The 144,179-nt window shown below is 38.9% G+C and overlaps 3 protein-coding genes and 1 long non-coding RNA gene across 9 annotated transcripts; 3 read left to right on the top strand and 1 right to left on the bottom strand.

The window, feature by feature from the left end:
- Nucleotides 1-3,638: 3,638 nt before the first annotated feature.
- LOC135415460 (uncharacterized) lies at nucleotides 3,639-20,992 on the top strand. Of its 2 annotated transcripts, none has more exons than XR_010431130.1 (4): nucleotides 3,639-3,806; nucleotides 4,731-4,823; nucleotides 19,529-19,730; nucleotides 20,684-20,992. It is a non-coding gene; the product is annotated as an uncharacterized LOC135415460 (long non-coding RNA). The 2 variants fall into 2 exon arrangements; XR_010431131.1 differs by having other exon boundaries at nucleotides 4,723-4,823.
- Nucleotides 20,993-23,865: 2,873 nt separating this feature from the next.
- Nucleotides 23,866-28,510, top strand: SVIP (small VCP interacting protein). Its single transcript, XM_064657196.1, has 4 exons — nucleotides 23,866-24,019; nucleotides 24,935-24,985; nucleotides 26,820-26,933; nucleotides 27,729-28,510. Exons 1-4 carry the CDS (start codon nucleotides 23,957-23,959, stop codon nucleotides 27,741-27,743), a joined length of 243 nt encoding a protein of 80 aa, XP_064513266.1. The 5' UTR covers nucleotides 23,866-23,956; the 3' UTR covers nucleotides 27,744-28,510.
- Nucleotides 28,511-32,869: 4,359 nt separating this feature from the next.
- Nucleotides 32,870-117,197, bottom strand: GAS2 (growth arrest specific 2). 5 transcript variants are annotated; one of them, XM_064657192.1, is made up of 9 exons: nucleotides 116,818-117,197; nucleotides 106,895-107,056; nucleotides 99,135-99,259; nucleotides 82,316-82,457; nucleotides 75,250-75,282; nucleotides 73,668-73,731; nucleotides 68,968-69,112; nucleotides 65,558-65,665; nucleotides 32,870-34,040 (listed from the first exon to the last, which is right to left on the bottom strand). In XM_064657192.1, the coding sequence occupies exons 2-9, from the start codon at nucleotides 107,034-107,036 to the stop codon at nucleotides 33,822-33,824; spliced, it is 978 nt and encodes a 325-aa protein (XP_064513262.1). In that variant the 5' UTR covers nucleotides 107,037-107,056; nucleotides 116,818-117,197; the 3' UTR covers nucleotides 32,870-33,821. The 5 variants fall into 5 exon arrangements, with proteins under 5 accessions (XP_064513262.1, XP_064513261.1, XP_064513263.1 ...); XM_064657191.1 differs by having other exon boundaries at nucleotides 116,850-117,196; XM_064657193.1 differs by lacking the exon at nucleotides 116,818-117,197 and adding an exon at nucleotides 116,367-116,505.
- A 16,727-nt stretch (nucleotides 117,198-133,924) lies between these two features.
- On the top strand, nucleotides 133,925-135,298 carry FANCF (FA complementation group F). The gene has a single exon (XM_064657189.1). The coding sequence runs from the start codon at nucleotides 133,943-133,945 to the stop codon at nucleotides 135,017-135,019; it is 1,077 nt and encodes a 358-aa protein (XP_064513259.1). The 5' UTR covers nucleotides 133,925-133,942; the 3' UTR covers nucleotides 135,020-135,298.
- Nucleotides 135,299-144,179: the final 8,881 nt, after the last annotated feature.

The raw sequence follows: 144,179 nt of genomic DNA, 5'->3' as shown, positions 1-144,179 counted from the left end.
AGAAGAATTTTTCTACTGAATGCACAGGGATGAAGATGGAGACAGGTAGTGACTTGGTCTATGTAAAAATCAGCAGAGTCCTGTGCTAGGATGTTGACAGGGCACCCAGAAGCCCAGGGCAATGCTCTTCCCAGGTTCCCAGGCATGAGAGCTCACAATAAAATTCAAGTCAGCCCTCTCATTCTCTCACCATACATCTCCCCGGCTGACAATAAAGAACAGGTCTGTCTAGCTGTAATATATTATTGTGTAATTTTCCCACAATGCCAGACACAGGTCAACTCCGGAACAGATTATTCCAGAACAGCATTGATTGTTTGGGTCCATGGACTAAACTCCAATAACATACTCATATATAGGAAAATCCCTTGTATTAAACAGATAACCCAGATTCACCCTAAGTGCCTAATTTGCCCACATGCTCAATTTGGCTTCTAGTCCTCCCATTTTCATGAATATTCAGTTCAGCTTCTTAGTAGGGCTCAGGGTGCTGCTGGAGTCCTGTAGCTTTATTATGCAATGAACAAACATGAGGGAGTGATATTAGATATTGATCCAGGACTATAGGTATCAGCTGGAGCCCTGCTCTCCAAGCATGCCATCAGCACAAGCTTCCTTCACCAAGCACTTTTGACCAGCAACCATCTGAAGGCCATAAAACCTTCTCTCCTCATTCCAAAACTGACATCTCCCAGGGCTCAAAACTGTTTCCTTTACCCTGGAACGTTTCCAGAGATGTTCTAGAGAATAGTGAGCTATTACTCAGGGACTATTCTCATCTGTTGGATCTTTGCTCTTTAATAAAGAAAGAGCAGCATGGCAGCACCCAGGGCAGCTGTGCACTTCCTGCTATTCTGACACAATTATATTGCAGATGCTGCAATTCCACACAAGCTGAATATTCAACCCTTATTGCTTCTGGCTTTTTAATAATAGACAACTTTCAGAAAACCCTTGTTATCTCCAGTTTAACACCTCAGACTTGGTGACAAGAAAGAACTGGGAGGAATTCATTTGGAAAGACTCACTAGAATAAAAATTGTTCAATGGAGGCCCCCAGCTGCAGGCTGTCATGCATGTTGAAGTCATTACATACTCATCATGACATTTGAACATTGCATTCAACTGTAATCAGTCTTTATACAGCATAAAAACTATAATTATAAAGTGATTTTGACATCACAAATGGCATTGCAGTACCTCACTTAAAAATACCCACCCTGAAAATAGGATGCTAAGCCTTGTGTTTAGCAGAGGGACAGTAAGTTAGGCGTGAAATCAGACTTTGGCAAGGAGAAACCCAGTCTGGCAAGAGACTTAGCTATCAAAAATAAGGATCAAATGTATGTTGAATTCTGTGCTCTCTGGCATTTCAGCACCTTGCCCTTGGCTTTTCCTTGGACCAAAGATCTGGAACTCTTTCCTAGAAGTTTTGAATGATGCCTTTCTCCTAAAGAGAGTAAGGGAAGAAAGGGTAGAGGCAGGATGGATGGTCAAACAGCAAGCACCATGCACTGAGCGTGGGCCAGGACTGAGCCATGTGTCAGGCTGTGCAGAACTGAGACATGATTCAGCTTCTTCTTCCGATTTAAAACACTTCCGACTTCTCAAGACTATTTTCTGCCAGCAGGTCTCTGATGGGAACGTAAGAGAGGCAGCGCTGATATTCAACACCTGCTCTCAGAAGCGGGTGACACAGAAGTTCTGTGACCCAGAGCTATCCTACAACCTAATTCTTCTCTGTCCACAATTCAGCTGAATTACTGTAAAAGCAGAACCAAAGCTCTCCCTTTTCCTTGTTACACACATCAGGCATCAGGTATTTTTATTCATCCCCACAAATTAAATATTTTCTCCTGAAAAGGTCAAAATGTTAGCTACTCGTAAACCTGTAAGCACGTACGTAATGATAAAAAATGTTTTAAGGTTGCTCAGCCAAGCACAAACAGCTGTGATACCAACAGACAAGACTATAAATCTATTTTCACAAGCTGACTGAGCATGGTAAAGCAAACGGAAAAGGAGTTCCTCTCTTAGGAATAAAAACATTAATTTATTTTGATTTCGATATACATATGCATCTCATGTAATCTAACAAAAACTCCAAAAGACATTTTTGTTATGTGTTTGGGTGCCTGTTAGTGAGTGAGAGGGTGCCAGGTTCCATTTTCCTCATCTATTACAAGTAAGTGCTTAAATGACTATGCCTGCAGCTGGTAACTTTTCACATAATCAAGTGTGGTTCGAAGCAGGTCATGGTCAGCCAAGGCAATGCACTTTTTAAACATCCAAAAGGTAAGAGTCATTTCTTCCCTTTTCATCTCTGTTATGGTTCTATTAAAATAAACTAAATATTTTCACCTCATGTTTAAATTCAAATCAGCACAACTGACTCACCTGAAAGATGATGTCACGTCATGTATTATAGCAGAACATCTTATGATGGTAACCCTTGTGAGAGGTTATATTGAAATATCACAAAGAAATAGTCAACCTAAAGTATCTCCTGGCATTGAAGAAAAAAATCTATACCTACAATACAATTCTGGGGAAGGGTTCAAAGACCTTCTTTAAAAAACAGATAATTCCTATAAAATATGCACATTTCTAATGTAATTTATGTAGGAAACCTTATTGGTTTCTTTCCTGTTAAATGCCATAGGACTCTTCATAATGGAATTAACTTCAGAAGAAAAAAAAATTTAAATTTATTTAAAGCCATGAATTAATAAAACCATTTTCTGACCTACATTTGAAAAGGACAGGACCAGCCTAAAATGAAAACAGCTCCTCTGAGATTTTGTAACTCCTTTGGAAGTTTGACAGCTTGCTTAACTAGACCTACAACATCAGACATAAAATTCAACTCAGACACACATTTTCTTATTCACACAAACTTTAGAGTATCCAATATATTGAAACAATACTAAATTCAATTTTGTCTTCTGGAAAAGTGAGTATAAAATAAAAGTATTCAAACAACTGTGTGCACTTACAAATAAATTAAAATGCAGCACTGGTTCTGCTACAATTCGTAGAAAGTCTCCAAAACAACAGTTTCTACATTGAAAAGAATTTAATATATGCAGTAATCCTAAAAGTCATTATTTAATCAAGTATGGGGAAAGAGGTGAAACTTAATAGCTCTCAAAACAAGCTCTGCAAATCAGTTTAACAACTCCTGTTAATCCAGAGATTAACAGATTCGACAAATGAGGTTTGCATTGCATTTACATCTTCAGTGAAAAGAAAAATGACAGTGAAAAGTAAAGCCCCAAATATCTTAGATGAATTATTTTAATCTGCAGGGTGAACAGCCATTAACAAAGCAGTTATACTTCATTCTGGAAAAACTCAAGACAATAAATAATATTTCTGAAGAACAACAGCACCTATTTCTATTCCAACTAAAAATTTCCAGCCTCTTCATTCTATTATTTTATAAATATAGGTTATATAAACCATATTTAAAAAATATAGCATATTTATTTTTCACATACTCTTATTTGCAAGACATTAATATTCAAGTCCAATGCTAAACACCCTGATAGTGAGGTAAAGGTGTGGCAGATATGGTAAAGTACCCTTATCTAGAAATGTTAAGCTGACACAGCTGGTGTGGGGACACAGGACTGACAGTCAATCATTTCATGCTGTAAAAGTCCAGTCCCACTTTCAAAGGGCAAGTTCTTCTGAGACATTCCTGCTTGGAGTGTGTGTGGAGATTCCTGCCCTGGCTGGGGATGGCCCTCAAAGTTACTCCTCAAGGACGAGTGGAAGAGATTTACCCATGGTCTTTGGTCTTGGTGAGTAACATCAATCTCTATTTAATAATTGAGTTTTTTGCTAGTTTTAATATAATTGCTTTGATGTAGTACACTATACTATACTAGTCATTTTAGTTTCTATACTGTGCAGTAAATAATTCTGATTCAGATCTTTCGTCCAATCATTTTTCATAATGAATCACTCATTTTGATTTGCCATCCTTAATCCTGTGGGACAAAGTTGTGCAAAGGTTCAGTTACACCTCTATAACTCCTTAGACTTAAACCATGGACAAAGTCTGGGGTTAATATTGGATCCAGCTGCACACAAACCCTTCTCTGAGAAGATCCTGGTTATATTCAAATGTAATGTTGCAACATTTCTGTAAAATCTGCAGTTAATGATGGACACCTGAAAGTGATGTTATTATCAGAGTAAATCATATTATCATAATTAGGAATTTCCCTGTAAAAGTGTTTCACATGGATGAGTATTGGCATTTATGTCTTATTGGTTTCACCAGGAATGGATCTTACTGTAAATGTTACAAAGACATCAGTGGATACAAGATTTTATTCCTGTGGAAACATAAGGACTAGGGAATATAATTATTTAGGTGGGGAAGGTTAAATCTTCCTTTCATCACTTCTAATTCTTCACTCAGAGTAATAACTTCTATTCTTATGGTCCTGGCATTTTACGTAACATGGGAGTCAGCTATCCTGTCATTCCAAGATGTATAAACACAAGCTATTTAACATTAAGCAGGATGCTAAGCAAAGAAGGTGGCATTCTGCAAATATTAAATTTCAGGGTAATTTATCAGCACCTTCCACCCTGTGGATGCACATCAATGCAAAGTTATAGTGAAACTTCCTGAGTATCGTGAAGGAAAGCACTGGCCTTGGAAGCTTTAACATTGTAAAAATCAATTACTACCAAGCAGTATTTGAGGATTTTAGGTGGCAGGCAGAAGAAAACACAGAATTTCTCAAGCATGTGGGGGCTTTTACATCTTGCTATCACTTGGTGTACATGTTATTCCCCATCAGAAGGTATGAAGCTTTCTAATATGCTCAGTTTTAAGCCAGAAAAGCACATTTTTTGTGTTCTAAACATGTTTGTGGAAGTTGTAGTGTGTAAATAGACCACAAGAAGCTTAATAGAAAAAAACCCAAATCAAACCAAAACATAGCCCACCAAGTAGATATTACTAAAAATAAAAAAAACCATACATTTACCCTAATGGTTGCTTTAATGATATGAGATCTGTGCACTGTTCATACTTAACAGTAGGTCTTATATAATGAGGACACTTCATTTTGTGGAACAATAAGCAGAGTTCTGGGATCTTGTTCATTACAAACTTGTTTTTTGCTCAAATAATCAGCTGTCAGCTTTTAGAATTACATGTTGGAATAGAGATAGAAGCTGTTCTTCAAATATCTTGACATAATTCCTAAGACACTCAGAAACATCTGTGCTCAAATGATACAGTGACTATTTGCTTGTCATTAAATTCTGCCACAGATAATCAGATATATAATAGTACTGCATTGCTCCTCTTCTGTTTCTTTCATACGAATTTATGTTTTCATGGTTGAAACAAACTTCCACTGCTATTTTTCCAAGTCACGTCTTGGCTTTCTGGAGTGTACTCACCAGCATCCCTCTTGGTTTGCTTTAATTTGTGCTCTTAACAGCACCCAACAGAAGATGTGCTGCTATGACAGCACTTGTCATAACATCACACTTGACAATCGTTTGGGGAAGGGGGGGAGAGAGAAAGAGAGAGATGGTAGGATGCAGAGATTCCCTTACAAGATTTGTACATTTCTATGTCGAGCACTGAATATAAATATAGTCCAAACCTTATTTAGAAAACTATTTTTAAAAAGGCACCTGGCTGAAAATGTTGTGGAAGATCATTTTCTATTTATACAGGATATCAATCACACTGCCTTGGAAGACACTGGGGCATCCTTCCCATTCACCTGATGCACAGCTACCACCTTGTGAGTACAGTTTATATCTGTGAGATCAGTCTCTGGTTTTACAAATTCCTTAAAAAAGTAGCACCTCTCACCTCGGCAATCCAGTTGCAATTCTTCTGCTAACATAGCTATTAAATACCAGGTGAAATTCAGTCATTGACAAGTCAAAAACTAAAACTGGAGATAAATAGGAAGCATAACAGCAGTAATGAAAACATATCTCAGTAAGCCAATATTAGAAACGTTTTGCAACAGGCAGTTAAAAAGACAAATAGAATTTATCCTCCATAACAGGCTTGTTGTACTTTGTTATTTTTCTGTTTTCAGCCAGTCACTGCAGTAACAAAAAGACCTGCAACATTAACAGTTCCCACAGTGCCACATTAGTGCACGACTGTTCTGTAATGCCCATTTGTATCCAACACTGCTGCAGTTCAGTGGCTCCTCTAATATGACATGAGACTTGGATAACACAGTCTACTTCAGTCACACCTCAGTTTCACACGTGGTACAACTTCACTTTATGCATTGTTTGAAAATATATCGGGATAAACTTCATGTTTGCAATCACTCAAAACATATAGTCACGATTAATTTGCAGCCTGAGTTTTACTGAGATTTCTAGAGTCCTTTAAGATGATGAGGAGAAGCCAGCCAGTTCTAAAAGGCACATTTGTCTACCATAACTTGTAGCAGAGTATGCATAATCTGTAGTGCTTGAAGCAGCTTTCCTTTTGTAGTCTGAAGAGTTGCTCGTGAAGAAAGTCTGACTGATAACTGGGCAGGCTTAAAGAGAAACTTGTAATTTACTTATTGTCAACTCTCAATTGGAAGTGGCTCACACTCAGTGCTAGGACCGATATCCCACCAAAAATTCCATACCGATCTACAGTAGCTGGGCACAATTGTTTTAATTCGTGTTTTTTAAATGATTACTTGTTTCTTGCATGGAATGTAACTTTATCTGAATCCAAAGTCTGCATTCAGCTATAGAGAATAAACAGGCATAACGTTGCCACAGAAACGTTATACTAAGGAGATTTGGACTTGATCTACAGTTCACAGAAAAGCCAATCTTTCTTTTTAAATGCTGCAGCCAGTCAGCAAGCACTGCTTCTGAAGATGCATTTAAGTAAGAGCCAGCATGAAGCACTTATACTTCCCATTTACTCTTCCACCTGCACTGCTTTTTCTCCACAACCACTCATAAAACCTCCCACATGCTCCCAAATGCTGGCACCTTATCCCTGCACAGGTCCGGTGTTTCCTTGGAAAGGCTCACTGTCTGCCCATTTGTTTTAAAGCTGGTAATTAGCAGGAACACACTTTTTTCACCATGAATGTATATCAGAGAGCAATAAAGGGCTGGGAATAGGAAATCCTTTTCTCATTGCCATTCTCTTCTACTATGGGATTAAAACATTAACATTCTCAGACGCCGAAAAATACGGCAACAATTTCTGGAAACACCAGTAAATAAAGACAATTTACTGCAACAAGATTTGTTGGCAACACAACACACTGGCAAAATTCTGGCAGTTTACCATGTATTCACTATTAGCTGAATTTCACTACGGTTAATGGGATGCAACCTATACGGCCTGTGGGATGATTTCTCTTCATTTTTTCCTAAAGCCTTCATTAAATATAGTCAGTCACAAGAAAAGCAGAAGTTTTATGTAATTTTACGAAGTTTTTCTACTAATCATACTATTTCAAATGCAATAATAAAGACTTTGCATAGTTCACTTATTATTAACGAACATACTAGAATTATATATATTTATTTTGTGTGAAAAACTTTCTTGTCTTTCTGTATAATCTTGACACATTTAATTGTTAGAACTTCACTATAATGTTATATAATTGATTTTTACCTTTAGTTTTCCTGTTTCTATTCTCTATTCCTTTTACTGTGATGTGGCATTTCACTGTAAACAAAATCCTAAAATTATTACTCATGAATTTATCACTAGACATAGTCCACGTGTCTAGGAAAAGTTCAGATATGTTCTTGTTTCCAGGACACAATTGAGGCAAAGAAGTATTGGTACATTCATGGAATCACATACAGGCTACCATACATTTCTTATAAATGTCAGAACATGCACCCATGGGTGTATACACAGCATGGTATGTATATTCTGTCACCCATGGTGACAGAATAATTTACACAGCACTGAAAGTTTTATCCTTAAGGTCTAGTCTGACACTCTACACAAAAAAAAAGGAAAGAGAAAAATGGCAGACATGGTATGTTGTCAGACATTCCAGCATCTGCTGACTGCAAACATCAATTTGTGATGCTTTGTTTTTGTACAGCAAGTGTGTATTACTTTTGTCTGAAGGTAAAGGTTTAATTTTTAAGTCACATTTCCAGGATGAAAGAAATGCAAGTCTGTGTCCTTCATCTTTTGGGTTTTCCCCCATCCCTCCAATACTGATTTAAAATGTGTGAGTGAGCCCAAGTGTTCCCCACTGAGCAAATGTATCAGGTTTTAAAAAAAAAAAAAAAAAAAAACAATTCAACACAAACACACACGAATAGTACAAGTAACACTTAAGTATGAAAATACCAGAGCCTTGTAGAAGACTCTGTAGGATGTCCCTGCTCTCACTGTCCTCTTCACAAGCCACTCTCTTTGGCAAGGGCCTAAACATTTCTCCAGTCTAAAGATGCAGCTCTACAGTAGAGACCCACTTTAGTGAGTGGTCAACCAGTAAAAAAAAAAAAGAACCAAAGAGGAAAGTGTTAGAGCAGCTGTATCAAGCCAATTTTGAGCAGGAAAAAAATTCAGCCAGAATATATATATTTTTTAATAGGGTGCTTTATGACTGTAGCAGTCTCTTGGAAGCCTGACACTATGGTAGGGAACAGACTGCAAACCTTTGTGTCAAACCAGTACTTGATATGCAGAAGCAAGACTGGAGAGCCTGAAAATTCCTTTCCATAAGCAAGATTATGAAACTGGTGCCCCAGGCAGGGCTGGAGAATATCAGGTGCCTGCAGAGACCAGGCAGGATGCACAAAGGCCAAGAATCATCTGCTCCCATTCTCATACAGTAGCAGGAAAACTGGCTGCATTTTACTTCTTTTAGAAGTCATTTTATGCCAAACAGCTCCGAGTCTATCTCTGCTAACATGCTAGGGGGAGGAAGCATATGCACTGCTGTATGGCTTGGAAAGGAGTCTGTTGTACAGCGATTTTTCAGACTATGGAGCAGCACAAAGGCAAGCAGAGTGCAAACTGACCTCAAAAAGCAGTGAAATCTTCCTTTTTGGTTTTAACTGCCCTTGTACCCAAACAGAAGCTATTCCATGAATTGGATTTATCCCTAGAAGTGGTGACTGTAAACTGATGTTCTTTTGGCAGTCCCTAATTACTGTCTAACTGAGGAATTCTGGACTGACGAATGCATCATACGAACATGCTCAGCACAGTACCTAAAACCCTTCTTTGCTTTAGCTACAAATTGGAAGGAGCTTCACCAAAGATTCAGAGTTTTTCATTATATGCTGGATAGTCAGCCTAATAAGACTTCCACATGCTTTTCCAGATTTTATTCAAGGATCTGATGCTACTGAGTTGTACACTGAATTGTCCCAGAAATATGAGTGCTGCATATGTATGGTTTTTTGCACATAAGAAAAATGTACAGACAAAAAAGCTTGTATGTACCATGCACATTTTTAGTCACCAACTAGCAACATCCTTAAACCTTTAAAGTTGTCTTGCTTCTGTGGAGCAGATCATGACAATCCATGACAATCATGAAGAAATATGTGAAACTAATGGAAAGGGATGCCACGACCCGCTGGGTTAAGGAAATGGGGTCGGGCACTGCGAAGAAGGGTTCTCACACAGATGGAGGTCGGTGAAGCAATGCCAATGTTTATTTGAGGGGTAACAACTTATATAGGGTTGGATGAGGGGTGGAACTTGGGCTAGGGAGGAGCATGGGATTGACAACCGAGGGAAGACGGTGATTGGGTAGCTGGGTAGAGAGGGGAGGAGTTTAGGTGTCTCCGGGGGAAAGGACCAATAACAGCTACCTCTGCACTGCACCAAACCCTGACCAATGGCAGGCAGAGGAGCGGGAAAACAGGGAAAAGGCGGGAAAACTGAGGGAAGAAGAAGGGGACAACATGGTGGACAATTTTAAAAAACAACAACTGGGGGTACATAAAACAGCATAACATTACAACAATAAACTGGGGTACAACAGTCATGTTCAGAGAGTGTCATAATCAGTATTATGTGTCTAATCTGGTATATAAGTGTCTTTTTCAAGGGTTATAAATTCTTCTCCATGCTTCATATCTTTCCCAGTCGTCTTTGTTTCCTCCAACATCTCCCCCTTCTTTATTTTGTTGGAACGAAGCGATGTTCGCTTGAATGGTACTCATCAGCATCTTTCGCAGACACAAAATTAAACAGGGTAAAAAGGTACAAACAGAGACCAATACAAAAAGAGACAGGACACACAACATAATCAACTTTCTTGACCAATTAGGGAAATTTGGTAGTTGTACCCAATCGAAGAGGCTATCGAGGCCGCCTCCTTTGTCCTGATGAATTTCTCGGACCAAACCTTTTAGCTGTTTGATGCTTTGATGGATCGATTCGGAGTGGTCCGAAAAATTCATACAGCACATACCTTCAAATTCTTGGCACCCGTGACCGTGTGCCAAGAGAAGGAAATCAATGGCAGCTCGATTTTGTAAAGAAACCTCTTTCAACTTTTGGGTGTCTTCGAGCAAACCCTCAATCGCCTGAGTCGTGGCATTAGCCTCTTTGGTCAACCAGCATCCCAGGTGAGTCAGGAGAGAGAGGGCATGCGCGGTCCCTATCCCAGGGATAGGAAAAGACGCCCAAAAGTTTTTCACCCTGGACCAGATATGAATATTAGAATCGCAATCCTCTGGGAAGGGCAGAGGAGTAGGCCAATACTGTGGCTTTCCAATATTCATATGTGGTGCAGGGAGAGAATTTTGCATCCGAATTGGCTGGGGAGTGTTTTCAGGTTTAGGTGGGGATTTAGGAACAATAGGTTTGGAGGCAGCGGGTTTGGAATTTGGAAAACGGAGGGGAGCGCCCATCGAAAACGAGAGGGACCTCTTGACTTTGATTTTCGGATGTACTAATTGATTCTCGAGGTGGAATTTTGCCGGATTGAAGAGGGCTAGTTTTCCTACTGTGCAGGGACCTCCTTCCGGGTAGGCCCGAATCCCAGGCCACGCCCGATCCCCGCACAGTAGGAAATATCCTTTTGGGAGTTTCATATTACGCGGGATGTGCTCAGTGGGCACGGTGGTTGCCACTGAGCCATTACACCACGGTGAACGGGTCCCTTTGTAGATGGGTTTGTAAGATGTCACGTTAAGGGGAGTAAACAAAATTGGTTGGGTATAACGGTGGAAAATAATACAGGTCGTGGAGGGGAGTGAACCTAAAAGATCGATCTCTTGAAAAGGAACGTCTACGAAAGGTAATGCTGAAATCGTTTGTGCAAGGTTCGGGGAGTTGAGTGGTGGGGATCCCTGGATCCACGTTTGTGACACAAACGCGGTCCATTCTGATGGAGTAATGGGGATCCCTACCAGACATGTTTTGAAGGGGCTCCCGGCGCTGGTCAAGGCCAGGCATAAGGTGTCAGTGCCGGTGGCCTTGGCCAACGTTACCCATAAGTTTTGCGACGGCTGGTTCATCCATCCTTGTAGTGGGACGGTGACGGTCCGATGGATGAATCCAGCCAGGAGGATCAATGAGAGGTAATGAAGCAGCAGCATTGGTGTTCTTTTCTGTTTTGTTCTTCTTTTTTATTCACGGAAGATTTTCACACGTCGTGATGGGACCCACTTTGGTCCTTCGGGACCTGCAACACACGCGTAGCCCTTTCCCCAGGTGATTAGAGGGAAAGGGCCCGTCCATTTTTCGGTCAGTGGGTCTTTATACATTATTTTAGCTTTGAGGTCGGATAACACTGGAGAGGTGGGTTCGGAAGTGGCGATCTACAGGACTTTTGCTTACGTGAGTATCTGTATCCTCCATCACGTTGAGAAAGTTTAACACGTACATAACTTTCTCTAATTTTTCTTGGGGGGAGAGGCCAATACTCCCCCCTTTCTGTTTTTTGAGCATATTTTTTATGTTTTGATGCGCACGTTCCACTATACCTTGTCCTGTGGGGTTGTGAGGGATCCCTGTGGTATGCTGTATCCCCCATTGTTCAAAAAACCTCTTCGTGTCTGCAGACACATAGGAGGGTCCATTATCTGTCTTAATTTGCTTGGGGACTCCCATCCTCGCGAATGCAGACAAGAAGTGCTTTTTGACATGGCTACTCCTTTCTCCAGGATGTGCGGTGGCCACAATCATCTTAGAAAATGTGTCGATAGATACATGTACATATTTTAGTTTGCCGAATTCAGCCACATGGGTTACGTCTGATTGCCAAATTTCCAAGGGTGACAAACCTCTTGGGTTTGTCCCCTCTGGGACAACAGGTGTAAGTGTTTGGCAATCAGCGCAAGCCTTTAAAATTTCTTTTGCTTGTGATAATTTTAGACCGAATTGTTTTTGCAGCGACCTTGCATTCTGGTGAAAAAATTCATGCGAAAGTTTCGCCTGCTGGTATAAATTGGGGGTTACAGCTATACCTGCCAGATGGTCGGCAAGCTGGTTCCCTTCCGCCACAGGACCGGGTAGAGCGGTGTGTGAGCGGGTGTGGACGATGTAGTATTCGAATTCTCGTCTCTCTATGAGAAACAATAATTTGGTCAATAATTGGAATAAATTCTGATTAGCCACATCTTTTAGGTACGAATTTTCAATTCTTTTGACCACACCCACTACGTAAGACGAATCTGAAATTATGTTGATTGGTTCACCACTAAAAATTTCAAAGGCGCGTACAACTGCTGAGAGTTCTACGATCTGGGGAGAACCTTGAACTTTGTGGATATCTTGGTGCCAATCGTTATTTTCTTTCCATACTATCACAGCGTTTCCTGTTCTCCCTGAGCCATCGGTAAAAACTGTTTTCGCATTTTGAATAGGTATTTCAGATTGCATAATTTTTAGTCTAATCGGAATGTGAACCAATCTTTGTATGAATGGGCACGCCGGGAGATGTAGCCGAATTTCTCCCGGGTAGCCCCCGATGGCTATCTGAAAGTCAATAGAGGTCTGCAGCAGTTGATCTAGATGTTCAGAAGTCAGTGGAAGATAAATGAAATTTGGTTCTTCTCCACTGAGTTCTAAACACCTAGTGCGACCCTTAGATATTACTTTGCCAATCATCTCGATCATAGTGGTGATTGTCTTGCCAAATTGATGAGGGAGGAACATCCACTCCCATAAGCAAAAGTCTTTGTGGTCGCTTGTGAACTGGCCCAGGAGGGCCAATGGTTGTCTCTGTTCTTTAATTACTACCAAGGAGGATGGCAGTCCCTCCATCCTCCTACATGCTTGTCTTTCTGCAATTTTCTTCTCAACAGTGGTAAGGGCTTTAATGGCATCGGATGTTAGTGTTCTGGGGGAGGACAGATCAGCGTCTCCTCTAAGCAGCTCGAAAAGGGGGTGCAAATCTCCAGTTGTGATCCCCAGCACAGGTCGGATCCAATTGATTGCACCCAGTAGCTTTTGGAGGTCATTTAAAGTTCGGACGTTTCTGTCAATCGACACTGATTGAGGTTTGATGCTTTTTGCATTAATTTGGAGTCCGAGATACCTCCATGGTGCTTCCCTCTGCACCTTCTCAGGGGAGATTTCCAATCCCTTATCTTTTAGAGCCGAAATTGTAGAATTTAGTGTTTTGTCTACCGTCGATTGAGTTTTGGCGCAGATCAATACATCATCCATATAATGGAAAATGATTGACTGCGGATACTGTAGCCGAATTGGTCTCAACACCTCTGCCACGAACATCTGGCAGAGTGTTGGGGAATTTTTCATCCCCTGGGGAAGCACGCGCCACTGGAACCTGCGGTGGGGTTCACAAGCGTTGACTGCAGGGACAGAAAACGCGAATCTAGCCGAATCAGCCGGATTAAGAAATATATGGAAAAAACAGTCCTTTATATCAATGACCACTAGGGGCCATTCAGCAGGGAGCATAGATGGTGAAGGCATTCCCTGCTGGAGGGCTCCCATTGGTTCAAGGACTTCGTTTACCTTGCGCAGGTCCTGGAGAAATCTCCAGGAACCTGAGGATTTTTGGATCACGAACACTGGAGTGTTCCAGGGACTGGCGGAAGACTCCAAGTGTCCTTTCGTTAGTTCCTGATTGACCAGATTATTTAAAATTTGCAGCTTTTTGGTAGGTAGGGGCCACTGATCAACCCAGACTGGCGTATCAGTTTTCCAGCTCAGTCTGGGGAGCTGCAGTTCTTCAGTGACCCCTCCTAAAAATTTTGTTCTGGAGACAGGGTCCCTAATTTCAGTTCCCACTGCTCCATTGCGTCCCTACCCCATAATGTGATCGGTATGTTGAGTACATACGGTTGGAGTGACGCTGGTCTGCCCTCCGGCCCGTAGATCGTCAGTACCTCCCTGCTCCTGACGGGGTACTGCGTTCCCCCCACGCCACTAACTTGGACGTAGGCAGTCTGGGCTGGCCACGCATGCGGCCAGTCCCTGGAGGCTATGATGGTGACGTCCGCCCCCGTATCGAGAAGGCCTTCCACCTTGACCCGCTGCGGTCTCCTAGGCTGTGAATAGTAAATAAGACAGGTTAGGAGAGGGCGAGAGGTTTTTACTGTGGTGGTCCAAAGGACCTCCTTTTCTGCCGTCTGCCTCTGCTCCTCATCTGCCGACAGGACACACAGCAGGTCTTCAGTGGAGACCATCTTCGCTACGGGGAAGCGGTCCTCCAGCTGCACGGGGGGAAGATGAACAGTCAGACATATAGCGATATTAGAATATGTCAAACCCGTCAGGAGAGTGGGTACCACAACAATTCCCTTACCAACTGCTGAGAAGTGTGACGTGACTAAATAGGTGAGATCTGGGTCCACTGGGGTCAATGGTACGACCCTTGCTAATTGCTCGTACGAGCTCAAGTGGGTGGAAGGGTGGATGACACATAGGACATTCCAGTTTAAAGGCTTACACTGTTCCCTAACGGGAACAGGGTCCGCCGGGGGCAGCCGGACTACGGGGTAGCTGGGCGTGGCTGGCGCAAGATGGAGTGGGGGGAACTTGTGTCATCGCACCCCCCCGGGCACTCAGCTCCCCGTTTCCCGACTGCTCACACGGACACTGCCTAAGGTCGGGCATAGATGAAAAGGTCACTCTCTTTCTGAGCCTAGGTGACTGTTTGGGGGAAAGGGGTTCGCCATTAATGTTGGTTTTGGACCTGCAGCTCGAGGTCCAATGGCGACCCTTTCCACACCTGCGACACAGCGTATTTGGTAAATTAGGCTCAGACTTAAATTTGGGACAGTGTTTTCTGAAATGCCCTTTTTCCCCACACTCGAAACAATGTTGGGGCCCCGAAAAAGCTGCAGCCATTATCCTTGCTTTATGGGCATTGGAACCGACATTCTTGCATGCCTCTATCATCTCCAGCAGCGTGGGATCTTTCAACATCTTTAAAACCCTCTGGCAGTCTTCGTTAGCTTTTTCGATAACCAATTTGTTAAATAGAATTTCTTGGCTTTCCTTTTGATGCACCTGCCGAGCTATAGCCTCTTTGAGCCTGGTAATAAAATCTACAAATGGCTCTTTAATTCCCTGATTAATGAGTGTAAAAGAGGGTGCTTGCACGTACGCGTCCGCCACTCTTTTCACTGCCTCCATAGCCAATTCTTTTGTTACGTTTAACAATTTGGGGTCTAATCTAGTTTGATCCCCTCTGCTGGAGTAGTTCCCCTCCCCATAAAGCATATCAATGGCCTGCCTGATTGGAATCCCTCTTCTTTCCATCTTGTCGTTGACAAAGGCAACTATCCTTTTTTTCCATTCAGCCTCGAATACCGAGGCCTGAACAGTAGTAAACAAACCTCCTATGACTGCCCGAATGTCATAGGGGATAAGGGTGTAGGCAAGGAAGAAGGATTCCAATAGGCCGATTGTAAATGGGGCCCCTAACCCGTACTCAACAATTGCTTTTTTGATGTCCTTAAGCATTGGATACGAAACCGGTCGCCACTCGGGGGGTTTCCCCTCCTCGTAGTAAACCGGAAACGCTTTTAGAAATTCGACATCTTGGGCACGCGCGGCTTCTTCCCGGAAGGCCTCCCAGATATCTGGTACTGAGGGTTGCTTATCCGGGGAACGTGGCGCCCACCCATAGTCATTGTCCGATTCGCGGCAGGCGGGGTAGGCCTTGGTGTTAGGAGGCCTACGGGCGCGGCCATCTTCCCGGAAGGAAGGTTTGGCCTTTGCCCTTGCCTCGCCCACTGCTTCCTGTCTTTGCCGTAAGGGCGACACATCCGGGGAGGAGACAGGAGTGGCAGAAGTGGGCGTAGTCGGAGGTGTGCCGGGGGAGGGACTTCTCGCGCCACGAGTGGGAGGAGAAGGAGGCGGTCCAAGAGGTGGAGCTACAGGGGCCCGCCTCCTTTTTTCCCGCGCTGGTCTTCCGTGCGCTTCACCCTCCCCCCTTCTCTCTGGGCGATCTCGGGGTCCCTCCTCCTCGACGCCATTTCGCGATCGACGCGTTGTTCTTCTCCGCGCCCTCCCGCCATCTTGTGAGGTGGTTTCTGTCTCTGTCTCCCTCCTGCCATCTTGTGCGCCCTCAGTGTCCGTGTCCTTGTGAGTGTCCTTGGTCTTGTCTGCTGGGAGGCTGATGTTCGTGTTCATCATTTGGTGCTGTAGCACCATCAGAACAAGCCTCCACGCAATCAGTGCATGTTTGGCCAATCTGTCGCCTCTATCTGAGTCCCGCCATAAGTTGTATCCTAAGGCTTGCCATTTGTCTAGGGAGATGTTGTCGTTCATGGCACAGCCTTGGCGGTCTAGCCACCTCGCAAGCGCTTTGGCAGATTTTTTATCTAGCGGGTGGCCGTGTTCGATAATGAAATCTTTGAGACGACGGTATACGAACTTTTGAGAGGTGGAGAGTGTCAGACCCATGGTGGCATTCGGGCTGCACTCTCAGATGTTACTCCTCTCCTTTAAAATTTAGTTGCTGGGGGTGGTGTAGGGTGAAGGTGACGGGAATGTCCCTTGTGGCTCACCTGGTCCAGCGTGCAACCCACGCGACGAAAAAAGTCCGCAGTCGTCAGCTGCACAAGGGAGGGTCGGCGGAGCAGTCTTCCCTCTTGAAGCTGCTTGAGCCCAAGTGGAGACACAGGAGTTCCCTCGATTCGAGAGACCTCCACTGTGCCCCACGTTGGGCGCCACTTGCCACGACCCGCTGGGTTAAGGGAATGGGGTCGGGCACTGCGAAGAAGAGTTCTCACACAGATGGAGGTCGGTGAAGCAATGCCAATGTTTATTTGAGGGGTAACAACTTATATAGGGTTGGATGAGGGGTGGAACTTGGGCTAGGGAGGAGCATGGGATTGACAACCGAGGGAAGACGGTGATTGGGTAGCTGGGTAGAGAGGGGAGGAGTTTAGGTGTCTCCGGGGGAAAGGACCAATAACAGCTACCTCTGCACTGCACCAAACCCTGACCAATGGCAGGCAGAGGAGCGGGAAAACAGGGAAAAGGCGGGAAAACTGAGGGAAGAAGAAGGGGACAACATGGTGGACAATTTTAAAAAACAACAACTGGGGGTACATAAAACAGCATAACATTACAACAATAAACTGGGGTACAACAGTCATGTTCAGAGAGTGTCATAATCAGTATTATGTGTCTAATCCGGTATATAAGTGTCTTTTTCAAGGGTTATAAATTCTTCTCCATGCTTCATATCTTTCCCAGTCGTCTTTGTTTCCTCCAACAAAGGGATTCATTGCTAATGAAGAAAAGTTATGAAGATTGGCTGAAAACCCATGATGCAAGTTAAGGTATAGCTTAAAAAATGCTCAGTTCTCATGGACCTCAACAAAAGCTGTACTCTCAGAGATCTTGTAGAGCTTGGATTGCTGTCTGAAATTCCCTGTAATCCCTAAACTAAAATCTAAAATGAAATTTGAGAAAACTCATGAAGTGAATGCTGAATATGCGTCCGTAATCTAGAATTAAGCATTACACCATATTTACTCATCTCTGCTTAGAAAGAGTTAGAATAATAAATAAATAATAAAAAACAAGCCTTGCTACCATCTTTTTAAAAAAAAAGTCTCAAAAACTTTCAATGATGTTGAGAATTAGTACATTTAATCTGCCATGTCATTAATTGCATATTTTCATCTAACTGTTGCTTACAGATCCCATGTCCTTCACAACATTTTCTGCAGAATCCCATCTAAGTAAAGGGGAAAAAAAAATTAAAGTTCATTATTATTTCACTGCTAATATTCAACTACGCTCATACATAGTATCTTCCCTCTGAAGTTATGGATTTAAGAGCTAGTTTTCCACATTGTCCAAAACCAGTCACTGCCTAGAAATCTTTGTCATTTGTTTGAGGTAGACAAATCTAAGGTTCTTGTCAGAAGGAACTCCTGGGAGTTCCTCTAGGACAACACAAAATACTGAGTCACTAAATTTTGCTCATCCTATGCAACTGTCATTTTTCTCTTGGCCCACAATCTGTTATAATAAAAAGGACCCTGATTTGGAAGCAGTAAGAAAAGATCCTTATATTATTCTACCATGAATGCTGATGGAAGAAAATGAAGGTACTGAGGTGAGATTGAACTCATGTCTTAAGATTTCATGACTTTTCTGGTGGGAATTAACCTCCCCATATATAAATAAAATGCTACAAATAAAAATCACCAGTTACATTTTTGTTTATTCCTCACAGCAATACTCAGAGCTGGTGACTCCAGTAACTGTGCTTTGCATGGAAGACTTCACACAACTGGCTGCTTTTGAACCCCCCAAACATGAAGGGGACAGAAAAAAGCAGCTGAGGCTCTAAAACCAGCACCATTGCCAACTTCAATCTAGTTAGTGTGCCCAAAGTGCAGAAGAATTTCTTGCAGCTAACCACTTGTGGGAAAAATTCCGCTTTTAAATTTAGAAAGACGGCAAAAACTCATGAAACAGAAGAAAGAATTTATTCAGCGCGTTGGGTCTGGTCTCACACTGAGTTTTCCGGGTAGAAAGACCCTTTGGAATTAAATTCCATACATTTTATAGTTTCACGAAATCCCACCCTTTTCAGATAAGTTTAATATATTCATTTTTGCCTACAAAGGTTTCTTTTCTCTGAAAAAGAGGCTTTCCCTTCCTTCTGATTGGCTGCGAGGCGTCCTCCGTCAAAAATTATGGATCTTCCTATGTTCTTAGCCCAAAGAGGGAGAAGAAACCCCTGTGTACAAAATTTCCACGTGGTCCTGAAAGATTTTAATTCTAAAGAACTTTTATATTTCCCTTATCCGGCCAAAAAAGACCCTGACACCCAGTCCCATTTGGAACTTGGATATCTTACAACTTCGCAACACGCCTATATATAAAAAAAATCGTATTTTATCTCTCATAACTTACTGGCTGAATTATACATATTTTATAGAGCACCTAAATGGCCCCAAAGAGGCCAGGGCAGTGGTGGGATCGCTCTCTTCCAGCCTGACCTGCCGGTCTGTAACCAAGAGGGCTCCACAAGCACATTCCCTTGTACGGCAGGTGGCATTTACACACACACATGAACTCTTTCACAGCCAGAAATTGATTGTCCCCTTTAATTTCCTGCTCCACAAGGATGGTGACATGCAACCATACAGCCAGAGAAGGAACAGCCTAAGTGAGACTGACTGAGTGGAACTGCTGTGGAGAGTGTCAGTGCTAATCCAGCCAGAGAGATACCTGGCACACATCACTGCCCATCAGGGCTTCACTGCTCCCAGGGAAAGCAATCACAGCATTGATTAGCTGAAGAGGCTTCCTATTGGTATTTAAACTGGTGGGTAATGACTACAAGTAACATCAGGGCCACAAAAAACTATAAAAACATCCAGAGATGCTGCAGCTACTTTTCCAGCAGACAGCCTGGCACTAAGCTGTTCTAGGCTTTTTCTGAAAAGTTGCTTTAAGAGCCATCTATAGCAAAAGCAAGAACTTCTGATTTTCAAACCACAGTTACAATTGAGTCATAGCCACTCTTACAGACACTCATTGTCTCTTGAGGAAAGATTCCTAAAGTTTAAAATTAAAATGATTGCAAGAGAGGTGTAATAAGTAACCAAACAGATCCAAGTTAAAATCTAACTATAATTTCAGAATAAATGAGTTTTACTTTTTAAATAATTAAATAAGCACGAGAACTTCATAAACATAATATACATGTTATATCAGTTATACAAACATATAAGCATGATAACTGCATAAACTATCAGTCAGAAATGGTTTCTCTTGCTAGGTTTACATGCAATAGCAATAATACTGTAATATCAAACTGAAACAGTAAATTGAAGGTGTGGTTATGGATTTGGGAAATACAGGAAATTTTAGTGTCAATAGTACCACCTGCTGGATATCATGAAGATAAGAGTCAGAGACTAATCAACATTTATAAAAGTTATGGCATAATTCGATACTTACAAAAATGTCACCATAACTAAACTGTTACAAATGAATAGACAACAAATTGCCAGATGTTCTAATGCACTGCCAAAACCCTGCAGAAAGGTCACTGATATTTTCAATAGGTATTTCTTGTTAATTCAAAACTCACTACATACAATTAATCAGATGAATTTAAAAAAAAAATAAAAATTCAAACCAATCAGCCTAGTGGCCCCATTTAAAAGCAACGTGCTACTCCTGTTAATGACAATGTTAAGTGTGGAGTTTGGTGGGGTTTTTTAGGTTAATTACATAACTAATGTGTTATTCCACTACAATGTTTTTTGGCAGGGTGGAAGAAGTGGACAAAAATGCCCTCAAACCACTAAAAGAAACACACATGCCCCCCATCATCTGCTACTATTGAGCTACCAGACATTAACAATCTGGGGATATCCCAAAAGAAGCAGCTAGTAAAGGACTTCAATCTAAGTGACTTCTTCAGCAACAAAATCATCAGCCTTGAAAACCAACAATGACAACCTGTAAGCCCTTTGATACAGAACACAAATTGTTACTATGTTTCCTGCTACTTCTCAATTCACAACTTTCTGACTCTGTTGTGTAGGTACATTAAAAGAACCAAGGTTTTTCCTGAACAACTCACCTTTTCAGTTACGTGTCTGATCAAGTCACACTTCCTTCAGAAAGCTGTGCTCTCTTTCTCCATGCAGAGTTCTGTCCAAGCAAGTTCTGTCAATCTTCTTCTAAATCTTAACACATCCAACAGTGGACTTGCATCCAACAGCTCTAATCTGAAGCCTGACAAATACTGAGCACTTGAAGTTCCACAAAACAATGGAACCTCGATACTCTAAAAATAAATAACATTTTAAAAAAATGCTTTCATTACAAAGCAGGAAGTTAATTCCTAACACACTACACTGTGGAGCAGGAAAGTTGCAGCACTTCCACCACAGCTCCCAGGACGACAAACACAGCCAAGCTGCTCTGCTGAGCTTTTGTGCCCACCTGAACACAATCTCAGCCTCATTAGCAAGGGACGGGCAGCAGGTGAGCCTCCTTCTGCTCTCCCTTCCAGCACACCTCATCAGTCTCCCACTGTGCCAGTGAGACTTTTGATGGCCAGAAAGCCCAGGTCAATGTTGTGGTTTGTGTGAAGAACTTAGTTCAACAATGCAGTAACCCCCTCTGATGACCTGACAGGCTTGAGAGGTGTGTCTGTGCGACCCTCAGGAAGTTCAAGGCTGGGTGTGAGGTGCTGCACGTGGATCGAGCCAATCCCGAGCACAAATACAGGCTAGGCAAGGAATGGATTGAGAGCAGTCCTCAGGAGAAGGACTTGGGGGTGAGAAGCCCAACATGACTCGGCAATGTGCACTTGCAACCCAGAAAGCCAACTGGGCTGCATGAAAAGCAGTGTGAACAGCAGGTCGAGGGAAGTGATTCTGTTCCACTACTCTGCTCTCGTGAGACCCCACCTGGAGCGCTGCATCCAGCTCTGGGGGCCCAACATATGAAGGACCTGTTGGAACAAGTCCAGAGGAGGCCATGAAGACCTTCAGGGTGCTGGAGCATCTCTGCTACACAGACAGGTTGAGAGAGTTGGTGTTGTTCAGCCTAGAGAAGCTCCAGGGAGACCTTAGAGCCCCTTCCAGTACCTTAAGGGGGCATACAAGAGAGCTGGAGAGGTTTACAAGGACATGCAGTGATACAACTAGCTTTAAAGGGGGCCGGCTTTAAACCGAAAGAGGGTAGATTTAGATCAGATATTAAGAGGAGGGTGGTGAGGCAGTGACAGAGGTTGCCCAGAGAAGCTGTAGGTGCCTCATCTCTTGAAATGTCCAAGCCCAGGCTGGATGGGGCTTTGAACAGCCTGGTCTAGTGGAAGGTGTCCCTGCCCATGACAGGGGCTTTGGAAACCAGATGGTCTTTCAGATCCCTTCCAACCTTAACCATGCTATGATTCTACACAAACTACATGATTCTATGCCTAATTACAGCTGCAGGAACTTAAATTCGTACTTTACAGTAATGTATGACATCATAGGCTCATGGAATAAATGGCAGGACAAGAACAGAGGTGCAAAAATATACACTTTGTTCAAAATCACAAAGGCAGACAAGAAGCTGGGTAGACATTGCATGAGAATACATATTACAATCTCCACATAACCCTTGGGAACGGGTGCATGCTCCAACACTCAAATTCAGGAAATGCTGTTGAACAGGGTAATGCTGGAGTTGTTTTTTTTCTTTTCTTTAAGAAAAAGAGGGAGAAATAGCAGAAGAGGCAGTGTCATGTGAAAGGTGGGAGTTCAGATTTTTGATCGTTGGTCCCCCAGGAAAGTTGAGACCGTGGTGTTTGACAGTCTGTCAACACCTTGTAAGGAGACCCTTCACCAACAGATTCACAAGATCAGAGGGGACCTTGACCTCCCTTATTAAGGGGAACTCAACAGAGCCAGAACCGCTCAGCGGGTCCTGCCAAGGTGTTTTCTGCTGCTGGCAACTGCAAGGACTCACTTTAACAGTTTATGGAATAATCCTTTTTATTAATACAAATTGTGACAGGTTAATAAGGTTCAATGGTTGTCAGTGATAGTGCCTACTGCAAAAATATGTTTTAAAGCAAGCTACTGATACACATATTACGCAAGCACAAGCTCTGATACAAAGCAATCTAATTAATATGGTATGGGGTAAGCACAAGCAAAAGCTCTAGTCCCAAGAGCAGCATTTAATGCACTTAGAGTATGTTTCTCACCCGAGGCATCCCTCTGGGAGGGGGAAGGATGGACTCAGCCCATAGACTGATGCCAGCAGTTTCAGTGGAGATCTTCTCCAACTTTCCCTCTATCCCCAACTTACTTTTATACTATTTGCTTTATGTTTGGGTGGAGTTTGAGTGGCTGTAGTCATAAATACCTTTTATTTCTGACTGGTGTACCTAATGGGGGGGGGGGGGGTGTCGTGGTTTGGCACCTGCGGAGGGGGTTCGACACGGTTGTTGGCTTCCAGAACATCCAGATTCTCCCTAGTCACAGAGGTACTGTACGGTCTCAGTACCGCAGCGATGTCCCATTCTGCTGGGATGAGAATGGAGAGGGGGCCGGGTAGCCTCCAGTTCGTGCCACGCTCCGTTCTGTTCCTCTGAGCAGATGTTTGTCGCTGTTTATGCTGGGCAGCATGCCGACCTCAGTCCGTCCAGGGAGTTGCAGCTGCTTGTTCCCTTAGAATTCTGAACCCCTCTAGGTTTAACTCCATCCATCATACCCACAGCCAGAAAGAGGCACCACCGGGTGACAGCTACGCCGGCCCTCGCCAGCCCCGCTCCGGCAGCGCCGGGCGGGGAACGGGAGCACTGCCTGCCGCCAGCGGTCCCTGAGCCCGGCACCGGCTGGGAAATCAATCACACAGCGGGCTCTCTGCCGCCACAGAACGACCTCCTTTTAATTAACTCCCGCAGGGATCTCGCCGGCCCGGCCCTCCCGGCCCGGCCCCCGCGCCGGGCCCAGGGCGGGGCGGGCGCTGCCGCCGCGCGGGGCCGTGGGTGGGGCGCGGCCGCCTCCGCCGCGGGGCCTGCGGGCGGTCGGTCCCGCCATGGGGCAGTGCCTGCCCTGCCTGGGGGGCGCCGCCAAGGACGTGGTGGAGACGCCCGACCCGGTGAGTGTGGGACCGAGCCCCCCGAGGCTCTCCCTCTCTCGTCGTCCTCCTCCCGCCCGGTTGTTTACCGGTGCCGCCCAGCGCCGCGGGGGCGGTGACCTCCCCCCTCAACATGGCGGCCGCGCCGCGGGGCCGCCGCGCAGAGCTCGCCGAAAAAAAAGGGTTTGTGGCGGCTGCTGCTGCAGCGGCTGTGCCGGGGAAAGGAAGCCCGGCCCCCGGCCCTCGGCCTGGGATGCGGAGAGCTGCGGGCCCGGGGCCGCCCGCTGGTGGTCTGACCCCCGGGCCGCGCCTGGGCGGCGGTGCGGTGTGCGGAGACTGGGGGGGGGGGGGGAAGAGGTGTTCGCGTGGGGGGTGTTTGTACATTATCGTGGCCAGTTCGACCCACATTTTAACGAGAAATGAGAAGGATTGGGCCTATCTCTTCAGTGCGTAGTGGTGCTTGCTTCTACCTGCCCTGCACCGGGTGGCGTTTGCTCTCGCTGGGTGGGTAAGAGCCCTCTTCTGAGCTCTCTGCCCCTCGGCTCGGGATGTCGTGGGGGAGAAGGGGAGCCCCTTTGGCCTGGCAGAGCGAGCGTTCCCCTTTCCAAACTCCCCAAAGGATGCACACTGCGCGCCTTCTCAGCCCAGCCTGGATTTTTGGAGTGAAGGCGTGATGCAGACAAGCTGAGTAATGATTTCTGGTGGGGTTGGGCGGTAAATGTGCCAGCAGCTGCTCTTCTGGCATATTAGTCACTGAAAACACTTCGTTCTTGCCGACTGGCAGTGCAGGGAAGGATGATGCTAATTGACTTGAGGTTGACATTTAGTGGCAGTTCGCATTACAGATTTGAGTCATGCTTAAAAATTAAGACTTAAAAAAAAAAGTGCACAGACTGTGTTGGAATAGAATTTCACTGTCTTTAACATTTTATTTAGGAAATAAAAAGAAGACAGCTGGCAGAAGCTGCTGAAAAGAGGCAGATGGAGGTAACGTCTGATAAAATGCCATTTATTCAAATTACTTTTTATGGGGAAAAGAGCTGGGACTTCTGTGGGAATACTGGATATTGTGTTTGGATTGTGCGATTTGTCACTAAATAATGTCCTAGTATTATTAATGTCTTTTGTACCTTTTTATATATATATTAAGAGTTTTACAGCAAGGTAGATGCTCAAAGACCATTGCAAGGTAACTTAAGTTTGTTTGGATGGGAGAAGTTTTATGGTAATTTAAAAAAAAACAACCTAAGAATTGAAAGTTCAAGTTCAACACTATTTTTTCCTCGTTCTGAGACTTCAAAACAAGAGACTGAGAAATATTTCAAACCAGAGCAGTCAAACAGTTGTTTGTACTTCTTAAAAAAATGTCAGTTATACGCACTTGCAACTTCAGTTTATCAACATGGCAACAGTTTGAGCATGTTTATCAGCTCAAACTCCTGCAAAGACTTAGTATGAACTTACTCTTCTATATTTTTAGGTTGCTAAGCTTTAACTCCTTCAATATCTTTAAAGTTAGAAAAGGTAGGATGCAAATGTTCTAGCAGACCATAAAACTAGCCAGTCTGGTTTTTTTCCTTCCATACCTCCTAAAAAAGCTTATAAATAAACTCTTTACTTATTGTAGATTTTGAATGGTGTATCTCAGAGACCACAGCTGAACTGTGAAGAGAAATGAATGTGTTATTTATATGAATGTCAGTGACATTTAAATATTGAATTAGAAATAGACCATTGATCATGGGGACCGTGTTGGCCTTGTTTGAAGAGAGTTTGGTAAATAATTGAAGCAAAGACTGAGTGATGCTTTAGAGTCCTTTAAAAACTCTTGATTTTGTTTCATACTATGTACTAAAAGCAATCCACATGTTATTTTTAATCACAGATGGGTTTCAATAGCAAAGGGGTTTTTAAGTATAACTGTAGGAAATACCTAGCTCTTAACTGGCTAAAGAGAAAGGAAAAATGAAGCAACTTGGGTTGTGGATGACCTTGAAGTTTTGTAGGACCTGTTAGGCTGCTAAAGAAAACCAGAAGTATCACACTCTCTTACTTTTTTTGTTTTCTTGAAAGACAAAGAGATAAAACATCTACCAGGATTTTTTTTCATTGCTATCTTTAAGAGCATTTTAGCTTCTGAATGTTGGGTAATGGAGATGTCTTTCTCTGCTTAGTGTTTTCCTGTAAATGCTTCTTAACAGTCTGAAGTCCTGTGAGCTGTTCTTCCTTTTAGGGTGCTGTAGGCAGTTTGGGTACCTCACTCACTTGGAAGACCAGTTTTCTAAAAGGCAGTCAGTCACCACAAGGATGTGAAACAGTTAACAGGTTTTTCATCTGTATTCCTGCTATCCACACAGCCTATGAAAGTTTGAAGGGTAGACTCTCACACAGGTTATTTCTCACAGATCACAATTTGAAAGTTGAATTGACTTCACAGCCTGGGCTAGCACTACTAGCACAACCTCTTTTCTCCCCTGTTTGTGAGGGCAAGAGTAGGCCCTGACACTGGAAAAACCACAGACTACAAATCTGTGGACTTTTGGGAACAGAGGTTCTGGTTCTGCATCAGTGGATGCAGAGCAGGCACATGTAATTGCATTAAATATATTCACCTGGATGTAATAACAGTATGAAACAAAACACCCTCACTTACCTATGAGGCAGTATCCTAAAAGGGCTACCTTGATGTGATATCATTACTAAATGTTTCAGTCTTTTCACGCAAGCCACAGTTCACAAAACGGTGTTGCCAAGACTTGCAGTTTGTTTTTTCCCCAGAAAAATAGCTAACTTGGTCTTACCCAAGTGTGTTTTCTCCCAGGCTTCCTCTCGAGGTATTAAGAATGCTTACTCTGTAGAGCAGAAGAAAAAGAAACAGGAAGAAATAGAAAAAAGAATGGCAGCTTCACGTCCTGGAGGAGAAGGAGGGCTGAGAGTAAGTTTCAAGAAGAAACAGTGTGATTCAACTGAGAAAATCCTGTTTTGTCATGTACAAGGCTGAATAACTTGAGGAAAAACCAAGAGGAAGAGAAATTGAGTAGAAATGGAAGTATTTCCCGTGTCATTATCATGCAGTGTTCTTAATGAGACTTCATTACTGGGACACAAACACAGCAGGGATGGCAGAGAGGTTGTTTTTTTTTCCTCTCCACTGTTTTCTGCATCTTTGATGCATCAGTTTTACATGTTTCTCAGCACTATGGACCTCATCAGTGTGTTGTCCTGTATTCTATGTCCCTTTTCAATGCTGGTTGAGATGTCTCTCTTCTCTCAGAGTTTATAGAAAGCATTTGAACTAAGTAGGGAGATGGCCTTGGGTTTCATGTATCTCTGTCTCTTTAAAAAAGAAACATGCAGTGTTGGCATAAATATGGATGGACTTCACTATCACTGCTGTTCTAATGTAAACTTTCCCTCAGAAGGCCAGGCAGAGATTTAATGAAGAATTATAACTTCTCTAAAGCAATACAGAATTCAATCTGATCATTGAAAATCAAGCTTCCCAAGCCTTCATCTTTCACCCTCATTGCTGTTTTTGACTCAGGAGGGAGGAGTCTTTGTAAGATGCCACTGGTATGCTGCATGTCCCTCACCTGCTGGGTATAAAAGGTGTTTTATTGTAGAATTTATTGCAGTTGGACAACCTTGTGGTGGTCGGTTGGTTGGGTTTTTTCCTTTCTTTTCCCTATCTTCATACAAACGTGTGGTGTTTTGCTGTTTGTGTCTTTAGTGGCAGGTGGGATAACACGTGGCTTCCGAAGAGAAGAGGACTTTTATTGCCCATAACTTGCCAGTTTCTGCAGCCAAGTGGCACCTGCTCATAATGTGGCTTTTGCTGTTTCCATATGAAGACTCAGCAGTACTTTGCCATTGTGGGACAACGTGTGGAAACATTCACTAAAAATCTTAAGAACTAACTCTGAACACTAAGGTTTTGCCAATTTTGTTTGTTTGTTTGTTTGTGCATGTTTTATTGCTTCCCTGTCAAAGGAGTGAGATGGGTTTTCTCACCTGGAAGTGGCCTCCTTACCTGCAGTCAGTCAGTATGTGTGTGCTGTCTGGGCAGTTGATGTCTGTCTGTCTGTCTGTCTGTCTGCGTATGACTGGCTTAGGCACAGCTCAGGTTCCCACGCGTTGGTTTTGATGCTTATTTCAAGCTCTTCAATAAGCTCTAAGTCCTCATGTAGAAAGTTGTTCATAAATATATATATATATTTGAATATGCAGGTGACAGCATTTCTCTTTCGTTTCCTAATGACTTTTGAAATGCTTAGGAATTTAGTGCCTTTTTCAAAACAAAGAAAAGCAGGTTCATGGTGAGTCCTTACAAATAGAATCATTTTGTTACCAGTTAAAAAAATAGAAACCTTTACAGATCCTGTATACATAGATCAAGAATGCTGTTTTATTATGAGTCTAATTATTGTTCTCCTCATTTTTCTGATGTGAATTTGAGTCTGTAAGTATTTATAATGAATTGTGGAAGTTAAACATTAAAAATCTTATTATTAATTGTTCTCCTTTATTACCACAAGAGGGCAGTGCTGCCCTTCTCAGAATTCTGGAAAACAAACAGGAAAACAGTTACTGCATAATCTGTTGGACGGTTCATTTCCTAAAATTTCTGCACTGCATAGGTGGACTTGTTATGATGCAGAAACCTTTTCTAAATACTCTGTATTCAGCAGTGTCTATAATCCCTTTCCCAAACATGAAGCTACCATTGCCTCTTTAGAGCTACCTGAACTATGTGTTACAATTAGACTTTCAAACTAGTGCTCGAGCTACTGCCTTGACAGAGGAGGGGAGTTTGTTGGAACATGATAAAACACTAAGGATCTAGCTCTTCTGTTTTCCCAGAGAGCATTATGTATGGACTCAGTACTGCACTGGCCCCGTTTCTGACCTACTTTACACTGTAGAGGCTGTTTTCCCCCCCCTTGAACTATGTATTTCATCTTTTACCTCTCTCAGTAGTGTCTGATGCTGTCCTAGGAGCGCAGTCCTGACACAATGAGTTTCCTGGCTTAGCCTTCAGAATGGAGTTGAGAAGAGGGAGACTTTTCAATATTAATAAAGTGATGTTTGGGCTGAAAAAAACTGTGTCCTTGGCAGAAGAATGCCTTCATTTTCCTTTGGTTGCTGGCACTTGCTCTCTTCAGTGTATTAACCGGTCATAGCAATTTTTTTTTTTTTTTAAGTCTAGTGAAAATGCATTGAATTATAATAAAATAGACTAAACCTTAATTTGAAATGTGAATTTCAATCTTAACAGGACAGTAGGTCATGTGAAGACACTTAAGCAGCACTTGTGCTTAGTTGGTCACTTGGGATGTTTCAAGCTTAATACATTTTTCTCTTCATTCTCTGTCATCCTGCTCCCCCAGATCTGCAAGGGGAGCAAATAACCATCAGTCTCTTGTGCTCAGTCATACAGCAGGGGCTTGGATGACAAGTCTGTGCTTGCATTAGTACCATGAACACTTTCATGTAAAGCCACTGAAATAACCTCGTGCAACCAGTCACAGTTCCTGCTCTTCTCTCTCCCCCTCCTGCATGTGAAATCCAGAGATACCTGTGCTTTGCAGGAGTCCTTGTTTTGAAATTCAAATTCATTCCTACAGCTGCAAAACCCATCAGAAGATTTGGAAGTGTGTAGTTCTAGATTACAAAAAGCTATTTTAAAGGAAGTTCCTATAACATATACAACTAACTGTCCAAGTGGCCAGGCTCAACTGAATCTGGGAAGTTATTTGGGTAAATAAAAGCACTTGTTGTTGGTTTAAGTTATGGGGTAATATTAACTGCAGTAAATACTGCAGTTCAGTAGTGTACAAGCAATAGGTACCTGAACTGTACCATTGAACAGCAAGGCTGAGAGCTCTGTAGATTAGAGCTGCTCTCCCTGTAGATGTCTTCCCTCTCCTTCTTAGTGCTGCACTAAACAAATAGGAAACACAGTAGGAATTTTGTCCTTGTTCCCCCCAATCCTAGGTGTTTAATTCACCTCAGAGGTTGTTAAAATGCACCTTTTCATGTAGATTATCTAGACCATTGACAGTACAACTATGCCTTTTTTTTTCTTCTTCATCTTCTGAAAGCATCGTCTCAATCCTGGCAGGCAAAGCCCAGTGCTGGTAAGCTGGAATGAAAGTCTGACTCTCCATGACTGTGATAGCATTGTCTTTGTTGCAGTAACAGCAAGTGAGACCATCTGCTGCTGAATATTGTTAAAATACACTGATTATGCCAGAGACAGAGTGTTCAGAGCAGAACATCCTGAAGTTTGGGAAGACACAGAAGCTGTGTCTCCACAAGGGTGGGTGGCACCACAGTGGGCCCTGAGGATCACAGGTGACTTCAGCATGTGGATTTGGCAGTGACAGACTGAATTCCTGGGACAGCTCATCAGGCATGAGTGGTGCCAGCAGTTTTTCCAGAGTCTGGGCAAACCTGTCCAGCCCCATAAACATTTGCATGATCCCACCTGTTTGTTCCACAGGCTAAGAAAGCAAGAGACAGAGCAAAGAAGCAGCACTGTACCTGTCAGGTACTGCAGGGCAGCAGCCAATGGAGCAGTACAAAGTGTAAGCCCAAAAAGAACCAAACCCTTGTCAGCATTTCCAGCAGATGCATCTGTAATGTTGTAATGTGGCAAACAGCTCATCTTCCAGATCTAAAATGAACATGTGTAATGAATTCAGTGTTGAGTCTTAAGTTACAAGGAGCTTGCTGTACCTTCCCACACACATACTGCCTCTTCATTTCTCTCAGCCCCACCAGCAGCCCTTGAGCTAGCTACCACGGATTTGACATATCTTCTTTAAATTGCTGTTAGAAAAAAGGTGGTAATGCAAAGGAACAAGCAATTATCACTATAATACAGGTATGAAAAAAACTATCCTCAATCAGTGATGTAAATAATCCTGCTTGGAAAAAAACCTCCAGGTAATAATACGTGAACAGCAAGGTGACAGAAGCTACTTCCTAAAACAAGCAATAACAGATGTTACAGTTACATTTCCAGACTAATTCTGACTGCCTTCCAGCATGGTGAGGCATATTTGACATTATACAATAATAATGTTTTTCACAAGTAATCTCCCATAATTTATCTGTCTCGAGGTTTAGCACAGTTTATTCACAGCCAGCTGGAGTTCCCAGGAGGTTTGGTCTACAAGGCCTTTGAGAAGAGGCTTTGTTGCAGATCATACGAGTTGAACTTCTTAGGACTTCCAACCCCCTCAACACTGAAATTCAGGCATGTTACAGGGCAGTAGAGTTACTAAGATCACTACATAGCATTCATCATGGAAAATGATCTAAGCTGCTCTGCCCCCATCATTGCAACAAGGGCTGTAAGGCTGTACCTCTTTGAGCAAGATTTTGCTGCTCAGCTTTGGCTTCAGAAATAGAGCCTCAGGCTCCTAACAAATTTCCCAATTCCTACACTGCTACAGGACCTAATACACTAAGAAAATGCCATTTATCAGATCAGCAACACTTAACTCCAACCCCTTCTTCCAGTGCTAACCAGCTTACTGCATTTTTTTTAATTTTGTTTGCCTTGTGGATGTTCCTGCTTTAATTTCCTCCTCTGTTATCCACACCCACACCAATGCAGTCAAATGCAGTAAGTCCTACCTTTTTTACAGAGATTAGGTGGTAGTGGCAGTACTTGAAAAAAATCTTTTGTAGGTCCATATAAAGTTCCATTCTGGAACTGGCAAAGTTGAAGTTTTAAGTCAGGACTTGTTTTAATGAGATGATTTTTTTAAAAAAAGATTTTTGAGTACCCTGAATCAAAAAAGACTATTTTGATAGCTACAGTCCAAGCATGTAAAGCAGTTAATGTTTAGTTTAAAATCTTGGTTTGGATAAAACTAGGAATACCTTTCTTATAATTATCTGCTCTTGATTTATTAATGTGTAAACCCCTTCAAATATTTAAAAAACTCCAACATAATAGCAATGCAAACTTAGTCTTGGATGATGGAAATAAAGGTCAGACTTGATGATCCTGGAGGGCTTTTCAAACCTTAACAATTCTACAATTCTGTGAAATCCAACTAATTATTTCAAAATAAACGTCTCACACTTTCAGGAGTGATTTTTTTTCCCCCCCTCTGTTCATTTGAAAACAGATCTCTCAGTGCTTATATTAAGATCCTGACATTTTTCAGCTGCTCAGCTTTTTTTTAAAAAAGTGATGTTGCTTGTGGTCTGTGTTCTGCTGCCATAAGGGAGGAGAAAAAGGGGCATGACTCGCTTCTATGACAACTGGGTCTTCCTATGGGCTTTTCAAAGGATTTATTGCTTGGATATATGTTTAATCTTCCTAGAAAGTGTCTCAAAATAAGAATAAAAGGCTGTGTCTTTTCTTTCTGAAAACCTGTTTGGAATTATGTCCTGCTGCACCAAGCAGTTGTGAACTGTTTGTATTTAGCAGATATTTCTAGATGGTGAACTGTGCCTGTTCCACAGGAGTGAGATACAACATGCTGATTTTAATAAGGCATGGAACATGAAAGACAGTCTTGATTCTAGCCTGCAGACATTCTGCTGTTAATTTTAAAGACCACAGGAGCAGATCATAAGACACATGTTTCAAAATTAAACATCAGAAAATAGAGAAAAACACCAATCAGTACTAATAAAATATATTCCAAGCATAGTTTTGAATGTTTTGTTTCCCTGCAAAGGAAAATTAATTTTCAATAAAATTTGGGTATTTCTGTGCTATCTGCTTCCCCCTTTCTTTGTCTAGCTCATTACTAGGGCAGCAAGCAGTACTGTATATTGTAAGCATCTGGTCAGTAGGAAGCAAAGGGAGGATGACAGATTACAAATAAATAAGACTTTCAAAATGTATGAGTATTTTAAAAAAATTTATTTCATTTGTAAATTTATACAGTCAGTGAAATAATCCTACAAAATTATTTTTCTAGGACATTAAAAGGCACATAAATTACCAAATATAAACATAGAAAAGTAGCCAAAATAATGAACTAAGCCCACGTATGCCTTTAGAGGTGTGTGAATGATTTATGAGAATGTGAATCACTCTACTGACGAATATTTCACATTTGGCGTGACCAACAAAATTAAAAAGAAGGGGAAGGAAAAGCTCATGTCCAAGAACAGTGCAGTGTTCTGTGGCTCTGGAGGGACAGGAAGGATCTACATACAGTTCTAACACAGCATCATCTTCAGCTTTAAAGAGTAAAAAGGTGGTGGGGGGTGGGGTTTCTTGGGCTTTTTTGTTCTTTTTTTTTTAAAGTAATGGCTTTGGGAAGTCGTTTGGCATGCAATAAGCTGTTATATTCTACTGATTAAGAAAAGGTTGCAAACCATAAAAATAGTCACTTTTTATTTCATTTCAAGAGGCATTACCAAATAATTTCCACAAATATTCATTTTCCACCTGCATATATATTTTTCAACTAGCCTAACAGTCAAGGATTCAAAGTAATAAGATTTTCATACAAGTGTATTGTGTATTTTCTTCCATTAACAGGATCCACTCCTTTATGTAGCTCTAAGTATACATTCACATATTAAAGAGTAATAATTAGGCTAAAAATATATGTCTATTTATTATCTGATTGTAGTAATTAGCCTATCAAGGGTAATTTGCTATAAAAGATACAGTACTAGAAATAAATAGTTCTACAATTCAAAAGATCTTCAAAATGGGTTGCCATTTCCAGCCTGTCTGAAATTTCCCGAAGTCCTTTTAAAAGCATAAACTAAATTCGCTACACTTGAGAAAATAATTTGGACCTACGTACATAGAGTTCCACTCACACATGAGAAGCTTATTTCACTTAATCTCCTTCTTGGTTTTGTAATGGGCAGAAACAACCAGGTAATTGTCTGGATTCATGTCCCTGAGGGTCGGAGACTTGCTCTGGATGGGAGAAGTTTTGCCGTCCACCCGGGAGATCTGCAGCATTCGGCAGGGGTCGTGCTTCAGTAGGTAACCTGCAAAAGTCTCCCAGCCTCCTCCAACACGAACCATCACGTGTTTGTTGTGCAGCATCTGAAATTACGTAGGCAGGAAAAACAAAAAAAACAAAACAAAACAACTCTTGAGAGGCAACCGTTCAGTGGGAAATCACGTTTTTGTTTTTTGGTTTTTTTTCTGCTGGAAAAAGCTGTGCTAGCTTTAAATGAAAGTCAAGAACATATGTTAGTCGTCTGCTTTGCAATAAAAGGAAAGGAAAAGAAACAGTAGTGGTTTTTATTTGCATTCTAAAAGTAAATTAAAAAAAAAAAAAAGTAAGAAAATGAGCCGGTATTTTAAACTAAAGATTTTCATGTTTTATGTAAATGAATGCTACGTGTTTTTCTAGTCATGTAGCATGGAGTGATCCTGTTCTTAATGTGGAAACATGTCAGGCAACATGAATATTTTCAGATTAATTTTTTTGAAAATATGTTAGTAAAGACACCATTTTATATGTCTTGAAACTGGCTTTTCTTTATAGGATAAGGATCTATCTAAAGGAGTAGTGAGGGGCAAGCAACCAAAACAACCTCCTCTATCTCTAAAAATATGAAAAAAAATTTAATCAAATGAAGTACCATTAATTTTAACAATTTAGTCTTGCTGACAATACATTCTAATAATGTAGAACAGTTAAATAAATACCAGTGAGGCGTCATAAAGCAGCACATTCTATAGAAGCCACATCCTAAATCCCACACTGAAAAATCCTTTGATTAGGACAATTTCATGAAATGCTAAACATTTAGCCATAGCACCAGAAGTTAAAAATTGGTCCTGTAAAAGGCATTCTAGAAGATGTTTAACCTAGTCTGGGTGTTTGATTTTGGATTTAGGGTGATGTCTATATGGTGATGTCTTCTAACATGCCCCAAAACGCCCTCGAGTTCTGCCAGGATTTGCAGTTGAGACTTACGTGGCACATAAACCTTTTGTAACATAGGACAATTCAGATGAGTACACACAGCATAGACAACAAAACAAGAAACATTCTCAATTAAACAAAATCACACATAATAAAAGGCAAAAATTTCATTGCTAAAAAAAAAACCCAACCAACAAACACTGGACCTCAACCTAAAAATATGTTCTTTGACTTCTGTGACATAAGGAGACCAATTCACCTAGAATGAAGAAAGCATGGCCAGCTTTCTGTACAGTAAAGTTTGAAAATCAGGGTAAGTTTATAAGGAATGGAACTCTTCATTTGAATAAGCAGCTGCAGATGAAATTTCATTTGACAGTTTTAACTTAAAGCATTTTTATGCAAGGAAATTCTTCCTTCTGCATTTCGGTTTTTACCTGAAACCGCCGTGGGAAGTTGATTCAGTTTTATGGATACTGGAAAATAAAGTTACTTCTGGTCCATCCCAAGGAGATGCTCAAGCACTCTTAGGTGAGTTAATAACTCCCAGCTGCTGAGTCTCTGCTGCTGCTTGGTGTTGTGTGAGCATCAGCCTTTACAACAGCTCTACACAGGTGAGATTTTACTCCAGATTTACACTGGTGTGAAAGCAGAATCACACTCACATCTTTGCCCATCACACCTTTTCCTCTCAAGCTCTGTATTCTAGTTTCAGGACTTTGTTTTGAACCCTGACCAAGGGTATGAGATTTGAATCGTGCCTTTAGCCTACACAACAGATCATGAAAGAAGCAGATGGTTTTTACGTCCAGTTTGAGAACTGCAGTTCAAATGGTGACAGAGCTTTGAGAAAATAGTTTGCAGAATTTTATTTAGCAACTCTCTTCTCTTCGAATGCCTGAAAAAAACCCCATTTGAGAACTGTCCCCAAAAACTTTGCACATTAAAACAATTTAAGTCCAACCTGTGCACTACAATATGGGATGATGCTGTGGGAAGGAGTTGAATGTGCCTGCATTTCAGCTTCCATATATTGTCACAGGGGGTTCACCTTCCAAGAGCAGCTATTACTTGGGCTTTTGATTAAGATGGAAACTTAGCAAAAAGTATATTTGGTTCAGTTTCCCTTAGGGACTATTGTGCAGATAAACTATGCCATTTCCTGATGCTCAAGTCAAACATACATCTTTTATCTTTCCCCTCTTTGTTCCTTCTCCTTTGTATTATTATACTATTGTAGAATTCATTCAGTACTTGCTTTCTGCAGACTGGGTTTTCCTACATCCTAAATATAGCAATTGTTCATGCTGTGCTGTGCCACAAATGCACCATTTTACTCCTATGGTCACATTTTGATGTTTGTAACATCAGCATGAATCCAAAATAATTCTGCTAGCTTCATAATTGCTCCAGGTTCACAGAAGTATAAAGGACTTCTTACCAAGAAAAAAAAATAAAATAACTTGCTCTACCTTCTAACTGAAAAAGCAGTTTCCTCCCCAACATACTTCAGCTGAAGATGAAATTTCTGAGATTTTATGATCCACCCAATTCGCTCTTTCAATTGCATGAGATCTTTGAGAAATAAGAAGTTGGATTCTGCAATAATAACTTTTATCAGTCAGTATCAATGTAAATACATTCATGACATACATGTATTTCCCCATCACTCTCCAGCCAACTGAAACTAAGAAAATCCTTTCTAAAAATAAAATCCAACATATGCTTATGATTGCCATAAATCTCACTATTTCAGTTGTGTCTGAAGCTCTTCTCTGTAGAATCTGTCTTTAAGTTGAATCTATGGTGAAGCAAACATATGAGAAAACAGATGACCAGGTAACAGCATCACAGAGGGAGACAGATTGTTTTGGTGGGCATCAGGGCTGTATCCAGAGATAACAAGGAAAATAGTTGATAAAAGTCAGGTGATGATAAGATGTCACTGCATAGGACTTTGGCATCAAAGTAAAATATAGTCTAACCAGTTATGGCTGTCACATAAATAAGTTTAGAGGGTTTGATGGCTTATTGAAGTGATATTAGGCTGGATGTAAAGATATTAAGCTCATCTAAATGAGCAGAGTTTTACTGACTTGAAAAAAAAAAATCTATTCGGTTTTATAGGAACTGACAATCTGGCCCAATACTGTTATTCTTCAGATTATAACTTTCTTACAGGGTATTTCAGGAGGGGAGGAGAAGCAAGAGGAGGAATTAGACACTGTGGATATGATCCAAGTACTCCAAAAGCCAACACAAAAATCCTACCGACTCGAAAGGAACTTGGGCTGGGCTCTGGAAACCAAATGCAGCATCCTAAAGCAAATGTAGTTAGCTGATGTGACTTTAGGCCAACTTCAGAAACAGTGTAGGCTACATACTGAGAGAATATTGACTAGAAAATCCAAAAGTGTTTGGCAAAATAACGTAGGGAATTCACACCCTTGGCCGTGAAAAACAAATTTCACGCTCCAAAAGTGAAACATTAATTGGGAAAGAGAACTGAATACATTGAATTTTACTGAATATAAGCCACTTAGACTCATTATCATCAGTAAGTATAGCTGTGTGCTGTCACACACACACGGTACACTCAGCATTATTCATGAACAGTTCTTAGTAAAAAAACCCAAAAAACAACAACAAAAAAAGTGAGAGCAGGATACAAACCTCAGACCAGGAATGGGACCCAGATCTGGGCTGCCAGCCTGCCCCAGCAAGTCTCTGGGCCTGTATTTAGAATATGTTATTGTCAAATAATGACAGCCTATTCCACAGGGCACAGCTCACGTGGACATGCTCATGAAACAGGACATCTCTTCCATACAAGACACTGTAGTCTTTCTCTTCCTACTTGTGAAATGAAGAACTGATGTTAGGAGAGGACTTGCAGCCTGTGGCTGTGTTAGGGACTGACAGAATGGAAAGTCTACATTAAGTTTTTCTACTTCCCTGAGAATTCAGTGACCTGAAAACAACTGAGTGTGTAATAGTCTTCTGATTATTTGCTTGCAAGCCACAATTACAGACATTAAAAACAGCTTATTAGCAAAGATTATGCGACTTCATTTCTAGAATTCATCCTAGAATTTATAGCAAAATCCTGCAGTATGATCAGACTCAATCATCTGTCAGGTTGGATTTAGATATAGCCCAATTTTAAAAAGTTTACAGCCATTGTAGCATACACTTTAAAAAGGGCATTGCTGCTGTTTCATATGTAGGACTCACACTTATGGACACAAGGAATCACGGGAGCAATTCCCAAGAGCACATGGAACAATGCTAGAAAGCTTCTCTCCAACTATGCTTTTTCTTGGCTTACATTCTTTCTTTGTTATTGAATGTGTGTATGTTGTCTTCTTAGAGAAAGGTTTTAGTGTAATAAAAAACAAAAGGCTTATTTTTGACTTTTAAGAGCTCACTTATGCGCCTAAGTGCACATCTCGGGGATTCAAATTAAACCTGACCTCTGCAAATCTGAAAAATTGAAATTATGTAAACCAATTCCAGGTATTAATTATTCATCCACACTGAAGTAATCTACTTACAGTCTATTAACGTGTATTTTGGCAGAGAGCAATATATTAGTCCCTTCCAACCTAAATTATCCTAGAGGTAAATAAGTAAAAGTAAGTTTTTCCCCACCTGAAAACCAGGAAAAACACACTCCTCATTCTTCCTTGTCATCCCTCATTAAGTCACATCTTGCCTAAGCCCCACCTCTTGATATAAGATTATACAAAACTGTTTGGGATTTTGTCTACTAGTTTTAAAAGTACCAAATGAGTCAACTTCTATCACTTCAACCATTACATATGGATTTGTTTATGGACCACCTCTGAGTTTCTGTGTTGTCATTCTATAACCACAATAAAGGAGCCTGCACTTCCCCTCTCTGCAGACACCGTGCTAATGACATGGAAAATAGACAGCTCACTGGATTAACATCTCCCTCTCATTTTCAGGAATTACATGTAGTAAATCACACTAAATGAATCTCACTTAGCTGGAAAAAGCCTGAAAATAAGATGTCAAGAGCATTGTCATAATATTTCTAGCTGTGCTAGAGTCTAGTTTTAGAATGAACATTCTGAATTATAAAGAATTTTATTTTAATGTTATATCTTGGGCTGTATCAAACACATTAACAGGCATCCACTTAATTTCTTGAAACAATCTCTTACAATGTGTTGCATAAAAAAGAGTGGGATGGAATGATACTTTATAAATGATCTATAAGCTTCATTGGTTCAAGTCTATCTTCCCAAAACAAGCTGAAGGTAAGCATTCCTGATTTTATACATATTTTTATCTATCTATCTATAATTATATCTATAATTATAATGGTGGAAAATAAACAAGCTGACTTCCTGTATGCAAATACAAAAGGCATCTAAATAATCATTTGCACGTGTAAATACCCAAAAGGCTATTTAAATATTAAAAGTATGAAACAGAAAATGGCAGGTGTAATTATCCACTTTTCTCATTTTTAGAATTTGGCTGTCACTTCACTCTGCAAACAAAATTCATCAAAGAGGACTACAGATATCTCTCTGCAGACAGGACTTATATTTGGGAGGTCAGCCCCAGTAAAGACAGTGGTTTTAAGCTTAACCTTATCTCTTTTGAAGTTTAAAGTAAGTGAGGGTTTCTCCTAGGCAAAAACTGTCATTATAAATAGAGTACAAAACATAAAAGAAGGAATGGCAGAGGTGCAGTATATTATATATAGGGACAGCTTTAAACAAACATATCATCTATCACAGATATTGTTGTTCCTTCAAAGAAGACTTACTCTTTAAAAAAAAACCAAACCACCTATCTTTGAATAAATTAAGACTTAACAAGAGACTTGTCAGGTTTAGTGGACAACAGATACTTTTAACAGTCACTATCCTATGAAAGAAATCTTTAATTATAATTGTGTTTTATTTAAATTTTCTTTCCTACCCAGACTTTTGTCACTTTTCTGTTCCATAGTTGAGTCTCAAAAATGATGTAGAAATTCTTCAGGATTTGTAAAGTGATAGCAGCTTACAGTATCATTATAAAATATAATATTAGGCACTATAACTTGTTATTATAGTGTAATATTGTAGTATAGTATTAAGTGAAATAGATACTACCTATTGTATCACACTTAAACCTAGTAATACATTTTGAAATAAAGTAGCAATGGAAATGTAAAAATAAAGTAAAGATGTACTTTTCTCTGGAAGTGTGTCAATAACAGACACACTTTTGTCTCCTATTTCTTCTCCAAAATTAGCAGGACTTTGTATCTGTTTCTATCTGCCATTGAAAAAAAAAAAAAAAAAAGCCAAAACTAGATTAGTTCCAATAAGAAAAAAAGTTTAACATCAATGAGATCAATGCTCCTCTCTGATTAAGGGAATATTTATTTTTAAAAAAAGGATTAAACTGGAAATCAATAAATTTAAACCTGGCACAGAACTTGGGCAGATGGTGTATGGAGATTTTCTTACTTGTATTTTGCTTGTTCAAATCTGACCTGAAACATCATTTCTTGGTGGGTTTTGCAAACTGGCTGGTGGTCCCAGTGCTGAGAGCCGTTGCCCAGTTGTAAATCATGTCTTCTTTTTGATGATGTTAAAGAAAAGCTCAGTGACTTACACAGCCTGCAGCCTTATTCCCAAAATGATGCAGCCAGTGCAGACCTTTGCCAGTCAGCCGAGGGAGTTTTGGAATCCAGTGTTATAATCTGACTTTTGTTCTCCAATCCCATGTAGTAAACATGGCCATTACAGGTATCAAGGTGTCTGTTATTTACGTCTCCTCCCTTGCTTACAGGGTTATCTATGATAACAGAAGTTGACTTATTAAGGTTGTTTTCACATCAACGTGCAAATGCCAGTCTCTGGGTGGTGAAGGGTTAGGTGTTTGGAACATGAAGCAGTATTACTTTGTCACAAAACCAGTAATAACACTTGCAGCATAAGCTTGCAAGCTTCAAAATTGATATTAAAATGATCCACCTGAGCTAAATAAGTTCTGGTCTCTTAGCAGATTAACTAACATATGCACCCAAAGGTCTCAGAGACAACGTCACGAACTGTAACAGCACCAAATGAGGCCAGTTACACAACATTTTCAGTAAGTGACTGATGCTGAAGTCAATGGGAAGTCCAATTCTTCACAATGTATTTTGGGTTATGTTTTCTGAAATCTGAACCAGACCCTTCTGCTAAAATAAGGGGTTTTTTTCTTTTTTTTTTTTTTTTAAAGCCCCTAGGATAAGGGTTTTAAAACCCTATCCACTATGTCCTTTGTTAATTAAATCCACTCCTACCAAAGCAGCCCTCTCAGTCCCCTTTTCATCTCACAGCTACTTCTATGAAAAGATGCATTACAGTGTCAGCTGCTTTCCTTCAGTAAATCACACAGCAGAGAGCTCTCTTTCATTTAGAATATTAAATGAATTGCTTCCACCCAACTCACCCTCATTAATTGATTGGTCATTTTGCTTGCACGTTGATTTCTCCTGTTTCTAAACTGACATTAGTGTCCATTCTCAAAAACATTCCTTTCTGTGAAAAACCTAAGCAAAGAGAGGGTAAGTAAAGCTGACTTGAAATGAGAACGCCTTTTGTCTCTTGGGGACTCAGTTTCTTTTCAAATCTTCTATATTCCATTAGCAAGTTCCTGCTAGGGGATCTTTGGACCTCATTTGAGATTTCCACCTCACAACTTTTCAATTTATTTTTCCAATACTTACCCAAGTTGTTAAACTACCTTATCAGTCAAAAATCTTTTTTTTTTTTTTTTACAGTCCTTATGAAACACTATTACAAGATGTTACATTTCCAGCACAGGGCTGGTAATGCAACTGGGAACAGAAAACATGTGTGCTGAAGACAGACAAGCACAAAAAATAAGTGTCTAGTGATTCCACTGAAATCAGACTGCTGTAGCTCAAAAATAAAAACTTCATATATTAACATACCTTGGTGGTATGATCTATATTATGTTAAAATGCTGTAATGCTGCTTAAGTGACATATAAATCATACATAATTGTAAATTCCCCCTATCAGGAAGGCAAGTGGACTGGTATAACTCTTTAGAAATCTGGGGACAGTGCTCACAAGTATCTCAACCCTCTGCCTTTCACCCTTACACAGAGCTAAATCCTGCTCCTCTCTTATGGCAAATCTTCCCCAAGCATCAAAGCAATATGAAATGAAAACAAAAATGGACATAAATTTACTCACAGCTCAGCAAACTAGCATGTAATCAGGTTAGAAACTGAATACCAAGGGGGAAAAGTTTATAAATTGTTCCTAGAGCTTTCCCCCTGTGGAGGTACAGATATGGAGAAGTTGAGATGGCTTCTTAGCTGCATCCTGGTTTATAGAGGTCAGAAAGAAGGCAGGAAACATATATTTTATCATGAAGACCCAGGGTGTCTAAGAATGAATAGGATGTTAGATGGCTTATCCAATCCAAGAGGAATAACTAGGACCATGGCCCTCCCCTTACAGCAGAGAGCAGGTAAACAGCATGTTTACAGAGGTATTCTCCAACCAGAAGATTCTCCCATTTGATGTAACAGCAGAAAGTCCCCCTAGGACAGCACACAGCCTCCCAAAAGGGGCAACAGCAATTGCTGAAAGCAGCACTCCTGTAAATCCAATCTAACAACATACAGGGGTTGTTAGAAGATCAGCAGTTGTGGATTAGGAGAAGTGCAGCAACAGCAGGGTGGTGACAGAATGGGAAAGCAGAAAATAGGATGTGGAAATGAGATGATAACAAGCAGGTGACCCAGAAACACCCACTGGAATGTGAGAGACAGCAGTGCCTCAGAGGCAGGGGAAAGGAAGTTTGTTTTCTGCAGGCATCTAAGAGGAAGCAAGAATCAAGCAGCACACTGACACCCTAAATTGATGCAAGGCACGGAATAATGAAGGACAGGGAGGGAAATCTCTGGGCAACTCACAGTACTGAAAATATTTAAAGACAACTTAAAGACTCAAAGGACAAACTAAAAAGTGGGACTGACAACACTGTCCCATAAATGCTGGGGTCTAGCACAGCGATGATTTTTAGCTGATACACATTCTGCAGAAGAGATGGTAGAGACTGAAATGATGCAGCAATGATAGAGAAAATTGCACATTATACCTGACATCAGGACCTGAGATATGCACAAAGACACACACAAAATGCAGTGTTGGGGAAACTGAGAATTTTGTAGGAATGGGATAGCAACAAAGAACGATCCACTGGCACAGTGAAGTGAATGAAAAGATCTCATTAAGCCAGAGACACTGAAGAACAATCAGTTGATCAGGGTAGAAGACTCAGCTTGAGGGGGAGTATTTCTGCAGTCATTCTACCATTAAAGATACTCAGAGGCCATGAAATAACATCTCACCTTCTGAAAAAGAGATAAGTGAGGAAAGGGGAAATTTTCCCCTTTCACATTGCAAAAATGCAACATCCTCTGTCTATTTGTGCATGGCAAGAGATGAAGTGAATATGCTTGGTATAATCACATAAACTACCGATGCACAGGAGCTCAACCACTCTTTGTATCCCAGAAAAAGCCAGGAATTGGCCTACTGACCTCTGGAGTTAAGGAAAAGTTGCATAAAACATTTCTACAAAGGGAGGCATTGGGAAAGGTCAAAATAAGGTATATTTGACTATAGCACAAATATTGCACTTAATGAAACTAATTATTTCAATAGGTCCCTACAGCATGAAAACAAAAGGAAATATTCCAAATATTCCTACCTAACTAATTGAAATCAAGGTACACCTTTGGATGTGTACTGATAAAAAAAAAATCACATGAGAATCTGGACATTTGGGATGCTCGTTCTCGATCAAATTTTCCCTCAAACCTTACATTTAAGTTTCTGTCTGACACAATTTTATAGCATTTGGGAATAGTACATGTTTGGTGTCTGATTAACACTGGAACCTTGGTTACTGTTTGAAAAAAGCATCCTGTGTAGGCGAGAACTTTGTGTGCGAGAAACAACACAGATGCAGACCGAAGTAAACACGCTTCCTATTCAGTAAGTACAACTAAATTTCTGACAAGTGAAGGCTTTTATGTCTTGGACAAAGAGGAATAATGTCAAGGAAAAATAATTAGATATGGGATTCATGTTCAGAATGGTATTTGTAGGTAAAGGGTCTGTGTGTTCCTGAGCACTTTGGGTGATAACCTGGTGACTCTGAGGGCAATAAGGGTGACACTTTCTTGTAGCTTCCCCTCCAGACACATATGTCTGGGTCAACCACAAGGAAGATCTAGTCCCTATCAACTGAAATGTGTGATATTGAACAGAAATTCAATATCAGCTATTAAGAATAGTTGCTTCAAGCTGCAGCACTGACTCATGAGAAGGATTTCGTGCAACATTCAGCAGAAGAGATGGTGTGGCAAACAGATTAAATACATGAAGAGAAATCAGACAGAGTTTATGAGGGTAAGTGAAAGTATAAACTGGCAAATGCTGTCTCTGGATGGAGATATGGAAAACCAGATGTACCAAAGTCAAATGAGAGGGGGTAGGGGAAGACTGTCCTTCAGAAAAAAAGATTCAAAAATATAAGCATGAGGCTGCTAAAATAAATTGATGAGTGATTGCTTAAAAAGAGGAAAAAGGCTCTTACCCTTCAATAAAAAAACTTTAAAAAAATTTCCTTAATTACAATAGTTAATCTATTAGCATTTGGAGCTCTGAAAAGTTTCTCTTAGAAAAAAAAAAGGCAGATAAAGAGGCAATTCTCTCTCACTTCCTAAAGTTAAGTGTGTTAGAGAATAAGTTAGAGGGGCAGAATATAATAAGAAATAGGAGTTCTATTTATAAACTGTGCACAAATTTTAAACAGAAACCTCTCTAAGTACAAAAGGAATTAATTTTGCCCAGAGAATCAAGATTCTCCAAACTTACATTTCTTTAAGGGTGTTAAGTCACTTACAGAGTGCATTTGTGCACAGAATGATTATTCACTTAGATTTTGCCACTGAATTCAGAGAATCTGGGCTTTCACCATGCAAATGTGCGTGGGTTGCATGTGAACACACTCATGTTATGGCACTGCAGAAGTACATGAAAATGTTCTTATGAACCCTAAAGTACCATCTGTTTTCTAGCTATTTTCTCAAGACTCGTTCTGTCTCTCCTCTAATTTTCCGAGTAACAGCCCCAAAACAGCCAAAAAAAAGAAAATATCTCCAGCAACCGAATAAAAACCTCCACATCTTCATCTACAGAATCCTTCTTGCTCTGCCTCTGGCAGGAAGTGCACGTGGTAAGTGATGTTTTAAGTCCAGCACAGATTGATTTCACTTACCACGTCCTGCAGCAACCTGTGTGTTTCCCTAACTCTGCCTGGATTATTTTTCTTTTAACCTTCCAAATTGCTTCAAACAGCTACTTTCAAGTGTGTGCAAGATTAAGGCAGCAGCTGGAGTTAAAATGCTTAATTTTTTCCTTTACTGTGCCTCCCCCTCCTCAGGGATACCAATGCAATACCCAGCAATAACTTCCCTGCAGTTGTGATCTTTCTAACATTTGTCACTGTGGGCCATTTTCCCCAAATCACCATCTTTTGCCCCCTATTGAAATAAAAATGCTGACATCTCTCTTAGTGGTAAAAATCACGACCCAGAAGTTTTAAAATTATGCTTAAGGTATTCTGATTTACCCAGCATTCAAGATTAATTTCAGTTGAGATAGGTATGGTAACATCCTCAAGTTGACTGTTAACATTTCAGTTTAATGTGCTGAGACCAAAACAAACAAAATAAAGCATGCCTAGATTTGTCACAATTCAATTCATTTGCTTAGTACAGTCTATTATAAAAACAAACAAAAAACCAAAACAAACAAACAAACCAAAAAAACCCAAACCAAACCAACCAACACACCACCACCACTAGAAAAACACCCACTAAACCAAACCCATCAAACATATCAGGGTTGCAGTTATAAATAAAATCACAAGGAGGCAGACAAACACCACAATCAATTAAAGGCATGAGAAAAAGGAAATAAAAAAGTATGCTCTGGACAAATGAAGATCTCAAAAAGAACTGCACTCTGTTGTGCAAAGAAAAAATAATAAAACCTGAAAGTCTCCAGACACCTGAACAAGGAACTGAATGCCATGTGTTTTAGGTTTGCAGATTTATCTTTGAGAAGAACTAAAAAATATTTGAGACTGTAGAGGCCTTCTGCACTGATCAGCAGAACCAGTACCTTGACTTTCGACAGTTTTCTGCCTTCTATGAACTAATTCAGGATTAGCAGCTGGCTCATTTGGTTTGGCACTAACAAGTAAGCAAAAGGAAAATCAATAAGTCTGAGGTGTTTTATAGACTGGAGAAAGATTGCAGTGAGGGCCCCAACAAAAGAACACCAGAAAGATTTGCATTTTTCTGGACATTTTCAGAATGGTCTTTACACTTTCAGGTGCAGAAACTGCCTACATTTTTTTCTGATGAAAAGTTCAATAATGTCTTTATTACTCAGACTTTTTACCTCTTCATGGCATTACTTTCAGGACTGGCGAGTGCTGAGGTGCCTGATCCAAGCCATAGGACAAAATAATATGCAATGACTATAATACCATTGCACTTCCTCAGATTTATGAGAGAGATGTAGGTTTAATTGCAAGCTCCAAGACGTATGTTTTGCATGTCCTTCAGCAAGTAAATGTATTGTAATTCTATACTTCAAGTCTCTAGGCTGGGCATAACAAGACTTATTTTTTTCCATTTCTTCTGTGTACGGGCTTGCTGGCTATTCAAAGGGAGGAACTGTGAATATATGTAGATAAAACATCAACAATAAAAGGTACGGTTTCCAATAACTGAGATAAACCAGTGAGAGGGTAGCTATGGTTGAAATTAAGAGCACTATCATAACTCCTCACTGAATGCCTGCAGATGAAATTGTTCTGTGCTCATAAGTATTGAGGTGTCTACACATGCCTGAAGAGGCAGAACCTACAGTGCACAATTTCAATGGGCACTAGCCCCTATCTCTGTGTGACTGCAGCTTATTAAAAGAAATAAATATATAAAAATAAAGAAACAAACACAAAATAACACTGCCATCATGATGCATTGCAATGATGGAGTTTAACTGAAGCGAGATGTGTGTCCCAGCCATGACCACACCGACCCGTGGAGATCATGTACTAAACCCTAGAAATTATCTAAGAGGAGCTGTAGTATGCTTTAAATCAATTTATTCCTGTGCCAAAGAACTAATATTTTAAAAAGCTTTTAAAAGCAATACAATGTACTAGCCAGACATAAAGCCATTTGCCCTTGGTTGCCTAGCGATCCTAGAATAGAGATGTAAATAAATTCATCAGGCCTTTATCCTGACTAACTCAAAAGGTTACATGCTGCTGTCTAGTCATCCTTAAATATATTTAACAACATGGTCTTTTAGAAGGAAACTACATTTTTATACTATTCCCTATAAAAAGACTCATTAAAATGTGGCTACATTGAGGGTATTGCTTACAAAAATCTTTTCTAATAGCATCAGGAATTACTAAATAACATTGAGGTACCTTTATTGTGTTTAAGGGTGGGTTATATTTCAGTAATTTAATCCATCTATTTTTCTTCCATCTTTCCTCTACAAGATGGTTTTTTCCTTCACTTTCCACAACCCACAAGCTTTATGGAAGTCTCCTACCTGCATTACAGGTGAGAGAAAATTAAAACCTGCCAAATAATGGAAGCACAAAGGAATAAGCACAGACATGGAGAGGAGTGCAAACCTTCTCTTTACAAGTGCACCATGGCAATCCAAAATAGCAAGAAGGGGAAAAGAGGGAACTGTTCTCATCCCAATCTCCTAGCTGTCTGCTATTTGAGGCCAGAATATTGCTCAAATAGATGCAGCACAATTTTATTACCAGTCCAGTAGGGACTATTGCTTAACTTTTACCTTAAGGTGAAAGACTGCATGTGAACCTTTCCTGGGGAGCAGCTGACATGCTGCTAACTCACATCCTAAAAGTAATTTGGGTAATTGGCTCAAAAACCTCAGTTGCACCATCTATAGAAGCATAAATTAATTTCCAATATACTGAAACAGATCTTCCAGTCTGACTTTCTTCCAAAAATTTCTAGACCATGGAGCCAAGGCTTGGAGTCCAATTGTTTCCCCTCATGATGTAGTACAGCAGGAGCTGTAATCCCATCTCCTCCCACTCAGGCTGTGTCCTGAGTTTCTAGCTTTCCACCACTCCAGGCTCCAACTCCTTCCCTTCCTGAGTTGCACCTACACCCTCAATACTTCTCACATGCAATATGGAGCTCTGGACTCCACACCAATGCCACTCCTGCCTTATCCTGGGCTATATCATGTGTATAAAGAAGGGTACATGGACAAAAGAACAAGTAATGGCCAGGATAGTTAAGAAAAGAAACAGGGTTCTTTTTTCTCTCCTATTTATACAGTTCCACTTCTACAGCTTCATTTAACCAGATGTCCTTTTCCTCTTTCGAAAAATGCCCTCCTAGATTCATAACCCTGTAGATTCATAAGCCCTGTAGGCAGAGCATGGTAAGGTAAAAAACATGAGCTGACCAACACTTAAGATTAAAGGTCATTACATGCATATGTCTATACCTGCTCTATTATTTGCTCTATGCCTGGTGAACAGACAGTCATTAACAACTGATACTTAACATTACTCAATTATGCTGAATATCAGGATGTTATACATTCATGCTAACAGCTATTTTTTATTAATTCCAGATCTTCCCTGCCCACAGCAGGAGGGTTGGAACTAGATTGTCTTTAAAGTCCTTTCTGACCCAAACCCATCTATGATTCTATATGGGCTTTTTCACTTGTACAGCACTTGTCTTTGAAAAATGCATTGCTTGTATATTTTATTTCACTCTTTATCACACTATTTTCTCATCATAGTCCTAAGTGCCAGCAAGTCTCTGCACTTTAATTGTCCTGTGGCCTCACTCTAAATTCAATTCACACACACAAAAAAATTTGACCATTATCTCTTTTAGCAACACGATGTTCTCACTGTTGCCAAATTCCATCTCAATTTGCCTTTACATATAAATATTATATAAACATTATAAATATTATATAAACATTATAAACAGGAGCAATCTCTAAAGTTTCATGTAAACTGAAATCAAAGAACACAATCAGGAAATAAACATTATCTAAGGAAGTCCAGGTCCCAAGAAGTGAGTGCACTGCCAACTCTATCCTGCAGTATTCCTGCTAACACTGCAGTGGGACAGCTATAGCTTTCATGGGAAAATTACTTCAGACAAGAATATTTTTGTTACTAGCACCTTTAACAGAGACAAAGGGGTTATAATTAAAAATCAGTGAACTGGCAATATTCAGATAATATTCCTGCAAGCAATACTGACTGATTTTATTCACAAGAATTGTCAGGATTCTCTAAGATACTTCAGAAAACCTGTGCAAAACACAGATAACCCACGATACTGGGTTATCTGGCTGCCTACAGAGTGCTTCAGATGCCTTCTGTTTTATGATTCTTAGTTACTCTGGAAACCTTGGTCTGTGTGCTTTTAGATAAGATCTAATAGACAAAGAGAACAAAAGTCTCAAGATTTGTTTTCCACAGTCTTACATATGAACAGTTCAAGGCGACACCAAAATGATGAAAACAGTCACAGATGTCCCAGAATAAGAGGCAGAGATTTGGAAATTGCCTCCTACCTCCATCCCCTGGTTTTTACATCAACAGAACTACATGCATAACCAAGAAAATTACATTTGGAAAGTATCTAGAGACAGATTGTTTTATCAGATCTTGCTTGAATTAAGACTAGAGGTTATTTTTTTAAATGAGCAGGCCTGATATAAATTTATTTAACTCCATGGGATTCATTAAAATGCCTTCTAATTTACGCTGGGGTAATGAGGGGAGAACAAGGGTGGCATAATTTCAATAATGTTTATACTTAGGCTTAATTTCCTTTAAATAGTACAAAGCATCCTCTCAGAGTTTTCAAAATGATGTCAGTGTGAGTCTATGGGCCATGATGTTACGAAGTTGGAATGAAATTATGTCACTGCAAATATATGAAAGCAGCGTTGTCAGTAAGGAACCAAAGCTATACTAATGTGTTAAAAAATTGTGAAAACAATCTGAATGGAATAAATAACTTCGAATGAAGTTAAGGTATTACAGATCAGAAATTATTTATCCAAGACTGCAATCATCAGTCTTGACTGTAGATCCAAATACACATATGTATTTGGCTACAGAGCCAAATCTAGTCAAGTGCCATCTGTAGTACATTAGATATTTCAAATCCACTATAGCTCAAGTGACTGCAGCTTGAATGGAAATCTTTGAGCCAAATTTGACCAGAATATAAATAATACTGGAAATTACATACCAGGTACAACAACTGGACAAGAGTGCAAGTGGCTGGAGAACTTAAACTAGCACATTAAGTGGACAAAATTTACTTCTGATGCAATGTGAAGGCAGGAAATCCACATCTGGTCGCTCTCCCAGCTTCTAGAAGTACTCATCCAAATGCAGATCAGGGATGAATTAATTGCACTGATGAGGGTACCATAAACACAAGTTAATATATGATGACGTGGCTGCCTGATATTTCACTAATAGCAGCTTCTCTTGCTCAACCTTTTTCCTTTCTTTCTGGGATCAAATTAGCACTTGCCATCATCTTGAATCATATGTCCAATGAATTTGAACCTAATTTGAACCTGAAATGGGTTTGCTCTGAAATTAATGGTACCATAGAGAAATTAGGGATCTGCATTTCAACTTACAAAATGTATGAATATTACATGTTGAAGTTGACTATTTTATACACATCACTACTCTGTCACAGTCATTACACTCATTTTTGAACCTTCTTACCAACACCTCATACATAGCCTTACACTACTATTGCATCAATACAGAACATACAAATTAGAAGTATTTCATTTCTCAGCCACATTAACAAATCTTTCTAATGTTCTAAACTGTAAACATATGAATCATTTCAGATATTTTTTTAATTCAGGCTTTTCTTTTAAAAAAATTTAGCACAAAGTGAAATTCAGCTGAAATCAGTCTCATCTAGTTCGATGTGATAATTTGATTTTTTAATTGCTTCGACACATGACAAAGTATTTTACATGGGCATGAAACTGCCAAGATTTATTGCCCAGATTCACCAAACTGGTAAAACAGAAAATGATGATATTCTTGTTCTCCTCAGCCCTACTTTGAGAGCACATCTGATATTAACTTTTCCATGGGACAGATCCAGGAAAAAATCATAGTAATACCATCACTTTTGTTCTGCGGAATTCCAAGTTTATCTTTGGAATGCTTTCCAGGACAGTTTACTGTACATTCATGACACTTGTGAGAGGCTGACCAGGTGCCAAGCCCTGAAATCCATTTAAAGTGCCGTGAGTGCTACCAAAAAACCAGCCACTTCCTTGGCATGGAAGTGAAGACAAAGAATGGATGGGGTTAAAAGGAGAAGCAGTCCTACTTAAAAAGCACACATATTTTTCACATAGTGCTGGTTTTCTGTGGGTATTTAATAATTTTAGGACTCTGATAACTCTCCTGACACAGGAATGAATTATTTAAAGCTAGTATTAGTAATTTAGTTTAGTTTTGATGGCTGCCAGCTGTAACCTGACAGCACTTCGATTCAATCACGTGGAAATCCCCTGTTGTATATATATTCTAGTGTGTTGGATCTCTTTGCAGTCATCAGTTTTATATCTTTCTGCAAATACCAGAAGAAAGATCTTTTTAGGTTCTGGCAAAGATCTTGGAATGGGAAAATGTGCTGGTTGCCAAAAAGGCACTGATTACTCTAACAGAGTAGCCTGGAGTTTCTATCCCTTCCCTTTTAATATGTAAACTTGTTTCTGATTTAGAACTGACTCCTGGAAAAGGTGTTTTCCTCAGTGCTCATTTACGTGTAGCTGGTCTATATGTTCTCTTAGAGAACACAAACCAGTTGTCACTTCCCCAGAATCATGAATAAATTTTATACCACTTAGTCCTACATTGCAGAATATAGAGAGAGTACAACACAGCAGGAACAGAAACAGCACTTCTATTGCATGTATGCTTTTTAATCATGATTGCAATAGCAAGAATTATGCAAAACTCCTTCAGAAAAAAGTGTAGCAAAAGGAAGAACTACCTTTAGACAAATCCAGCATGAAAGGATCAAGTATGCAAATATCCTTGTATACTTCAAAAATTCATCTTTAGATTTCAATTCCATCAGAGAAGTGCTTTTTCCTTACTGTTAGAATAACAGATTCTGATAATGCTCCAGTAGAGCAATAGAGAAATTAACAATTGGTTACAAGACGACTTTGCACAGTGATGACATTGTTTTGAGGTGGTTTGGGGGGTTAGGGTTTGGGGGGTTTTTTTGGGTTTATCTTTGCTGAGGTTGGGTTGGTTGGTTGGTTTTGGAGGAGGGGCTGGGCTTTTTTTTGGAGTTTTTTTTTGGTTTTTTTCCTGTTAAGGTGATCAGGTGATGCTTCAGTAAAGCCTGAAGAAGCTATAGAAACGTTCTTGGCTGAAATGCCTTCTGAAATATTGTCTCTCATTCATGCTGCTACATCTGAACTGTGGAGTAGACAGTGTTTCCTATGTCCCACATCTGTGTGGTGTGCCCTGGCCACATCTTCCTCAGACTGGAGAAACTATTAAGTTATTTTAAGCTTCTATTCTAAAAAGACTTTGCTTTTCAAACAGTTTTTGTTATTACATTAATTTCGAAAGTGAAAACTAAATGCTGGGACGAGACTATTAGTTTTAATTTCTTACATGGTCATGGATAACCCCAAGCAGCAGCTCCAGACAGAGACAAAGCTACAGAGATCTCTCCCTTAGACAAGCCTTGCTAATGCTAAGCACCACTTCTGAGAAATTCTTTCCACGTTATTTTCTTCTCAAGATATCCCCTGAGCAGGTATTATGAATTTTGAACAGCTAAGAAACATGAATGTAAAGACGACAGTATGAAATGTAATTATTTCTGGTTTCACATCAACAGAATCTTTCATCATTAGCATACTCTTATTTTTTGTATTGGACTCTTTTCTTCAGCATTAGCAAAACTGGGGATATTACGTAACAATTCCTGAAGTATTAAACGTCAATACATTAGTATTCACTAGAATCTGCAAGAAGTTACTTGGTGGCTCTGAGCCAAACACAGCCAGACTCTTGGCTTCACAGAATAACTCACCAAACAATCTTTTATACAGAAATATATATAATATTGCCAGACCTGGATCAAACACTTGATCTCCACAATTCCTACAGCAAAGATTTCATGCCACAGACACCAGGGTACACAGCACAAAGCTTTGAGCTTTAAGGCATCTCCTCTGGCTCAACCCTCGGGCCAGCTTTTTGGACTAAATGGAAACAACAGCAGGGAACAGAGAGAGGAGTTAGGGAAGCACCATCACAAGCCTAGCCAGTATAAAAATGTTAGGGACATTTAGCAATGCTTTTCACCAGCCTGAAAGAAGGGATGTGGATGCTCAGCACATTTAACAAAAGCTCTTTCCCCTACCCTTCCATACATACTCAGATACTCCAAAACTACTGGCAGCTTGCTTATCTTCACTAGCTTTTCTGTACTGATGGGGTTTCCTCAAGCACTGAGAATCAACTTTACTTCACAGATTTCTTTTTTTTTTTTGCACTGTTTGCAAGGGCATCAGGGCTAGGTCAAGACTGAACATTTAAATGATAATATCTAATACAAAAAAAAAATCCCAAATAAACACACCCTGTCTTCGCTATTACTTTTCCTCTGTTGGAAATCTGTTCTAAAATTAGGCCAGTAAGGCTGTAGCCCTGAGTAAATCAGTCATATTATATCTGAATTGTAACAAAATGAAACACAATTATCAGCACCTGCAGACCAGGTTGTCAGGGACTCCTTCAAAATCCAAGTTGTCTTATGTGGGACTTTTTATAGCATCTTTTGCAAACACTGCATTAAATTTAAACAAAAACAAAACAGAAAAAACCAAACAAACTCATCACTCCAGCAAAGCAGACTAAAAAGAAGCAGGGAGACTTGAGAACAATATACACTGTCAGCACGAAACTGCCATGATATCATTCTTTGGCTTGCCAATATATATACTTTGAGAGACTGGGGTGGGGAGGAGAGAAGGAAAACAGAAACAGGGTTCTTTGCATTGTCCCTCTCACCCCTCAGTAAATCAGGAGGAAATTGTTACATAAAACAAGCCAAGAAATTTGCATGAACACCACAGTAATTTCTGAAAACCTGGAGGTTTTTTTCTGCCCATCATTTCTTGATTTATGTCAGTTGGCTTTGAAGGTTTTACATAGAATTCTGAATGCTGCTGTGGTTCTATACCTTACACACAAAAAATATTGAAAATAAATTTTAAAATTTAAAATAAAAATTAAAAAAATATGTAAAATACATACTTTTTGCAAAGGAGGTTTTTTAGGCCATCCAGAGTTATCCTCTTATTCTTTATAATAGATGTCTGTGTTTTATATGTATACAAATTAAAATCAGGAGGTGGAGGGGGAAGAAGGTGTTTAACTTTTTTTTTTGCTCAAGCTGTAAACTGACTTGGACTTTACCTTTAGTCATTGATTTTACTTTCCAATCACAGATCCAATTTCTACATTTTTTTTTAATTCATTTGAACAAGGAACAGACTGGAAACATATAGGATGGGACAGAGAAACTGGACACTATTCCAATCATGCTGAAAGAGAGAAATCAACCTTATTTACAAGTGGAAATTATAACCTGTTGGCATGAACCAGCCAGGGACACTTAGGAAGCCCAAAGTCAATGTGTTACCCTTTTTAATATTTACTGTGCTTTCCCACCTTCAGCAAAATTGGATCAGACAATTAAAGATGGTCTAATCAATGCTTTGTTTGAAAAATCCCTCTGCATGACTTTTGCAACAAGTTTAGTGAATACCTATTTTGGTTTCCACACTGAAAATGTTTCCTGGAACAGAAAAAGAACCACGTTAAACAGAAAAAAACCCACACAGTTTGAAAATTTTGTTCTAACAAAAAGGGAAAATACGAGTTACTTTTGTTCATTTCATGTTTATATTTGCCTAAATAAAACGTTCCAGTTGTATATTACTTTTCCTACTTCCTTGATACATCTCAGCCAGCTACCAGAGTATTGGACCAGGATAACTGATAATCCTGATGGATTTATGATGGATTTTACTTTTCCCCCTCATGTAAGGATCTTTTCTAGACTCACTTTTTCCATGCTTTTGATATTGGACCTGACTGATCTATGTTGAAGTTGTTACACTTTTCAATGTGGTATTTCTTTATTATAATTTCACTTCACCTACCTGCCAGTCCTTATGTTTTAACACTGTGGGAGCTCAGCAACTTCCATCTCCATGTGTTGGGAAGTGCTTCCTAACCCAAAAGGACAAGGAAATTGCAATAAGAGTTGTGGGCTCTGACCGGATTATTCTCCACCTGACTTTTGAGTGTCCAAGGAACCAAGCAAATCCTCTCAGTTGTGTGTGCAGCCTTAGGAAGTGTCAGCTTCACCTGAGCACTACTTTTCATGACCATTTCATTAAGACACTCCTTCCTGGGATTTAAAACAGGACTTAAATACATGGAGGACAGTACCAAAAACCAAACCCAGGAAACAGAATATGAAAACATCAGTAGTTTTGTAAGTCTGTCTAAAAGGGTAAAACTTTTGGAAGTAGGTCCTCAGCAAGTCAGTCAGGTTCCATAGAAATACTGGCTGCTTTTGTTTGGTGTTTTAAAAAAAAAAAAAAGTTATCCAATACAATGAAGATAGATGAAGAAACAATAGAGATCACTGTCTTGATGACCAGATAATAAAAAGAAATGGCAGCAATATGATCTTGGGAAATTTTTGACTGAGAAACTTTCTAACCTAAAAATTTTTAAACTCTACCCTATAGTTGAAAGAATTTATTGTTCAAAACAATATTAAAGTATTATCATTAATTACAATGTCTGAAACTAAGTTTCAGATTAGTTTAACTGTGTGAATAACAGGCAACATGTATAAGGGCAACATGTTTCTCAGGTCCAGTCTTGAAAGAGAAACCTGAGCTGTAAAAAGAATAGCTACTACAATTGGGTTTTTTTAATGTGTTCCCTTGATGGAAACCAGGAGATATTTTGGAACCTGAAGAGATACCAGTTTAGTTGAGCTCAAATGTCTTCCACAGAAAGCAACATGGTACCAGAGCAAACTGGTATCAAAATGTCAATTATCTGTGATAGTTTAAAAAAACCAAAATTACTCCAACAGACACTCCCATTTTGTGACTAGTAGAAGGGGACCAGGAAGTCATCAGCTGGTTGCCAAGACAAAGGGCCTTGTCGTGTCTTTGAGTATCCCTGCCACATCAGAACCACTTGCACATGGATTTATATCCATTGTCATTCTAATGGAAAGATTCGAAATTGTGTCTGGGTTCAAGACTGAAATTCAGATGTGTAAAGATCAAGTATTATACCTCTATCTCACTGAAAAGGAAAAAGAAGAAGCAAAAATTCAGGAAATGAAGGGTTTCAGTTCGGGGATGGTGGGGCAGAACACAGAGGAGGTGGAAAACAGTTCCTTTACAGGTAGTCTAACGTGTAAAACTTTGAGACAGAGGCACAAACCAACTTCCTTCATATTTAAGAATTCTTTGAGATTATTAAATGTTCCTTCAAATGAGACAGGAAATGATTATGGCTATGCATTTCCCAAATATTTATAAATATGTCTCCTTAATAAATAATTACTCTTAAATACAATTTTCTGTTAAAGACAAGTTTCTATGACATTAACATGGTCATATATGTTTAAGATGATACGAAAAAGCAAGACTGTCAAAGTAAACCCAGCAGATGAAGCAGCAACTTGCCACATTGTGACAAGATGGGAAAAGGGATAATGGTTTTAAACTGACAGAGAGCTGAGTGAGATTAGATATAAGGAATATATCTCCCTTCCATCCTGAACCATTCTATGATAAGGCCTTAAGGCAAATTTTTAAAATTACTTAAAGTTATATCAGTATTATTTACAAAAGGGTTTGTCTAACAACTTGCATCTGCCTCTAAATTGGTACTTATTCTGTATCATTCATGTGATAATTAATAAACTTTTCACCAAGGCAAAAATGCAGCAATTACAGGGTAATAGAGAACTACTAAAACCTGTATTTTTAACCTGTTCATGTATTTTGATCATAAACTAAATTTTATAGATGTTCAGCACAAAGACCTTGAAGGGCAAGTTGTCTTTGGACAAGAAAAAAGTATATAATCAAATTTAAGTGCATTTAACCTTAAAATCTCTATCCTTATTTCTATTTTACTGTAGAATAGACTTCCTGGCAAAAATATTTGCCAATTTCTCTGGCATAAAAACATTTGCCATATTTTTCTTTAACTATTTACATTAGCAAGTGGAATTTAAAATAGGAAGTGAGAATAACTATTAATACTGTCCTAAATTATTAAAAGTAAATTACATTTAAAAGGAAAATTTTATTGTATTGTAGTTACACAAAAATCTAAAAATCTGCACTTAGAAAGCATTGTTCAATATATCCTAAAGTACTATTCCTATGCTATTGCAACATAAAATAGATACAATGAATGTATCATGATTATTTCATAGTCTTTGGCTCTTCCAAATGGAATTGGATTAATAAATAATTAAAAGGGCATAACTATTAAGAGTAAATGTTTCACTGTTTTATTCATTCTCTTCCATGAGAGTTTCTTGATAAATAATCAAGATGCAGCTGAAGTCATTTTTTCTCTTTTAAAGTTGGAACCTAACACCTCAAGATGGAATCTTAAGAAATCAATGCAAAAATAATCCCCATAATTTCTGACAAAGAATATCTCAAATTGACACTTTACTATTTAAATTTTTAATCTAAAAGATACATAATATAAAATGCCATGTAATTCTGTGATTTGTTTAACAATCCCATTAATCAACATCATAGAAATAGAGAGGAATTGCTTGCTCCTCTCCACTGACACAACCCTGTAGGTGAGATAATGCAGCCCTTGGATTCTAAAAAAAAAAAAAAATAGTAATAATAATAATAAAAAATTTTTTTTAAGAGAACAAAAGCCCAAAATAAAAACTCAGCTTCCCCCTGTCTCTCCAGGAAGAGTGGGCATCTCATAACTTCTGACAGGAAAAAAAAAAATCCCCATGGAACAGACTGGTTGATAAATTCTCTGCCATACAAATCATGACTATTCTCATTAAAATACAATGTTCTATATTTTGACATGATAAAGAGGGTTTGGAAATACAGCATTTGCTGCTTTTCTTCTGATCAGAACTAGAAGGCAGCATGGAGGACAAAACCATCAATCCCCTACACGGGATGAAATCGTGCTCCGTTTACTTATTGTAAAAAATCCTTTATACCTTCCCTCACATCTTGCAAGTTGCCACAGAGGTGCAGTGGAGCTTGAAAACAAAATACAGTAGATATAAATCGTGTTTAGTCAACAACATGAATGCTTACAAAGTGTACCTGGACACAACAAGAGGAAAAAGCCTTGCTTTCACACTGACAAGATAAAGAAATAAAACACTTTTTAAAATGCACTTTAACTTTTTCCTGGTATTTTAGGAATAGAAAGGCCAAACCACATTGCATTAAATATTTTAAAAGTCTACACACCATTTTTGTTAAATCATGGCCAACTCAGTTCTGTGCAGAGCCATCATTCCTGGAAACTGCCACGTAAGCTAAGAGCTCTTTAAGAGAAGCTAAAGAATACTGCAATAGATAATCAATGCACTTTTATGCCTGAATCTTAAATGTCCAATGAACAGTGCAGAAGCTTTGGTTTACTCATGCCACCAGCTCCAGGTAAGCTGCATTTATTGTCTTTTCTCTAGGTGGCAGCATAAGTTATGTTTACAGTATAAAAATATACTGTAGACAAAGGATATCGTAACAAAGAATCAGGTTGGTTTTCTCCTTTTTAATTAGCATTGTATAGTAATTATCTAAAATGACAGTGAAGAATATCAACTTAAATTCACTCCCCAAAATATTGTAGCATTCCTCTACAAAAGATAGATGTGCTTACCTTACCTGGGTTAAATATTAATCACATTGGTGTCATACAAGACCTTTTCAGCTCATCAAAGAAGTTTAAATAAGAAATGCAAAGCTCAGTGCTATTCTTCTTAAAGAGCAACACCACAAATAGCTACATCTCCATTTCTAAAAAATCTGGTTCACTAGTTCTAAACTGCAAGCACAAATTGCTGTCCACATCATTAATGTAAAATATACTACTGTCTAGTAAACTTTGAATGGATTCTTACAAAATTATCCATCTATTAAACAGAAACACAACTAGAAAATAACTGAACAAATAGGAAATACTTTCCCCTTTCAATATTTTCAGTATAAACTTCTGGGACCCAATCTGTGGTTCTCAACAAAACACTATAAAGGCTTTTTTATTTTGAAAATGCTTGTCTGTAGCCTAATGGTGGAATAGATCAGCAGTGTATCAGTGCTCTTAGATATGCAGATGCCAGTGCAGTACCTTTCATATAAAAGGAGTTAGAGAAGCAGAAAAAGGAGAGGAGGGGAGTTATATAATTTAGTCTATTTTTGTACTGTCAGCATTTTAGGAAAAAAGGTCTGAAATAATGAGATCTATAATACATATATTTATCCAACTTTGTTACTCATCTTCATTTACCTTTAAAGCACTGACAATTTTTTTGGTATAATTAATTACCACAGAGAATGTGCTGCTGGCACTGGTGTGCAGGGTGATTTTACCCTGGCATGTTCCTGCCAGAGAGGAAACTCAAGCACCTGGAGATGCCTTTCTTTGCCATCTTCAGCTCTTGCAGGCACCAGCTGCATTAAGGGCACTCCAAAGGCTTCTCACACCTGAACTGCATTGCTAAGGAAGTCAGCTGGAATTTGTGGGTAATGCTTTTAAAGATATTACACATAAAGCTTCAGAATACTCTACCCTGGCTTCCTCCCAAGGGAGAGTTCTCTTTCTACTGATTTCAGGGAATGTAATATTGTTATAACTTCATCTCTAGAAGTTCAGATGATAAATACCTTGGCAGGAAATTGCCACAGGTGTATTAGTCATTTCAAGAACTAGAATGTGACACTTCTTTAAGATGCATTACACCCCAAAAATGCGCAATATGATTTGCTAAAGATTTTTCAGATCTCCGAGTGGAGATCTCACCGTGAAATAATGCATCGAGGGAGACACTGGGAATTAAAGAAGACACAATATTTGATTGTCCACAGAAGGAGGTCACTGAGGCAAACAGGTCTAAGCTAGCAAGAAAAACTGCAGAATTACTGCACAGTCTGTCAGGTCCCCTGAAACATCTCTGACATGCATTCCCACACATGCATTTTGTCAAGAAGTTTTCAGCCAAGTCTAACAAGAACTTCATTGGTGTGAAAGCAAAAAGGAGTCACTCTAACAGTTTTCCATTAAATTAGCAGCTAAGAATTTGATTTATGGAGGTTTTTTTGCAAAGTTCACAATGAATCCTTTCAAAGTTCTAGACATAATTAACATGAATGGCCACACAAATGCAGCATATCAATGAAAAAAACATAGAAACTAAATCAAGAGGGGCAAACTAATATTTATTTAATTTCTGGCACTTTATTGTTTGGCCTACCCTCAGTGAAAGTCTCTCAACCATTTAACTAGAAATATCAAGGCTTCACAGAACCCTAGAGTGGAGCTGTAGCTGCTCTTGTATTGAGTGCAAAGACAGCATCCCCAAGTACAAAGTGATCAAAGAGATGTCCATGGGCTTCTGGCTCCACAGAAGCTTCTAAATCTGAGTAAGAAAAGCTGGAGGCAGGAAGGGGAAAAAAAAAAATTAAGAAAAGAAGGGAGAGGCAGGACAGAAAGTGCAACTGTAAGAACAAGCAAGCTGCAACTTAAACTGGGGGAGGGCAGGGTCTTCCCAATGTCAACAGAGTAATGTCAGAGTATAAAAGAAAATAGATTTCCTGACCCTTCTACAGGCAGCATTTAACTCTGGTCACCCCAGTGACACGTTCTATATCCCTGTTTGTCCACGAGCTTTTGAGTCTTGTGAATTTTACTAGCCCTTTAAGGCCTTTTTTTTTTTTTTTAAACAACAAACAAAACCTGAGAAAGCTGAGAAGAACTCCACAAGTAAGACTGAAATGTGCCACCTACTCTGTGAGTGCAAAGCTGGTGGACAGGAATTGGCACATAGTAAAGTGTCCAGCTGAAAGGTCTCCAAAACCACCTTACATTTGGGGCATCAATTAGGGCTGGACTTTAGGCACATCTTTCCCAAGATCTTTTGCATTCTTGAGTTGAGAGAATCTCAGGAGACTGAGATTAGAAGCCAAAGAAAGCCAAGGTGTTTCCAGAATTCACTCACAAGATCCCAGGCATCCCACTACGTCTCCCTTGGAGTTAGCTTCATTAAAACTCCCCATCTGCCTATGATTTTGACTTTTTAGACACCCTTGAAAGGTATTTGCTATGGATAAAGCTTAAGGAAGGAATTTCACTGCTAAAATGGTAAACTATTTTGCAGACTGGAAGTCAATGGGCCTGGGAAAAGCAGAACAGCTGTTAAAATCTTTGGAATAAGGAAGAGAAAAAAGCCAGGAAAGTGATGCTGAAGAAAAAAACCAAAAGACAGAAGCACACAAAGCAAAACCTATGAGTACAACTTATGTATTTAGATTGGAAAGGCAGAACCAGACATTGGAGTTCTTGAGAACTGTATAGTCAAATCTGCTTTCTATTTCTTCTCATTTCCAGTTCTTATATGATATATCCTCCCTACCTGGAGAGTTTGCAGTCAAATGTGCTTCTGTGTTTATACACAAGTACATTTTTCTCACCAGGAAGAAGCAATAGTGCACAACAGACTGTCTGCAGAGTGCTATTATATATATAAACATAGATATTACACACACGTGTTAGTAAATCCCAAAATAAAGTTTCTACACAGGTGCTGTAGCAGATAAATAACACCTCTCATTTCCTGGGATTTAGAAGGTAAAAAAAAAAAAAAAAGCTTTGAACAAACATTTTGTTACTACCATAGCAAAATAATGCTAAGTGATATTAATTATTAGAAGTACATGTAACAGCAACCACATCCTTATCAACTGGCCTTCAAGATAAAGAACATCTATCTGGGAAAAATGAGAAGCTTTAAAGCCAGGCTGCATTATATCATCTACTGTGACTCTAGCTGCACAAAGAAATAATTTTTCACTAATTTTGGTGCAGAACCCAAGGATTTGAATGTTGTCATGGGTGTGAAGCAACGGGACAGATGTTTCTGAGAGAAGCTTGCTAGTTTGTGGGAAATGTTTATAGTTACACCTATACAACGCAACAAACACGAGATAACCAGAAATAAGAATTCTTGTCACTGAAACTGTTGAAAAAAGTACTTTTTTAAAAAGTGTGACTGACATTTCTTGCTATAAAAATCTCTGTTAATCTAAATCACTCCTGTGCTGCCTTCTGCAAGTAGTAAGCATTTCAGACTCTATGAGTCTCTTTCCCAAGCTATAAAACATATATTTGTTCAAGTTTTCATAACTTGTTATTCTTAATTTTAAAAACAGGCTTATTAATTCAGTTCCAATTTGAAAGGTTAAGGCATAATGGTAGGATGTGAGAGTAAACAGGGAAATAATTAATTGTATATGGCACACATACAGAGATCCCACTAATTGTAAACCAATATTTCAGTTTGAAATAAGCTGGTCATTTCATTTATTTGAAGTTATTAACATAATCCATTACTGTAAAACATGTCTTCCATTCTGTTTGTTTGAGTAGAATTTAGATTCTTTCACCACTTTTGGAGGAAGGATAAAGAACTCACAAGCAGATAAATTTTTATGCAAAATAAATTTTTAGCATCTAAGCCACCACAGCATTATGATAATCTTGTTCAGTTTATATCTTATAGAATTATAAGGCATAAACTGAACATGATTGTGCATGCATAAAGAATTGCTTTTGGGACACTCATTTTTATCAAGAGATTTAAGCATCTTATTGTTTTCATGGATTTCCATTATTCCATTAGTTCATAGATTCACAAGGTTTTTTTGCAATTTAAATATTTTCCTGTGTTAAAAAATTACTCTAGCAATTTTAATGGGACCATTACCTTAAGAAGTTACTATGATACAAGAGAAATTCTGAAGGACTGTCCCCCCTCTGTTTTGCTACATATTCCAAAGGGTCTTTCTCCTTAGAATTAGATTGACACATGTAACTTGTTTTCTGTGATTTTTTGTGTGAAATCTATGTTCTGCCACATTTTATTTTTCTTTGCTGTTCCTTTTTCACTTGTTTCATATACAGATATAAATTGAAAAAAAGATGTACTTGGGACACTTTTTCTCCTGCTTTTGTTTGTTTGATTGTTTGGGGTTTTTTTTTAGCAGAACTTGCAGAACTAGAACAAAATTTTTACACATATAATATTATTAAATAATTTCTGAAAAAAACCCCCAATCTTAATCATCAATGAATAGATGTCAACTCCTACCACATGGCATACTTGTAGAATCACTGAAATTACATAGGTTTTATATCCTATAGAGGTTACTGGAGAAAGCTAATAGACTAATAATACAGTTTTGTGTCGTGCTGTGTAAAGAACATACAACATAGGAGGAACCGTCTCAGTGGCACCAAATAGGGTGGCCAAATATCAACAAAATTAAAAGTCAGCTACACATCTCAAGTGTGCTTTTTCACAAGTGTCCACAGGATTCCAAAGGAAGGCTAATAAATCTGCTCATGTACACGATAAGAACATGTAGAAGGAAGAGCAAAAAACTTACCGTGATCCAGTGAAGAGTTCCAAAACAAGGTTCAAACCAACCAAAACCAAAAGACAATTGTCTTTTAAAACTAAGGAACAGGGACTTGCTTCCACCAAAATTCATGGCAAGTTTCCATTAATATCAGTTTGGCAGGAATGACCTCTAATACTGTAGTTTAATATCTAATCTGTATTACTGGTTTTTTGTTGTTTTTTTTTTTTTTTTCACAATTCAATTTGGAATGTGGCAGCATGATATGAAAAAGGTGTTTTGTTTGCAGACTTGGAATGAAATATGGCATGGACTAGACCACAAAATAAAGAAGCCAGCAAAAGAGAATTTGACACTCACCGTTCTGGCAAAACTCAGATTTCTCAAAACTAGAAGATTAAAAATATTTTGATGCTGTTTTTTGAAATTAAAATCGAAAGGAAGAAAATGTAAGTGTTAAACTGTGCCAGATTACTGAGGTCTTTGGTTAATGATCATTACCTTCTTCAGTCATTTGAACCTAGTAATAAAGCCAGTACTTAAATATACTGCAGAATTAAAAAAAAAGTCTCACTGGCTAAGAACCAGAAAAGCTATAAATCCTTTATACTAGCATGTTAAATCTCAGACTATCTGCGAGATTTAACAACTCCTTTATTTCTTCTTCTTTCTGACCTATTTCTGAGTTAATTGGGAGTTCTCAGTCCTTTTTCAGCACAGTACTTACACGTGTTCTCAACTTCACACTCCTGAGAAAACCCAAATCCTTATCTAGATTTGACCTCACTGCAAGTTATGTTAAGCATAAGTTTATGACCCAACATGTTTTGTTGAGCTAGGAACTTGACTTCTACAGATGGGAAGGAGTCCCTCTGACTTCTTTTGTTCCCATAGGTGCTAAATCTTCAGTTTTATCAGGCCACAGTTATGTGCCTTTAACAAAACAGGGATAACAGTTATTTGAGAGCAAGAGCTATCCCTGTGTCAAGTCATGGCTCAAGAACAGTGCATGTGGAGAGGAAAATGGAAAGAAGCAGAGCACAAGACATATCACTATGGAATAGCAAGATTAGCGTATTTTCAATCATTATTACCACAGACATAAACGGAGATTAAGAGGATCAAAATTAAGTTTGGAAAGCATAGCTGGGCTAAATTCTGCCAGCTAGTAATGCTAGCAAATATTTATACTAATGATTAACTTTGTGCTACGGGAATTAATACTCTACATACAAAGTCTGAAATACAAGTCTGGGTTTGGAAATATCTGTTAATCAAATTAAGTACTGTGGACATTAATGTTTCGCTCATCCTACTCGAGCAATATATCTTAGTCCTGACTTGGCAACTCAATGATCATGAAGCCTTTGATCTGTTTCCTGACCTGTCAAATAGTATCAGCCAAAACAAAGTGGAAGAAAGATTGTTTTAATGCAGTGGATGTTCTTTCAAGACAAACTGAGAGGAAGTCATCATGTCCATTTCTGAAGACTTTTCTTTTGGTTTCCATTTATCAAAGAGAGAGCAAATTCAATGACCTAAAGTCAGAAGGATCTACCACATATTAACAGTTCCTTGGCTCAGCTAACATGCTGTAGTTTATTTATTCCCCAACTGTGTCCTAAAAATGAGTCAGTGCTGGTAACAACAAAATACTTTCTCCTCTTAATCAGTGATGTAATTTTCAAAGTGGAAGGTAGCAGACACTAGCAACTCACTACAAAGTAAAAATAAAACCTTTACCCTAATAAAGAGGATCTTCTCTCCAACTCTGTATCTTCCTTGTGAAAGACGCTCCACGCAGAACTTAGTAGGGCATTTACAAGGTGGATCCTCAGAAATGTGTTTAACCTGGGAAACACAGAAGTTATTAACAGAAACTGTTTAAAATAGCACATGTAGTAAAATATTCATTAAGACATTTGTCATATCTATAACATAAGTCTTAATTGATGATATTTTTCTTAGTTTTTCTTAATTTTCTTAATATTTCTGTAACCCCAGAAAGCACCCTATGGTGCTTCCAATATCAACAATTATTTAATAGCTGTGATGAGTTAAAAATAGAGATGAACATCACACAGTTCAACATTAAATTTGTTCTGTTTAACTGAAGCCAAACGGTTCCTTACGTCGAGTTCAGGACCAAACTCTTGTAGATGCGTTCTCAGTATTTTATGGTGAATCAGCTCAAAGTGCTGGTAAGACTAACAGGCAAAAGGAAGATGTCATAAAGATGCATTCTGTCTTTTAAATATATATAATAAATACAGAAGCATCTTCCTCATCCATAAGAGGCCCTGCCTCTTCCAAATTGTGCACTAACACCTTAAAAAAAATATATAGAAAATACCATAACATAATCATAAATTCAGGCCAAGACACTCCCCAGAATTTCCAACTACCCTTTGATAATGTCCCCATTAAGGGCACAGTGCAATCAAGGGTAATTTAAAGGGGCTTCTAGTCCATTGTCAAACCTACCTACCTACCCACCCCCCGAAACAAGGGCTGAGAAAAGACAGATGAAAAACACTTTCCTGCTTTTTAATAACTGCATCAGCTTGACTCTGGGCTCCTTGGTCTTGCATGTGCTACCAAAGGCACTGATGTTTACTAAAAGTATATTTTTGTGCTCTTCAGTGATGGGAAAGTAGCAGAGGCATCCATGCCAAGAGAAAAGATCTGGTTGAGAAACCCTTACTTGACATTCAAGTTGCATGGCTGCACAGGACAGCAAGAACAAGGGCAGCACTTCCACACCCTGCACTTTCCTGGATGAATGCTGACCTAGTACGCCCGTGTCAACCAGTGCAAAATGCCACAGGAACCTGTAGATGTTGTTTTCCACTTCAAAAAAGTATTCCAAAGACAGGCCTTGTAAATCAAGGCCTGTAAAAACAGCCTGAGGTCCAGGGAAGGATATTGTCAGAACAGCTGAAAAATGAAAGTCCTACATTGTTTCATAACAAAAAATATCTGGGCAAAGCTATGGCACTCTGATAGGTGTTTTGATTACTGTGAGTAGATGAACATGAAAGGGTTCTGAACTACAAAGGTTTTTCAGACTTGCTTTAAGAATTAAGTTATAGTATGTTAAATAAGCTAGAAAAAAAACATAAAAGGTAGGCAACTATTGTTTCTGTGCTATTGAAATCAGCCCTATTGAGTGATTTAAAGGCTTTCCAATTATTTCTGAAATTATTCAGTGCTGTTATCTGAATAACTTTATTCTTTTGTGGAGGTTTTTCTTATTCTTAATGCTTTTGTTTTGTTTTGTTTTTTAAATCAGGGCATAATATTTCTGTGAAAAAGAAAACAAATTAAAATAACACTTAGCAGAGGAACTCTACATGTATTTTAAACACACACAAAAAAGTGTTTCTCGGGTATCAGGTGAGTTGTCCTCGGTTTGAATGAATCACAATTTGAATTTTAAAATTAGTTATTCAAGTGATCTTATCAACATGGGTGAGAGTTCACCAGTTCTGGCGAATCAAACTATTTAGACAGCCAATGTACAACAGGAACAACTTGCATGAAGTCGGCAGTTGAGGATTTAAATCCAAGTGCAGGTTGCTGAGGATGAAAAAGGTGTATTGCTGTATTTCTTGGAATGCAGTACTAAGGCTAGATTGTGCTGAGGGACCTATTTGGCAATGGGCCTCTGAATACTGTTCAATTATCAGGGATTTCTGCCCCAATACCACTTGGCATTTATCACCTCTGGAGACACTTGAAATTCGAAGCTGCAAATAGATAGTGTGAACCACGCCTTAATGCTGCGCCTATCAGAGTTCATCTAAGCAAGCAAAAACCTGGAGTAGCTGAGCCCAACAGGCTCAAGGCTGTTTTGAACTGTGTAAGCAAAGCAGAGCCTTCTTCAGCCTCTGGAGAATGAAAGCAAAGAGATTTATACCGGTGTGAAACAGAGAATAATAAGACCTTCACTGCTGATCCTGCTATTGGGGCTTCCATTGCCTTACTATCCCAAAGGACAGAGAAGTATTATTGAGTGGAATTTGGAAATCAAATAAGGAAGCAGGGGGAAGAATTATATTCTATTTTATTTTGTGTCTGGACTATACGAGCACTGCTGCTATTTTATGGTGTGAGTGTCTGGGGCAGTGTGGGTCAGGAATCTAGCTGGATGAATTCCATTCTGTCTCTATCCCTACTGCTTTCTAAATTAAAGGAGGTGGTTAGAGACAACCTTCATACTCTCTCCTCTGTTTCTACAAGATATGCAGTCACCATGCTCCTTCTACACAGAACTGTTCTTTCTCAATTCTGTTGAAACATGAGTGCTTTCGCAAAGTTAAGGAAGAAATACAAACCAAAAAATTTTAAATGTAATTATATGCATCAAAGAAAAAAAAAAAAAAGCGTGTTTCCATAAAATGAATGAACATTATATTCCATCTGCTCTTTGTAACAGGAAAGTGGCACATGGATTTTTCAAGAAGTGCTTTGTAACTCCCAGGTGGCACATCTACCTCACAATGTAGCAGTTACTATGGTAACTGCTTCTTTTTACAGGCTAGATTTGTACTTTTCAAGTTTAACCTCTTCATGGTCTCAAAATGTGTCCTTTTCATCTGAATCCAGCTGTTTCAAATGAACCCCTATGGGTCTGCAGCAGAGAAATGAACACTCAGTATGCTGCAATGAGTTTAATGAAATTCAAAACAAGATGCTTTTGTTCTAACAACGAGGAAAACAATGCTTGGTTTTTTTACTATGTGAGAAACATGCAGAACAGCAGCATAAAAATTAGGCTGAAACATCTTAGAAGTGTTTGTTAACATTCAATACAAGTCGGTAGGAGCCAGATCTCCTAGTCCTGACTCAGTCCTTCCTCAAACAAAGCACCAAAGTGGGATTTGATGAATAAGAAGTAAAGGAGCAATAAGAAGGGAACGTGGCCCCCAAGCACAAAGCTAGGCTACGCTGCAGAGCTCCTACACAGTGTGAGGAGTTGGGGTTTTTTTCAAGCTTCCGACATAAATAATTGTGGTAAAAAACAAATTAACCCTATCAGCCTGCAAACGTTCAAAATACAGCAGAATGTTAAACTCAGGTTTGTGTGTGCTTTGCAAGTAAGTGCATATCAGAACAGATCAGATAGGAAGAAGCTTCCCCCCACAACTTACAGCATCATCCAACAGTTTCCCTGTGCTCTTTTTCCCAGGAGACTTTGTTGGTGACGGTGAAGGAGATGGAAGGGGAGCTGAAAATGTTTCCTCTTGTTCAATTTCTTTTTCTAACTTTATTAATCCAGGAGGCTCCACCCCAAACCTTTTGGAAACATGCAAATAATATATTACTAGTTAGCATAAAGTACTGCACATTTCAAAACAAAATGGTGGAAAGGATTTCTACTTTCTGTATTGCACCACCGTGCAATAACAGAATGGTACATTCATTAATAAACATGTACAAAATATATCAATCGCTACTGCTGTTGTTTCAAATTAATAGAGAAAATGAATTTAGATGGAGTCTCTCAGTTAATCAAATTTATAGGAAATAGAGAGTTTTTCAGCTTCTGTGTCTGACCACATATATGTTGGTGAATAACTAATTTATGAACAACACTAGACCTCAGATTTGCTATACCATACAGGACAGAATCAAGCTCAGCATATTTGCCTTTTTTTTTTTAATTTTTTCTTTTCTTTCCAAACAACATCCTTTCAAATTACTTAACAACTTATATTTTGTGTTAGTATTTTTCAAAGAAATCCAGATGAAAAGGGATTAAGGCTCATCCTGGTCTCAGCTATTGCACTAAATTTATGGATAAATAAACAGAGATATGGCCACTATTTTTCAAAATTGGCTATTGCTTTTTCTACCTGATTTTTGACAGGCAATCTTCAGATCTCAGTTTACAGCAGCCACAGACTTTAAGATCCAGCTAAAACCAAATACGTGCAACTTCAGCATGGAGCAACTCAAAACAGAGCCCTTGGAGAGCAAGGCTCTTTTTGAGAGAGCTTTTGAAAGCTTTATGGCAAGTGATTGAGTCAGTCTCACAGCAAGCAGCAGAGCTTTTACACCTCAGAAGTTTGAAAGTCCATCCCATTTTCCTAATCACTGAAAATTCACTTTTATTTTATTTTATTTTATTTTATTTGCCAACACTGAACAAAAACCAGAAAAATGGAGAGAGTTCTTTTTTCAGAGAAGGATTTTAGCTTGGAAAAATTATCATGCCAGGTAGACTTCTCATGGCAAACTACTTGAATAAATGAAACCATACTTTCTTCTGTAGCAGAATTGTCCATAGCCCAGATGCAGAACTATACTGACTTATCTAGGTAAAGATTTGGACACTAAAATATTGGGCAGTAACAAATATGTATCATGAAAATCTAAGCTAAATACCATAATAATGTTAGAAGTGTACAGAGAAAAGGCACAAGCACATATATCAGCTTTCGTGGTTTTCTGATAACATTTAATTTAGTCACACTGCTTAGTAAATTAATATAAAGGAAACTAAGAACCAAATCTGTGCTTGTATTGGCCTCTAACTGGTGCAGTCTCCCTAATGAAAAGTCAGCCAACACTGAGGCAAGCACTTATATACAATCCATTGACTTCCTGTCTGTCTGCAGATGCTGACAGGCTGTAAATCATTAAATTCCTACTGGGCTCTAAGCCTGCTCCTGCATACAGCCTTACTCATCAAATAAAACTCTTTCAGTCCAAGCAATGCTGCTTCTTTGCTTCTACTGCTTTTCATAAATTCCACCTTTTGTCTTTGGGACAGATTTTTAAAGCTCCCTGTGCTTCCAGTATTCTGAATTCCTCTGGTGAAAAGTTGGAAAATAAAATCGATTAATAAACACGCAGGCATTTTTTTTCCACATACTGAATCAACCTGAAGCAAAGTTGCTGGAAAGCTCAAAGTGTAAAACCCACATCTCTTCTGTGAGGGGTAGAGGTGCAAATTCTGCTTGGGAAGGTATGCTGAGAATTTCCTTTTGTGCTCCTTTCGAGCCTGGCCTCTCACAACTACAAATGAAGCAGCACTGGACTGTAACATGATCTCCTCTAGACTTCTTAGAGCACCACTTTCCATTTTTAGTAAGGTAAAATTGAATACAATAGCAGAAAGATCTTGAAATTGCTCAACAGTAATTCCAAAATACCTGTGGGGGTTGTTTAACCGCCCAGAGTTTAACAGTTACCCAAGAACTTCATTTTTTATGCAGAAAAGATAATTTAGCTGTTTTCCATTGTACAGTCTCTGACTTTCAAATACTTTGGGAGAATGCTGGACCCGTGCAACCCACTGCAACAGTCCTGTGTATTGTCAATTTTATCCTGTAGGACACTTCCCTCTCTCATAAATCTTCTCACTGTATCCACATGACATCTGCCAGTGCACACAAGGGCCCATTTTAGCTATTGAAATTTTGCAGATGAGCTCAGAATTTTGTTTTCATAAACAACTGAAATCCAGGATAATTTATCAGGCAATTCTATTTTTATTAGTATCTGGGCTTTGAACTGCCACCCTTTGAGCCAAGTGGTCACACCAGTTTCCCACTCACTGTGCAGTCCATCCATCAAGTCCATCTGTCTCTAATTTGGCTAAAAGGACACTAAGAGATAACATGCTAAAAGCATTGCTAAAGCAAAGGTAAATTATCACCTTTCTCCCTTCCTCCACAGAGTATCTGTTGAATAGGTTCAAGTTTAGCAGAACAGAGCTCCATTCTATCTCCTCCTCAAATAATCCTCATTCTTGCTCATTTGTGCCTCAATCACAAGCCTATTTGCATTAAATAGAAAGGCTTAGGTCTATTTATGGGAGTTACAGACCCTGAAGACTAAGAGTTATCTAGCTGGGCAAAGCGTGCCAAAAGCTGAATCCTTCTGAGGAGTAAGCCACTTTCTGCTTCCAAAACAAAAAAGGAATAGAAAAGTAAAAAGTTCTTCAGTGTCTCTTACTCTTTTCATTCTTTAAAAACAGACCGAGGCACCTTTTCAAAGATCTCTGCAGCTCCTGTTGTCGGAAGCAGACCCCCAGGAGTGCGAACAGACGCAATTTGCTTTACAAAGCAAGCAGACTTTTGACTTCTCTCCTCCTTAAAGCAGCACGACAATGTCAGTTTAATGTCCGCTTTCCTACACTTAGTGGGGGCAAGCATCAATTATTCTCTATTCCCATATAGTTCTAATTTACCTCAGCTCAGGCAAAATCTGGATCCCATACTTGGTTTTCAATTATGTTTAACCTGATGTTCCACTTCAACAGGTTTTTTTGTGCACCTTTGAAATGTGCAAGATTATAAACGGGTGTTTGTTTGTTCCTGAAGAGATACTAGAGCAGGAACAAGTAGACAGACACACGTTATTTGACCCCTAACCTATAAACAAAATTAAAATATAGAAACATAAATGCAGAAACACAAACACAACATATAAAATACATTCATGATATATGATAACATAAATATAAAATAAAATACAAATATTTTAAAAGCAAAGGGGTAGAAATGCATAATAAATGAAAACATGGTTTATTTATTTGTTCAGTGTTTCTTTTCATGTTTGGAACAGAAAACATCCGGAACATGGAAGCTTAAGACGAACATAAAAGGGTAAGATTCAATTTTCATTCCCTCGTAGATCTGTTGAGAAATCAAGTCTCAGTGCAAAATGAGATTAAATCTAACTCAACCTACTTCAGCAGAATCCAACACTGCCACTGACATATATTCCCTGAGGAAGCTGGATACTATCAAGGAATCTACCTGGGGCAGACATTCCTGACAGCTGGGTGCTGGTGGCTCTCTTTCCAAGCTGGAGATCTTGAAAGCACAGTTTTTTGCTCAGGTAAATTAAGATTCTTTACACTCCATTTCATTATGCACCTACTTTCTTATTCATGGGAAGGTAAAATGATTTTTTTTTCCATGTTCGACTGAATCCAAGTTTCAGAGATAACAAAATTCCGGAAAACCAGAAATCTTTCTGGTCATTGCTATTCCTATGCAAGCTGACAGCAAGGGCTTTTCTGAAACTTGACCAAGGAACAAATGCCTAATTAAGCAGTTTCCCATGTGAGTTCATTCCCAAAATATGAATACACATAACACAATTATGACACAACCAATATTAATTCTTAAGCTAGGAATAAACAGGGGTCTCCTCCACACTGATTGTCACCACAAGGAATTCTTCCGAAATTAATGAAAGTATCTGAATAGTGAGACACTCCAGTTGGATACACATGGATGAGCACAACTGCAATTTACATGCAAGACCGGGCAGCAGCACTGCTGTTCATGTATTTTTTAGCAAATTTTATGCACTATGTTGGTTAAATCTGCATCTGCAAAAAGGGAAAATCACGTTCTAGTTACGGTTGTTTTGACTGTCTATCAAAAGTCACTGTTGTCTTGACATCAAAGATAACATTACACAGTGTACTGAAGGTCCAGCATGGCTACAAACATCTAGGTCAGATTTAGGTCATGTGAAGATCAATTTATTACCAGTAAAGTTAATTAAATCACAGTTGTTTATAGAGAGATCTGACTGTTAAAAGGAGAAACAGCTCAAAGTTTTATTTAGAAAAAAAAAATTCAATTCTTTCCTCTCCTAATACAAGGATAGTCAACAAATACCTTCATTGAACTGATGGTACAGAGATTTCATTATATTTGTTAACAATGGCCCTCGAGATATTCTTGAGTGACATCAAGACAACCACTCTCCTTGAACCTAATGAGCACAGAAGTTAATTTGAGATGTGCTGATTTATCAAGTCTCTCAATAGCCACTGCTGTCAAGAATGTAAATATTTCATCATGCTTTAAATATTTTCACCTACCTTGCTGCAATCCTTCCAAGCTCCAGCAAACAAAGACACACCTCTCTTGGCTGCTTGTGGAGTACTGGAAAAGGAAAATGAAGATGGAAAACACTGATAAATAAAAGCTATTTTAAAGATCTAAGTGATGGAATGGAACCTAATCATCAACATCTGTAACTCTTGACTCTGATAAGACTTAGTTTTCTTTGGCTTGCAGTGGAGTTTTACTGGAATAAAAAGGATGGGATTGAGTGGTTCTCAGAGTGCAGAAGGTTTAGGAAGTTCCATTTAGTTATCTAAATCACTGAGCAATTATTTGGGCTAATTGGTAATCTGCAAGCAATTCATAACTATTTAAAAATAATCAAGAACTCTGGCAGAACACTTAAATTAATCAAATGTTAAAAATAACATTAGAGGGATAATTTTATTTCTATAAAATAAGAGAATTCATGTCCTTAAGATCACTATTTTTCTTAGCTGATTTAAATCACAAAAACAACAAAATTGCATTAGCAAAGATATATCTTTCTATAAATTCGGTCCTGAATTTTTTATACATCTCCTCTTAAAGCAAACATGGAGCTAGAATGCTTTAGGAATTCAGTTCATCACAGACAAAAATCCTGAACAAACTTCTTTACATACACATACATATATGCAACTTTTCTCACCTAGATTCTACATAGAACGTGTAGTTTTTAAGCCTCAGAAGCAGCTCGGACACAGCAGGAACTCTCACCTGGGCTGTCCCACCTGAACCTGACATATATTAAACCCTGAAACTCTGTGTTTCATGGGCTTTCCTACAGATCAAGACTGCAACCATCACTTCAACTAACAGACATTTAAATTGCAACAATCATGTCTCACCACTGGATCCATAAGTGGTGATATTTTTCCTCTCCACTATCTACTCTTATCCTTTCCTTCTCTTTCTTTCTTTTTCTTACATATTTTCTAAAGTGATATCTTTATACTTTTATACTGTTGCATTTCCACAGATAATGACCAAAATGGCTACATACCTCCTTTCTATTGCAAATTGTTCTGAAATAAACCTGCCATATATGAAGTAATCTATTAACAAGAACCTCAGTTAACCTCACCTTCAGGGGTGGGTCATAACAATTACAAAATACCAACATAAACTAATATAACTTTTTTCCCCCAATGACTCCAATAGGTAATGTTCTGTAAAGGAGTTCAGCTAAGCATATAAGCAAAATCCAAAATCAGCAAATGAAGAAAGGTCTGTGGCTGTTTGGATAATGAACTCCTCAAAACTCTAAAAAGAAGAGAGTAAAAATAGAAGAAAAAAAAAGAAAAAAGTCATTTATGTGTACATCATCATCTATTCTTCAGAAATACCTACTGCAATAAAGCCCTAATCTTGTGGATAAAAATCAGGTTTTAAAAACTTCAGCAATAATTAAAAGATTTGCACCTTGCCCTTCAGATTGAATTGATGCCAAGAAGTAATTGTGTATTTGTATAAATCAGAAAAAAAAAACAACCACCAGCATCAAAATTGATTTGTTTCTAATGAGTAAAGGTCAAGACATCAGCTGTATAAATGTTTGGTAATCTAAAGACTCACCTAACTCAAATGCATGAAGTAAAAATACCATACCTGAAAAAGATATTTCAATGTCTAGTTAAAGCTCTGAAAGTAATTAATTTGTTCTACATATGAGACCCAAAATAGGAAGCCACAGACTTAAACGTCTCTAGATAACTAACACTCTGGGGCAGACCCTCAACCTCTGCAACTTCAACTTCCAGCTCCACTGATGTGAATAAATGTATGATAAGTGGTGTGAGTTGAATGCTCATCCCAATATCTTTTCCTAGTGTCTGTGTAGCCCTTTCAGGTGTATGCATTCTTCCTCTCTGATCTCATACAAATATATTCTAGAAGTGAAAGTTCAGAGCATGAAAACTGGAATTGTATTGCACTAGAAAAAATATTTTTATCCTTCAGTCATCTGTTACTAAAAATGTAAATAATGTAATCTTGGACATTTGGCTATTCTCAATATTCTTCCTTGCCACAACACAGTAATTCCATTAAACATTTACCTTTACCAGTAATCAGTATTTTTAAAGTGCTACATTTGTGGCCCTAGAAATGTATTCTGCTGCTTTGGTTTTAAACCAGTTGAGACTGCCCCAAAATAAAACTCAATTTTAAGAAACAAGGCATTCCCCGAAATATAAATGGTGGAAACTGGGTTTGGAATAGTCAAAGAAACTCAATTGTAATTCATACATATGCACATCTGATTAACTCTGGAATGGAGGAGAAAAAGAGAGGTTCAATGACTGTTCTTTGTAAAAAGATCCATAAATACAACCAGAAGAGAATTTGATTAAAACAGGTAAAACATTTTTCCGTCAATGCTCTACCCAAACAAAATTCAAGTCCTTCAGCAAATCTGACTCAACACAATCTAGACACATTTCATGCATTTCACACTGAACAACGTGACGAGGTGAAACCGTTGTTAGAAGATGAAGAGCTGTGCAGGCCATCACCAACCACAAAAACAAACATCTGCTCATCTGATAAGAAGACGGTGACACAGTGCTTCTGACAAGAAAATGTTAGCATTCCTGAGGACTATACAGCATATGCATTTGGGGACTTCAGAGACAAATTAATGTTGTTTTGTGTACTGCTCTACCCCCTGGATGACACGGGAAGTTGATAGATGTATCATAACAAGCAAACCATATTGCACTTTGCATCACAAATACAATTTTTATACGCATTTTCCTATAATTTTTCAAGCTTTCATGTAGGGAAGAAAACAAAATTCCTGGAGAATCATTGTTCAGTCCTCCCCTATCAAATATTAACAAGGTGAATTGTCCCAGTGGGTGATTATAAGCAAGTAGCAATTTGTAAATACGAGAGACTCATGCACTATGCATGCATAAGATGAAAAGAAATATCCATCTTGCTTGAGAATCTCACTGATGACACTTACTTGACAAGAATGCCATGGGAAGGTTTAAAAATAGTGCATGCAAGTCCAGCTTATTTTAGGTGTCCTGGCAGTTACAGACCCTTTTGCTTTCCATCTCATCTCTTCAAATGCTTCTTACCTGCTGTCCTCATTGCCTGCATCTTTTCAAGCTACCTCCAGCCACTCTTTTTTAACAGTAACTCCTTTGAAGCTCCTAGCAAGCTTTCATCCCTGCTCCTCTCTGGCAATAACTTTTCTTCACGCTACCTCCATCTTGTTGCTGCCCTGTTCCCCTTTTACAGGCTTTCCTCTTCTGTTCACTCACCCTGTGTGTTCCTTCCATGTACTTCCATTTCTACTACCTGCTGTTCACCACATCTCTGCATCCTTCACCGCCCCCTTCCACAGGGCTCCCTTCCCAAGTGCCTGGATGCTACCAGGAGAAGCAGAGAGAGCAGAGGAGGAGCAGTCTCTGCTTTCAGCACCACCACAACCTGGGACTGTGGGGCGGCAGAACACTCGCTGCACATGGAGTTCATGTATTTTCTGAGCATGTTTAAAGCAAGATTTCACAATAACAAATGTTCGTGTCTTTGGTTTTGTTTGTGAGCTTGTGTTTGTTTTAAAATAGTAGAATGCCCAGCCACGATACAGGAACAAACTTCTCACACCTCTCTGCCAAGTTTCAAATCTTGGCTCCCACCATTTTCGTAAACCAGTTTTAGTGAAGTCAGTCTTCCCTCATAAACTACCTTTTCTTTTTTTTAAGATATCAGGCATAGCTGAATCAAAAAAACTGAATATTATTTCCGTTTCTAAAGCATTCTTTAGCTCCCTAGAAGCAAAGAGTTTTCCAGAGTGGCTTAGTATTTATTATTATAGGCTTCTGATTGCCATCAGAATTCACCCAAGCTTAGGGAAAGTTTTCCAAAAGATTGGTCCTTTGATCTTCTTTCTATTGTCTCTCACCTTCTCCTTTAAAACTTTTTATTCTGATCCTACAGCAGTCTTCTTTGTTTGGTTGGGTTTTTTTAACTTTGCTCTGTCCAACCTACCCCAAACATATCCTTGCTTCTGAATCAGAGTTATGCTATGACACACTTTCAGCACAATCACTTATGGAAGTCTAAAACCAATTAAGGTGTCAAACACAGGAGATCTAAAGATAGTAAGGAATTCATCTAGAAGGAATACAGAGATCATCTAAACACTAATAATGTACTGGACTTGAGTAATTTAAGATGTAAATCCAATGGTAATAGGACAGTGTCCAGGATGCTTCTATAGTCCTCAAAATGAGACATATTCAATAATATTATGAGTGGTTTAGTAAAGTGTTGTGAAAGATGGGACAAAACCTTATTCTGATGCAACTTCATGTGAATTTTTACATGCTGTTACAATATCTAAATGTGTCAGTGTAGAAGAACAGTCAAAACAATGCCATTTTGTAGGAAATCAGATAAACTAGAGTAGTAATTATTTTAAAAAATAACCTTTAAACCAGCAACATTAGAAGAGAGATCAGAGGCGTTTATGTCTATTATTTCCACTAAAACACTAGAAGCTTTTGTTTAGGGAACCTGCCCATTAAATTCTAGTTGCATCAAAAGAAGTCCATGTCACGTATTGTGTGTACACACTCATAGTTACAGAATATACGAGCACAAAACATTAACACACCAACAGCATCCAACAACTCCCCAAACAAATGACACACATCAGCATGCTGGCACACTTGGTGGCAAACCCTTTTCTTGCCGGGTAGACTTTATCATGGAAGAGATGCAGAATAGCCACTGGTTCCAACTCCTATAATCATCCAACAACACTCCATTACCACAAAGAGTTCAGAACTTATGCTTTGAGTTCACTTAACTAAAGCAATCATAGAAAATCTTACCATTCTTACTATGTGTCCAAGCAGTTTTCTTCGAGCATTACACTCTTCAGGCTTGAGCACAACCATTACAAATATCTCCACCTAGAATGCTTTCATAAATAAAATTACCATACCTGTGTGGGTCTGCTGCCCTAAAACCTATACAAGGGAACTTACAAAGTATACTTACAATGGGAACAGAGAAGTTACCAGCAGTATTACAAAGAGTTAGTGCATCCTGTTCAGAGTCCTACATATGGGATAAATTTTGACCTCTATTACATTAAGAACCCCATTCAATGACACCGTATCTCAAGAGTTGCCTAGTGATCAAAGTTTGGACTTTGGATCATAGTTTTTGGTATTAACAAAGCTAATTCCTTCTTATTTAAATACACTAACTATAAAAATAAAAAAACATATGATAAGCATGCTAAATTGGTCAGTGAGTACAGGGAGCATGCAGAGACTCCCTCTATTTTGCAGGATTCAGGATTATCCCTTCATGCCCTGTTGCTGTGATTTTTACAGATGCTTATGTCTTTTTTGCAGCTCATACAACAGGTACACAGCACCCACCTTTTCTTTGCAAAGGCATTAACTCAGAGACTTTCCTGCTATGCCTTAACAGAAAACTGTATTTCCAATTTGTTTGCACTTTAACCTATGTTAAAGCATGATAACATTCAGCAAGAAAAAATGCATATGTTATAGACTACTAACAAGTTAGTAGTGCAAGTGCATTGTCTTCAAACTTTTGAGCTCAGTAATGTTCTCTTTCAATGATCTTTAAAGTAAGTACTGATTAGAAGACCTAATCATATCTACCAGCATAGCAAGCACCTATTTTTCATTCTATTTATTTTTCCTTCTATTTATTTTGAAGAAAGACTTCAATCCTGTTTTCTTGTTTAGCTCAGCTGAATAGCCCAAACCCAACAAAGCATTTGAACCCATTGCTTAATTTGAAATAAGTGCCTGAGTTACTAAATTAAGTCTGCAAGTGAAGTGACATGAGTAGGTCTCCTCACCTGCTTGTCTGGAGCAGCCCTAGAACACCAACCCTTTGCAGAAGAAAGCCTCTAGGAATACTTGAGATTCCCACCAACATCACTCATGTGCACATTTGTCAGGCATACACTGCTCCTATCTGCTGCAGTGGCTGTTTGACACAGTTCCATTCCAGTGAGGAACTTGTCACTTGTCACCTCCTTGTCACTTCAATCTCAGGGCTAAAAGGATGGGAGTGTTGGATGCATATGTGTGCAGTTATACTTGCACGATTTCAAACACCTCAGAACTCATCTTGATGAGAACATATTTTTAATTAATAATTTCTTAGCCAATATAGATCCCATTTTGCTGATCTCTAATAAACTTGGCACTTCTCTTTTTTTTAATCAGTAGTGTCACAAATCCATCATTCAAATATTTCAGTGCACTAAATCTTCAAAATCGCTCTTACACTGTTAGAATACCTATTTGCCAGAAAAAGACTCCAGGAATGTTTTATATTATAAAGTGGCATGAAGAAAATATCACTATGTGCATCTAATTAAATAATACAGTATTTACATACCTTAAGACAGAGAGAATAGAGTAAGAAACGAGGATAAAAATCTACTCAGTTGATAACATTGACAATAAGTAAGGCTCTCCAATGTAGGCAGAAAACAGCTGCTTTATCACTAGCAATTTACACATCAATTTACAGTTTAATAGCTACAGGGAAAAACAGAAGAAAACACGAAAAATTTACCTCTGTAACCATAATTTTGCCACAATTTTTTATTATCAAAAATGCAGAATTCAATGAGGCAGTGCAAACACTTTGGTGTCATTCCCACGTTTCTCACTGCTTTGAAAAGAACCCTTGATATCACTTACCTTTGCTGAATTTTTATTTCCTATGCAGTGGTGAAGGGATTTGTGGGAGAGAGAGGAACACAGAAGCTTTAGACTGGCAACTGTTATGATTTATCATTCTTCCTAATGCATTAGAAAAACCTCAAATGAAATTCAAACTCTGAGTTAGAGCTCAAACTGAGGGAGAACAGCAGCTACTGGTTTTATCTATCTTCTTTATTTTCTAAAATGGTGTGGTCACCATCTCCTTCTGAAGTCCATAAAAATGGGTCAAAATATTATCAAGTCCTAATCCTATTTCCCACACCATAAATCTTTTCTGCTAGTGCATTCTATAAGAAGAGAAGGAAAACGGATGTTAGTTTTCAATCAATGAAGAAAATCAGTCACTAATCAAACAGAGCACAGGTTGAGCACTATGTGTTCAGGCACATTTCACTTCAGTTTTCTGGGAGAGGAAGTCCTCTTGAACATCAGCTTTCCAGGTGTATTTGCACTGTGTTGTGCTGTGGCAGGCAAGGCATTCGCTGTGTACGTGGAAAAATTAACATTAATATTCCAGCTATGCCAATTCCATCTCTAAACAAGATCTAGCTTCTTAACAGTGCACAAGAAAATTCTTTTAAATGTGCTCTCAATTGACTTATTATTTGAACAATGGCAAATTGCTGGGCTTACCATAGCAGTACAAACTCTAAATACATTTAGTATTCCATTAACCACAGGTTCTTCTGCCTGCCTCAGGCATTGGAGGTCTGTGTCTCCTCCTGGTGTTTACAAGTTTCTTCATACTAGACAAAAACCAACTTCTCCACCACTTCAAATCATGGAAACTACAATTATTTTTCGTCTTCCACATGATTTTACCATATCAAATAAAAAGTTCATCTTGAGGAATCAAATAACAAAACAAAGTCAATACATATATCCTCCTTACTATTTGTCACCTTTGTGATACCACTCACTTCTATGCCAACCATTTTCTCCCAGGCTTAAAAAAATAATGTCATTAAAAAACCTCACAGGATAGAAGAACAGACAAAAGGAAAAAAAGATTGCCTCAGAAATATTTAATAGACTATAAAAGTAGAGCAAGAGCGTAAAAGAATGGGAATAGATCAGTTGCAACACATATAAGACCTTCAACAGGGCAGACTTTTTGAGCAACAGAACAAAGAAACTTCTTGATTCAGTACATTTCAGTACAGTGTGTTCATTTGTCTTCCACAGAAACCAATCTGTCTGTCACCACAACTGCTTTACACTTTTATCTGAGTTCAAACTACAAACATTTGACTCCCTTCATTTCATGAGATTTGGCTGAAAAACTCTTGAGGCAAGATTCCTAAGTTTTCCTTTGAAGAGAGAAGAGTTAAACCGATGAAGAATATGCAGTATTAGAACAGTGATTTCCTAAGCAGTCCGATTCTCCTGATGGAACACCCTGAAGCACGAGTGTTGGATAAGTTTTCTCCAGAGCTGCACAAGGGAACCAGCTGGAAAAAACGGGCAGCACAGGAAAGAAAAATTTTGTATCTTCTTGCTTCCTGTGCAACTCGTTAAATCTGCACAAATAGCCAAATTTCTGCAGCCAGAACTGAGCATGCACTTGTATCCTCCTCTCCCAAAGCAGGAAAACACCACCTTATACATTGAACTACGAAGCAGCCTTCATGCTTGAAAAAAAAAAGTATGTGTAGAGTGAAAAATTACCTGCATGCAAGAAATCATAGTAAGATTCTTCTCTCATTTAAGTTCCTCTTAAAATAGACTTAAATGAATTTTATGTGATGTGCACTTTATTTGTTCATTCCACAGATAAGAGGCAGAATTAACACAGACAGAGGTCAGATTTGGAATCAAGATCTATTAAGAGCCACTCTGTCTTTCAAGGTAAAATATAAAAAAAGTTATTTTAACTTACTACTACCTAAAGAAATACATACCCAAACCTTCTGACTCAAACAGGCAGGTATCATCCACGCCTACATCTCTGCACCAGGATAAGAAATTTGCTGTGTTGTCCCGTGCAAAAAAAGACCCTGAAGGAGCATTGGCTTTGCATGGAATCTTCCGAACTGGTAAAGTCTGAAAAACAGAAAATTCTCTATTTAGATAAATTGTACATGCTGGCATAAAACTTAAGTATTACGAAATCAACATGCAGTTTTTGCATAGATGGGGGACTCTCACCACTGTATTGCCCTGGCCATTAAAGAATTCCAAGCAAAGCCGTGTGAGAAGGGAATTTAACAGCACCAAGTTCTCAACCACAAGATCTTTCCAAAAAGCATCATTATAGTCCTCGCAATGTGAAGTTGAGAGCTGAACCAACATGAGTTACTTCTTAGGAATATTAGCAACTACAGTCTTGGGATTTACTGTTTGGTCCAGTTCAATGAATTAAAAAAAAAAAATTAAAAAATTTATAAAGACAGACTTTAAACTGAACTTTTGCACAATTAAGGGTGAAGTAGTTTCACTTCTGAGTTAGGAGGGAATTAGAGCAAATAAATAAGTCTGTCTCCATCCTAACAACACACACAAGCCCCCTGTGCACAACACAGAAATGTAAATTTAGCAGCTCCAAGGTCAAGGTCTATCTAACATAGGCTCTCACTGCACCAGAGTAGTTCCATTTGCATGATTCTGATATCAGAGAGGATGCAACTGATACAGCATCAATATCTGAACCAGAGTAATTACCACAGCAATCATTTTGCTCAAAATGGTACCTTTATTGAGACATATACAAATAAGATTGTAGCACTTAGTTCTCACTTAACATTTCTTTCCATCAAATAAAAAGTAACTGTAATTCATGGCAAAATGCTTGTTCCTAGGTCTGCTTCCAAATTTCTGTCCTTAACAGTCCAAAAAAAAAAAAAATTATCAGAAATGTGGAGAGGGGAAAACAAAAAAAAGACACAGGAGTAGGCTTCTCTTTAAATAGCTTTTAGTAGCATAATAATGTCAGTATTTAAAGACAGCTTAGAAGGAATTTATATATTATATTAGACACAGCAACGATGTAATGGCAGAGTACCTCTACATGAACAGAGCTACTCACCACTATTTACCCAACCAACCAAATAAACTGCAAATAAAACAACTGCAGGGATAAACACCATTCTACTTATTTTATTCATACGTCAATGGGAACTTACAAATTGTCTCAGATATATAAACATGTCTTACAGATCTATTTATTTAAAACTCTTCCTCAAATCACCATCTAACTGTCATTCCCCCATGATTCTTACTCCAATTATATTATTTACACTTCCTTGCATGTCAAAAATTATGCCTACGGTTCAAAATATTTGCAAGGAGATATAAATACTTTTCTATAAGGTATTATAAAACACTGACCAGTTTTAAATGATATTTTAAAGAAAAATCCAAGTAAACCTTGTGTCACAGACACCATATTGCCTCCTAGACCATCCTGGAACAAGGGAGGGGAAGGAGGAAGAAAGCAGGGAAGTAAAAACAGTTATTTGCTAATCCAGAAAAAATAAAAAACTATGAAACCTGAATTCTTTCAAGGGGCTCTAGATATGGAAAAACCTTACAGATCAGAGCACAATGAAGTTTTTAAATGTTATTTTTACCCCCTTTCTGTTCTTCTGGGGGAATGAAAAAAAAAGGGGGGGGGGAGAAATGCTCAGTTCCTCACAGAACAGAGATTTTCTTTTCAAAAAAAAAAAAAAACCCTAATAAAAAGCTGTTAGCACTAGGCACATTTCTAGACTAGCACCCTTTTCACATCACACTAATTTCTTCAAAGAAACAATGAATATCTGTATCCTGAGGCAAATTCTTATTATACTCTACAGACTGCTTCACACGTTGAATTTCATCTTGTTGACTCAGTCTTTATGAAGAAGTAATGTAGCATTTGTCTGTCTCTGTCTGCCCCTATATCCTTTCCCAGGAGATTTTAATTGGACAAGTCTAATACCCTTAAAAGAGCACCCACTTCTTTTAAAAGGAGTCACATAAAAGTCTCTGGCAGCCTGTTGGAGGAAGGTCAACTAGTCCAGCCTGCATTCAGAGGAAAGCTGTCAAAACAAGACTTCTGTTTGATGATTTTCTACTAAATCTTACACAAAACATTTAAGAAACCTTCAAGAAGTTCCTTCTTCAAGATAATTTTGGAGAGGTCTAAGCTGACCTTACGTCCTCTAGTCCAGAAGATGAACAGGCACTGAGGGCAGGGATGTTTGACTGGCACAAAGCAAGATGGGAAAGGGGGGCAGAGCAGCAGGAGTTGGGCTGTGCCATGAGGGAAAATAAACCAGGAGCCAAGGGTGACCCCAGTACAGGCAGTGGCAGCACTCACTGGCAATGGTGCAGTCCTGACAGCAACTATTGTGTGGATTTTAGTGTTTCAGTGGAATCAGTTCCTTCAGAAATACACAGCTGGTTTATAATTAACCCCAAATTGTCAGTAGATTCAAAGAGGTGCCATTTCACAGCACCGTATCTTAATCTAGTTACATAAAACATCCACTGTACCTACAACACACTTGACTATATTCTCACAGAATCAAATGACCAGCAGCTCTAAATTGGTTTAACAACATAACAAATCAAACAGAATGAACTTCTTTTCTGATATCGTCCCTGCTTGGACCAGATTATCTGAAGTGGATGTTGAACCAACTGAGTAAATAGGTCAAGGGGATCAAACAAATTATATCTGGCACAACTATACTCTTTGGAATTTTTGATTGATTATGTCCAATTTAAAGCACAAATCCTGGATTAACAGCACTGCGACAGGAAGAAGATTACAAGAAGCCAGCTCCAGTATTCCTGGCACTTGCAGACCTGTGCATAAGGTATTTCAGAGAGCTTGGAAAGGAAATAAGGCTACGTTTACTTTACATGTGAGAGCAGACCTGCAGTGTCAGATCATGTCACCTCCCAGTTCCCCCTTCAGTTCTCATCTCTGGATTTTCCAGTGTCTATGTGTTACTTTGCTCTCAGCCTTGCCTTTGCAGAAAACTAGCAAGTCTTCTCTGAGAAAAAAGCTGTTTCTAATGCCAAGATCAGCTCAGAAGGGGATTACAGGTGAATCATACTGGGTTCGTTTGCTTCCACTCACTTCTCCAACTCCAGATGATTCTATGCCTTTAAACTGCCACAACTCCTGATAAACAGCCTATATTCTTTCATGTCCTGCTAAGGGTATTAAACACTGTTCTGGAAGTCTGTGATAAACCACTTATATTATTTCAGAATATCTGAACAACAACAACAAAAAAAGCCCCCAACCCAAGCCAAGCAACAACAACCAAAAATTACTGTGCTACAAGACCTGTGGCTGCCATCTGGCAATCAGAGCAGACTTGGACTCGGGATGGGCACAACCCATCTGCTCTCCTTGGCCCTGGGCCCACTGGGCACAAAGAAACCCACAGCACTGGTCCAGGAGATCAGGAGCTGCTCCTTGGCCCAGACTCCTTCAGCAGTACACAGGCAGCTAGAAGTGAGGAGGTAGCCAGGAGAACCTGCACTGCCTTTCTTTTGAGGAGCCATTGGGAAGGCCTTGCAATGCCTGGCAGGAACGCAGAAACCCCTGTTTTCCCTCTGGGTTACTGCTGCTCCCCAGTCCTAATTACACATTAATCCATCTGGTTCTAAATATTTTATATCTTCTGATTTAGGTATATCGCAGTGACTGAATATAGAATTTCTTTCAAGAAGACCAATTCAGAACAGATGGTTTATGTGCCAGAAATCATCTGAAATTTCAGGCACCTAACAGACTATCCACAAATTATGTTTCTATACCTTGACAACTAAGATAGACCTTTAAACACAGCTGGTTAACTCAGCTTCACTGAGTTTAGACATGAAGTTTAGACATTCATGGAACTTGTAACATTTCTTTTACAATTTTAAGGATTACAGTGTCTTTTAGAAGTACATTTTTGGTACAGAACACCACAGTTAACTAAGCAGATTTGTGATGTTCTCTAATTTTATAGTGACAGGAAAAATATTTGATTAACAGATGTTCTAAACATCTCAGAAGTGACAAACACCCAAATGTAAAAACAAGACATACCCTGGGACACAGAAGGGAAAACCCCCTACACTACTGAAGGACAAAAAAAAAAAAAAAAGCTTTAAGTAATTTTTCTGGAGCAAATACTACACACATAAATATCCATGGCATCACATGATCTCACTAAAATGCAGCACTCTAAATTTGGTCCCATTTCCCACAATATTAGGGTCTTGCTGAAGAGAACAGCACAAAAAAACCCTACTCTCTTTTCTGTTCAATAATAGCACCACCAGGTTTATCATACAAATCATAGGGAAATACTCATATTTTCTTATCACCCAATGAATTTTCCTACCACCTTTTAAATAGAAGTCCACTTTTCTTTTTTAATATTTCCAAAACTGCCGCTGTAACGTTCAAATGAAAGCTCTTATTTAAGAAAGGTTTCGTGCACGAATACTTTTTACTGATTTGTATAAATGGCCTGACTATTTCAAAAGTGCTTTCTAACAGATCATTCTGAAGTAATTAGGTTTCCATATGGCAGAACTGACTTTTGTTGACATAGTATAGTATAACCGCAGTTGCTTTGAAACAGCAGTGGCTGCAATTACTCCTATCAAATATCATGAAAACAATTCCCCAGTCACACTCCTTTTACAATCTTGTCTTGTTGACGTGCATGCATGTGGTTTAATGCAGGATGTGAAAGTGTGAGTGAAACATATGATGCAATCCTGGAAAAATGCTGTCAGGTTCACTTCTGAACCCAAAAGGGACTCTCTTACACTGATGCTCTGAAATCGCACGGAAAAATGTATTTTCGTACTGCTTTTTTCAAAACAAGGGTTCACGAACACATTTTGAAAAAAACCCCGTTTATTTATAGAAGACTTAAGACTTGAGCCAGATTTTGAAGATTCCTAGTCATATTTCCCCCTGTGAATAGATGATTTCACAACTTTTTGAACTGTCACTTATGCTTGAATAAAAAGAAAAAGCAATTTCATCTGCTGTGAAAAAGGGTTACAGTCAGCTAGGTACTCACAGGAAAAATTTGCCTGTGTCTCCTGATGACCTACATTTACCAAGATGGGGAGGGAATTATGCTATGCAGTAGCTGACTGCAGGGGTGTCTCTTGTTTGGCTATTTAGTGTTACACATTTCCAACTGAAATGTGATTATATCAGCTAGATAGAACATGTACCTGGTTTGGAACTTTTTACAATTTTGCCTTTAACTTCGCTCTATGGCCACTAGCAACTCCTTTTTCTTTTGCAATTCTTCCCTCATTTTGCTCAGGTATTCTTGGAAAAGCCCTCCTTCCCTTATAAAAATCTAAATTAGCTCTTTAGGATAGGGAATGCAAAAGAGCAGCTCTGCCACAATCTTCTCTGTAAAAGTTATTTTGCTCTGTCTTTTATTAATTTGTTAAACATAAGTGAACTGGGGCTCATTGCTACAAGAACTTACTCTTATTGAGCTGTTACAATTCCCCTCACTACAGAGTGACAATACCACTAGATCATCCTTTATTCAGTTGCTGTTCTTAATTCTTCAGGAACTCAAACATAAAATACTTCAGATCCCATTTATAAATCACAAAAGGGGTGTTTAGACACTTGTTTCAGCAAGGGAAAATTAAGTTTACCTGAGACTACTTTGCAGTTCCAAAATCCAGGTTTTGGAAAGCACCATGAAGTATGAACTAAACATTAAATTAATGAAACTAATATCTACAAGGTGGGCCTAGTTTTGTTTTCTCCCTACCCCATTTAGTATGGAATACTTTTCAAATATAACAACTGGACCAACAGTGAAAAGAATGTGCTAAATGCATAGGCAAAATAGATAGAAGGAACTCTGAATTTGGAAATACATACATAGAATTTAAAAGCATTTCCCACTAGAAAAAGAAAAAAAAAGCTAAGAAAAGAAATATAAATCCTTCATCCCTACTAAAGCTGAAAAATTAAAGTTAAACCCAGGAAAACTAAAAAATGTGAAAACTCAATATGGAAGTTTTGAAGACTTAGGAGACAGCAATAACAATTGCCAAACTTTTCAACAGACGTGGAACTAGGAACAACTTTGTCATGACAAATTTCTAGACCAATGAAAAATAACATTGCACTTATAACAAAGAAAGCACCCTTAAGCAATTAACTTAACAAGTGGCAAAACATTGTCCTTTGGTGAAATACAGTCTTTACATAGGCATATTAAGTCCTGTAGAAATATGTAATTTTAATGCAAGAACAGATTGGATTTCAAGTTTAAAGATCATGTGTTGACCAGATTTTTACCCTATGTAAACACTGCAGAGATCATCAAAAGCCAAAAATCACTCATTAGCAACTTCCTAGATTCTAAGAAAGCACTTGTGGATACTTTGGAATCCCTAGCAGATTTGTGATATGCCAATAAAAATAATTAACATGATCAAGGCTCTACGTAAACATACAGACCACAATGTTCAAATAAATACAGAACTAAGTGAATGCTTTAGCCATGGAAATAAGTGTCAAAGTAGAATACATTGTCCCACATGGCATTAGTTCTTAAGAGTAAGCATAGATGGAGAATAAGCTTAATTTAAAACCAATACAGTTTTAAAAGTTAAGAATTTTTTTCATGGCTTTGTTCTTCGTAGTGCTCTGTCCAAGACACACATTACTCATCACACAGCCAAAGACTGGTTATTTAAAAAAAGACAGCATTAATAGTTATGAAAAACTAATTTAAACAGAAACACTGCAACTTCCACTTCTAGCAGCACATCAGAAAGCCAAGGAATACAAGAGACAATTCCATCCACACACAATGCACTGCACAACTGGGATCCCCAGCAAATAATGCCAGAAAGCAGCAATGCAGGAGCTTCATTCACCAGCTGAAGCACATTTGACTGTTTGACTGATAAGTAATTTAAATGTGGTTTAGGGGCACGTGCATTTCAATGTATGGTGACAAAAATCACGATGTCTGTCAAGAGTCAGAAGGCCACCTCTCAGAGCCTGGATAACACAGAGACATCCACAACCAGCAATCTTGCACTGGAGAGCACAACTAAAGGAAGCTGATAAAGGAGAGCCCATCTAAACAAGATGCCAGACTCTGCTCCTGCCCACTCTGTTTGTGTGACTGAGGATAGGATTAAGTCACTATAGTCCAAAGACTTGGGGAGGTCTATAAATTGACTTTCAAAACTTCCAGGCATCTAACTCTTAACATATCTATGCCTCCTGACAAGTTCATTTTTATTAATGCCTTCCAAAATCTTGAAGAAGCAGCTCACAAACTCCAGGCATGTACACACCAAAAATTAAAAGCCACTGCTCCCACTCCTCTACGCGCTGAAATTGTAGCAGGTCAAATGCAAAAATCAAAGGTGGATTTTTTTTCTTTTTTTCTAATGCTGTAACAGCATTAAAGAGAATGACTACAATTAAATATCACTAAAAGAGAGAGACTGCAATTTAAAAAGTTTTAAAACCTTACTAAGATTTTATAAACAGAAAATAAGAGAGAGACACTAAGTCATGGCAAAGACCTCCCTCCAGTCTTCCTGAAAACAGGGATTCAGCAGTTCATTCCCATTCAGTGAGCGTTCTGTACCTTTTCTTTAGATCCCTGGGTTTCAGAATTAATGTTTAACGGGGATTTTTAAAATTGTCATTTCATAATAGGCTTCTTCAATAAAATTTGATTAGAACAGAATGGGACAATTCTTGCAGTTGCTCTTTCAGAGGGCAATTACACCTTATCTTTGATAGATGAATCTGAGCTTTTCCCCATCACAACGTAAGAAATCAGAGCTGAATCAGCCTAGAGTTTGTTGAAGAAGTTAAAGAATCCTAGTTTCTGAATTTCTCTCATTTATATTGCAATTAAATGAGAAAAAAATAGGAGGACTGCAATTAATAGGAGGATTGCATTTGTTTGTGGCATTGTCACACAGCAAAACTTGTGAATGAAAAAACATGCCAACTACATGAATAAGGAGCAATCTTTCCATGAGATCTTAAAATATTTCCATGAGATAGAAATGGCCAGATCTGGGTGAATTTTCATGGGACATATTTTGGAAAGCATCTTATTAACCCACAATTATGTTTTATGAAACATCATAGTCTTAAAGGGGACACGATTCTCCGAAAATAAAGTAAGAAAAATACCAGATTTTGGCAAAACTAACTAATTTCAGTCACAGAAACTTCAAAATCACGTTTCCCCCTTAATCATTCCAGAAGAACCCAAGCTAAGGACAAGACTTCAAAACATTTCAGCCTGAATGGTTGAAGTCCATCAAAACACATTACAGTTGTAATGTAAAATTTCATACTGAAAGACATTTCCATCATTTCACCAAGGGCGTGGTCAAATAACCAAGATATTTCTTTGGTCTGTGGGATTAGAGTGGATAACCTTCCACTGGCAGTCTGAATAACAAGCTTAAGGAGCCATTCCAGCTCCTTGATGGAATATATAACGGTGGGTATGGTGCTGTGTTACCATCCTGCTGCTTCTGCCTCTTCCACCTGGTTTTCTCTCAAGGTTCAGTCTCGCCCTTTGTGACCTTTTGGAGCGGGAGGCAGGGTGGGGGTCTCCCAGGCCTTTCTGTAAGATTAGTTCCAAATGGTGCTTCACCTCCCATGAGACAAGCGTCAAGGAAGACAGTGATAAACATCTAGGCAGTCTAAACAAGGATGGAATTCTTTGAGATGCATTATCTGTTTGCTTTTGGGATTTCCAGATGTTCAACAAAGACAACACGGTTTTTATGCAGACGCTGAAAACATTCGGGAAGAATTTAACAGGTAATTGCTGCTTGGGAAAACTGAACAGGAAACAATATTAGCCCTATGATTATTATATGGAAAGATTATTTCTTCTGACACCACTAAATCACTCCAACTGCATATCATGCTTGGTGAGGGAAAGGTAGATAGGTGGAAAATTTGTGTGTTCCACCCTCTGTTTCTCATCAAGCAGAGAAGAAAAGCTTCTGCACAGGAAGGTATGGCTTTTCCTATCTTGCAACAACCAGGAGCCAGGGAAGGAGATTTAGGAAAAACAGGCAAGGAAAAAGACTCAACTTGTGAAGACGTGGAAACAAACATTCCGGAAATCCTGATTCAATACTTGCATCTTATATATTATTTATACAATCCTTTTTATCGGCTATGGTAGTAGGAAACATCTATGACATCAGAAAAGAGGCTGCAAAACCACATGTGCCCCTTTTGTGTACAGTTTTGTACACAAAACTGTAATCCAAACCACAAATAATTAAAACAAAAATAAAGAAAATAAACAACAATTACAGTTTGCTCATGTTTCTCAAAACTAGGTAAGACTTTCAAGAACAGCCATAATAAAGCTGATGTGTTATTAGACAAACAGAGGTAGCTGCATTTATGGGAGTACTCCAAAGCCCTGTATGTTCATTTTTAAGAAAAATTGTATCTTTGTCTTTATGATAAAGAATCTGAATTTCTGTGAGTTTTCCAATTAGAAACCACAAGGAAACTGCTTGAGCCGTGGGAATTCTAAGCAGGAGTAGAACTTAAAAACACCTGTGATTTGAAAAACGTGTTGGAATCTCTAATCTACACAGCCAAATTTCTAAACCAGCCTTAAAGCAATCTCTAAAGTTGTGAACAAAACTTCATTGTGTACTTGAAGCATTTGGGGCCAATTTACATATACAAAGACAAATGGGAATATATGTTTATTTTAAAAAAATTAGACATAATTATATCTATAAATTGATGTCTGTGCCTCAAAGTAATGTCTGTTTTCTTCTTCTGCATTGCAGTCATCATTTATGTTCATTGTTTCCATTGTTTCAGAAATTTTGGCTCATTATTTAAGTTCAAGACTCACTATTGGTAAATGCACCAAATTCTGTAGTTCTTGCTTATTCATTATTCCCTAAAAACCACTAACACTAACTTTGACCTAGGAATTGCACAATTAAACTGAAGACAGTTGGTCTAAACTATGTTTTCTCAAACTTTGAAATACATATGGTTATTTCCATACAAGTCCCTAATCTTACATTTCTGTTCCAGACTATTCCTAATAGTCTAAGTAAAAAGCCACAAAAAAAAGATCTGTTAGAAAGATTTTTACAGTTTGCTTTAAAGATTTAACAAAATAAATAACAGGAATGTTGCAACACATTTCACGTAAGAGGCAAAATCCAGCAAATCTAAAATCAGCTGTTTATAAAATTTCTCTCAGAAAACTGAAGTAATGGTAAAACGCTATGAAAACTTATGGGCTTAATACAAATTTTATGAAGTGTTTAAGTATTAGCATTACATACAAAACCAAAGTTAATTAAACATCTCTGGAAAAAGCTTTGAGATGTTTTCTAGTTAAATGATATTCTTGGAAATCAAAGTTCAGTCCTCTTGACCTGATTTGCAGTCTGAATCATTACGATATTTTCCAAAGCAGGAGCTACGTGCTTAAATCTTCTCTGCTTTTCCCCTGACAACGACCTTGTGATGCAAATTCTGTTTATTCCTGCAATGTTAAATAGGTGCAGAGAGAGGGATGTGCAGCAGAATCCCTGCCTCATGTTCACTGACAGCAGCAAGGCCAGTCCACGGCAGAGATTAATTGTGCTCTAGCCAAACAAGAGAACAAACCATGCTTTCCCAAGGACAAGAAGTACCAGTGGGAAGAACAGTCTGGAGAGACATGATGTCTCAGTGCTCCTTCCAGGACTGTGCAGCTCTGCCTCCAACAGCGTGTGTGGCTTAAAGTGCACTGAAACCCTTCTAAGTAGTTCTTGTGTATTCACCTGGAAGGTGCCAGGCACACAAACACATAATATCCTAGAATTGTTCAGAAATCTCCTTTCATAGTCTGGTGGGAACCTTTACTCTATCCTACCGTGCAATCCTCCTGCAAGCATAAACTTTAGCTGTAGGAGTTATTTGTTGAGGCATGGAAGGTTTGTGCACGTCACCCACTGAAGGCAAATCTTACAGTATCTGCAAGAAACCTGGTAGCAATCTAGGAGGAGCTCAGCAAGCCATTGACATGTCTGAGAAAGGTACAAGGAAATCTCCAACAAACAGCTTTACAGTCTTGTGGAAATGATTCCTTCCAGATGGATTAGCACTTGTGAGTCATTTCACAAGATTATTCTTTTCCTCTCATATCCACATCAGTCTGCCACTACGAAGATTAATACACAGAAGGACAATGCTGTATTTTTTTTTATTCCTCCCAAGTAACTGAGAGCCATATCTATATTGTATATGATTAGAAATTGGCTCCAGAAGCTTTTATTGCAAAATAAGTCTCCAGGAAAGTGCAAGTGTGCAGATGAGAAAATTGCTACCCTAGACCACAAAGAATCTGTTCATAGCCTAACAATTCCTGCAATCCTATCCATGCAATTCTCAGCTGGAGAGTCAGATTTATAACTTACAGGGGGCACCAGAACATGGCTCTGCTGCAGCTGAGGACTCTTTACACTGGGCAGACAGGTTCAGGGAACCAAGTTTACAGGATGCTGTATATCCATCCCATCTATAGGATGGGATAACCTTGACAAACTGAAGCCTACAGTATAAATAAAAACACCATATAGAAACACCAGCTCAGACTTTCAGCTTGGCCATCTGGGGCCTAAAAGCAAGTTCCAGATTCCAGATCCAATTCTGAACCACTGGTGCAGATTCTCTACTTTAGGAGGACAGAGTTCCCTACCTTTGCTTGTGGCCCCATTGCAGGGCAGACACAAAGCTGTTTGAAGCAGTACATCCACAAGCAAAGATCTTTCTCTCATCTACATTTAGAGAACCATAAGCTTCCATGTTTCTTGTAAATGACCAGAGTTAAATATAATTTTTTTTCATAATGGGAACTACCTAACAGGAATCACGGCTCACCAAATGAGGCAGCAATAGCCAAAGTGCTCAGAGCTCTTTACAATGTTCACAAATCAAGCCACTATTTTACAGTGAAGAGTATTCCTAGGTTACAGATGTAGAAAGTGAAAGCCCAGATATGTATTCTCCCAAAAGCAAACAGTAAGCTTATAGCTGAGATGGGAAAATACTGGGCCTCCAGTTCACAACCTTCCTCTTTCGCCACCAGCCCCTTCTTCCAACATTGCCAGAATTCAGGTCAATCCCCTGGATTTTCAAGTCCTGTAGTTTACAGGATTCTGCCTCTACTTCCACAGATATACATAACTGTCTCTAGAAGCAAAAACAGCTTGAAATTTAAACCAGAGTTTTCAGTTGTGAAATGGCTGAATTGTTTCACCTTTGAAAAATTCAACTTCAATATTAGAACTTAATTAAAGGCAAAAAAAAAAAAAAAATCCATCCCAAATAGTCGTTTAGCTCTCTTAATTGTAACTCTCAAAAATGCATAATGTGGCTCTCAAAGTCACCAGGCCAAAAGTCTCACCTGATGTGAACCTGCATGACTGTGAGAAGCCAGAGCTGCCACAGTGACCCACACTCACCAAGTAGCAGATTTGCCAAGTACCTTTCAGAGGACCAAGTGAAAGCTTTGGATACAGAAAAATTGCAAAATACACTTCAGGTACTATGACTATGGGTAAGATGTGGACAGAATCTCCTAATATTAGGATATACATGAATGTATATTTGCAGAAATTACTACTTCATGGACAGCTTCATGGAAGTGAACGTGCACATCCAAGGACACAGTTTACTCACTTTTTTCTACAGGACAGCTCAGTGAACATTCAGTTTAATCTTATTAAATCAGTCCCCATGGAAAGAATAAAATTAAATGCCTATTTGAATTAAAAATTCTAGAAGTTCAGAAATATTTGCACTTGGATTGATTTTTTGTACTTACTTCTATTTCTTTTATTGGCCAAATCAATAGATACTAGCTTCCTGAAAACAAGGCTAAATTTTATGTTCCAATTGATTATTCATAAGTATTTATAAGAGGGATTTGACTTGAAATTTATCTGATTAGCCTCTGAGAACTTGGAGAAAAAAGAATAATTAAAGCTTCAACCTATTTTCATTCACCATGAAAACATAGTTTTGAATGAAAAGTTCATAAATATATAGGCAGCTTCAAGGATAGTGGACAGACTACTATGCCCTACCTATAAAAATGGTAACAACCATTAACACAAGCCCTGCCTATAAAAATGGTACCAACTATTAACACAATTTATTTATGTTTATTTTAAAATCTTAATTAATGGTCTTACTAAACTAAACTAAATCAAATCAAATGTGGGCTCTGTGAACACTGCACATGCCTTGATGCTCTGAATTTGTTTATACAGCTGTGAAATTCTCAAATTAACTATCTGTCAGGAAAAGTAAAATACTGGCAGGAGAGCATGGAGATGAAATCCAAGCCAGTGGGAGAAAATTACAAAATGGCATCCTGTGACATGAATGACTTTTATGGAATAACTGCTGCTATAATAATAAGTCTGTAATTTCTAGACAGTTGATCATTAGCAGGAGCAGCAGCACAGGTAGTTCCAACAACTTACTACCATACAAATCTTGAGCATTTATTAAGACTGATAGCAGTCATCTCCTTGTCATTGTATAAGTGTACATGGTTGGGTTTATTTATGACTGTAAAAATCTCCAAAAAGAGGAAAAAAGAACTCAAAAAATACATCATCCACCACTCTAACACTGCCCTCCCTGTTAAAAAAATCCATTTTCATTTAAAACAGAAAAGTTTTGTCTGTCTCTAGCAAAGGATCATCAATGTTTTCAGAATGATCAGGTTTTGTAGCATGGTTTAGCTGCTTAAAAAATTTAACTTCAAATAACTTCTTAGAAGTTTGACTCTTGTGAAAGGATAGAGTTGCCTTTGTCTACTTGCACAACCAGCTGGGTATTCATCCCTAGGAAACAGTTAACACACAGAACATAAGAGTGACTCTCATACTTTCTGAAGTTCCAACAATTTTCATCTATAGGGACTTCCTCATCTGAGTGGGGTTCCTGTGTATTCAGCCTTCCAAGAAATCTCTCTTCCATCACCTTATTCAGTGTTTACTGGAACCCAGGTAAATTTTAACAGTCTTTGACAGGAATTGTCCAACTGTTTCGTAAACAATTCCCCCCCTTTTGCTTGTCTGGCTTCTGGTACCTTCATTCAATGTCCTGTAGTCTCTGTGTAGAAACTGAACTTCTACCACACCTTCCTCATTTTGCAGATTCTATCATATGCCTCTTTTTCCACACTCAAGAGTCCTAATCTACTCAGTCACTCATAAAAGACAACTCCATTATCTCCTTCATACATAAAAGTTACAACTGCATTCCCTTCCTCTGCCTCTTAAAAAACTACTTTTGCATTGAACACCATTTAATCTCCTCTTCAGTCTCTTAAAGCTGTATTTCCACATTATGTTACCAGTAGTTTCCTATGTATTTTGAAAATGCCCCCAGTGTCCACAAGTGTCTCCACATGACACAAAAAGGAAGTGTTATTATCAACATGCCTTTTTAGATTTGGAAAACAAAGTATTTTGGGAGGCACAACTCTTTTTTGGTTTCTGCTTTCCCAATGTATTCCACATTCAAAAAGGTTGTTGCTGACCTAGGGGTTTTCCTGAAATCTGAAGAAAGTTCAGTGTTCCCTAATAAGAAAGGGAATGATACAGTTTAGTTAACAAACAAACTGCAAAACTAACAGTGACTAGAAACATATTGCACAAGTTAACCCAGAAGCATTAGGGGTTTAGCCTCTGCTATTTTGTAGAGCACTGCATTATGAATTTAAGGAATTATGGCAAACAGCTGATGAGTCAGTGCATGCAGTATTAGCTTTTAATGTCTTCTTACATCTGTTGCTATAGCTGCTAAACTGGCCAGACAGCCCCAAAGAGCTGCCCAATGAATTCATGATCACTAGTACATATCAGTCAGAACAGGATATTTCATCTTCCTATCTTTGTTTAAGACAAAACTAAACCTAAAATATTGCATGGAGCTTTTCCATCTAGGAAGATGTTTGCATAAAAAAATAATTAAAAGTTACATATGCGGGTAGAAAAGTAAGTTATCTATTTTGATAGAAGCTGAACTCAACACAACTCAGCAGCTTCTTCCAGTCTTTGGGGCACCTAGGTAAAAGGCCATGTTTCTGTTTTCCTGGGCAGAGAAATGGTCAAATGGCTTCAAAATTTCATATATATTATTAATAGGGTGCAAAATAACAATTCAGGGGAGGATTGTGAAATTCTTACTGCACTAAATTTCATACAGTATAATCTTCTCATAAATTTCCTTGGCATCACAAGTCAGATTTTTCAATGTGTAGGCTATTCCTATTGCCTAAGACTGCTACACAGGAAACTAAAATCTGAAAGGATGAAGAGCTTCCTAATAGTCTACAATGACATAAATCTATTACTGTGCCATTTCTTTGAATTCTTACTATAATAAATATGAAACAATATACATAGAGAAAATAGCAGCAGAACAGATTTTTTTTTTAATTGCATTGTCAGTTATACCAGTTTGACAAATAAAGGACCAACAAATCTAAGTAATGACAACACGTGTGACTGCACATGTCTAATCAACTTCTAATGTAATTTAGGCTCAAAAACAAATACAAGTAACCCTTCTTTCTGTCTAGCTAGTTCCTAGGCTTAATCAAAAAGACTTCCATAGGTGTTTTCTCACTTGGAAGCTACCATGGCACAGGTGAAGACAAGCTGGACCATATTATAAAGAGGAACTCAGAAGTCAACCAGTACCTCTACTAAACAAGCCCTGATTATAATTTGAAATAGGAAACATGACAACTTCTTCTGCAACAACAATTATGAACTTGGAACCAAGAAAAACAACTTATACAGGTGCAACTGGCACAAGGCTGACAGTTCTCAGAAGAACTGATAAAATTCATGCTGTGCCCTAATTTCTGCTACACATAAGTTATGAAAACAAAGATAGAAGATGCATTATGTTCTTGGGCTCTTTTTTACCTGCTTTTTATTTGCCTGTTTTAGCTTTCAAGGAAGATGTACCTGAATGCACAAGAAAAATAGAAAGTTTCGCAATAAATGTTTTAATGTGTCGACCCTTTAATTCAACTTCTCCCAGAAACAGAATCGCTGCACTCTTGAATCTCTCCCAGTAAGACTGTCCTATGAAAATAATTTAAAGGAAAGAGAGGTTGCATTCAAGCAAGATCTTAACCTGATCTTTCCAAAACTCTTCAGGATCTTCTCACTTTCACATTTTCTACATCATTCCTGCACCTTTTTGCTGAAACCTCTTCCAGTACACCAACAGGACCTTCAAACTTGAGGCACCAAAACTAACTATAGAGTTTTATTACTGGTCTCCCTAGAGCTGTTTTCAGAGGAAAAGACACCTCCCACAGCTACTTAATATTCCCCTTGCAAACAAATGCAAGGATCACATTTTCTCCTTTAGCTACCACATCACACTGCTAGATCTTGTTCTGCCTTATTCTCCACATATTACAAGTAATTGCTTTTGCATATTTTGGGTAACTGCTTTGCATAGTTACCTTAATAATTACCAGATAAGCATTCTTTCCCCCACCTTTATACAGTTGTTCTTCTACACAGAGCAATCACCTCCCCGCTCTTTTGCAGAATCTCCACACGTGAAATCTCTTAACGGTGCAAAAAGAAGTTCAGTACCAAACCAAAAAAGTTCAGATACCCCAGATACTGATATTGCACACTAGAACATCGACCAACACTTACTCTGCCAGGCTTGTTTGCATCAAAGCTGTTTTCTTTAAACTTCTCCTGCAGGGTCTCAGCTAACCGGCAAAGCAAGGCTCCGTTATCCAATTTCTCCATAAAGGTTTCTGCTGTTATTTCTCTACCTGAACAGCAAACAGAGAGTTAACATGGCAGAAAGCATGCAATAGTACAGACTGCATTTGTGTGAAAAGAGAAAATCAATGGAAACCTCAACAATAATTTGCAATACGCTTTAACTGAAAAACTTGTATTACTTGGAATATTTAGTGAATAACCTCACTACTACTCCACCTGTATATATACAGAAAATCATGAAAAAAACCATGCTTTTTTGGGGGGGAAGGCATGTGATATTTGAAAAATAATTCTAGCATATCAGACTCCATGTATTTCACTTTACTAATGGAAATCCAGTGGTTTTAACACAATATTTTCAAAGACAGACTACAGCAGGCAAATGGTTTACACCAGTGTGCACGTGTAGCTATAGCATAAGAGTTGCTAACAGTTTATTTTGTAGCAGAAGTAGAAAATCTTGTCAAGAAGGAAAGGACTACATTTTTTTCAGAAGACTCTTAAGACTTGGTCCTGCAAGAAGTACACAAGATACTACAGTTACTGCAACGCTCCTATGAAAGTCCTTTTTCAGAAATAAAGTTAGGTACATAAGGAAAAAAAAAAAAGGGAGTGAAATTTCGTGTCATGCATCTAGTTGCCACACAGATTAAAATCTGCACTCCAAGAACGAAGGCAAAATACTCTGATTTCAAAATATATCAATTACTATATAATCCTGTATGACACTATTTCAGCTACCACAAACTGTCCTCCTTGCTACAGCAGACCAGACAACCTTACAATACAATGTAATTACACCCCCCTGGAAGAGGAGATTTCAAGTCTCATGATGAGATGTGCATGTTCATCAGACTGGGCAGGCCAGACCAGAAAGAAATCATTTACCATCCTAGATTAAACTTTCAGGATCCTTGCATCATTTTCAGGTAAAAATATTCCTATTTCTTACTGAAGGTTTTTAATTTTCACATTTCTACCAAAAAATGTGCTTTCTCTTTGGAACTTTTTTGACTAGCAGCTGTATTTTTCAGCCCTCTTAACTTCCACTAATACCAAGAGAGCATCAGGGACTAATTCTTTCTCCTTCTATTAAGATAGGATATTTTTCCCCCCCCTAATATTTATATATGTCATTTAGAAACAGGAATAACACTATTAACTCATTTTTCACAGATTGTCACACAGCACACGTTAGTAACAATAGTCTACCCTGCCAAAAAAAAAAAAAAAAAAAAAAAAAAAGAAAAATATTAAAAAACTGAAGTTAGAGTGGTTCCCCACCTCATCCAGATCCATTTCTGCTTCCATGAGATGTCTGGAAACTGAAAACTTTATTCTGTTTAGAACAGGTTCACTGCATTTTTTAGTCAAAATAAAAAAAAAAAAAAAGGGAAAAGTAAAAAAGTGAAGTAAAACTTTTCTACATCTTTTGCTCAGAAAAGAGGGAAAAAAACTTACAAAAATGAAGCAGATAAAAAATTAAAACTGAACTTCTTGCTGGTGCATTGTAATCTGATACTCAATGTCACAATACTGAATATAGCAGCATTATAAAGTAATTGAAGTTAAACTTATTTTTTCTAAAACATTTTTACTTCAGAAATATCTGTTTAAACATGAAATTTCCCCCTTTTTTATTCCCTCTTAATTCCATATGCCATATAGCCCACTTCATGGCTCCTGTATACCTAAATGACTTCCCCAGGCAAGAGAGCAGTAGTAACACTGCAGACATGCAGTTAGCTTATCCCTAACTGATAATATTTTACAGTGTCTCCAGCTCAGATGAAGCCAGAACTGAAATTATAATAGCCCACAGATAAAAAATGGAACATCTCAGCACCTCAAAAGCCTTTGCCACCATTCTAGCCTACATATTTTCCCATTTGCCCCATTAGCATTTTTATAAAGTGTTATAAAGTCATTAGAAAGCTAAATTTGAAAAAGGACCATGCTACAGGAATCTCTTTCCTTTAAAGAGTATTATATTTTATAATACGCTCCTTTTCTTTTTAAAAAATTAAATTTCAAATATTTTTAACTTACTCAACATTTTTATTTTAGTTTGCAAAATGTAATTTTTCACATGGGTAAAACAGAAAAATCACATTTTACATATCTCCAGTCCTATGATCCAAAGATTTATTGTTTAATAATAATAAAATGTTATAAAAAACATAAAACCTATTTAGAGACATTTTCTCTTTACACAGACATGGAAAAAGTCTTTTATCTTCTTCTGCTATTTAACAATACAGTTATATTATTTCAAGTGCTTTAGCAATTTGGTCACTGCATATCGTACACCGAGCTGGATTATTTGAGTTCTGTTCCCCTTTATGAAATCTGAAAGAATGAATTTTGCATTGAACATCTGTATCCAATGAAAAGAATATTAGGTGTCAGCTTTCAATTCACTATATTTTATGGCTCCAAAAGGTGGCATTTCTTTGCTAAAACAGACACTCTGACATATTTAACAGTTGAAATATATTGATTCAAATGAGAGTAATGTTCATAACCTGAGGGGAAAAAAAAGGCTCTGTGTATTTGTATGGAAAAAACATTAAACTCCATTAAAAATGTATAACTCCCCCTATAATTACAAGAAAGCAGTTGCAATATTTTTATAGAATGGTAATAACATTAAGTATAATAAAAAAAACAACACTGAAAGTATGAGAGGGGAAAAAAAACACACACAGGAACACGAAGGCTTTCTGGAACCTCGCAAGCACTGCTTACCCTCTCTTTTACCACAACCACCAGGTGCCCCCGAAAAAGTCAAACTGCTCTACCTCTTGCAAGCTGTGAGCAGCTATCTGTAGAGTCACAGTGCAACCAGTCTGGGAGGTTCATGACAGAATAGCTGAAAAGAGACCATGCCCTGGGTGTGTGTCCAAGAGGTCGAAGACAAAGCATTCCCTACGGGCTGCCTCGGACAACCAGAGCCTTCAACAGAAGGCTGAGGGACTGAAAGACCCAAAGTACCAAAAACCTAGTTGGTTCCTCTATTATTGCACTCAGTTCTTCTACATTTGCTGTAATAAATACAGTGTAAGACTGACTCCAGCCTCAGAACTAGCTGAAAGACTGTTTTAATTGTACATTTCGGTAGCAACACAAAGCTAGTAGTTTTTGAATAGAAATATGTCACTGGGGTGAATCTCTGAAACACATCTACAGTGCTTAAACCCAAAATAACAAAATGTGACAAAAATAAGGAAAACAAAAGGCCAGTGATTTTATGCACATACAAAACTAGTTATCTTCTGACAAGGCTACTCTGTTAACACCCCACAAACTGACAGCAGAAGCAATGGTTTTGAAAGCATTGAGACATTATCACTTACTTGAAGTGGGATATATAAACAATTCCAAAGGCACATTGATACTAAAGAGAATTAGATAAAGCCACTCAACTAAGAGAGAAACTGTACCAATGCCAGCAGAATCACTGGAAGTATCAGCATTAAAATGTCTGAATATCAAGACATTCAAAGACCTGCATTTCCCACTGGCTTGATCTGAACAAACTGATGTTGAAAATAAACATACTGTTACAGAACCCCCTTAGACAGCAAGTGGAACAAAAACACTAAGCTGAATGAGATTTAATTCAGAATCAAAGAAAGAGTTCTCTTGCACAATACTTCCTACTCCTCAATCCCAAACTTTACACCTCCTGCAACACACCTTTAAATACCTAGCCTGGTCTTCAACTCCCTTAACATCCTTGCCCCTATGCTCCTTTTTATCCAAGCCTCCTTCTCTTTTGTATCCAAGAAACTTCTGTGTGCAAACAACACTCAACATTTACATGTCCAATTCCTCAGCACCCTGCATCCTCCAGCCACTCAGCTACGAGCTTCTGAAGCCCAGAAAGCTGTTTGGAAGAGGCCTCAGCATTGAAACCCTGAAGCTCAGACACGTGCCCAAGGTGTGGTCCCACGTCCCAAATGAAGCTGGATGGAGTAAAAGACAGTATAACCCTCTGCAGCTTGTAAATGAATTCTGGGAATGAGTAGAAAGATGAGAGCTCCACACAATAGCCAAAGAGGAAACACAGACCATCTCTCTGTACCTGTGCTAAACTCCAGGCTGGTGGTGAGGCCCACCCCTCCTCACATCAGCCACTTTGCTTCTGCAGACACACAAGAGTAAACAAGAAAGTCCTGGAGAGTAAGGCAGGCAAGCAAACCTTTCAAATTGCCATCTTCCCTCTGCTAGAAGAGTACTACGGCCCAAGTGTGCTAATTCCCATGTGTAGCTTGCTAAAGGTGAACAGAACTTTTCAGCATCCACAAGAGCATTCTACTAAAGTATATACATATAATCTACCAAATTTGGAGTTTGTCAGTCATGAAGGCATTCCCAAGTGTTTCACTGGCTCTATACATACTAAAAGCAAGGCTAGGACATGATCATGACTTGCAAGACAGCTGGGTTAACACATCTTTTTAACTTTGCCACTGCCACTCTCGACTGAGGCACCAAAGCTCAGCAGAGAGAAGCAAAGGTAAGAGACACAACACCCATAGCTCCAATCTTTCTCTCCAGCATGCAAACCACAACCCCCACAATGCTATAAGGTACAATATTGTATGAGTTAATGCTATCTGACACATGGAGTTCATCTGCAATGTCCTTTTTCCATCCCCCAGAGTACAGACAGCTAAAATCTATTCAGCAATGGAGTTGTAATGACAAACTGTCCTCTCAGAAGCTGAGTTCCTCTGACATGGTTCCAAAAATAATTAACAAAATGCACACAAAAGTAGTAGTGTATACCAAAAAAAAAAACTCCAAAACCACAACATGTTAAATTAGAATAAAATGTTTAAAGTCACAGGGTTAAAGATTCTCACAGCGTTATTTTCCAGCTGCGCCACGTATCTCAGTTTTCTAATTTACCAACTGGGTAAGGTCAAACTCTAGCTATGCCTACCTTCTGTCTGAAATCAAAATCCTTCATTCATATTATAAAGTACAATGTCCTGAAAATGTTTTCCAGTTTGTAATTTTGAACCCACACCAGGCTTTGCTACTGCAAGACCGTAATCTTTTCAACTTCCAGTAACACTGTGCAGGACACAATTGCCTCTCCACAAAAATTTCCTAAAACACCATCAGTTGATCAAGCTGCTTCAAAGAGGTTCAGCCCTATTTTTGCCTAAAATACTATTATTTTTTTTAATCTATGTTTCTTTGCAAAGATTCTATGTCCATGTTGAGTACATATGACTAAAATATAGATGAAACAAAACATGAACCAAAATGGCAAAAATTAACTTAAATGCATATTTGTGTGCTTTAAAAATTGAGAAACCTTATTGCATTAGAACTGGCATAAATGAAGCTTACTATACATACATAAAAGACACTTACAATGAGGCTACACAAGATACAGGAGAGAGCAAGCTAAGGTGTGGAGACACACAGCATTATTTGTTCTGTGCTACTTGCACATCCTTGCATGTGAAAATCTACTGACCATTAATGCAAAATACATTATTTGTCCCATGTAAAGAAAAGGACAAACCACAAAACAAACAAAAAAAGTCTTCCATATTCTTCTACCCTTTCGGATGCTGAAAAATTAGACAGTACAAACAGGTTTTTACAAGGTAACAGCATGCTGTAAATTCATATCTATTTTATCACACAGCAACATGCTCACACATCCCTACTCTATTTAAAGTTAATTCAAATTATGCAGTAATTAAACCAAATTTGAACTCTGAGTTAATATACTTTTATGAATAATAATTATTTTAATTCACTTACACTTAATTTATTCTGAATGTGAATTTTAACTTAATTGAATTATTAATTTGAATAACAATGTCTACACAGGAATTCAAAGTGGTTTAACAAATCACTGTAATTTCAATTCTTCAGCACAAACTCTGAGAAAAGAAGAGCTTGGTGTGAGAAGGTGTGGGGGGGATGCATTAAGCAAATGAACTGTATATGCTGCTTAATTAAAAGAAGGTTGTACCCATTTAGTTCTGCAGTGCAGAATTTGGTGTCCATATGAAAAATCAGATTTTTAATTATAGTTGGCATTTCAGAACCTCCTGCTGGTTGCTACTTCCTTGCTCAAAAAGTGACCTCATTCCTAAACTTATCAGTGGGAGAACTCTGTTACCAACTGCAAACAAGGTTCTATTTGTTTTAGAGTGGATCACGAAAACTTCATTGTTTAAAACATTTAAACAATATACTGAATCCTTAATGGAATGTGCTGCTTATGATTCAAAAAACAGTCACTTGGATTGCTGTCCTGTGGTAATTGGAATGAAAAGTCAGTATTTCTGAACTTTGTTCCGGAATTGCCTAGACAATTTTATATTCTAAACTCATTAATTTAAATTGAAGTACCACACAAGTATGTCATTTAAAACACATGCCACTTCTGCAGTTATGGATTCATAACTGTTACAACTCTAAAATGGGTATCATCTACCTGAAAAATAATGTGTTCTTGCATTCTACTGACACTGTACTTATTGACTACATCTTTTAAAAGGTGATATTTCCCTTTCTCTTAAAAAAAGGAGTAAATACAGTACAGATGAAAGACAATGGATATACTTCATTATTGTATGACATCAATTGACTGAGATAGTTTAACTACAGCATTTGCCATGACAAGACACTGCCCATGCCTCAGCAGAACAGACTTTCAGAAAATAAAATAAAAATTAAATAAATCCTCCAAAACCACACACACCGATTTAAAAGTGCTTATCCAAATTTTCCTCCAAAATAACATGAACAAAAGTTTCATGCAACCATCACCTCCTCCGAAATATTTTCTTCTCTTTCTTTAATGAGAGGAATTGCTGGCATGGTTCCTTTAGCATGAGGTATTCTACAAGTCATAGATTTGTTTGGTGGTATTCTTTGGACTTGCAGGGATCACCCCAAAGCCATTTTTCCTTAATTTGATCTCAGGAAACAGCATATTATTCCCTGGCTCATAATTTCTAAATTGTACACCTTCAGGAATGATTTGTGTATCTCAAAGTATTGTCTCCTTCCTGTCAGGGACAATCTCACTCTTCTTTCACATGTACCTGATTTTTTTCTCTGGGTGTTTGGTTTGCACCCTCTTTTGACAACAACATGCTTTGGCTTCACACACCAAGGCATACAGTTGCCACCAGTAAATCCCCAGGTCCAGCTGTGGTAGGTCAAACCCCTCTACGAATGACTTCCAGAAGTCTTATCATGCATTGCCTTGGGCAGCACTTATCAATTACTAGACTGCTTGGTCAGCAAAGAACTATTTAATGGTTCCTTCTATTCAAGACAGTCAGTACACCTGTATTCTTTAGGAGGCTTATCAATAAAAATGGAAAACACAGGTGATGGCAGTAATTAGCATCATTCAGCTTAATGGTATTAATACAGAAAACACATGTAAAAAAAAAAATTAGAGGGGAATTTGAAAAAACAAACAGGAGATATGTAATAAGGTTCAGTTATGCTACAGAAACACTGTGGAGGCAAATTACTCATTAGCTTTTCTGACCTTGCCAGCAGTTGCACTACGTGGAAGTAGCTACCTATTCATAACTACCTTTATTTCTGATGTACAAAAGAGTCTGAATTCCCAGTGGAAAGAGTACTCTTACTGCCCAGTCCCTGAATTCCATCTTACTGTGCCTTACCCAGCAGGTTTGTGAGCCACAGGGCCAAATCCTCTTTCATTGGCAGCAAGTTGGCCTCGTGTCTGCTCGCGAGCCACTGACTGTACTGGTGCATGTCAGAGAGGCCAGGCCCGCGTGCCTTGGGGCTCAGGGCAGTGCACATCGCTTATCCGCTCCTTGGACCTGGTTCATTACACCCAAAAAGGAAGAAAAAAAGAAGAAAAGAGCACTTCATTATACCAAGTAAAGTTTCATAGGTTCCATCTTTAGAATTGCAGAAGATAATCCCACGCCGAAGACGATCCGCATCTCCGGAAGCGTTCAAGGCCAGGTTGGATGGGGCTTTGAGCAGCCTGGTCTAGTGGAAGATGTCCCCACCCATGGTGTGAGATGATCTTTTAAGATCCCTTCCAACTAGAACTATTGTATGACTCTGAAAGCAACAGTAACAACAGTTCTAAGAGATCAGATGTCAGATAACCAGATGTGGCTCTAACATGTGGTTGCAAACCAAAGCTTTGTTTTGTTAACAGATTTTTTTTTTTTGCAAGCGATTAAATCATACAGATAAACGTCAACTTCATTTGTACTCACCAAGCTACACATGTTGCCAACACATGACCATATATACTGGAAGGAATGATTAAAATCAAATAAAAATAAACATTTTACACAAAGCTAACAACTCACTATGGTGCCTGATCCAATACCCATTCAATTTAAATGGAGAACTTCAGAGATTTTTGGATCAGGCCCAAGAAAAACATGGGAACAACCAAATTACACTACTACAGCAAACTTACTAACAACTTATAAATTCTGTAACCAAATTCTATTCTACAGCTTCAGAATAATTAAAGAAAAAACCTACACTAAATATATTGAATGAATAGATAATTTCTTCAGAAAGCAGCACAACAGCTAGCACTGGTCACTCAAGACTTCCCACTTCCCAAATCCTCCTCTGCTTCAGTGACGACACACTGCAGCTTTAGTTTCGGGTAAGACAACTAATATTTAACACATAACGTATTAGGTGTTGGGAGTTGCAGCAGCCAGACATGTTAGAACCACTGGACCTATATCTCTGCTCCTGAGGGACCAATTCCCCACCTGTGGCAGAAGTGTGCTGAAGAAAGAATTTTTTTAGAAGGAGGTTATTTTTCCTCTCTGAAAGAACCTCGGACCTAGACTCTAATACTTGTAGCAACGAGCTGAGACACTTCCTTGCCTGGCAGGCTGGAGCTTGCTGAAAAGCAGCCACCAGGTCTTGTGGAGGTGGCACTAGACAGACATTAAGTGAATGTGAGATCCATAAGGAATAGTTCTGTCAGCTGGTTGATCCACACCAAATGTGATTACACATGTCAGCTGGCTTCAACTTATGGCACTCTGCAAACACTGTTTCTTTCTGTCCTTTGCATACCTTTCAAACCAGGTAAGAACTGTTTGTGACTTTAAGAACCACAACAGAAAAAAAAAAGAACAATTTGTTATACTATCCATTACAGCCTGGAATAACAAGAATACTGAAAACAATTCTTTTGTCAAAAAAGGAAAATACTTACTAAATGTAAAAAAAAAACAAACAAACAAATCAAAACCAAAACCAATTGCCTTAACATAAAATTGTGCTGTAACTGACTTTCCCAAATGTATGTACTGCTACAATATGTAATGCTACTTGGGATATACTTGTATTAATACTCCAGCATTGTTTAACCATACTTGGGTAAGTAAACTCCATGCTTACAAAAAGATCTCCTTAAGCTCCTGTTGACAATACCTCATCCCAAAATCCTGAAGTTTACCTTGCCCTTGAGACAGACACAGTTTTCACTACAAATATATTTCTTACTGAAATTAGACAATTTTTTCAGTTGGGGAGAAGGGAAAATAGACTTTAAAAAAAGATTTATTCTCTTGTATAAACATGCATTTCTGAATTATGAGTAGATTTCACGTTTTTCTAACAACAAAAAAAATCTTCATGTATCCTTTCAGAGCAGAGAAGTTTAAGGCACCCTGGTACGCAATTGAAGCACAGCTCTGTTCTGAAAGCTGACTTTGTAAAAATGTCAGATTGGATTTATGGTTTCCTGGTTAATTAAATTCAAATCATACCTGTTCATTTAGGGTAGGGTGTGAGGGAGGGGAGGGAGGGAGAAGAATTAGGCTGTTAGCTCTGCAAAAATCAATCTGGAATGTCACTCTCAAAATAGATCGATTCAGACTAGAAGCTACCAACAACTAAGGAATTTCAATAACAGTATATTTAAGAGTTGCTCTAAGTCACTCAGAACCACACAAATTAGTCCTTCAAATCACTGCTTCATTTTGGAAAGAAAGAGAGGCAAGATGGTTGACACCACCTTGTCTTCAAAGATTACATGGGGAAAATCAAGTATAAATACCTCTGCCATATACTTTCTTTCCAGAAAGAGTCTTCAAATAAATTTTGACTGATTTCTGTAGTCTATAAACTCCATTGATACAGTGAGAACCAGAACTGAAACTAGATTGTTCTCTCGGATGACCTCTGAGATTATATTGGGAAAATGTAACTTAAAAAAAATCCTCATTCCTGAATGTTCAATTCATATACAGCACACAAATAAAGCAAAGTACTTTTTTGCACCAGTGTTTCAGTTTATTAACACCTGCATATCTAAGTATTTAGGAACCAAAATCCTGCAATTTGTTTCTCTTTACATACAGATCAGAAAAATGTACCTGAAAAAGCAGAACCATTGTACTAAAGGAACCAGTTAGACATTGTAGCTCTTCACTGGAGATAATTTCACAGCTCATATGTGCTTTTTGGAGGGGTTTAGACTAGATGACCCTTGGAGGTCCCTTCCAACCTCAGTTAATTCTGTTATATTTCAAGGATGCACCCAGCAATATTAATCACAGAACCTTAAGTAGGGTCTGCCCTGCTAGAAGGGCACACACACACTGAGCTGGGTTGTGTCAGGAGGGAAACAACAGAGGCAACACCCTTTTCTTTCACCTCAGGAAAGGTCCACCTCCTTCATCACTTCCAAGGCCATGCATATGAAGTGCCCTATGGGACTTGGGGGCTAATTAATCAACAACATTATGATATGCCTGACAGCCAGCCAGATACAATACACGCCGCTGTCACTGGTGGGGCTGAAGTCATTCTAAGGTTTGAAAGTTACATTTCTTAAGAGGAAACAGAGGGAAGGCTTCTGGGATTGCTACATGAAAAAGGTTTGGGTTTCCCCATCAGCCTGTGAAACAAGCACTGCAGTCTGTTTACCCTTCAGGCTGGTTTCTGAGGAGGCACAGAGCAGAGATTTCAGGGAGCTGAGATGTCACTTCATCTCTAAAATACAGGGTTGTCTTTAAATACATTTCATACTGACCTAACTCACCAATCAAGCCTAGTGAAGGCCTCAAGAGACTTGAGACTCCCTGAAGGAAGAAAAGTGAGAGAACAAAGATTTTGGAGGATGCAAGGGTGCCTGAGTTTCTAAGTAACTGTGGTAGTAAGAAGAGAGAAGATACAGAGACAAGAAGGGGGTTAGGTAGTTTAAATAGGACACAGGTTCTTAGAATGGGAAACTGGAAAGATGATGAAAGGCAGATAGGTGACAAAAATTTCTAGAAGATGAAAATGATTCAGGTATCTCTATAGTCTGCTTGAAACAGTAGCCCTAAATTAACAATAATGCATGGGTTTATTTACGAAGCAGACATGCAAAGTGAGGACTGGAAAATGAGAAAATCTACACTGAAAACCCTGAAGAATCACAGACAAATCACACACAGTCCAACCTTACTTCTGTGTAAGTTTTCTTTAATTTAATTTATGAAAAGATGAACTTTCCCCTTCCCCCCTACTTCTCTGAAAACCTGCTCTACACTTCAATAAAATACTTCCCTGCTAGAATCAGAGCCACAAAATTTCTACCTTGGATTTTTAAAATTAAATTATGCTCTCAAGGAGCAGAGCATAATCAGTTACTTGCATCTCCTGTCACAAACCCTACAAGTAACACAGCAGGTCAGTTATCAAACTGCAAGCATCAGAAAGTATCAAACTCTGAATTATTTTTCATGCAAACACTGATCGCTACTGCACTTGTAAATTTAATTTAAGCCTCCACAATACTTCAGCACTGAAGTGCCCAAGTTTCATTAAAATGTTTATCTACTTCATTAGTTGTAGTAGCCCAGACATTAACTATTACAGCTTCATCACACAGTAGCTGGGATCTGTGAAGAAGACAAAATGAGTTAGTTATGTGGAGGTATTATGAGAGCAATTGAGTCCTGAGCTCTTCCAAGACCCCTTTGAAGATTCTACCCATGGTCAAGGCCAGGCTCTTGACTCATTGCTCAGACACCTTCAACTCCCTTCCCTAAAATATCCAAACATACCTATTTTCTAGTGAATTGAAGAAAAGTTTATTGACAATTTATCAGTGAGGAATTTGGTCAGAGAAATGGGCTAACTTGCCTCAAAGGCAGACAGCAGCTTTCAAGGATACCTCACCACAGCTGAGGCAAGCCTCTGGCTCCAAAGACTATTTCATCCTTTCCTTTTTGGCAGATATAAAGTATGAACAAAAGTAGCCAAAAAATATTGGGTTTCCTAATCTCACTACTTTCTAACAGCAACATCAAATCATCATATATATAGCTGTTCAAAACTAGCCAACACAAACATGTCAAATATTTTACAGAATGTTACAGTTCTCTATAAACTGTTGAGGCTGACGTGATATGCAGAAGCATTTTCAAAACTTACCTCTGAATGCTTTAAAGCAACTGCTTCCACCTGCTATTCGGAATGGGGACAAGGAACCGTCTTTAACTACTTTCCATTCTGTTTTGTTACAGGTCATATTTATGCACAACAGCTTTTTTTTTTCCACCTCTCTCAATAAGAGGATGACATCTCAAATTCCTAAGACTTATTGTCTAGATGAAGAATTCAGTGTGGGATAGTTCACAGTACACCCAGTGACCTGTATCAGATTCAACACACTGAAAGGTCCTGTTTCTCTCTGCTTGCTCCTACCAAACAGTGAAGTTCTTATTTTGCTTTACAGTAGTGCATTTAGCTGCCTCTGTATTGTAGTTCACTGCTTGTATTTTGCCAGTAGTGTAACTTACACTAGCTGTTGATTGTTATCACTGATCATCAGGTGAAAGCAATGAGAATCAAACAAGTGATCTTTTGTAATTCCACTGGCTTTTGTTGGGCTTAACTGGTAGAACAAAAGGAATCAAGAATCTGTACTCAAAACACACAGGAGGAAAAGACTGTTTAATCTAGAAAGTAGAACTGGATGCACAGTGAAGCCCTCACAGTTGCAGATCCCTGGATTCAATTCCCTTTCCTATTCCAACCGCCTTCCTTACCTGTAAAATTGTGATAATAATTTTCTTCAACTGAGTATATATAATAAGAGGAGGGGAAAATTCTATATAGGAAAAATGCATATATAAAAGAGTGCAGGTATGCATATGTATACAGACATACACAGAAAATACACCTGCTCCACCCTGCTAGCTAATCACATAAACCAGCAAGATTTTACTCCAAATTGCTCATCCAGCCCCAGTACAAGATGCATAACCTACACTGGGAAGCTGCTGGCTATGCAGTGCCCTCTGTATCACACGAGTTTCATTGTTGCTTCAGCCTGGTTCCTAATTACAACATATGTATTAATTCTCAAACAAAAGGAGGCTTGAACCATTTCTTTTAACTTGCTCCTACATACAATCCTTCCAGGTCAGGAATGAAGAAGTCTTGCTGAATCACTCGCTCTTTATGACTTGGCTTAAGAACTAGCACAGACATTAAGTATCCAGTGGAACAAGCATTTTTCTTTGTATTCAGTTAGAAAAGAATCAAAATATATCTAAAAGAGTCTGTGGAGGGAAAAAATACACCATAAAGCAAATGCAGAACTCTATATAGTGATCAATCAAATCATCTCTGATGCAAAGGTCCTACACAGTGTCCCCTTTGCACCGTAACAGCTTGACTTGGACACTGTGTGTAGACATCTGGACTGGCCCACCCAGGCACTGCTGCCTTAGCAGGCAAGCTCATTGACTGGCTCTGTGCATTTGGCAGCCAAACCAGAGTTATCCAGGACTGAAGATTAGCACATATGCCAGTTCAGTGGCCTAGCTGCTCTACAGAGCTGGAAAACTAGAACAGAAGGTGGCAAAACTCTGCCTCGGACCCAGGGTTCAAGCATTCTTCTTCAGAAAATCTTCACAGTATTAAATAGGGAGGCTTGAAGCTTGTGCAATGAGATGTGCTGTGACTCAGGAGGCATATTAGCCATTACTTGTAGAAGAAACTAAACATTATTATGCACACAACTGTGCAACAGCTCTCCAGTCAGTGGCAGAGGGAGCAGACAGCAACTTAGACAACAGCAGCACAAGTTTTTCTCTGGAGGAACTGGAACTTGAGTGCTAGACTGCACATTGGCTTTGACAGAGGGGTATCAGCTATAACTGCAGACAATCTCCTGCTGTCTTAGAGAGAAGGTAATGCTATTGGAAAGCAGCCATCCTGGAAAGAGAGGAGACAGAGGATCAAAAGCCAGAACAGAGCTCATGAGTATCTGGCAAGGGCCTCTGCTGGATCTCCCTGCCTGTTCTAATCACCTCAAGCAGATGGAAAAGAACAGAACTTTTGAAACATTACTGGAGTTTCAGTGGACTGTGTGAAGTATTCACTTACTGTAATGGCAAGTTGGGTGCAAAAGAAGCTGAAGTAAAAGATTCAGTGTTCACAAACAGATTAAGTTGCAGAACAAAATGCATATTTGTGCAAGCAGAAGTGAAGCTGCCCACAATTTGGTGCCCATACCTACAACATCTTGCCCCCACTTTCACATCATCAAGTGACAGTTTTACAGACACAGCAAAAATACATTCACATTTTAAAACTGATTTCAATGTTCCCATCCCAGTGTTGGCATATTTTTCAGATTTGGAGAGTATAACATTAGTCCACAGACTAAAAACTGCTCATTTTTCCATCCCCTCACTCATACATACAAATGTGTATACACACACATACATGCAGAAAGAGAAGGACAGAAGATGTAGGGATGCCTTCCTTTGAGAGCCACAGAAGTAAGTAACAACTTCTGTAATTGGTATTTTTAATGTCAAGAAACTGTTCCCTATGATGAGATCTGCCAGACAGTGGAATGATTTCCCCTAGTGAAACTGTGAAAGCTCCCTTACTTGAAATCCTTAAAATGGACTAAAAGAAGCAGTTAGGAAAAAACCCAAAGACTTGCCACTCACTGATATATGTTACCAAGTCAGTCTTTACCACCTGCAATTGCCAGTTTACTACAGAAATCACTTTCATTTTGCCCTTTTACATACATAAAAACAAACACAATCACTTTTAAAGTGATTCTGCTACTACCTTGCATAGATCCTCTTCAAGAGCTATTGCAGAGCTTTCCTGTCTGTAGGAAACAACAGGTCATTCTTGCCTGCATCCTCCTAAATACACGTACCTGTAATCTTAGTTTGCTCACTGCCATAAACGAGCAGATAAAACATAAGCTGACAAATGCAGTGAGCATATCTTTATAAGGAAATTCAATTATTCTAGTTATTTTATTATCCTTATAAACTATACCACAACCAATTTAGCCCAAGGTTTCTGGAGCTTTCCCAGATTAACTTGGAGCATACTGTACATTTAGGAGCAGGGGGAGGGGCACTGAAGGGGAACCACCATCTGAAACTCATTAATCAATTAGAATTTTTCATGGCTTACATCAAAATGTGATCTACACTGATAAAGTAAGCTTTAATCACAAGAAGCCTTTGTCCCTTACGTTATGAATATACGTTACAAACGTGTGCAGAGCTTCGAGGGGAGGATGGAGAACCTGGCACAACAGCTTACCAATAGTTTAGACCTGTAAGGCTCTTGGTCTGAAGCCAGACCAAAACAAAGTTAACTGCATTTAAAAATCTGATCTAATCATTGGAAGCCTAGACATTTTCAGGACTATGCCTAGCAGAAACAATTTTATTGCCTTGATAATGTCTCCTCTACCCAAAGGAAAGCAGAAAGTCCTTCTCACGTAGACTGAAAAAAACCTTCAGGAATGTTCAATATATACTTGCTCATAAAATTATAACTTCTGGAAACTGAGCCTGATTCCTAACACAGTCCAAAAACTTTGAAGTTGATTTCTCATTACCTGGCTCTTATTGTATGTTTTTCTGCTTGTCTAAGCAAACTAACCACTAAAAATTAGTACAAAAGAAGTTTCTACCTCCACCAATTAGAAAACGAAATACATATTTAAACTGGCATATTGTATCTTACAAGGAGCAGAAGCGTGTCTCTTGCTGTAATACTGTCTGCATAGTGTGCTTACAAGCTGACTCCCAGTCGTCAGCTTTGCTTTTAATTATGATGTTCCATTTCTAAATCCTGTCCTGAAATTAGTGTTAAGTTTAACTGAGAGGTGTAAAGTGGAGTTGAAGAGGTACTTTGGATAGTAAGTGTGCCAATTTAAATAAGACTGGGGATAAAACAAATAAAGTGACCAAATAAGTAAGTGGGCTAAAGTCAGTGAGAGCTAGAACTTGAGGACAGTACTGACTCTTCAGCACCTCACCACCTCCACCTAGGTTTGGCTGTGGTTACAACTATGGTACCATGGTATAATGCCTATGGCACCACCCGATGAGAATTTAGAAATGTCCTATTTAGAAATTTCCTATTAAATCACAGTCCATGTCACAAAACCATTACACTTGGCACAACATCTGCTGCACAATGAAAAAAAAAATATACATAATTTAAGGTACATGGAAAACGAATAACACTTTGTTAATTTTTAATTTCAGAGTAACGTCAAAAGTATGCAGTAACTGCACTGGGGAGCCTGCAACGCACCCGTCCTGGTGTCCCAAGAGCCCTTCTCCCCTAGGAGCACGCAGAGACGTAGCAGGCTCGGATGACACACACCACTGCAGCAGGATGCTGATAGCGATCCTGGATAAGGAAGACAGCAACCTTCATACGTAGGGCACTAGTAAAGGAACAGAGCCTCCTCCTTAGAGAGCAAACTCTGCCCTCGGAGCATTTGAATCTAGAGCCTGAAGAGGAAAGCAAGAACCTGGAGGGGCGGCTTCTGTCACGAGAGGGGTCTCGTCCTCCTGCCCCCGGGGGCGGCGGAGGGGCGAGCCGGGAGCGCTGCAGGGAGCGGGGCTCGGCCGCCTCCCGCCCGCCGCTGCCGCAGCCCCCGAGCGGGCGCTCCCATTTCCCACGGGCTCTGCACACGTAGAAACCCGCCCTCCTCCTCCTCCTCCTCTCGCACCGCCGGCACCCCAAGGACTGCGTGAAGCAGCCTCACAGGCAAGCCAGAGTTTGGGGCCGGGGGATAGCGCACAGTAGGAGCAGGAGCCAACCCCCCTCTCCGTTCCGTCTTGCCCGCCCTGCTCTCACCCGCCGCGGAACCCGATGCGGTTTGTCCTCCTCGGAGCCCCTCCACAGTCAGGCTGAGCTAATGGCTTTGCCATGAGCGCTGGAAGCGCTGCTCCCAGGTCTGCCCCTCGGGGGCAGGACCACGGAGCCCCTCCGCGGGATGCCCGGGGCAGGCGGCCAGCAACCCCCCGGCTGGCCACGGCGAGCGCCGGGGGAACCGCTCCGGGACCTCCGTCCCGCACCCGCGCACGCTCTCATTCCGCCTCCGCGATGCTTTCGAACTCCCACAGTCAGAGAGCGGGAGGAAAACAACAACAACAAAAAAAAAAAAAAAAAAAAAAAAAAAACCACACCAAAACCCCACAAAACCCCCCAACCAGGCAGGCACGGGCAGCCGTGCAGCGCGGTGCCCGCCGAGCCGAGCCCTGCCGCTGCCTCGGGACACGGGGGGAAAGCAAACACAAGCACCTACTCCGCAGCGAAGAGCCGCCGGGCAAAGCTCACCTTCCCGCTTCGCTCCGGCCCCTTTCTCTTTAAACTCGAAGGCAGCCGGCGAGATGCGCGAAACGCCCTCAATTTAAAGGAGCCGGCGCGGCGGGCTCCGCCGTGGGGCCGGCAGCGAGCCCCGCTGGGGCGGGCAGGCAGGGCTCCCACCTTGGCCGGGACAGGCAGGCAGGGCTCCCACCTTGGCGGGGACAGGCAGGGAGGGCTCCCGCCGCCCCTCCGGGGCCGCACTCCCTGGCCCCCTGCCCCCGGCAGCCGCCGCCGTCCCCCCGAGCGGAGCTGAGCAGAGCGGTGGCAGCGGCGCTGCCGCTCTTCATACTTCTGTCCGCTCCGCTCGCTGCTCGCTTTGGGAAACCCTCCTTTTTTTTTTTTTTTTTTTTTTTTTTCCCTCTCTGACACCGATTTCCTATCCTTCAGCAGTCCGCACTGACTGAACGGAAGTTAAATACTTACTTTTTTTTTTTTCAGAGGGACGGCAAACGCAGTTCACACTGATTTACCCTTGAAATGCTGAGATATTGTATTACAGCCCTTGGCAGCGAGTCGGTTCTTGGTTCCATTTCTCTTTTATTATTATTACTCCCTTTCAAAGACTCTTGATTGTGGAAAAGGAGAAGAAAAGGAGAAAGGAAAATTTCACATCCAAGATAAAACTCGATTTTTTCTTTAATTTGGCTACTATCTCTGAATTTTTTTAACACTTATAGGCACATCTTTTAATTGCCACTTTTTTCTTTTTTTTCCTAGTTAAAAAAATATCACGGGGAACTCTTCTTTATTGCATGTTTCTCCAAAACCATTTCATGCCACCTGGTAGTCTACCTTGAACAAAAAAGTATGCTGTTGATAAATTGATCATTCTTACAGTACACTTTCAAAAGAGTTATGGGTAGAGGTTTGGCTTGTTCTTGTCTATCAGTGCTTCATTTGCCAAACTAACCTTTAGCACACCTTAATTTCAGTCATTTCGTTCTCATCTTACGTCATTTTTGTGACATTTTAGCATTTTGTTAAATGTCAGAGATAATCTTCTCCAAATGTTGGGGTTTTTTCACTTATTCCCTGCACAGCAAAGCCCGTTTTGTGAATTCAATAGCGGGAAACAGATGTTCAGACTTCTGCTTCTCTAAATGCATGAATGTAGATTGTTTTGTTGAGTTTCCTAATGGTATCATGCTATCACTTTCCATAACAGTGCCCCAGTCAAACAGCCCACTTATTTTTCTCTTTCACAGTGTATAGTCTCTTAATTAAATTGTTTTAACCAAAACACATTATGTATAATTACACAGAAAGAATTCTTTTAACCTGATTGCTGAAACACACATCAAGCTGACCCTTATTTTTTATGTATATTAATTTCTTTGTACGCTGATCTGCTGGGAAAACTTGATTTGTGCAATTAATGCTGGGCTATTTCTCAAAAATTGCACTATAAGCAAATTCCTATTCTCTGAGCAGGAGATATTAATTCCTGGCCAATGAAAATGCACACATCTTTTGTTATTTATTGTATTCCTATACTATTATTATGCTTTTTCGATGGACTATTAACTGCTGTGATGAGTGCTACTTAAATGAGAGCATTTCATCAGCGTGCTGATATATTTAATTATGGTGAACTCTAGCCATGTACTATGTGAGTATCAGTATAGAATTAAATGACCTCCTAGTTTTGATCTGGTTAGCAAAATTCGGATGCCTCTGGGCATGACTATTTTCATTGGCTCATCCAATTTTTTGGTCAGAAAAAAAAAAAAGGAGAAAAAAATCCCTGAAAATATATCCTAAAAATGCACAGGGGTGCAACGGATGGTGAGGTGAGGAGCAGATTCCTGCATGCAGTTGACTATCTTACAGTTTTTATCTGACCTTGAGAAAGATTTATTTTTTTTTAAATAAGAAGCCATTTAAATCCAATTTATGTCATCTCAATATAAAAACCAGCTTGAGATGAGAGGACCAATTTTGTTAAGGTGTCTCCTGAATTTAAAAGCCCTGCTACTTTCTAGAGAAGTTGAAAACCATTCCTCTAAGCAGCAGTTACATCTCCAGTAAAAGCTTCTCAAGGTTTACATGTTCTTTGAAGTTTTAAGATTCCTACTAAGTTTAGGAGGAATTTTACGCAGGGAGTTAAGCTGAGGCTTTTCCAGGTGTCACTCAACAAATCCAGTGTGAGCATTTGCACAGGTACCAATGGGAAGGACTGAAAAAGGAGTTGTAAGATCTTGAAGGTGAAGCTGGTTGTGCATATCTTGGTATGGTCAGTTTGTACCAAAGAATAAGCTAACAACAGGTGATATAGTTTGCATTCATAGATACTGTCTATGGACCTTTTTCTAACGAGTATTGAAAGCAGACAAGCAAATGCAACACCCAGTATAATGGCTAAGAAAAACAGAACACTGAAGGTTGGATTAAATATTACATGAGCAAGAGTGATGGAAACACAGTGCCAGGTGTGCACTGACATGTCCCTCATAGGAATGCTGGAGAAGTTTCAGTTGCAACATCACAGTTATGGATGCACTAAGATTCACACTTCTTTCACACTTCAGCATTAGAATTTGGCTTTCAAATTTGACACAGTAACTTTGGAGCCCCAACACAAACACATTTCCTTACATAAGGTTATTTCCATACCTTGCCACTAACCCTTTCAGAGGAAATACACATAAGTTTCCTTGTGAAATGCTATAATATTCATTGGTCCTCCATATAATCAATCTTAGGTCCCCACACTTTCAACTTCTAGTGTCCACATGTTCTGGTAACATTTTTGACAGTCTACTTCCAAAAAAATAAGAGGATGAATAGGCATATGAATAAACAATTATTTGAAGACAGATATAGGAAAAATTAGGGACAGAGAGGGAGGACTTGAAGGTAAAGCTTGTTGGTGCATGTAGGAAGGCTGAGCAATATTATTACCACGACAAAATGGTTCTACACATTGTCATTTAGATAATATTTCCTTCCTAATTGTTAAAATTAATTCTTGTATGGAAGATGTATATAGGTGTCTGAGACACAGCAAATTCCCATAATCTTTCTATGGTTTAGGACAAAAATTCAGGATTAAAGATTCTGAAAGATCTACTCTTACTGGGTTGCACATCATAAACCTTGATGCATAGATAATTAGAGATGAAATTCTGGAGCATGAGGTCAGCAGGGATGACCACGATGGCCCATTTTAATATGTGACATTCCTCAGCCCTTTTCTGTAAACTGTCTATAATCGCCACCCCTGAGGACCTGTGGATGCTATATCCTTCTGTGACAATATCAGGAATTTCTTATGAAGGTACCTTGCAGGTCACTTACAAATGGGAGAGAAAATTACCTGTATCAAAGGGTTCTCAGTGCCCAGGGAGCTGAAGCAGCAGTCACTGAATGGGAGAAAGAAAAAGGACTGAAAGACAATGTAGAGGGAAGGATGAAGGCAGAGAAGAGACATAGGCATCTGTAGATCACACTTTCCTGATGATTTTCCAAATTTCCCAAATATTCCTTCTTCAGTATGTAATCAGTGTCACAACTGACCTGTATAAAATCAGTCAAATATAATGGATACAATTAAATTAATGACTGGCATCCCAATCCTATAACAACTCGTAAAGCACATACATTAAAGAGGACATACCTTGGTCAACTAAGAGAAAAAGAGATGGGAGAAAGCAACTGAGCGAGCTGAGTAGCAGAAACGATGAGTGAAGTGTGTACTGAGTGGAGTATATCATACCTGTTGATTTTCTTGCTTTTTGCCATTACAGGGACTCTGCAATTAAATTATTTAACTGAAAATTAAGCGAGTTTGGAATGCAGAAATACATTTCCTCTGCTCTCTTCGTTCTTTCAGTACATGCCACAGAAGTTAAAATTCAAAAGATGGAGGGTCAGATGACTAAAAACTGCTGATACTTGAGTCAAGAATATGAGCAGCCACAATGAGTGCAGAATGTGTTTCATAAATCACCCATCATTGTCCCAATATTACAGTACTAACTTTGCCAAAAATTTCCATGTCTTCCTTGACTTTTAATAAACAGAGAGTAGTCAACAGCCTTGCAGGCCTGAGATCAATAAATATAACCTTGTGGAACTCACTGAAATATATTGCACTAACCAGTGCCAGATACACCTATTTTAAATTTTTTCTAAAAGAGTTGGAATAAAATGTACAAATCCTAGTTAAAATGTTTCCTGTGTATTGCAATTTTAAGACTAGTAGAAAAAATGAAATGGATGGAACTTAAAATTATTTCAGTTATGCATAATTTTCTGTTTAATTGCCATTACAATAAGACAAGGTGTAAGTTAATTCTATCCTCAGTTCAGTTCAACACACGCAATGATTTCATGGTCAACTGAACTTTTACCAAACCTGCAGTGGAACTCTCATTTTGAAGCTCTACTAATAAACTTCAAACAAGTCCTTCGCCATAAAAGTAGTTATGTTTTGTCCTTCCATCTTGTAAACTTACTACACAAGAACTGTACTTTCTACCCATATAATTATACGTAACTAAAAATAATTACAATTTCCATGAAACTTTGGGTTTGATCTTAAATATGAAAATCTCAGGGAAACAAATTTTCACCATCGCAAGTCCAAATACAAATTAACTGTTTAATCTACGTCATATTTACCAAAGCATACCTATTTCTAATCTTTTGGAGTGATCTTCACCTGGATGAAATCTGAGCAAATAACACAAGTTTCTATAATCCATAATGAATTGACATCCTGTGCACCAGCATACACAGACTGCTGAGAAGTTCCAGGTGTATCATATGTACATCTCTGGGACAAACATTGTAGAATAAGTACTCACAATTCTGATTTATATACAAAAGTGTGTTTTGGCTGAGTGTCATAATAGTTTATTCGTGGATCCAGAACATGCAGTTGACACTGGGGTTGACGCAATGATTACCAGGCCAAAGTCTATGTTCTGTTTGACAATAAAAGTGCCATAATCTCTCTTTAAACAAACCAGTGCCTCAAACATTAACGAAGTAGATTGTTGTTCTTAATTTTTTCTAAAGTATGAGGACCTCAGTGACTCAGATTTTGTGGTTGGTCTCTACTTGGGATGGAAAAATCATTAAAATAAGATGCCATCTGAGGTCACAGAGAAGCATCAGATTTTGACTGCTGACAGCAACAAGAACAGCAATAAGAAAAAGAGGATGTAAACAGACCAACAGCTACCAGAACCATATTGTCTTCTTGCAAGTGTTCTGGAACTGCTTTAGAATATTTTATCAGCTTCTTCTTTTATAGGAGCTGAATCAAAATGAACTAATTTTCACAGGAATTAACAGATAAATGCTGTGCTTTGGAAGGCAATTTACTAAGAGTTCAGATGCACACGTTGCAGTTCCTTGAAAGTAATAAAATTTCCAGACCAAAAATACCTGAAGACCAATTCATTATTCAAGAACTCAAAAATTAGTTTAAACAGAGTAGTAACACTTTCCCACCTGCTTCCCCCTTGGCTGGTCAAATTCCTGCCTTCCCTCCTCTTCTCTTTGCTTTCACTGTCTTCCTTCTCTTGACCTAGGTTTCTCTTCAGGTCATTAAGGTTCATTGCTTCAAATTACCTTCCCTTTAACTTATTCCCCTTGTTGTTGGACTTCACATGCAAATAGTTTGTTGAGTTTTATTTACAGTAAACCGGGCCCAATTCTCTTCCTAATGTCACTCACAGTGAAACTCCCTTTGGCATTAATAAAATCAGATGAGGCTTTTTTTTGTACCCAGTTCATAAGAACAAAATTACCAGCAGTTTTTCCAAATCTGAGAGAAGTGCAGATAACTACAGGTATAGCTTTAAATCTCTTCTTACAGTCCTATGGACTCGATTCAAAGTCTTCCTAACTTAATAACCACACCACTGAGACATAATAGTCCACACTGATATTTTCCCACACCACTGAGACGTTATCATAATATTGTATTGAATAGGGAAAAATGTCTTTCAGTAAGAGAGGTAGTGATCTGATACCTCTAAATGAAAATGCCAAGCTCTATCCTAAAGCAAATATGTGGCATACAGAAGTATCCTACGTGAGACAACTTTTGTTGAGATACTACATCTATTGCTACTTTTTTCCAGGATTTTTTTCCCAACTGCTCAGTTCAAGCAGTCAATCTCATACCTTAAGGAATGCTTTGAGTGCAGCATTCCTTCTCATTCCTCTGTTAAAGTGTCATCATCAAAGCATTCCTAATGGAAAGAACACCATTCCCTCTGCACTGTACTACATTGCCAAATGAAAGAGTGTGAATGCCAGCTAATTTAATAAGATATTCCTGTCCTTCACAGGTTGGAAGATTCAGTTCTTTTCCCCAGCTCTGTAAATTTATGTACTGTATGAGTTTTGTTAAATCTCTTTTTATTTCAGGTTTCCCATCCAAAAAATAGATGTATTCATAAAAACTTTGTCTCATAAAGTAGTCTGATGCAAGTGGACAACAAAGATTATATAAAGATGAGCTTGATTTATTGTTTCAATTTATAGAAGAGTCCTATACATAATTCCCTTCTCTGTCTTTACTTCTTCCTTATCCTTCAAGCCACATATCTGGTAAAATGCTAAAGGAGAAGGGAAGTAAGCTGGTTTGGGAATAATTTTGGCTCTGGTTACCACTTGCTGTCATACCAAAACAAGAAATCTGCGTGTGATCTTGGGAAAGTTACTTAATCTTCCAGATGCTTCAGAGTTCCAATCTATAACATGATTATCAAGTATGTCTCATGAGGGCTGTGAGATAAGAGACACCTATTAAACATTTTGGTGTCACAGACAGAAGATTCAACATAAATTAGAAATGTCACCTTTTTAATGCATTATCTTTTTTTGCAAGCATTCCTCTTGCTGTGAAGAAGTTGACCAACTGCAGAATCATCTCTGTGACATTACACTTCACGTAAGGACATGTTTCCTTCAGGAGAAAATTCCCGGTTGACAGCATTACAATCTGCAATGTGATAAGGGAATTGCTGACAAAAGACTAGTGTTTATATTTTTTAGCATGGTACTTCAGCAGCTGCAATCCACAGATCATCCTTTTCCAGTTTATCTTTCTCTTCGTTGGGAATGATTCTTTATTCTTGCTGTTAACCATATCAGCAGAGTTGGGATTTTTTTGACGGTGTGTGTACGCTTTTAGTTTTCCTCTTGGGAGGAGCCTGGCATAGCTCTGTTTATGCTATAGCCAATGCCTTGGGCATGTTTTCCTAATTGGGGCTGGCCAAAACTGTTCTGCTTTCCTGCTGCCTGTCATAGGCTGAATTACAGGCAATGGTGAGACCGGTTACCCAGCTCCCCTCATTAATGACATATGTTGCTGAAAATGCGTTGAGAAAATTTGAGTAAGATCAAATTACAGACCAACCTCGAAACCAGATGCCCAAAACCAATAACAAGGAGAGAAAGCTAGAGATAGAAAGCTAGATTTTTAGCCTTGAGAGCATTATAGCCATGCTTACAAATAAGACCAGGATCAGAATGCCAGTATTAAAAATCATTCTGTGTGATCTTTAAATTTATTAAATTTCTTTTTCTTCATCTGTCACAAGTCCAGCCAAAGAGCTCACAAAATAATGACATCAAGAAATAATTCAAAATAATGACATCAAGAAATAATGACATCAAGAAACAAATGTGAAAAAACACTTGTGCTAAATACTGTAGGTCTTACAAGTGAGAAGAATTAGGAACAAAGTAGACCAAACAACTAGGACTGAATATTCAGATTGGTTATCTGAATGATACAATAGCATAAGATACTTGGATGCCAGTAATTCTACCAAATACTGCACTGTGTATCTGTGGCACTCAGGCTTCATTCAACAAAAAACAAATGGGAAAGACAGTGACCTGAAATACTTCAGTCTTAATACATGCGATTTCTGGGGTCTAAATACATCCTAAGGACCTCTATTTCCATCCCAGTAGATATGGATGTGAAATTTTGATCTGTAGAAAAAAAATGTAAGGTAAACAAAAACATGCAGTGACCTACCATGGCATAACTGGTGATACACATCTGCTGTAACATACACTAAATCTTACTGGACATAGATAAAGTTATAACTTTCTTAGGCTAACTTTAATTTTTATTACTCCAATAAGAAAAACCAGGTTATTAACCTAATAATAAATAGGTAGCCTAAGTAGAGCAGATATATACCTATCCTATGGTTAGCCTGAGTTCAGTGGCTGTTTCTTCATGAGATGCTATAAAAGGCGAATCAGGAGAAATGCTAATAAAGCCAAGAGATTACACTACTGTGAAAGTACAAAAACTTGCACTACTCAGCAAGTACAAAGAATTCCGGGCCCACAACATGTACATTTTTGAAAAAGACAGTCTGGAATAGCCTTCTTTGAAAAGACATTGAAAAATAAAATAAAGTGCAAAAGAGACTCCCAGTTTTCCAAAACTCTCCCCAGGGATTTGGCACATTTCCCCTTGATTTTGCTGTTATGAACTGGGATACTGAATCACTTTGGAGAAAAACTTAACAGGAAATCCATGAGCAAACCTGGCTGATTAAACTTGTGTTTATGTCCATTAATGTAATAACTGGAGAGACGCTTGGAACAGAATTGAAGTCACTGTTTGCAATTCATTAATGAAAACAACATGTAAAAATAGAAATTTAAAAATGAAATAACGTCGATACTGTTACTTTTGACCAATATTTTTGTCAGTACTTCCCATCTAGGTAATTCAAGTTACCAGGACAGTGATGCATTAGCTGATAGTAGCAAGTTGGACCGAAGGAATCTATTCACAGGACAAATGACCTGGAACCAATGACCTGTGTATAACTCGAACCTTGCATGATTGGTATGAAGCCTAAATACATATATGGCAAAGTTTTCACATAGCAATGATTTCAAAAACTGTAAAAGAAATTACTTGGAAACCAGGATGAACAAAATGCTGTTAGAAATGGTTATGTATCCAGAAAAATAAACAAAAAATATAATGTAAGCAAAAGGAGAAACAAACATTTTTTGGATATAGATCCATGCTAAGCCTACTCTCTGAGGAACCACTGCATCCTACCAGGCAGGGTTTTTTTCACTTCCAGTTCCATGTCTTCACACACTGGTAGGAGAAATGGTAATTTTGAACCAGGCCTTGTATCTCAATTTTGGTAAAGAACAGTGATTGACAAGATCCTTTCTTTTTTTCCCCAAGTCCTTTGAACAGATCAAGTTAGGGAAGAGCAGTTCAAACCAGTGATCATCCATTCAAACTACTGTGAGAAGGGTCAAAATATTTCAGTGGAAGCATGGAAAGCACCTTACATGAAGTCAAACTTCCCAGACAAATTCTCTGCTTAGAGTAAAAATTTGTTGAGGTAAAAGAAACCCTCCTTCCTCAGCATTACTACAGATTTAGAATTCTTTTTAAATTTTATATAACCTAATGTTTCCTTTTTAAAAACTTTAAAATATTTTCATTTTAAAATGTTCATTTAAAAATTCAGTCAAAAATATTAACCAAAACATAATGATTTTATCTAAACTAACATTTTGATTTAGCTCGAGTGCCTTTAATTCATAACTTCATTCAGTAGAAAATTCTAACCCCTCATTCGTAATGAAATCTCTGTTTGATAGCAAAGACCACCAAAGAAAATAGAACCATTTCCATGTTTAATTCTGGGTAACTGTTACTTATTCATACAAAAAAAACCCCAAAAGACAGACCTTTACTAAAGGCCTCTCTTTTAGACATTTTCTTTAATTCTAGGAATTCATCTTCATCCATCACCTTCATCCCATCCACAGGTATGCACTGCACAACGATTTCCTTCTGCTGGCTTTTATGTTTATGCAAATATCCTGTGTGCTAGAATCTCACCTCTGCTGCCTTTTTTTTTTTTTTTAACCCATTGTTATTCTTTTCTGCAAGTACAAGTCACTGTAACACTGCTGATTGGGAAAGCTTATGGCAACATCTCAGGATCAGCTAGGAACTAGCATATTCCAATACATGTATTACCTATGTTGTGATGGGGTTTGGATATATGCAAAGGTTCCAGTCTTTGCTGTTATACAAATCTGTCAGTGCACTGGGTGAGGAATGAAGTCAGACAACCCAAATAATACGGAATTAACATGAAGCACACAAACCTAACTGCTGTAGAAACTGCCACAACAAAGCATTTTGGTTTCTGGGCCTTTTTACTAATTAAGTACCTCTATTTTCTGTGAAATATGGTAAAAACTTCTTGAAGGACACCATTAAGTTAAAAACTCTGGAGCTGGGAAAAAAATCTTTAAGTCTTTATTTAACCTGCCCTTTCTGCAGAAAATATCAATATAAGGCCAACATAACAGTTATGGTAGTGGTTTCTGTGATATGAACTTACCATCAGGAAGGTCCTGACAAACCTGCCAGAGGCATTTTTGAGACAGGTACACAACATTATTAACAGGCAGCTCTCAATAGAACCCAAAATTTGCTATACTGTACTATGGATCCTAGAAGCAGCTGTGTCAATGTTAATGATCTGCTTTCAGAGGATGCTGTAAGTATAGACAACAGAATCCAGTCTTCTTTTATATGTGTTCAGAGAAATAAACAAAGAAACAAAAACACCCTTATGCTTTTCTTAAGTAGCAAAGAAAATTCCTTCAAAGCTTTGTGTTAACACTTGTTTAATTCAGGCAACTATGTCATTTTTTTTTTTCATGGGATGTTCTTTTTGATATACTAGGGCAGAAAAAAGTAAAATCTTTTAACCATTAATGAGATTCACATAGAAGCCCTCATTCACTTCAGGAATGATTCTTACCATCCCACTCTCCCACATTTGCTTCACAGTGAAAAGGATGTTAAAATGGAAAATCGGATTCCTTTGTAAATATTAACCAATGAGCTTCTTAGCAAAGACTGAAAAAAAAATTTATGTATATATTCTGTGGTTTCCATTTCCTTGGTTTTATTGTTTTTATGTAAATTCTCCCAGGACATTTCAGGTTATATGTCTGGAAGCCCCAGCCATTCAACAGAGGAAAGGTTGAGAGAATAATGAGAAATGTGCTGGAAAAATTCACATAAAAGCTTTGGAGACATGAAAATGGAAACAACAGATACATAAAAGTCTTATCACTCCAAAAAAGAAGAAATGTCTATCCAGCATGTGCATATGTGTGTTTTAATGCAGCTCTCTCTGTATACACAGACGTGCACTGTTCATGAAGACACTGTACAGAGCTACTAATGAGTGATATCTGACAATTTTGAGATGTTCTGAGGATATCAGGACAATGAAAGTGAATAATCTAAGTGATTTATGTTATTAGAACCCAGACATATATATAAATAGCTCTATGCAGAGTTGTCTTGCAATGAAGTTTCTGTATTTTTTTAATGCAAGTGAAAAATATAACCAAATCCAAGATAAAAATATGTTTATAAGATCTCCCTGTACTCTTGTGAATAACAGAAGTTTAGCTGTCATGAAAATATCCAGAATCTACAAGTAAGAAAGAGTTTTTAGTTGCTATTCTCAAACATACTTAGTCATTAAATACTAAACCTGTGATGTTAGACTAAGCTTAGTCTGAGTATGCTTCACTTCATACAAGTACTACAGTATTATAGATCAAAATTCCAAACCTGTAGCCATAGCCAGTCTTTATGACTCAAGTTTTATGGAGTATTATTTTCAGATGATCCTGATAAGGTGATCACTAAAACAGATAGCTCTTTAAGACACTTCTTAACAGGCACCCTAAAAAGGGGAGCTGGGTTCCAGCTGTCTCAGCAGGCTGAATATGTACACCTGATCCTATAAGAAAAACACTTAACATAAGCAGCTAAGAGTTTTCTTGGCTTAAAGGAAAAGAAGACCAGAAAAAGGCATGTAGGCAAACACTCTAATCAGTACCTGCTGTGATCTATTAAACCCACCACCACAACAGGCAGCAAATCAAACCTCTCTAAAAGGCATCACAAACAAAAGCAAGTGATCAAAGCATAAGGCTTAACACTGCACCATTCATCAGCTGAGCAACCTTAGCACATGCTCTTATCCCACAACAAATTAACCGAAAAATGCATTAGCTCAAACAACTTTTAAGGCAAAACTAGTCGTAGCTAATACACACACAACAACTGCAGCTGTGTTTTGGAAGGCACACGTGGTCATTTTACAGGGCTCATCCGGTGCAAGGGAGCTTTGGAAGTCTGTAACTAACTTCATCACTTCTAATTAATTATTCACAGTTAGAAAAAGTACAATAATTTGCCACCCAAATTATACTTTTGATACTTAGCTTAGTAGCTTTGCTAGTATAGTCCTGACTCATAGTATTAAAACTAGAAGTGGGGGTAGGCAGCAAAGTCTGTCTTTTTATATAGTTTTCCTAAAAATTCAGTTTTGGTATAGCCAGACAGAGGTGAAATTCCTAATTAGAGCAGGGTTTAGGTTCTCTCCGTGACGTGTTATGTATAGCACTCTTTCAACACACCGATTTTCAATCAGTTTTCACTCTTGTGCATTATAAAAAATTATAAAACTGCTGCTTGGCCGTTGACACCTGTCACTGAAATCATGTCTAAGGCATCAAAATGGGCATTGCTACCAAAACACTGCTACACCACAATCAGCATCTGCAGGACTTACAAAGAGGTTTCAGGGGAAATCCCCCTGATGACAGACATGCCTTTTGTACAGCCTGAGGCTCACTCTGATGTACACATTAATAGGTTCATTACCTTTATTGTGCAGTTTGATCCATTCTCATTCCAAAAGCCCACCACATCCTTGCTCTTTCTTGAGATAATGAGAGATTACATTGACCAAAAAAAAAAATAAATCTGAGTACCTCAGCAGAAGATACAGAAGGGCTGACATAGTCTTCCACAGAGTTTGTTGCAGAAATAGAAAGAAATTCTGCAAAAATGGTTCACAAATTCAGAGTCTTCACTACGAATAAGCCATCAGATAATGAGTGTGGCAAACCTGTGCCTAGCACACAATTTGAGGCAGCTAAACAAATCCTGTTACAGTTAAAAAGTGAATGTCAGTGCCAGAAATATAGATTATCATACATCTCTCTCAATGTATTAATTTTTGTAATTTACAATAACACCCCCTACCTAAGGGAAGACCATTTCAGAGTTTTATAGTGCCAGTTATAATGAGTAAGCAATGTCCTAAATTTCTATTCAGTGCAATTAGTATAACCACGTTACAGCCAATGTGACTTCTGAGAGGAAGGAAAATATAACAATGAAATCCAGACTTTTGGCTACTCTGACCAATTTTCCTTCAAAACTGATTATTTCCTGCCAGGGTGAATTTTACTGGCTCCGTAAGTAGAGTGAAGAAACTCACTAGTTCCATAAAACTTCATATGAATCTTTTACTTGACTTCTCAGCTTAGATAAAACACCACAGTAATTCATATAAAATGCAAGGCTTGTGAAGCTGTTTTGCAGTGCTTCACTGAACAGTGGGCTTGTTTTCAGGGAACTGTGGAAATGACTTCCCAGATTCTGTATCTGACACTGCTGTTACTTCCTCAACAGCTTTCTCTGCCATGTATCTTATCAATCAGAAGCTGTAACGGAGGAACATTTACTAGGGCTTAACACAACCACAGACAAATAGGCTCAAAACTCATTTCTTATTTTAATGCTTATTTTGGAGATTAAATGAAAAAAATATATTTTATTTGGGAAAAAAACCAAACCAAACCAAACCAAAACAACAAAACAGGCAAACCCCACCACACAAGGAACACTGGCCACCCCCATTCATACTATCACAGCTACTTAGAGGAGGCAAACAGCAGAGATCTTAAACAATCCAGTGTGTTGTGATTGTAAATCTGTGCTCTAGCCTATCATTCAAAATACACCCTGTTTTCTCTTCTGTTTTCTTCTTTGCTTTCAAATGAGACAAAACAAAGAGGTTGCTTTTTCAGACTGTGAAAGTCTTGGTTAAAGTGATAATTCTTCTGTGTGATTTTCTTTAAGGTATCTTTGCAAGTTTCCTTTCTTGTTAGGTAAAAATAAAGAGACTGCATAGTTTACATAACATGAAATACACATCCAAGCACACCCTGGAACAGTATGAGAGACTACTGCAAGAATCATTACTAGAGGAAGCGGGCTGATATTAAACAACCAAAGACCTACTGGAGGCCCAGAATTAAACTTTCAGTTTCTTTTTTAAAAAGTAATCAAGCTAAGCAGGAAAGCACACCCCCCCACACAGTGCTATCTGAAAATCCACTCACCATTCTATCTGCCCATCTCTGTGCTCTTACTGTATGTCCTGACATCCCAACCCAACCTTTCCTTTTCCTATCCCCTCCCCCAACATTACCTCTCTACCTCACCTCCTCAGTCTCTCAGTACTTACTTATGTCTCAACTATCCTATAGGGGTTCCTCAGGTAGAAAGGCAGCTTAGCACTGTACAGATACTTTTAAACAATACCTATACAACTCAGCATTACTATTAGGTAGCAATTGTCTTATCATGAGTTGATAGACAGTAACTACAAACTACAAATTTTAATGCTTAGTAATCATGCTGATGGTGGGAGAACCCTACCTGTGCCAGCTATTACTTGGCTAGAACTAAGACTGCTCATAGAAAAGAGAGTACCAGCTCTTAAAAGTTATGTGCAAGTAATTCGCCTGTAAGAAGGGAATTCAATTTAATTTGATTGCTGCGTGGCACCACAACCAGCAGACCAATCAACTGATAAATAGATTCCACTCTTGCACTGGAAGATCCTAAAATACATTCTGAGAATGGCCAGGTTCTCAAATAATAACACAAAATTCACAGTAGAAAAAGAGTTCCTTCAATGGTGAGTGAGGGTAAAGAATTATTGGTTTTATGGGCTACTGTAGTGTAACAATTTATTACATGGATCATAAAAGTCTCACCGATACCTTGTTTCTTTTGCTTGTTCCCTGAGTTAATTTTCTAATAGGTCCTTATGCAACACACTGCAGCTTCTTCAAATTAGGCTCTATTTTTCATTATATGCATCCCCATCATGATTGGAGACTCCAGATGCAGCTGCAATACCCAGAAATACATAAACGTCTTTTTGCATGAACCATTTTATTACAGAGATGTCAACCTGTGCCCCTTCGATGAAAAATGCTGATATTTAGACTTTTCACCCTAACTGGAGACAAAACCAATGCTGAATTATTCAGAGTTTTTCATAAAACAGAAATTCCAGTTTTCAGTCAGCTCTACAGAGACCCATTAGAACACACAGGCCATCGCCTTTCACATGCAAGAGTATTCCAGATACCATATTACTCAGTGTTTTTCCCAGGCTGGTTAGACTTTCACAACCTGTTTTTGTTAGTTTCCTGGTGCTGCAAATGTGATTATTTGATTTCTTTCAACTGAAGCACACAGAGACATTCACAGGATATAAACCCATATTCTTTATCCAAGAAAGAAAAAGAACAGTAATGTGAAAGAATTCTTGTGAAAAGTTTTCCGAAGTAAAGCGAAATGTCTCTTCTGTATGACATCGAGCATATATATCTCCAAAAATATTCTTCACTAAAATAAACCAAATTCACTGAAACTGCTTTCTTCCTCTGTGCCAAAGACCCCCATTCAAGAGATGCTGTACAAAACCTGAGAGGCCTATATATATAAAGAATATTATATATGACATATTACATACTATATATATAATATTTAGTTATATTCCAACAACTTCAAGTTTCTGTCACTTTTTCATTACAGTAAAACACTAAGTAACATCCCAAAGTGTTTGCACTCAGCTGCATGTATCTACCAAGTTTGCATGCTCCATCTTCCCTTCAATGTATATTTTTTTATAATACACTTCAGAATGTACAGGCAAAGCAGATGATAGGTCAGTATGAATTTATTAACTACAAAAGCAATTCCATTGTTAACAATGCAACAAATCTCAAGATACCTGTAGAAAATTTTATTACTCTAGAAATAGCTAACAGAAATCTTAAAAGAGATTTTTGAGGAGCAAAACGTGCATTTTAGAATGATGTCTTATTTTAAGGTATCATAGACGTTGAGGGTCTGTTGTGAGCTCCTTCAAGCAGAAGGGCCATAGAATTTCACTCCAATGCCTGCATTAGGCCCTTAAACTCCAGCTGATCTCGACCATCAAGCCTGTAGCCCCATGGCTTTTTAAATAGATGACTGAAATAAGAAAACATGATAATAACTCAGATGAGAGCTCTGTTTTCGTGAGAGAACTTGAGAAAGATTTTTCCTAAGCAACCATCTAGGGCAGTCCACAGGGGGGTCTGAAGAGGGGAGCCTCGTATCTAAACCCTTACTTACAATTTTCTTAATCTGCCTTTTGCTTTATTTTCCAAGGGTGATGTGAATCAGAGAAGCTGCTCACCAACAGCTTTGAAGTCACCTTTAGGGCAAGGATCTGTGGACATGGGACAAGGCCTGAGCACGTTCCTAGTGAGACACGGAACTCCGAGGGGTTCAGTGGCTCTGCTCACACACTTCAGTTTTCCTTAGTGGAAAAGAAAGCAGTAGAAGCAAGTTGTTGATCTCTTTATTGTTCTGCACCTCTTAGCACAGACAGACTGTGCGGCGGAGGGAGGTGGATGCCCTGCCTTGCTCTCACCCGGAGCCCCGCGTGCGGTTTTGGGTGACGAAATATAATAAAGATATAAAGCTGTTAGAAAGCGTCCAAAAGAGGGCTATGAAAACGGTGAAGGGCCTAGAGGGCGAGGCTTTAGTTTAAAAAAGAAAAAAAATAAACAGACACACACACAAAAAAAAAAAACTCTGAAAAAAAAAACAAAACCAAAACCCAACATTTAATCGCGCTCGGTTTTTGTCTTTAATTTCGCTCTATTTCCCGCTCTCGGCTGAGGGCCCATCACTGACTGGCGCGGACAGCGGGTTGCGGCTCCTTTAAGAAAAGCACGCTCCGCACGGGATTGACGTGCCGCTCAGCCAATAGAGTTGCAAGTACCGCCCCCGAGCGTCTCGGATTGGCCCGCGCGGAGGGGCGGGGCGCCGCTCGAAGCGGGGGCGCCAAGGTGGTGCCATGGCGGCCGTGCTTGGGCGGGTGGCGGAGCTGCCCTCGCTGCTCGCTCTGTCCCGCTCGGCGCTGGTGCGGCACTGGGACGCCCCGGCCCTGGACAGGGCTCTCGAGTGGGCCCGCTACTTCCAGCACGTCCACGACCGGTTCCGTGCGCGGCCCCAGCTCCGGGAGGCCCTGGGGCGGCGGCTGCGCCGGGCTCAGCCGTGCTCACCTCCGCTCGGCTTCTCCGCCCTGGGCCGCTGCCCGGAGCTGCTGGGGCTGGCGCTGCTGGAGAACCGCTCTCTACCGCCCGCCGCCTGCCGCCGCCTGCTCCGCCGCCTGCTGCTGCCGCCACCGCCCGGCGCGGGGACCGGCCCCGAGCCCCGCGGGCTGGCGCTGCTCGCCCGCCGCAAGGCCGCCGCCCGCCTGCTGGCGCTGCCCCGCCGGCCCGGGGGCACCGAGCCGCGGGTGCGGGCGGAGGCGCAGCTGCTGCTGGGCCGGCTGCGGGAGGAGGAGGCGCAGGAGGGCGCGGGGGCCGCGGGGCGGCCGCGGTGGCTGTGCGGGGTCCTGGAGCGGCTCCCCCCGCCCCGCGCCTTCGCCGTGGTGGCGGCGGCGCTGGCCCTGCTCGGGCAGGGCAGCGGCGCTGAGGGGGCCGGAGAGGGGGATCGGGATGGGAGCGGCCCGGACGGAAACCGGGCGAGTGCAGCAGGAGATGGATGCATTGCCGGGCTACTGCTTTCCTGGCTGCTGGGGAACCGGGAGCGATTCTCTGCCTTCTGCCTTTGCCTCCCAGGTTCCCTTCTTGCTTCCCTAGCTGGTCACTATTCCCAGTTAAGCAGATCTTATTTGGACCTCTTAACCGGCTGGGGAAGCCACTTGCACTATGACCCCTTGCAGGGGCGGTGGGTTAAAAGTTGCCTTGAGAAAGCTGAATTGTCCTGGGAGGAGCTGAGAGGGCGCTTCAGCTACCTCTGTCAGGGATCTGCACTGCTTAGAGAACAGACCCAAGCCGCTCTGAAACTCCTGAAGACACGAGATGGAGACTTCAAAGTCCGTGGCCTAAGTGTGTGGACTGACTTACTGATGGAAGTAGAGAAATGAAGTAGGGTCCTAATGCATGAACACAAAAGCAACATGAAAACTTGTAAAGTCAAGTGAATCTGGTTAACCCTATTTGGTATGAAAGGCAACACAACTATACCTCACTTTAGCTTGAAAACCAGCATGTGACTGCTGATCACACTGATTCTGACTGCATCTGAAGTCTTTCAGGGAGGCCTGGTGCTTTCTTGTAACTGCACTGTCATGTCTGGTCACCACAGGAAATGCCACCCTTCTCAGTACTTGCTGATTAATTGCCTAATAAAGTGAAGAAAATAATTTCTGTTTCAAGTGTGGAGTAGTTTTCTGTTTACAAAATGTTATGGCTCAGGTATGGTCACGGTAGTCATTTCTCTAAATGTTGGAGTCTGACTGAAAGCTCAAAGGGAGGGTGGAGTTTCAAATGTGAAACCCCCCAGATTCAGGGTTCATTTAGTAGTGGTTGCCTTCATTGGGCTGTCAGCTCTGGTGGCCACTCTCATGCTTTTATAGCTCTTGCACATGACTTAGCCCCTGGGTCTAAGTGAAGAAAGCCAACTGGAAAGCTTCTTGAAAAGTTCTAAAATTAGAGAGTTTTATTAGTTGTGTGTTATTCAACAATATGCAAGTATTTCCTAAGAAAATGGCAGTAAAATGTAGGGTGTTCTGTATGGTTTTCTTCCCTTTTCTGTAGTCAGTTAAATGATTCATTATTTTGTGAAGCAGAAAAGTGAGTGAACAACAGACTTTTTTATTATATATGTATATAATATGTATTTTATAAGTGTATATAATATTTATGTGTCTAAAACATTGTCATGTATAAAATGTTATATAACAATATATATGTATTATTATATGTTGTACTATATGTATAGTATAATATTTCCCCTCCTTTGTTATTTATGTTGTATCAGTTTCTGTGAAGAAAACTTGTCTTTTCCCTGTCATTTAAAAGGAGTATTGTAGTGCAGAGGTAACATATTCATGTATATTTGGTTCTGTAAGGTAGTATTACCAAAAGTGAACAGTGTAAAGAGAGAATAGTTAAGGAAGATGAGGAAAATGTATGGAACTACTGCAGAAAGAGGTGTTCATTAATCTTTTATGTGGAGGACCTGTCAGAATTCCTGTAGCTCATAATCTTACAGTTTCAAGATCCATTTGACACATCTCTTTCTTTTGTTGCAAAAGCCCCTTAGGAAGGGTTAGAAGGTTCTTCACTTCTGCTTATAAGCTTAAAAAAAGGAAACAAAATGTTAAAATATATAAACTGGATTGAAGCTAATTAATCATCTGAATTACGATATGAAATGGTGTATATAACTATGGCAGATATTTCTGTATGACAGAACTAGAATGGGATGGATCTCATTTTGAAATGGAAACAATTAGTACAAGGGCATGAGCATTCTTTATCTGTGAAAAGAAATTACACTTATTTGAACTTGTGTGGAAATAATTAAAGACATAAGTTCTTAGTCTTCACCTCTTCTATAAAAGAAGAGATACTTAAGGGTAGCACACTTTATATATTTAGAAGGACATGCTAATAACCTCCTATGAAAAATGTCTGTTTTCTTTGGATTCCTTGCTGTGTTCATGTCAGTGAGACAATGAAGTTATGGAGATCTGCAGATGAACATATTCTAAAAGCTACAGCTGTGGAAGTTGTCTAGCTCTGTCTTAAATGGAGTTGTTGCCCCTTCTAGAACTTGTGGTCAGTCTTAAAAGACACCAGTATGTCAGAGGACCTCCAGGCTGAGTCAGTATTTCTGTGGTATCGAGAAGAATATGGAATCTGTCTAAAAATCTGAAATCTGTCAGTGTTTAAAACTGCCTAGAAGTGTAAAGCATGAAGTTTGAATTTACGTTGTCTAGCCACAGTTCCCTGTGTTATGTAGTTTTGGCACTTGGTGTGGAAACTCTGCACTGGAGCTTGCTCTTAACGCTTTTAACAGGCAGAAGGTTTTTCGTCTGTTCGAATACTTTTTGCTATCAGAGGTTCCTGATGAATGATACACCCAAAGATACGAGTCAAAGTCGTTCCCTCCTCCCCAGAGGGGTGATTATCAAATATTGCAGTAACCTTACAAATGTTATAGTAACAAACCAAACCTGATCAGTGCTCCTTCTTCTGCATGGAGATCTAATGGGAAAAGCTGGGTAGAAGCTGCTTGCAATCCCTCTCTCAGTGAGGGATAACCTGTCTCAACTATTAAAACAAATTGCTTGTCAGGGTAGATATTTTCTAATTATACTCAGAATGTTCACTCTGCATTAAGTCTCTTAGCAGCTTTTAACTTTTCTACAGTAAATCAGATGCTTGTAGGGAGTTTCTTGCAGTATTTCAAGTCTTGCTTTTTGATAAGCCTTCTGTTACAAAATTCAGTTCATGAAGACAGATATCTTCTATCCAAGCAATGTGTTGTTACACCTTTTATTTGCTAAGTGCAACTCAGGATCTACTGGCACAGCCACAAAGTGTGACTTTAAGAATGCAAAGAAATAATAATGAGATGGGCAGGCAAGGGACAGGCCAGTATAGACCATATCTACTTGATTCCCAATTCTGTCCTCCTTACAGGAAACTGGACAGTTAAAGGTGGCTCAACCTCAGTGAGACAAAAGCACCTGGTTATAGCGATTTCACAAAAGTGTTCAAATACATTATAGAGAGGTGCCAGATCCCTGATTACCAAATTCCAAAATCCATATGGCATTTATTGAACAAATGTGCCGGACCACATCCCCTATTATTTCAGCATGCCTGTTGAATTCACCAGGTAGCTGTGTGAATGAAAATTAAATTTTTTTTTTTTTTGGAACTCCATTTTTAATAAAAGTGTAAACAGGAAAGGAAAAAGTGTGATGTCTGTAACCTCCTCCCTCTCCCTGAGCTGCTGTATTTGCAGCTCATATTTGCATGCTGAGGTTTGCAGCCCAAATTTGCAAACTCTTGACAATCTCAACTGTTGCGGGAAGCAAGATATTATAAATGACATCCCACCTTCATTTTAATCATTTTTTATTTTGTTTTTTACTGATAAAGAGAAACAGATCTCTGCTATTTATTAAATGATGATTGAAGAAACTGCTATACTTGTGTTTCAGAAGATTGGTAAGGATTGTGGAGTGCATCAGGAGGATGCCCAGTTAATAACTAAGACAGATACATTTTGCTACTATTGATGTTTGATTTTTTTTGTTTTCTTCAAGTAGGAGAAAACAATTTACCTCTTGTCAAAGAGAACTCTTGTCACTCCACGAGTGACATACTAAGAGATGTCTGGATACTAAGTTACCTTTTATTTTTTTTCTTGTGAAGTGTTTGGTACCTTGTAATAACCCTACTAAGCTGAATCCAGAAGAAAGCAAATTACATGTTCTAGTAGTTTGCAGTATGTATGCAGATACTAGAAATGGTGTAGAATAAATCGTTCATTTAAGAAAAAAATATTAGCAGATTGGTGCCATTCAGGTGAATATATGAGCCTTATTGTGACTGAAAGAACATATGATTCAGAATGTCCAATCGAAATGTCAAGTCCAACCATGCATTGACATGATTTTTTTTTTAATACACAAAATTTCTTTTCCCCACGCCCCTCCCAAATAGGTGAAGAAGGGTCTAATGTTCTAGTTCTTCAGTGATAGTGAAGGGTGATTTTATTTTTTTTTCTTACTGCATGTAAGAGAATATTTTTTAGGTCATGAAGGCAGACTGATATTTTGATCACATGGTGGTAACATTTTCAGATACTGTTTAATTGGAAAGCCAAGTTAAAGTTGTATGGCTAATTTTAGTTCTGCTGTTTCTGAAAAAAGGAAGATTTAAAGCTGAATTCTGTTCCTTGTGAAGAGTTTGGATGAATGACCCGTTGCAGAGTGCCAGCAAAGGCCCCACGTCATGGCCATTCAGAACACAGCAAAGAGCAGTAGTGTGGGCATCATAAACTTGAGAAGCTTGTTTAGTCTGATGGACAGAGTTACAGAAAAAGAAATAAAATGCAAGTGGAAATGGTGAGGAGAAAAGGCAGAAAGCTGCTCCCTCTTGAAGACACTTGAGAATGGGTAGATTTACTGCTGCTGGGGACAGCATCAACTCTGGGAATGTTGTGATTAAAAAAAAAATCAGAGTTTTGCTTTGATGTTGGCTGCTCTTCTAAAGTGCTCAGCCTCTGTGTGCCCAAATGGCCACACTGATCAATGGTTTAACAGGCAAGAGTATTAAGGTAGCAAATGAAAAATGTAGCTGTGTGTGCAGGGCAGGAAACTGCTTATTTAAATACAGGCTGGTCTCACTGAGGTGAGACCAAAAGAACAGTATCATATCTGCTCTGGTGTAAAATAGATGTGAACAATCACAACTGTGGTCTGGAAAAGTATCTTTTTATCTGGTAATAATTACTATAAATCCTTCTCACAAACTATTTTCTCTCAGTATCGTATCTGTCTCATGAGGAATTAAATGTTATTTTGACCAAACACATCATTCTTTTTTAATCAGTTATGTATCTCTACTGAATTTCAGATTAAGAGATGATAGACAACCTGGGAACAATTACATGTTTGTTCTCCCCTACCTATGTGCTTTTAAAAAAAAAATCTCAGGTAAAAAAAAAATCTCTGTAGCAATGAACTAGACGAGAGATAATCACATAGTTGAGGTGCATTCTCTTTGATCATTTTTCATAGGTAGCTTACAAAGATGTTAAGCTGGTAAAAGTAGGTACTACTTCAACATTGAAGTCATTCATGTGCCAACACCACTTTAATGCCTTGTGTGGCAGTACCTTAAAGTTACTGATATTATTTTACATATTTAATTATATGATAATAGATTTTCATTGTCTCAGTCCTTTCACAACTAGAGGTCTTTGTCCCTAAATCTTTAGAGTGGTTGGGATTTTATTTACAGTTAGTGTTTTGATTCATCTCAGACACCACAGAGGGTGGCAGCAGAGCCTCTCTACACAGATATGCATGGACTTCGGATCCAGGGGGAGAATCCAAGCTCATGGATCATTCCTAGAGGCAGAAGAGATGCAGGGTGTAAACATCTACTATTGTGCTACCCACTCAGAAGTTTCCAGTGAAAAATCCCATTGAAAGGCTATTTTGTCCTTGCAATTCTAATTTTACCAATTCTTTAATGTAATGTAGGATCAGGTAATGTAAACTGTGTCCCCTAACTGTCTCTATCCACAGACCCATTTTATTAATAACATTAGGTATGCAGCTCTTAAATTCCTTTTCTATTACATGATAAATTCCAAAGTATTATGTGATCAATTTACTGTAACACTTAACTAGTACATTTTACCAGAAATGATAGCAGTGTGCACTGAACAGAAAATACAGCAATCAAGTTCTGTTTTTTGTCTTGAACTGCACCTTCCTATTACATTTCTCCCTTTGGGAAAAAAGTCCAGGATGAATGCTCAGACCTGGGCTATTCATAGTGTGGAGCTCACAGAGAGATTAATCCCAGCATTTGATAAAGCGTTATTTAGGTTTTTGGCAATCGTCATGAGTTTTAAATCCCACCACAAAGATTCAGTTTGAATGTTTTCCTAAGGATAATTTCCAGGAACAGGGAAAGTCGGCAATGGAAGAAAATTATGATGTGCTTTCTATCCTGTATAATAAATATTACACCCGTAAAAATAGCCAATAATGCAAGACTAATTGTTATATGATCCAATTTTCAGTTAAATGCATGGATAAATACTTGTTTTTAATGCTGAATAACTAGGAAACATTATGTGCATTTATTTGTTTTGGTGTCATAGGAGGAGATAATGAATCCTCTTTGAAGACCAGGAGGCTGAAATGTGAATGCAACCCCTATTTCCGATACTTATAGGCAGTGAAGTCATTAATATTTTCTTATTAATGTAAATGAGCTGGGTAAGAACAATTGATTTCTTCTAGGAATTAATTGGACATAATCAATCCCTAAAGCAAGTGTAACAACAAGGTCATTCATCAGCTGCTTAATGTTGCAATAGCCTAAGCTTGCCCTTTCAGCTGGAGAAAAGGCTTTTAAATCATTATGCTGTTGACAAAAAATTGTGTACTGTTGTCTCTCATGGCCTCATCATTCTTAATGTAGAGGTGAAAGTTGCTGAGTTCAGGTATTTTAGAATTTGCTTTGTTAAAGCTTTAATTTCTTTTACTGGGTAAAAATATAAAGTATATGTATGAAACTATATGCAGATATGCAGGGATCTTTAGGCATTGGAAGTGATAAGCAAGCAAATGTCATAGTTTATTTTCTGTCTAGTTCTTTTACTCAATCTTGAGTAAGATGATGTTTTTTGTTTGATTATAATCTGACCCATCATTTGTTTATTTGCTTCAAATTACTTTGAGCACTGAATTCATCTCAGATTTGCCAAAGTCTTTTGCTTTTTTGTTCGGAGGCTTGCTTTCCCCCAAATGCAGCGAAAGCACCTTCCCTTTTATTCCTCGTAAATGTGCACAAAAAAGAGATAATATGCATCAAGGGAACACTAGGATGACCATAGTGCACAAAATAATTTCTATAAATGTGAAACTAGAATTTCTTGCCACTGCTGAAGTAGTCAAGTAAGTACTTTCCCCTATTTTTAAATGAGCCAAAATCCAATGAGGAGACACCCCGGCCCCCCCACTTTTAAATGGTATGCCAAACTGTCATTTAACCCAAAAAGCACAGGTAAGACCCATCAACAAGAAATGAAAGCTTGAAAAAAATCAGTTTTCTCTAGTGGTAGGATTATCAAGGTAATGGAATAATTTATCAACACATTTTGTGATTTTCATTGCTTGCTTGCAATCCTTTGCAGAGACTTGATGTGTTCCTAAAATGTGCTTTTTTATTTCAAGCAAAAGCAGTGAGACAGTGTGGAACACGTGAGCAAAGTGTACAGCACATGGCTCATGATGACAAAAAGTGCAGCTGTAACGTTGTGGTGCAATCATTGTTTAAGACTATTGGAGTCCATCCAGTAGAAGTGAGAAAAGTTTTATCTGGATCAGACTTAATACTGTGTTAATTGCTTTTGAAAGTAATTGGATTTGTGGCACTGGCAAGTGAATTTTGGTGTGAAATGTGACAAATGATATTGCCACCAAAGCAGGAAGAAATGCTGAACTTACTTTTGGTCTTCTTATGGAAGACCATACAAATGTGTAGGGCCATCCATTCCTATGAAAGAAATTTATAATGTAAAAAAAAAGAATTGTTTCTTTTAAGCAACTGAGGAATGATTCCTAAGGTGTTAACTCTAGTAACATAAAATTCTCATCTTCACACCTTCCATATATGTCAAGTTTTCTAAGACTTTCTCTTTGTCCTATGACTTTCTACATATTTCACAATTTTTATACCTTTTCAATCTGAGAAGGGGAAAAATGACATAAATAATCCTCGTCTGTGTTCAGTAATGTCAAAAACGTGTTGCTGACACTGCCAGGTCAAGACTGTTGGAAACATGAAATAAATTGCAAAGGGAACAATTTACAGAAGGTGCACTATCCAAACATGTGCACATGCACACTCTACCAGTTGCTGGACATCTGGTTGAATCTGGAATTACTACAGTAACTTGCAGGTAATGGTGAGCATGCACTCACCACTAATTACAATAGGAAAACACTGCACCCTGTGCACGGCACTGACAAATTGCTCCCAGTGGTATCTGAGCTTTTTCACTGTTGTCATTACAGCCTCTAGCAAAGTCAGGATATTTGAAGAGTGTCTGCAACCTATTAAAGATATTATATCCCTATTTATAGTCCAGTTCCGCCAATAGAAAATTCCACCAGAAAATGTTTACCGTAGAAATTTTGGAATATGGAGCTTTTAAAGGCAGTTAGGTTTAGGTTATGGGCCAGGTATTTAGAAAAAAAGCAATTAAAGCCACCTTGCTCGTTAACCTTTCAGTTCCTCGTAGAGCACTTTAAGCACAAGAAAGTGATTGCATTTTGATTTGTAATGCTTCAGTGAACTGGCCCTCTTCTCTGGGTGTGTGTGCATTGTATTAGAGTGCAGCCTCTAAACACTTGCATGTGGGTTTGTTTCGCTGATCTAAACTCTTTGAGCTCACGGAATCCAAATGCTTTTTGCCATGTAGTTTGTTCAGTTTTTACACTTTCTTTGCAAAACTGTAACACCAGAAATACACAGCCTAACTGCATTAGCATGGTTGTTGCTAGTTTGCAGTGACTGAGAAGACTCAACAAATTGTAAGTGATGTCAAATCAAGGCAATGATTTGTAGAATGCAGAGTTTGACTTTCGCAGTAGAAATTGGAAGAAATGACAGTGAGTATTATTTCTCTATCACTGAATATGTTGAACACAAGTCAACAAAATCTTACTCCCTTTAGAAGACATCTGAGGTGGGGAAAAAAAACAACCTGCATCCCATGCAGTCGGTGTAAGAAGTGGGTTAGCTGAACCAGAAGTCATTATTTTAAAACAATGTATGGGTTAGCAAAAGAGAAGTCTTTAACAGTATTCAGGTTCTCAGAAAGTAATTAGAATTAGTGTGTGTTGGTGGAGATGGTGCTTTTGTGTTAATGTCTTCATTTTCTTCCAACGGCAATTAGGAAATAATAGGTACAATAAAAGGTAAAAGGAAGATTTTTTTTTTTGTAGTTACAGAAAAATAACCCACGTGTTGGATGAAGTTTTTCCTCCTTCAGCCTTCATGAAGACATATCCAAATAAACCTAAAATACAGAGCTTCTTAAAATGCAAAGGTTTTTCATCATCTTGGCAGCTGTGACATGCAGTCATAACACACTTGATGAATCCTTGTCACCACAAAAGCTTCAGGCACAGTGGCATTTTGCTCTTTATGCAGAAGATCATTACTTCAGTGTTTGGGGAACACTGCACGTGTACATGAGGTAAAAAGTTCAGCTACTGATCAAGATCTGGAAAAATGTTAGAAGAGACCTTACATTTTCATTTCTCTTTGTATTTAGCTTCATATTTTTTAGTGTGACTTGTCACCACAAAGGTGGGAAATGTTGATTCTTTTAGTCTCCCCTTTTGAGCCTGTTGCATGCACAGGGCATAACTAAAATGGTTTGGTCCAATTAAAATTGAGAGAAGAGAGTGCATGATGATATAATGGTAAAAAAAGGAATTGCCATGCTCTTTGTATTATTTTTAGTACATTTTT

The sequence above is a fragment of the Pseudopipra pipra genome, chromosome 6 (genome assembly GCF_036250125.1).
Source record: "Pseudopipra pipra isolate bDixPip1 chromosome 6, bDixPip1.hap1, whole genome shotgun sequence".
In the NCBI taxonomy this organism is placed as follows: domain Eukaryota; kingdom Metazoa; phylum Chordata; class Aves; order Passeriformes; family Pipridae; genus Pseudopipra; species Pseudopipra pipra.
This window is presented reverse-complemented; position numbering and strand designations above follow the sequence as displayed.

Bases quoted from the DNA above. Each gene is read 5' to 3' on its own strand.
- SVIP (XM_064657196.1), top strand. From the start codon at position 23,957: ATGGGGCAGTGCCTGCCCTGCCTGGGGGGCGCCGCCAAGGACGTGGTG. The intron at 24,020-24,934 runs GTGAGTGTGGGA...CATTTTATTTAG, and splicing joins TGGTGGAGACGCCCGACCCG to GAAATAAAAAGAAGACAGCT. The intron at 24,986-26,819 runs GTAACGTCTGAT...GTTTTCTCCCAG, and splicing joins CTGAAAAGAGGCAGATGGAG to GCTTCCTCTCGAGGTATTAA.
- GAS2 (XM_064657192.1), bottom strand. From the start codon at position 107,036: ATGTGCACTGCCCTGAGCCCCAAGGCACGCGGGCCTGGCCTCTCTGAC. The intron at 99,260-106,894 runs GTAAGGCACAGT...TTTGCTGTTCAG, and splicing joins GTGGCTCACAAACCTGCTGG to GTAGAGAAATAACAGCAGAA. The intron at 34,041-65,557 runs GTAAAGGTTTTA...ACGTAATTTCAG, and splicing joins AGAAGATCCTCTTTATTAGG to ATGCTGCACAACAAACACGT.
- FANCF (XM_064657189.1), top strand. From the start codon at position 133,943: ATGGCGGCCGTGCTTGGGCGGGTGGCGGAGCTGCCCTCGCTGCTCGCT.